Source organism: the organism of the source record quoted next, unplaced genomic scaffold (assembly GCF_019419815.1).
Source record: "Pyrus x bretschneideri cultivar Hongxiangsu unplaced genomic scaffold, Pyrus_bretschneideri_v1 Contig5, whole genome shotgun sequence".
NCBI lineage: Eukaryota > Viridiplantae > Streptophyta > Magnoliopsida > Rosales > Rosaceae > Pyrus > Pyrus x bretschneideri.
Genome location: NW_025999787.1, coordinates 9,065,803 through 9,190,950, shown reverse-complemented (window position 1 = coordinate 9,190,950; position 125,148 = coordinate 9,065,803). Strand labels below are relative to the sequence as shown.

The following is a 125,148-nucleotide window of genomic DNA, read 5'->3' as shown; positions in this document are numbered from 1 at the left end:
TGAGTTCTCATGTGACATGAATATGAGAACTCTTCGTTGATCGTGTTCAGTGAACTCATTCTCTATTGAGCACCTACGTACTTGTCTTGATGTCACACACACCAATGACTCGAGACTAGTTACTCTCCCTGAGAGAAGACATAGCACGTACTGATCTTAACGGACTGTCAATGCCCAATTGACAATCCTATGATCAGGAACGTTTAGGATGTGTCAACGAAAGAATGGTCTCATGAATCTAACTTCTTTAAATCGCATTCTTCCAATCACATATTCCTTGGACTTATCGTTTAAGCATATAACATTTATATGAGACGGCTCAAACAATAATGTTTGCCCTTAATATTAAACTAGATTAGTTTAACATGTGAAATGTCCATAAAGTATCATCATATGATTGGTTTTAGGGCACATTTCCAACACATGGGGTGAAGGGATGGGTTTTTTTTTTTTTTTTTTTTTTTTTTTTTTTTTTTTATAACTTCTATTTAATTAATTATTTTAATATTTTTTTAATGACAAGTAACGCCCAGTCATTGTCTACATGGGCGCCACATCATCACTTAACGGGAGAATTAACAGTTTGACTAACAGATGTATGAAACTGTCCCAAAATTTACACTTTAGGAATGACTCTGGGACGAAAAAAAACTTGATGTACTAAATGTTGAAAACCACGAAACATGATGGTAGGAAACAGTCTTTTGCCCAAAAAAAACAACAATTTCTGGCTCTGCCCCTACTTTCACTTGTAGAACTCACTAGTTTATAGGTTATTAGACTCATGAGTTCAATATATTTTTCTCACACTTAATTTTTTTTTGTACTATTGTATGATTGTAATTCGTATATGAGTTCAATATATTTTCAAAAGAAGATTAACAAATTGAACAGTTTCAACTATAGAATTTATATGGTGAAGAGATAGTATTCTCAAGGGGGATAATTCCCATAGGGGATGAAAGTATTCTCTATTATTTATTGACTTAGCCAAATTTCTCAAGGAAAATACTTGTGTACAGCCCAAGGGAAACCTACTTGTCCACTCACTTGTGATTAATAATATGTATCTTCACTATACAATCAATTCATTCTCTTTACCACCACCTAAATATTATCTCCACAAAAATTCTTAAATTTGGAGTTTGCTTAGCTATTCATATAAATCAAATAAATAAACGATTCATCATATGGATGCTATTTGTTATGAAATTCTTTGATTTGTTTGACACATATAGATGGCTAAATGATTTCCTAAGTGAATGATTTTTTTTTCCATACATGATAATAAAGAGACTCAACGATTGCAATTATGGTATTTGTATGGTCAAAATACATTATTCGCAGTGACTGGACAAGTAGGCTCCGACAGGGTGGACACTAGTATAATTTATTTTGTAATATCATATATTTTCAAAGTTTGAACTCTCTCTCTCTCTCTCTCTCTCTCTCTCACTCTTTTGTTTTTTTTTTTTTACCACAATCAATATTGTAAACTAAATTTATCTAAAATATGGGGGAAGGATTCATACTTGGGTGTAGGGAAAGTATACGGCTCTTGTTAACTTGACAAAGCCCAAGTTTGCGTGGATACATTTTTTTCTAATTCTTATTAATACTTATCTTGTACAAATATTCAAAGCACGATCTTTTTATTAAGCACAAGCATATGCCTCCACTCTTTGTGTGTATGAACATTATTTATTTATTTATTTTTTAAATGAGAAGGGCACAAGTCTGCCTCTGCCTGAATACCTTTTTTTCTAACTCTTATTAGTACTTATCTTGTACAAATATTGAAAGCACGAGCTTTTTATTAAGCACAAGCATATGTCTCCATTTTTTGTGTGTATGAACACTTTTTATTTATTTATTTTCAAATGGGAAGGAGAGGGAGAGAGGGGGAGAGAGGGAGAGACGGAATGTAGGTGGGAGTGGGAGTGGGAGGTTTTCGTCTTTTTTTTTGTTTGTTTAATATTAAATGTATCTTAACATCACTTGTAGTTGAGGCTTCAATAAAAATAGTAAAATTTAGATATGAGAAATTACATTTATTGCCCATCATTTTTTATTTTTATTTTTTGTAATAGAAGACTAGATAGTCTTTTCATACTCTTTGTGTGTATGAACACTTTTTTTATTTTTTATTTTTTTATAATGGGAACGGCCCAAGTTTGCTTGAATACCTTTTTTTCTAATTCTTATTAAAACTTATCATGTACAAATATTCAAGGCACGATCTTTTTATTAAGCACAAGCATATGCCTCCATTCTTTGTGTGTATGAATGCTTTTTATTTATTTATTTTGGGTTAATTTTAGTTTACTACCTGAAGTTTTTGGGTTTTCAACATTTGATACATCATGTTTTTTTTCGTCCCAGAGTGGTACCTAAAGTCATAATTTTGAAACACTTTCATACATTCGTTAAATTTTCTGTTAAAATCTCTGTTAACTGATGACATGATGCTTACATGGACAATGACTAGGTGCCATGTGGATATTAAAAAAACTCTGGTACCTAAAGTCATAATTCTAAGACACTTTCATACATTCGTTAAATTTTCTGTTAAAATCTCCATTAACTGATGACATGATGCTCACATGGACAATGATTAGGTGCCATGTGGATATTAAAAAAAATTAAAACATTAAAAATAAAAAATGAAAAAATGAAAAAATGAAAAAATAAAAAAATAAAAAATAATAAATATGGGCCTATCCTTACCAACCCACGCACCCACCTAGCCATCCTTCCCTTCTCTGTTCTCTCTTCTGCGCCCACCCACCTAAACCTTCCTCATCTCTCTTTCTATGTCCGCTACCCACCCCACTTAAGCATCACCCACCAGCTTCTCAAAACTATCACCTCGATTTCCAACCGTCCTGATTCACACCCAAACCCATATCCGAATTCACCACATCCGCCTCCGCCATTGTCATCACTCCCTGCCTCGCTTTCAGCCTCACCTCCTCCATCGCCGGTAGTTTGTTCCATTCTAGTTTCCATGTGCACGACAACACGATCTATCTCAGTCATCCCGTATCCGTGACCCACCACAAACTCTGGGTTTCATCTCTGCAAAGTATATACCTTGTTTTCTACAAAAAAAAATTGGGGAAGAAGCATATCTTTGTCCAACTGTTTTAGGAATCGAAATGGAAAAAACAAATTGAATTTGTATAAAATTGAAGAAATCGTATTGGGATTTTGGATTAGTGGGAGCAGAATCGGGCGAATGTGTGGTTGCCTTCGATGAGGACTGGTGGTTTTAAGAGGGAGTTGCAGATCTGGGAGTTTGAGGCGAGGGATAGCCAAGAAGGAAGCTTTTATTTGATATGACTGAGTTTGGGTTGGGCGCAGAGGAGAGAAGAGAGAAGGGTGGGAAGGCTGGGTGGGAGTGGGGTTCGTTAGAATAATCCTCAGATTTTTTTTTAAATTTTAATTTTTTTAAAATTTTTAATATCTACGTGGTGCTTAGTCATTGTCCATGTGGATGTCACGTCATCAGTTAACAAAAATTTTAACAGAAAATTTAACGGATGTACGAAATTGTCCCAAAATTATGACTTTAGGTATCATTCTGACACGAAAAAAACATGATGTATTAAATGTTGAAAGCCAAAATACTTCAGGATAGTAAATTGAGATTAACCCATTTATTTTAAATGGGAAGGGGAGGGGAAGAGAGGGAGAGACAAAACGTGGATGGGAATGGGAGTGGGTGGTTTTTGTCTTTATTTTTTATTTTTTTTTAATTTAGACATATCTTAACATCACTTGTAACTGATGTTTCAATAAAAAATAATAAAATTTAGATCTGAGAAATTATATTATTGCCTATCATTTTTTATTTTGTGATAAAAGACTAAATAATCTTTTCATCCTTTTTTGGTTGACAAAGAGTGTTATATTAGGTAGTTTAAATAAGGTCTTCCACAATTTGCCAAAAAAAGTGATTATGATACCAATATATTGAACTTATATAAGAATTACACTCCTACAGTGTTCCGGAAAAAATGAGTGTGATGTCAAGATCATCTCCACACACACACACACACACAAAACATTCAAATATGAGATTTCACCCTAATATCATTGAGACATTTTATGATAAAACTCGACGCTTAGGAATAGGTAATCAATTAAGTTTAGACAATACAAATAATATTGGTCGTGAATTATGTTGGGCTTAAAAAGTTTATCAGTACTTTTCCAATAAGAAAGGCAAGTATTCTAAACAAATTTCATATTTCGGATAGGTCAATAATCATTTTTTTTTTTTTAGTATAAGTCAATTCAAACAACTCTCTTCCCTAGTTAAATTAACAAAAACAATTTTTTTGGTCAGTACTGACACAGCGAATGTTATAAGAAAATGGATTACGAACAATCACCCTTGAGTAAAATCTGGAACACCACAAGCGTGATAGAATTATTGACACAAATATCAAAAGTCCCCCAAACAGAACACCAAGAAGGTGTATTTATAGTCCAACAATAAACCAAACCCGTCTAAAGAGGAAAAGAAAACAAAAAACAAAAGTATCAAAATGGTCCTTTAAACTTAAACTGTTGTTTTGTGACGCTCCAGTTACTTTTCTATCCTTTCTGCTAGCTGCTCTCTACATCAAATACCCCTCTCTAATATTTCTCTTACTTGACTTCTCCTTAATCGTCAAAATATTGATTGACCTCAAACAAAATATTGATGGATGTGAACACTAAACTTACGAAAAACAAAATTGAATATAATCTTTCTTTTCCAATAATGAAATTGTATTTGAGTGCTGAATAATGAATTTTTTAATCAAAATATATTTTATATCAAATTCATCTAAACTACGAAGAGGAAAATTTAAACTTGAATGCATAAGAAAAGTACATTGTACCAATCAACTTGACTAAATCCAAATTTGCAATTATGAAAAATATTGCGTTCAACATTTATATGTGCATTTTGTTCACCCAAAAAAAAAAAAAAAAAAACATTTATATGTGCATAACTCTTCCGCTTGGCCAACCAGGGGAAGGCGTCATGTCATCATCCTTTGCTGCTGTACCACCAGAATTGAAGCTCTACAATTGATGTCCGGTGATGCAAGCAAGTCCCCTATGGTCCCTAGCTCCGGAAATTCACTCCATTCCGAAAGCCCCGCAGTCTGCTGGGACTGCTCCATATGCCTTCTCCCAACTATAATTAGGTCATACTCATCTACCATAGACCGAAGCACTAAAGCCGTCTGAGGGCCATCTTTCACAACCTCCTCCAAGTATATCACAAAACCCTCACCCACATCGTTATATCTAAAACCCTTCATTTCCTCGGCATCAAGTACACTATCCCAATCCGTACAGGCTTCAGAGTTTGCGGCAACAAGTCGGATCACGGTCAGGCTTATTGTGGAGTCGTTTGCCATTCTCTTGGCAAATGACAATGCTTCCCTATCGTCCTTCCCTCCCAAGAAGATTATAGCCACGGAGAAGGATGACTCGGGTGCTACAGCGGAGGTGGACCGTCCTAAATGGCCGTGGTCTACCAGGATTCCAACCGAACATGGGGCTCTTTCTAGGACACTGCAATTTAGGTTCCTTACGCTATTGTCTTCTGATTCCACCGACCCGTCCATCGACCATCTTCGGTGAAATGGGAGCACAATTAGGGAACAGAGTTTGTCCAATGCTAGGGTGCATATGTCTTCATGCATGTATTTTGGTGGAGAGATTGCTGTGAAGATGCTTAAAGATACAGCACCAAGATTTTCTCTAACAAAGTGGTTGAAGTAAAGAATGACATTGTCTGAGTATGAAGTACTGGAAGTAGATTTTTTCTGCATTTGGTGGGAGATGAAAAGAGGAGAGGCTCTGCCCACTAATTCAATAAGGTGAAGAACATGAACAGCAATCGGGTTGTCTCTAGATGGACATGCTGCATCGAGTAGATTGATGAGTGCAGGCATGTTAGCTGACCTATGAATGCAAGCAAGTATTCTGAGCTCAGAATTGGGTTTCAAATGCATCATATTCCTTCTTTGGTAACCGGCATATTTTCTAGAAGGATCATACAGGCAATTCACCAGGATTGGCATAAGAGTTGCAGTCACGATGACGCTAGTCATCGCCAAAGCGAATGCTGATTCACTGATGGTCTGCACATAAAGAAAATGAGAGACAATTGTTCACAATGGCAGAGCGAGAAAAAAAAAGTATCGGAGTTGCATATATATTTTTAGGCCTATTTTTTACTGCATTAGCTCATCACATGATATGATGAGTACATTATTTCATTTGACACTCATCGCATCAATTATCGTGTCTAATTATTAACAGATATAGCAATTGAATGTCACGATATCATGTGGTTAGATAATGTGATAATATGTCGCTCTTACTTTCAACTTAAGAGACAAAAGGGTCTGGGTAGAGAGAGAGACGGGCTACGTACCTGACTGTCTCTTAAGTCCGTATAGGAGGCAAGATTGACAATGCCTTTGCAGCACAAAATGAAAGCAATTGATAAGGCATCGACGAAGGGCATGTTGCAATACAAGGGAACAATCAGACTGGCTATAAATTTGGTCACAAGAGCGACAAGGATGAGGATTCCATTGATTTGTGCAAAAGAGTCAGTTAAGATATGTTCCAGGGACCAGAAATTTGTCCTCATTGCACTTGTAGTCACAAAGATGGGAAGCATCACATCAGAAACGAATATGTTGAGCTTTTCTTCAATAGCTGATCCTAGTGGTGGTCCGGCTGGGACAGCCAAACCAAATATAAATGGGCCGAAATAAAAACCCTGACCGTAAAGATGCGAAAGCAGGCCGGATAGTAGCACAAGGATGATGGTCATATTGACATAGCCTTTCTTGACAGGCCTATTTTCCGGGGTCTGCCTGATAATCCGCAACATTACCGGTCGAATTATGATAATCACAACCATAATATAGCCAACGGCTGCTGCTAGTGCTTTTATCATACCCCTTGTATCATGAGTCTCATTTCCCATTCTAGGAATTTGCCCCACTAATTGAAGGAACACACTGATTATGTCACTGACTAATGCGGCAGACATGCCTAATCGACCAATCTCCGAATTCAGAATTTTCAGCTCCTCAAGAAGGCAAGCCACAACCGGAAATGGAGTCATTGAATGTAACAGAGTCATGAATGGAAGTTCAAATTGTTCGTGTTTGGTTAGGCTGAACATTTTAGCGTTGAGCGTGGCTTGGACAGCCATAGTGACTACTAAAGGAGCCACGACGCATGCAACACCAGTGTACAAGCCTTTTTTACCTGTCCTTTTTATCATTCCCAAATCCATTTTCACTCCAATTAGAAACATGAAGAGCCCATAACCCAACTCAGACAGAAGACCGAGTGACTCTTGGCTGTTTACATTAAACAAGAAGTTCTTGTAGAATTCGTAGTGCCCAAGGAGTGTAGGGCTGAGGATTATGCCGGTCTACTTCACAAGAAACCATCTTAAGGGATCAGTAACAATTAAAGTAAACTTCGAGAGTACTAAATCTCCTCATATATTAGAGCACAAAAGAATATTCATACCAAGCAATGTTCTCTTGCCGTTCTATTTGGCCATACTGTGAATCTGAATTAATAATTAGTTTGGATTTGTTTGATTGTGTAATCAAGATTTACAGTTTGTCAACAAAACATTTGTATATGACAAAATAAATATAGCCAAAAGAATTTTACTCTGTTATATATTATACAGTCCCTTTCCGTTAAGGTATCCCTCGAATAAGCTTATTTGAGAGATCATTTATAGGGCCCACTCCACAAAGTATTTAAACGATTGACCGTCCATCTTTTAAGTTTTCACTCAGAGTATTCCAACCAAAAAATCACCACAATCCAAAACCATTTGATCGTTCCATTAAATGGTAGTCATAATAGTATTTCTTTGGATTTGTCTAATTTTTTGTCAGGATAATTTATGAATGATATACTTAAATATAGATGGTTTGGTTAATTAAAAAAGTTACGTAATGAGCACTAGAATGTGTCCCTCAAATAAAATTATTTGAGCGATCCTTCAACTAAAGATGAAATGTGTACATATATCACCACAATCCAAAACTATTTGATCGTTCCATTAAATGTAGACATAATAGTGTTTCTTTGAAAAAACTGTATCGTTTATTTTCTTCACTACAATTGGATGTTTTAATAATTTTGGGTTTGTCCAATTTTTTGTAAGGATGATATCTACTTAAATATAGATGATTTGGATTGTCCAAAAAAATTACAAAATAAGCATCACAATGTGTCTCTCAAATAAAATTATTTTAGAGATCCCTCAACGGAAGATGATCTGTGTACATATATATATATATATATATATATATATATATATCTTTTTTTTATTCAATAATTTTCATGCGTAATTTTAAACTTAAAATATTCTTCAGCAGAGTGAAAACTAGGTTTACTAAACCAAATCATCATTGGCTTAAATATATACATGAATACATGCTACAAGAGTAAAACCATATGCATGTGCATTGCTATCCATTCTCACATATACGTGGAATCCCTACCTTTATTTTTTTTGGGATAGAGAATCCCTACCTAATGATTAAAGCAATGTGATATAAATAGTTATATCAAAATAAGAGAGGTAAGAAAACACTTACTATAATTTGGCACGTGAACCTTGGAACTCCAAAATAGCGAAAAACGAAATAGAAGGCTTGTGTGATGATAAAAATTAAAACCATCTGTATCTCCAGATTTGGAAGGGTATACAGCTGATCATCACTATCTGTGTAGTTTCTCGAGTACAGGCCAGGTGAATGCACGTTAGGAGGGAACTCGGTACACTCAGTAACTCTCGTTTCCGAACTGGTTAGGTTGGCCGCCGTGTGAGTCGCCATTGTTTCGTGGCTTGAAGCCTCCCTCGTGTTCTCTCTTTTTTGATCAGAAAGGCAAGGGAAGGAAAGAAAGTTTGGGTTTCCCTTCTGCAAAGTTTAAGATCGATACTATTGTTATATATAATACTAGGGATATGTAACAGTAATGAAACTAATTAACCTTCCAGCATAGACTCTGAATGTCTAGAAGCCAAAGTTGTTTAAATTCAAAGCTATTGGATGGACAGATGAATAGAAGAACGAATTCCAAGGCAACAAAAGTCAGTTATATGCAGGCTTGATATTAGGGTTTATTCGCAAGTTAGTCAATAATAATAAAAAAGAAGATTACATTCACACACCCCAAATTACTTATCTCACACTTTTTTAATTTTTTAATATTTTTCTATCAAGAGTTAATGATGTGTAGAAAATATTAAAAATTTAAAAGAGGGTGGACGAAATAATTTGAGGTGTGTGAATATAATATCTCCAATAAAAACCACTAGCGGTGGATATTGGCACTACAAGAAAAATGACCTATGGATACAAAATTGAGGACACAATTATTTATTTTGTGGGTAACTAACCAATTTTACACACAAAAAAATTGTATCTGTTTCCTTTGTATAAAGGCACTAATTAATGTGCCCATTCTTCTACAAATTTGGCACAAATATTTTTTCAAGACATCATTATAAAAATAATGGACTCAAATTATCATTTGTGCCAACATTTTACTTCTAAAGACACAATTATTTATTTTTTATTATTTTTCAAATACTTAAGGCCCACTTTCTCTGCCCACTTTCTCTGCCTTTCTGTCTCTCTCAGTTAACCCACCCACACCCCACTTTCTCTGCCTTTCTGTCTCTCTCAGTTAACCCACCCACACCCCACTTTCCTCCTTAACCCACCCACACGCCACACCCCACTTCCCTCTCTCTCCCTTTAACCCCTCCCTCTGTCTCTCTACCCAATTTCTTTCTATCTCAGCCAAACAAAATCTATGCATCTCTCTCTACCACTCTTACTTCTCTCAGATCTGAGATTTTCTTTCGTTTTTTTCTTGGAAAAACACCTGTGCATCAGATTTGAGAAACACCAACGCCTCCGCATCTCTCTCAATCTCAATCGATCCGTCTCTCCCTCTCGTAGCATCTCACGCTCAGATCCCAACTGTCTGTCGTTTGAGAAAGAACTTGAAGAAATGCAAGAGAAGCTTCAGGCAACGAGGCTTTAGAAGGAGAAACCGAGAAGCTCCTTAAGAAGGAGGAGATCTTGAAGTTCAAGAAGGAAGAGCTCCAAACAAAGGGCCAAGAGCAAGACAAGCTTCAGATGGAGTTGAAGAAGCTGCAGGACTTCAAACTCGTCGAGTCGGTTAAGTCTGAGATCGGATCTAAGATTTTGAGGAAGCACCATCGTCTTCACTATTCCTCAGATCAATGCCATAAGGAGGTAGTTGTTTTATATTTTTCCTAATTCGCAATCAAGTTTTCCTTTTTTTTGTTTACTTTTTCAAATTTATCGTAATTTTTTTGGGATTCTACAGTATTTGGAGGCAAAGGGGTTTAGATGGTTTAGGGGTTCGTTTTTGACCTTTGATACCTTGTGATCGATCAACTGGAATTTCAAAATTGGATAGTCTGTATTTTTGTTAGCTAGCTGTAGAGTTGTATGATAAGCTTGGAGGTATTTGAGCTCATCTCAGTTAAATTTATACAATTATGTCCTATAATTTTTTAAGTTTTGAAAACCTGAGAGAAACAGAGTTCATTACCCTGTGGTTTTTCACGTGGGATATAATCCTACCTCTATACTTCTACAATTTTAAAACATTATCTTATATATGACTTTAAAGTTTTTGTTAATTAATTCTTTTTAATCAAATAGTATCTGCATTAGTTTCCTTTCCATATTTCTAGTGTTCTAGAATTTTTAGTTTGTGTGTAATGTTTGAATTGATTGTATTAAAATTGGTTGTGATTTTTTCTTTCTTTTGTATTACAGTAGAACAAAGACATAATCTAATCTATAAAGTTGTTTGTTTACATTCTTTGATCAGGAGCTGCTAATCAGTTATTAACACAACTTTATATTGTTGGGTATTTAAGGACTTATCATTGTCGTGATCATCAGTACCTATATGGCTATCTAGCTTGTGGTTGTGCTGGTCTCTCTATCGGTATGGCTATCAGCATTGTTGATGATGTCGGTGTTAGGTAATATCTCTCTTTCTCTTGGAAAGGATTGGCCTTACTCTTGCTAAGGGTGTAGATATCATATCTCTTTAATTGTTTCTTAATTTATTTTTTGCACTTGCTCCTTTGATCAATTATTTAGCTACATATATTAGAGTCATGATATGATGTGCATTTTCAGGTGAACATTTTCAGTATTATTTTAGATAGTATACAATACCAAATAATGTATTGAAATTTAATATTCTGAACTGAATTCGTCAAATTGTAAATCAGCATGAAGCTACAAGTAGCAACATTGTCAGGCACAAGGAGTTTAGTCTTCAAACACTTGGAATTGGTGGCTTAGGTGCTGAGTTTGCAGATATATTTCGAAGAGCTTTTGTATCCCATGTTTTCCCTCCTCACATGACAAATAAGTAAGATAACTGATTCTTCTAGTTGCGCTGATATCTTTTTGGTATAACTTTATACCACACTCCTTTTTGGAAAGACATTGACCCATGTCGAATCATGATTTAGCACATCATTTTGATGCTAGTACATTATTTTAACAAAGCTATTTGAGCATGTCTGAATGATTTTGGATATGCAACTTATCCTTAGATATAAGTTAGCTATTATCTGCATTGGTGATTGATGAGATTTCTGTTTTTGTGAACTGTGCTAGATTGTTAATGGCCCTGAAGTTTTGAGCAAGTTGGTGAAACTAAGAAAAATGTTAGGAATCTATATGCTGATGCTGAGAATGATCAAAGGGCTCGTGGTAAGGGAAATATATACATGTCAAGTGCACTTAGGCTGGTTTTTCAATAATTTCTAATCTCATTATGCCCTTAATTCCCCTGGAGACCAGAGTGGTTTGCATGCGATAATCTTTGATGAAATGGATGCTATTTGTAAGGTATAAATATTTCCTAGTCTATGCTTTTTACTAAGATTCTTATTCAACTATGATTTATTTTCAATTCAGAAAAAGTTGTGGGACTCTCAGTTTAAGCGAGAAGAGAATGTGGTTTAAGTGAGCTTCATTGCACTAAGAACTTGGGTCCATCGGCTGTAGTGTTGTGGGGGAGGATAGGATTCTGAAGGACTTGGTTGTAAATAACTGAAATACATGTATATTGTGGGATTTGTTGTAAATAACTAAAGTATGTGTATATTATGGGATTTGTTGATTTAAAAGAAAATTCAAATTTTCTACATTAATAATTTTTTTTTTTAAATAGAACCTATTGGGCACGATTTGAAAATTGTGCGTGTATGATCCTGTCACCTGCAATCTGACATGGTTGTCAGAATTAAGACACAAATAGGCTGTTATTTGTGCTGAACTCTTTGAGCACAAATAGCGATATTGTGTGCTATTAGCAATGGTGACGCCCATAGAGGGCACAGACTTAAAGATAGTAGCTGCACTGTTGCTATTGGTCTATGAGCACAATTGTTGGTGCTTTTTGATCTCAAAGGGCACAGATAATTTATTGTGTGCAGTGCTCATTTTTTTTGTAGTGTGGTGGTTAAGTAGTTGACAATTTGTGTTTAATTTTTTGTATTTATATTTTGTGGGGCTTTAGTAAGACCGAATCTGTGACGTCGGATTCTTCATCAAGGTTGCTAACATGTTAGTTTGACTGGCATTGACTTTTCTATAGAAAGTGGGTCATACAGAATGTATGAGTTGGCTAAGAAAGATAGATCATCATTTAAGGAAAGAAGCATATTTCTATAATTATACAAGAGACACCTTGTAAAACCATATAAAACCTTACTTAGTACAAGAGTTGAGATAAAATTGATTGTGCAAATAACACCTTTGACTTTATTAAGTTCATGCAAATTGAAATTGTTGGTGCCAAAACTCGATGGCGCTTGGCACGAGGTTCAACAGGTATATATTTCGGGTGTTGCTGTCCCTTGGTGTCACGGGATGACTTGAGAGAAAGAGAGAATAAGAGTGTCACTGTTGGAGGCTGCCAATAAACAATGTTTGAATGTGTGTAAATTTGCGCGTAAATTTAACTTCTTAACAAAATGATTGTGCACCAAGTTCTTTTTTTGTGCCTCGAGCCAACGAGGATTTCAAATTTAGTGTAACTTTGTGTATGCTTGGCTAAAAATTAAATAAAAGCAAAATAGAAACTAAAGTGAGAAACATAATGTAATCATTTCATGATGGAGTCATGACTACAAACCTTCGCATAAGTAAAATCTAAGCAGATGTGCCGAGCTACATAACTTGAAATGTAAATTGAGCGAAAATGTAAAGAAACCAATAAAACTTTAGCAAGATTCAATCCATGAAGGGCAAGATAATGATAGAGGAGTCCACTAAGATCAATGGTGTTAGATTGGACTTAGTACAAAACATGCACTTCATAGAGGAAATCAGAGTGGTTGGAATTGCACATCAACTGAATCATACTACGGGTGACAAAGTTGTAAGAGTTTTAGATCCTAGGGTTTGCAATTGCACATAAACCGAATCACACATCTTCGCCGCCTCAGAGTCTGAGGTTGTCAGGGAAGAAGCAGAAGTTGTTGTTATAGCCGTAGGATTCGACGGCGAGCGTGATGATGCAGGCGGATCGGAGGGCGAGGATTATGATGCCGAAGGTGAGGAGGCGTACCAGGATGTTCCGTAGAGGGGTGTGTTTCGGTGCAGGCGACTCCATGGAGAATTTTTACGCCAGCGAATTAAGAAATCAAAAGTGACAAGCTTGAAGACTATTTTAGGGTTTTGAAAAAGGGAAGGAGGTGGGTTTTGAAAACAGGGAGGGAAAGGCAATTTATGGAAAGTAACGATGGTGTACACTTGTCGAGTTATTATTGGCTGGTCCTTTCGAACGAGGCAGTGGGCATCGTTGTTAGGGTTATAAATTTTGTCCACACATTTAATCTCCTTAACATTACCCTAGGGTGTTTGCCGGCTTTCTTTTGAGGCTGAGTGCAAATAAAACGATTTATTATTTTTTTCCTACTCAAGTATATTTTCTGCTTTGAACTAACTCTTCTAGAATATGCATTAAGCTTCCCCTAATTATGTCTGATTTATGTAATTCTTTTAGTGTTTTGGTTACATTTCCTTGGAGTGTTGTACTTACACTAGCTAGCTTAAACTGCATAACAATAGTGTTTTTTTTCAAATAGATAGGGTTACATATATATTTTACAATTTCATCACTTAGAGTTTGCTAGCGAGTTCTATAAATATTCTAGTATACAACAAATCCAAAATACAATACTATAGGATCAATAAAAATAGAAATGTTCTTTGAACACTCGGGGAAATCTTGCATGTGAGAGAATGAAGAATTGATTTCAGTATCTAAAATTTCAAATTTAATAGACCATTCTCATGTAACAAGTACAGCGATCTTAAGAACATTGATCAATGCGAGTGAGTAACTGTCAATCGTTAATACAAGTGAATAAGGCAATGCATCAACAATTGATAATCACTTTGCACACATTATTAAGTCAACCGTTGTCAACACCCGGGAGATGGAGAGGGGGGTGGAACGCAAATGGAGCTCCTAAGTCCTAACCTTCCTCTAGTGTTATGATTTGTCAACCTATATAGCTCGGAGAGGCTGGGGAGTGAGATGGAGGCTAGAGCGCATGGAGGATTTGGAGACGTAGCTTATGCCGAGAAAGCATGGAAAATCCAGCTCAGCCGAAGTCTCTTAACCCTAAACATCAGAATTCCCATGCCGGCACCGACGAAGTGCAGGAGGCTCGTAAAGAACTGGTGGTGATATATGTTACTTGTAGATTGCAAAAAGTGCACTATTAATTCCCAATGATACTACATATGTTTGATAATGCTTAGATTATGATAAATGTTAAGGAAATTTTCTCAAAGTGATATTCTCTATGAATTTTCTGTCATCTCACAATTTAACGTCAATTTTTATACCAACATTATAAAACATTACGCAAAAAATATAATGTTGCAGAAAGTCCATAAAAAATCCTACTTTTAAAAGAATCTCCTAGCATTTCTCTGTTAATAAACTCCATGTATTTATTTCTGGGATACCTTTGTTCCCGTCTATCCAACATTTTCACCTACAAGTAATACCAACTTGTCTGGTTTTCCACATGCAATTCATGTCAAAAATCTAAGCAGATGTGCCGAGCTACATAACTTGAAATGTAAATTGAGCGAAAATGTAAAGAAACCAATAAAACTTTAGCAAGATTCAATCCATGAAGGGCAAGATAATGATAGAGGAGTCCACTAAGATCAATGGTGTTAGATTGGACTTAGTACAAAACATGCACTTCATAGAGGAAATCAGAGTGGTTGGAATTGCACATCAACTGAATCATACTACGGGTGACAAAGTTGTAAGAGTTTTAGATCCTAGGGTTTGCAATTGCACATAAACCGAATCACACATCTTCGCCGCCTCAGAGTCTGAGGTTGTCAGGGAAGAAGCAGAAGTTGTTGTTATAGCCGTAGGATTCGACGGCGAGCGTGATGATGCAGGCGGATCGGAGGGCGAGGATTATGATGCCGAAGGTGAGGAGGCGTACCAGGATGTTCCGTAGAGGGGTGTGTTTCGGTGCGGGCGACTCCATGGAGAATTTTTACGCCAGAGAATTAAGAAATCAAAAGTGACAAGCTTGAAGACTATTTTAGGGTTTTGAAAAGGGGAAGGAGGTGGGTTTTGAAAATAGGGAGGGAAAGGCAATTTATGGAAAGTAACGATGGTGTACACTTGTCGAGTTATTATTGGCTGGTCCCTTCGAACGAGGCAGTGGGCATCGTTGTTAGGGTTATAAATTTTGTCTACACATTTAATCTCCTTAACATTACCCTAGGGTGTTTGCCGGCTTTCTTTTGAGGCTAAGTGCAAATAAAACGATTTATTATTTTTTTCCTACTCAAGTATATTTTCTGCTTTGAACTAACTCTTCTAGAATATGCATTAAGCTTCCCCTAATTATGTCTGATTTATGTAATTCTTTTAGTGTTTTGGTTACATTTCCTTGGAGTGTTGTACTTACACTACCTAGATTAAACTGCATAACAATAGTGTTTTTTTTCAAATAGATAGGGTTACATATATATTTTACAATTTCATCACTTAGAGTTTGCTAGCGAGTTCTATAAATATTCTAGTATACAACAAATCCAAAATACAATACTATAGGATCAATAAAAATAGAAATGTTCTTTGAACACTCGGGGAAATCTTGCATGTGAGAGAATGAAGAATTGATTTCAGTATCTAAAATTTCAAATTTAATAGACCATTCTCATGTAACAAGTACAGCGATCTTAAGAACATTGATCAATGCGAGTGAGTAACTGTCAATCGTTAATACAAGTGAATAAGGCAATGCATCAACAATTGATAATCACTTTGCACACATTATTAAGTCAACCGTTGTCAACACCCGGGAGATGGAGAGGGGGGTGGAACGCAAACGGAGCTCCTAAGTCCTAACCTTCCTCTAGTGTTATGATTTGTCAACCTATATAGCTCGGAGAGGCTGGGGAGTGAGATGGAGGCTAGAGCGCATGGAGGATTTGGAGACGTAGCTTATGCCGAGAAAGCATGGAAAATCCAGCTCAGCCTAAGTCTCTTAACCCTAAACATCAGAATTCCCATGCCGGCACCGACGAAGTGCAGGAGGCTCGTAAAGAACTGGTGGTGATATATGTTACTTGTAGATTGCAAAAAGTGCACTATTAATTCCCAATGATACTACATATGTTTGATAATGCTTAGATTATGATAAATGTTAAGGAAATTTTCTCAAAGTGATATTCTCTATGAATTTTCTGTCATCTCACAATTTAACGTCAATTTTTATACCAACATTATAAAACATTACGCAAAAAATATAATGTTGCAGAAAGTCCATAAAAAATCCTACTTTTAAAAGAATCTCCTAGCATTTCTCTGTTAATAAACTCCATGTATTTATTTCTGGGATACCTTTGTTCCCGTCTATCCAACATTTTCACCTACAAGTAATACCAACTTGTCTGGTTTTCCACATGCAATTCATGTCAAAAATCGAACACCATTTAAGGATAACCCACACTCCCATGTATCGTACACGTAAACAACAAACATCGGATGCGTGAGCTGCTTGTACTCTTAACGGATCATGGAACCCTAAAAAGAACCCTAACTTTTGGCGCCATCTACAACTCACCAAACGACAAGTTGACAATCGCGGCATAAAACCGGGTTCACCAATAGATAAAGAGGATTAAGGAATAATTAAAAGGGAACAAAGATCAGTAAAATGAATTAATATAAAAATGGATTAAGGAATACAACCCATCTAATTAGATAAGCTATTTGCTTGGTCGGTCGGTGGGTGTGTGTGAACACTGATCGGACAGGCCTCAGCATCCCATTGGGTGTGTGGACGCACCGTGTGGCTCACGCAAGTGTCCTGTTCTTATGATCTGATCGCATCCCACCCACTAAGGATAACTTTTTTTTATTTATTTCTTGGGGAATTACAAATTTTCCACTCAAACTTTCGGTTTTCCCACTTTGGTTTCTAAATTTTTCTTTCATCTCAATTAGTCCCTGGATTTAGAATTGTTTTGTGGTGTGTTTTCTATTCTTTTGTACTCTCTTCTCTTTACCACACGATAGGTCAATAAAGTGCGAGTGGGTACGGAGAAGAAAACGACAAAAACTCATAAAGAGGCAAAACACCAATGCCCAAATAAAACTACAAAATAGCACAAGACTTAAAAGCACATAGTAAATGGTCATCTAAAAATTCTTAATACAATCAGGAAGGTCACAAAAGACAATAAGTCCCAACCCAAGATTGCTTTTTCAGATTATCAAGAAATTTAGACTTGTCGTCATTTGTTATTTTTTATTGCGAACGATACTATTATTTCAAGGTACATTAAAAAAATAAGGGGTTTTAACTAAAAAAAGTCATAGGTTAAACACCCTTAACAACCAGGACAATTCCTTACAAAGTCTATCATTTGTTCTCAATAAACACACTCGAAATGAGATATTCCCACAATTCAGAGGGCTTATTTGTAATAAACAAATAGTTAGAAAATAGACCATTCATGACTACTACAATTCATGACCCAATACTATGAATGCGGCTTAATATGAGCTGGACCCACCAAAGGGACCAATCCAGAAATGTCCATGTGGGAAAGTAACAAATAAAAGGAAATATACAAAATAGACCTTGACCAACTTGTGCACTAAGTAATGCAAAATCTACAGCTCAACATATTTGACCAATTCAAACCTCAGCTTAAGATGTAACTGATGACGATTGCAAATCTGACTACCGGTTGTGTTATTTGTACTCACTTTTACTTTGACATATATCTCAATTCTCAGCAATCAGATAAAATAGTTCTAGATGATCGAAAGGTAAAAATTAACAAACAAAGACGTATGAGAAGTAAAAAGACGTGGATGAATAACATCACTCCTAATTAAAAAGCATCATCTTATGAGTTCCACATCTTCTAGATGTTGTTGGCTTATAGAGAACAAAAGCGTATGTAACTTAAGTAATTAAGAGCCATTTATTTTTATATAAAGATTTTGAGTTTCAGTCGGATCATTTGAAACTGCATGTGAATTTTTCAACATTTTTCAAGTTAATGAGGGGGAAAAGAAACCACATTTCAAATGGTATAATATTGAACTAAAATAAACATATGTGGGATACAAAAAAAAAAAATTGATTCGAGGCTCTTTAGCTGAGATAGCAAAGAAAACCCTCAAAACAAAAAAGAAAAAAAAAATGAAAAGCCATTGACAAACTTTCTTCCTACGTGCCCATACAATTATGAATATACATAAAACAATCCCTGTAATTGTAAAAAAAAATATACACAACACAATAAACGAACAATAAAAGAAACGAATGGAAAGAACCCGACTGTGTGTGTGTGTGAATATCCTATCGGTTTAATCCCTTTCCCGAAATATGAGACTTCAAAAAAAACCCTATCAGCACAGCAATGATTCAAAAAATGCATCATCCCTTGGCTCTTCCTTGGCTTTAGAAAATATGTCACTAAGCTGTGTTTGGTTCATGTATGATCCCAAGGAGTTTCCGTCGAACCCCACGAATCCGTAACTTCCCGGGCTCTGCAACATCTCTAGGCTAAAGGGAGCTTGCCCTTCTGATGTTGGTTGCCTCAAGTTTTGAAGAGAGTTGGTATTAGCAGAATTGTTAGTGTGGTGAGTTATAGGCCTCATTGCTGAAGCTACATTGTTGTTGTTGTTTGGTATAGGCCTATTGACAGCAGCATGGCTGCCGCTGCCACGAGCGGCAGGGACGTCGTGGTTGTGCTTCCCTTCATAGGTTGTGATCACTGCTCTAAGATCGTGAGAAGCTCTCTCAACATGCTTTCTCACTGGACATCCTGGATTTGTGCACTTGTAGTAGCTCCTGCAATTTCACAAAAAAAAATAAACCTTTTGCCAAAAAAAAAAAATACAAAAATACATGCATTCCCATCAAAAGCAATTCATATTTCAAAAGTTTGAAAAAGTAAATATCAAAATCGTGATTACGGGGGAGGGTTTTAACTTTTTACCTTGGATTTGGGTTGCCTTTTACCACTTTCTGACCGTACTTCCTCCATCTGTATCCATCATCTAGAATATCAATGTCACTAGTTGTCTGAACTACAACTCTAGGCTCTCTCACTGTTCTACTCCCAGGTGCTGAAATTTCTTCATTACGATCAGCTTCATTTTTCCTGTACAGTCATGGGAAAAAGAAAAGTCCAATTACTCTCACAAATAATGGCACCAAACACACAAATAATGTACACATAAATCAAGGCTATAAATTTTAACACTTCTCCGGATAATCGATGTAAAATTATAAAATAATCAATTTGTAGCGCAGATGGTTAAAACTAGTGTCAAAACCGATACCCTTAAGTAATCAAACTTACCATCTTTTTGCATTAGGTTCATCTTCATCAAACTCCTCCCCTCCTCCTGACTTGCTCCTCTGAGAGCTCTGCTCAAAATCATCGTCCCCGATCGATATCGATGAATGCTCAGGAGTTCCAATGGAATCCATTTGTGAATTGCCATGATTAGCATAAGTTTGATCTGGGATTTCATTGGTGTTGGTGGGATTGAAAGCATGAATTGCATGAGAATTTGATGATGATCTTCTAGGGTTCTGTGGCTTGGGATGGTTGTGATTGCCCTTGTAAACAATCTCAGTGATTTGTCCATCCAATGACCTCTCTACTTTTTTTTTAGTTGGGCAATTAGGGTAAGTGCACTTGTAATAGCTTCTGGGATTTTCACTTCCCTTCACTTGTTTTTGACCATATTTTCTCCAATTGAAACCATCATCCGACTTCCTGCTCAAGGTCTGAGATTGCTGGTTGAAACCGCCATTCGCCGGAGCATTACTTTGGAGAGTTTTGGTGGTCAATTCAGATGACAAGGTCTGAACAGAACCAGATTCTTGCTTTGGGAGTTCTTGAGAGTTCCATGCCTGCTCTTGTGTCTGAAAGATAGAAATAGTAATCAATTAGTTGCTAAACAAGCAATCGTGTCGATAAATGAGATCAAATTTGAAGAAAATTGAGTTCTTGGTTTTAATAAAGACAGGACGCCCTGCCCAGAGACGGACCGTGTGACATAATACGACATTAAGGAAGTGAAAAAACAGATTACGTACAGTTTGAATTGAGGTGTTTGAGGATTGAAACATTGACGATGATGAAGAAATGGGAGGTCTTGCTTGGGTTTGGAAAGAGAAGTCTGAGTGGTTCTTGCTCTCCTGTTTTACGTTCTGTTGGTTGTTCTTCCAATTGAAGGCCCCACGAGCTGCAAAGCTTCCAGTAGTTGGAGATGGAAGAATCTAGTAAAAAATAACACAGAACAAGAGAGACACAATTAGTAAAATTATCAAAACCAAACAGTATTGCAACTAACAAAACATTACCCAATAATTAAACAGCAAAATTAACATACCCCAGAAAAGTAAAGTTCAGAAAATCAGAAGACTTTGACTTCAGAAATGAAAAATATCACACAAATATCCTCTTTTTCAATTATTATTTTTTAATATATCTTAATCTCTTCATAATCCTAACTGGGAAAACTGCAGAACCCAAGAAAACAGAAATCCAAAATATACAAACATAATATATATACATATACATACGTTTGAAGCGTTTAAGAGAACAGGAGAGTCAAGAAGCTCAGCTGGGCTCAATCCAGGTGGGATAGCAAAGTAGGAAGATGGAGATATAGAGGGAGGAGAAATGGGCAGTGAGGGCGGCGGTAGGGACTTGAATTTGGGTACGCCGGACCCAGTACGCTCTGCAATTCGATCCGATAGCCCGCCCTGGCCGATGTATCTAGGTGGGTTCGAGTACTCATCTGTGCCGGCTTCTAAGAGGTCGGAGAAGGAGTTGGTCATGAATGGGTGCGTTGAGAAAGTGAAGGCTGCTGGGTGTGAGTTTGCTGAGGTTTCTAAGCTCCCTGAAGAGGAGGCCATCAATCAAGAGAGAGAAAAACAGAGAAGAGAGAGAGAGAGAGAGAGAGAGATCAGTTTTGAGTCAAAAAATGGAAACGGACTTTAAGAGATTACTGTGGAAGAAGAGAAGAGGATGGTCACGTATTGCACACGGTTCTCTGTTCTTTCTTCTCTATGTCTTTTAGGGAGGTTTCTGAGAAACTCAGGGGATGTTTGACCGTTGAATAATTTTTTGTAACTTTTTTCGTTACCAAAAAAAAAAATAATAATAATAATCGTTTTTATTTGGAATTTTTTTGTGGTCAAAGATCGTGGGTTTGACTGGTTGGCGGCCTTAAGCTCTACTAGTTGTATTTGTATATTTATTTTAAGAAATATCAATTTTGGAGATTTAATTTGTAAACAAAAATAACTAATATTAACTGAATAAAATACATTATGAATAATGTATCTGATCTAACGGTTCAAATTCAAATCATCAACTAATACATACTGATCTCATTCTCTTAATATTTTTCATTTTCTCTTATTCGTTACCAATTATATAAATCTGAATTTGATATGGGTAATTAACTTATTAGAATATACTTATATTGTAAGTCTGTTGTTGGAACTTTTTGTAATTATTCAGTATTACGATTCACATTATTCATAATTTTTCATTAACGAGTAAAGTCCAATAATTTAGTTTAAGATAGTTTTGTATGTTTTTTTTTTTTTTTATAACAAACGATAAACTTTGTAGTAGTTTTTAGCACAATTATTATTATTTTTTTATGTTTATATTATAAAGAAATTATTAGGAGCCAATCTATGATAGGTTGTTTTGACTCCCTAAAGATTTATGAAAGAAAATTGAGGTTTCATTCTTAAACGAACTATAGTAATATAAAGAGTGATCCAACTCTCTATAAGCCTTTAATAAAAAATAAAAAATAAAAAAATAAAAAAACTCTATAAGTCTATGAGATTATCTAATTTCCAACGTGAGATTCACACTTTCAATAAGATACATCCACCTGCGCTTGAGTTGGTATCTACCATACCAAACCTTGAGTAATGAAGACATAATCATGTTTAGTCTAGTGATTTTTCGATTCAAACCATCACGTGAAACATTAAAAATATACTTTTGGGTGCCTTTCTTGCTTCCTTTTAGTTTCTTCTTAATTATAGTCTTCGAATTTATCTAAAAGCATGTATTCTCCAATTACTTTTACCCTTTTCATAGCATTTTTTCTTTACATTTTCTTCTTCATGTAATATTGAACTATGTGTTCAAAAAGAACTCTTCTTAATCTCCAGGCCATGATTGCTTTTCGACGTTTACGAAAAATCAAAGATGTTAAGAGAAGAGTTAGATAAGCTACATTAAGCTAATGCTAAAATAATATTTGAAATCCATTAATTTGAAACTTGTATGATACTCTAAAAGGAAATGAGGGGATTTCAGTTAGAAGTTGAAAGTAAGATGACCGTTGGATATTAAAATTAAGGAAAAACCAATGTGATTTGTGGATTAGCACAACCAATTAGCTAAGATGGTGCTTTTTGGTTATTAGATGCACCTAATATGAACTGTTTAATTCCAAATTGAAAAGGCTAAAATGGACTATTAGCTATTAACAAACATGTGTGATTATCATAAGGTTGACTACATTTCACATCCTTTCAGTTTGGGATGATTTTTAAGATACACCACAAAATTTCAATTTTCTCATATCGCGAATCCTGAGATATTGAAATGATAACTCATTAAAATTGACGATGTGATGATTTTGAGACCCTTACATAAGCTAATGTGTAAGCCAAAATTAAATTTAAGCTGTAAATTGAGCTAGTTTGTGGTGCCTCACTCGAGCTGTATCTTTCAAGCTGGCAAGTGGCAAGGATCCTACGTGAGATATTTCCAAAAGTCGTGCAATCTAGAAGATGCATGACATATATATCTCCTACCGTGTCAAAAGGGGCATTATCCACTGGCCATGCAATCTAGAAGTAAAGCATCTCAAATCTCTGTGAAAAAAGAAAAAGCTAGGATAGAACTTATAACGACACCACCTAGTTTATTCTCTTTTTACGAATGAAAATTATTATTGGTAATTTAAAATTTTTATTTTATACTCTAAATTTTTTATATTTAGAAAGAAAAATATATTTATAAAAAATGTAGAAAGAGATTTTTGAAATGTTAATAACAATTTCTTTACGAAAAATCTTTAGTAATTATGTATAATTGCATTCTACAAAAATCAAACAGCCTGTATTGATGAATGTTGAATCTAACGGTTGACAAAAATTCTGAAGTTGCAAGGGCCACTTGGTTTAACTCATCAATAAAAAAAGATTAGTTAGCCCACCAACTTTCATTATTCTCCTCAGTCCTCTCTCTCTTTCTCTCTCTCTTTACTTTCTCTTTGCTTCTCTGATTCCCTCTTTGAAGACGAGTCAAAAACCACCACCATCAGCCCTGCTCCGACATTGTTTTCATGTCGCAAACCACCACCGCCGCCTCAAACCCAGACCAATAGCATAGTTTAACACCACGACGACCCAATGAAGCATATTCGATGCCACCTCACCACCACAGGCACCCATATCAAACGGAACCCCCATCACCACCCAAGCGAATTACTAATTTCTCCGTCTAAAGCAACCACTTGGGAATATTTTTTGGAGTATTCTAAACTCAAATATTTTTAATATTCATTAGATTTTTGATTAAAAAATTAATGATCGAAATATTACATTTGAAAACTTAAAAGCATAAAATATTCCGGAGGACCTTAAAATTTTCATCTTCCAGAAAGCGTCATATATGCTTTGATCACATAAAGGCTTCTTTGTTGGTTTGGCCTTTTTATTAGTAAGATACATCATATGATTCTACTAAGTGGGTACACTAAGATTTTTAAGTCATTTTGTGCAAAGACAAAAACAAGAGAGTACTTTCAAATACAGTAATCCACCTCGTGGGTTTTCATATGCAAGGTTTTTAAGGATTACTTTTCTTATTTACACAATTCTACTTTCTTCATCTTTGACCCTCTATTCCTCTTCAAACCATATGAAAATGTGAAGTTCTGAGTTCAACCGAATCAGATGAAGTCTTCAGTCTTGTATCTCATGATTATTGATTCCTTCGATAGTGTTTTTTTGGTTAATTATTCGTTTGATACAGTACAATCTCTTTAAAATAATATTTTATAATTAGAATAATTTCCTTAAAATTATAAAAAAAATATATCTCAACTTGAGACCAGTTACTTATAAAAATAAAATCCCCATGTAATAATTGTTTTTTTTTTTCCAACACATGTAACAATTGTTAATGAGTACAAAATATGCAATGTCACGTACAAAAGTTTGTGAATTAAAATATTTCTTTGAAGTTGTTTAGGACAATGCATTAATTTTTAGAGTTGATGTCAAGTCATTCAACTTGGGTTACATAATGCTTCGTAATATGAACACCTTCTTCTTAAAGCCAAAATATTTATAACTTCTCAAGCATATTTATAGCTTCTTGGCATAAAACTTTTGGTATTCCCATATGACATCCCCATGAATTCTACTTAATAAGTCAATAAATAACACCTTTTTACCTACACTTTTATAAAGTAATAATCACTTTAAAATTATAAAATTGATTTGGTCTCAACTTTATAACGTTATAAAAGTTTTAATATTATACTTTTTGACAAAACAAAACAAATCAAATCAAAAAGATGAAAAAATAAAAACAAATAAAATTATATATAGTCAAAGCATAATTTTTGCATGGACTGATTGTCCATCACTAATTTAGAGCTGTCTCTGACATTTTGTGGGCCCTGTATGAATTAAAAAAAAATGCCCTCCTTATTTAAAAACATAATAATGTTGTTGGACAATTTATTCTTAGAAATTTCAATAATCAATATTCTAACTTAATGAAATCAGCATCTCACTTTTACGAATTGAGTAATGTCCAATTGCCATGAATCATGATTTAGGGTTCATTCATGAATAATGTCCAAAATGTATGGAAGAAGATGGCGGTAAACAATGTGAGGTGACGACTGTCGCCATACCAGCAGTGGTTCAGGTGCGGCGGGAGCAACTTGCACATGAAACCTGTGTGGACTGTGAGTCCTTTTTAGATTTCTCATGTGTTTTGCTCCACTCGTATAGGTTTTTGGTAAGTTGTTGCATTCTCCTTCTTTTGCAAATCATGAAGTTTTGCCGCAGTTGTGAAAAATGATAATGCATATACATCCTGATGCTGGTTTATCTTCACCAAATCTCCTTTTGCAAATCATGACGTTTTACCGCAGAGACATCTCATTCTCTAACATAAGTCAATTAAATAGTTCTCTTTTTCAATAACTTAGGTCAAAAATAATTTTTCTCAACAATTCCTCAAAAATGAAAAATTTCCTCGCCAACTTAAGGTTAACCTTCTTCATCAATCTGTCCTAAAAAGCACAAAATGTTGATTGACAAAATTCTAATAGTAATAAACATTTTATGAGTTCACATAAATTACTTTTTTTTTTTGTTCTTTGGTTCGAAATGATTTTTGGTACAGGGCTAGGCTAGTGGGCTAGATGTTGTTGAGAATGAGTCCCACATTGATGGGATGAGGGACCTTGCATGAGCTTATAAGAGGTTGAGCGACCTCCCATATTGCCAATTGGTTTTATGGTGGAACCTCAACTTTCTTCATGGTATCAGGGCAGATTGTCTTACTTGTGAAGCCAAACGGCCACATGTGCTCCAAGTCACCCCGTTGCGTTGTCCACGTGTTAGGCTCGAAAATTCGCCACACGTGAGGGGGGTGTTAACAATAAGTCCCAGATTGATGGGAGGAGAGACATTGCATGGGCTTATAAGAGGTTAAGCTACTCTTCATATTGTCAATTGATTTTATGGTGAAACCTCAACTTTCTTTACTAGGTTGCATGGATACTCCATAACACTCCAACAAGGTACTTTTCTCTTTGTTTATGAGACCCTCTCTGCCCGTCTGTGAGAATCATTCTCACCTTTGTGTGAGTGCAACCAGTCTTTGAAGATTCACGTCGCTGCCATCTCTAGCTGTGGCTAGGGTCGATGGCAGTCTCATGGCTCTCCTTTGTTTCTTTCTTTTCCTTTTCTTCCTGTTGTTTGCTTACTTATCTTCCATGTTTCCATCCAGTTCTTTTCCTCCTGCCATCATCACTATGTTGCCCTATTTTCCTTTTGATCCTACCATCTGTAACCCCATTTCCACATAACCCGTTTCCTCCACATCCCTTTCCATCATTTTCATTAATGGGTTCCATCATCTTTCCAACCATCTAAAATTTCGATCCACTGCCGTCTATTTTGTTCATGATTTGTCGCGAAATCTTGGGAGGGTGTGTAGAGCTTAAGCTCTGGTGTTTACACCACCACCTTGGGTGACCCTTGTTGGTCGTTCCACCTGTTCGCCCTCGTTGGCAATGTTGGCTGTGAGATTTGTCTTCCTGCAGTCTTCCTTTAGCTACAAAGACTGTAGCTTCTTTAATAAGTGGTGGCGATTGTTTTTGGGGTGGTCTCGGAAGGATGATGCAACCTTTCTCTTAATCGGATTTAGGGTTTGTGTTGGTGTTGGTGTGATTGTAGGCAATTGAAGGGGCAACTAATCGGGTTGCTCATGGCATGGAGCGAGAAGTATACAGCAGTAGCAACGGCTACAAGGACTGTAGCTCTATTAGGGTTTTTCTGTTTGCATTTTTCTGTTTTATGGTCCATCTTCTTTCTATACTTATTTTCTATTTGGACCTTTTGTTTGTAATTATTGTTGTTGGTAATAAATTTATCCTTTGTCAAAAAAAACACTCTAACAAGCCAACACACCTCGGACATAGGTTAGACATGGTCAATGACTTGGGCACAGTCAAGATACGACTTGGGCACGGTTAAGACACAACTTGGACACAGTTAAGACATGGCTTGGACATAGTCAAGAACGACAGGGGCCATTTTGTAATTAAAAAAAACATTTTGGGGCATTTTTGGAAATATCGAAACTAAAACCTAAAAGAGCCACATACCTCAACCTAACTTCAGTCCTCTCTCTCTCTAATCTGTGCCTCCCTTTTCAGTTCCTTAACTACTTGGTTCCACATTCTATGTGCATCATCATCTAGCGACTAGTTGATTAGGCATTGCAATAGAGCAGGACATGACTCCTCCTGGACTCCAAAATTTAGAGATAATAGATGTTGATTAATTTGATTGGGTGTGCATAATTTGAATTTGTTGCTTAATTTTGTTTAGGAAAAATGAGTAGTACTTTGTTATATTATGAATTCGAAGCTTTGTTTTTAATATATGTAATATTTTTATATTTTAATCCCAATGTCCTAGCCATGTCACATTTCTTTATTTTTAATTTGAGATTTGTTGTGTCGCCATATTCGTGTCTGTGTTTATGCAACATAAGCTATATGAGATAACTGCACCCAGGTTATTTTTTAGGCTTATACTTTGAGAGGATTCGGGGCCACCTTAGCCACACCCCGTATTTGTAATGATGCGTTGGGTTATCTATTTGGGAAAAATAGAGGGCACAAAAGCTAAAATAAGAGGCGGGAAATAGAAATTAGATTGAGGAAGAGATGAGTGGAGGAGGTGACTGAAATAGGAGGCTAGATTTACTCAAAAAAAGAACGAAGAGAAAATTGAAGATGGATGGGAAAAGAACCACCACATAGGGTGGAATATCCATCACTACTACGGATGGAAGAGCCGTAAAAAACGATGGAACAAAGAAGAAATAATAGGCAGTGCCCTACGGGGAGAAAAAGAAGGAGGCAGATTCTCTGCCCTTCCACTTCCCGTGCCCTCCTGTTTGTGTGGTCACGGTTAAGCCACGTCAACATTTTATATTACTATTCATTTTTGTCTTATTATCTCTATGAAAAAAACAATATAAAATGTTGACGTGGTTTAACCGTGATCACACAAAACAGGAAGACACGAAAGAGCACGGAGTGGGAGGGTAGAGAATCTACCTCCGAAAAAGAAACCAGAGTAAGTTTTAGCGCTTTTTAAAAGGAGAGCTTTTTCATTTTGCATTTTAGCCTATGGCATGAGGAACCAAAACTCTTACCATTGCCCACCTTCCATGTATGCAAAATTAGACTAATGGATTATGAGGATATGCAAACTTCAACATTTTGAGCCCTTCACAAGCCCAAAAAGGCAATAGCCAATTAAAAAAAACAACAAGAGGATATTTAACAAGCTCCACTTCCTATTGGACTCACTCAGCTAGAAAGCCCAATAGAAGGCAAACCAATATTTAACAATTTCTAAAATAATAAGAAAATTATAGACTTGGGTGTACTCAAGTTGATTAGAGCAACACGCTTTAGTGTTTGCATCCAGGTTTGAACCTCCCTCTACGTAGTTTTGATTAATATAGTGTAATTATTCTATCATTTTAAAAAATACAAAAATTATAATAAATCATCTGAAACATATCTAAATTCTTAAAAGAGAACAACTCAAACCAAGCCAAACCTGTGCAAAATGTGAACCACAAGAAGGAATGCTTAAACTTAGCACCAACAATCGTGGTTAACAAACATATTAACGAGGCTGTTCTCAGATACCAGTTTTTGAAGAAGAAAAATATTATGGAGACCATCTTTTTAGATCACATTTTATAAACTACATGATGTGACAACAAAGTAAGATTTCATGATTTAAAAAACAATTTAAAAAAAAAAAAAACTGACAACAATCATATCGTGTGACTTAAAAAGGCAATCTCTCGAGCATTATCCTTTAAACAATGATCTCTACGTTAGCTACAATATCTATCATGATGAACCTCCAAGATACTAGCAATTTGGCTATCATAATTAATGAACCTCCTGTTGGTTTACATCAACCCCAAAATAACTTATATGTTCATCTATCTATAATAAACACATTATATGCAATAGACTTCCTTTTATCTAAATTATCTAGCTAATAATTCTAAGATATTTATACAGTGGAAAACGAACAAAGCTTTAGAACTTTCAACTCGAGTTTGAACTTTCACGGATTCACTCATTAAGGGCAGCAACTCTGCTTTGGTATATTGTTTCACCCGAAGTCCAAAATTAAGTACATTGTCACCTCTTGTATTACCACTGCATGGGAAGAGAGATTAGTCCACCCAATGGGTTGTAGAATACCTCCTAATTTAGAAAAAAAAAAAAACGGATATAACCAAAATCGACATAGACATTTCAATGTCAGAATTAACACTCCAAAACAAACATCTCTACAATGAAGATACCTCAATATTTGCCCATGTTATTTACCAGAATTATGCATATAACGACTCACCGAACCAACATCATCATGAGAAATATATGGTCTAGAGCATAGTATTGCATACATTAAACACCACCCAAATTAGCACATGACATATTTTCCATATGCGGCCCCTCTTCACTAGTTTTAGGATATAATAAAGAACTAAATTTAAAATGATGAGCTAAAGAGGTACTTACCAGTTTGGTTGAATCATTAACTCTTAATTTCAACATAAATTTTACAGGTATTGCTTATGATGAGTCAAGGACACCATACCCTTTCCTCTCTCTCAATTGATCTCCATGCCAAGGATCTTCTTTGCTTCACCAAGATCTTTCATCTCACACTCATTCTTCATTTTGACATTTCATAAAGTCATCCAATCTCAAATACAATTGTCTCGGAGATAATTTAAGCCATAAAGATATTTCTTCAAATTGCATACCAAATTCTCTTTCCACTTCACCTTATATCCATCTGGTTGAGACATGTATATCTCTTCATCTAAATCACTACGTAGAAAAGACGTCTTAACATCGTGTTGGAGAAGCTCAAGTTCAAACTGTCGCAAAAGTTAACATAACACAAACCAATGAGTACCAGAAGTGAAAAATATTTAATGCCCTCTTGTCGTGCATACCCTTTAGCAACTAATCTTACTTTAAATCATACATTATTTTTCCCATCAACACTTTCCTTCTTGGTATATATCCTAGTTGCAACCAATAGCTCTCTTAAGTACCCTTGTGCAATTGAGCTAACTCCCCACTTCTCCTTTTATTCACTCTCCATGGCTTTCTAGAATTTAGATGAAATTTGAACGGTGATCATAGAAATAGAAAAGGCGATATATGTTGGATAGTGGCCAACTTGCAAATGTTTTCGGCTAGACAAAAATCCAAACAACTTTTGGCTATAAAAAATTATAAAGAAAGAAGGTGAACAACACCTTTCCTTGTTTTGGGGAGGAAAAAAAGGAAAAGAATTTTTGTTCTCTTCAACACCCATGGGTGTTGGTTTAAGAAAGGAAAAGGTTTTGCCTTTGCAGTCGAATATAGAGAAGAAAAAAAGGCTCAATGCTCTGCTGAGAAAGAGGAGCTGCAAAGAGAGAAGAGAAGCTGCTGCTTCATTCGGTTAGTAATTATCTACCAAAGTAGTTGTTGTTGTAATAGCTTTGAGCTATATGTATAGAGAAGAAATTATTCATTATATTTCTTCCTCTATTTGTTTCTTTGGTGTGTGAGAGCTTTTGGATGTATTGGGTTATTTGGGCTGTGAGATTACCAACACTTTGTAAACTCCCATTTGGTTGATAGTGGATTATTGGGTGAGCTCCTACTGCTCCGAGGACGTACTCCAGTTACACTGACTGTGGAGGAACCTCGTTAAAATCTTTGTGTCTTTTATATTTTGTTCTTGCATTTTTATTTGATAAATTTCCTGTAGGCTAGTTTGAGTTGGTTCCATTTAGTTTGGTGCTATCCTAGCACAACAATTGGTATCAAAGCACTGGTTGCTCTTGGGTACTGTATAATTGCCAAAAATGTCAGACGGGCAAGATGAGAATCCTTTTGGAAGTAGCTCCGGATTTGCAAGAACTACGGTGCAAAATGCAAAGTTCGAAGTTGAAAAGTTTGATGGCACAAACAACTTTGGGATGTGGCAATGTGAGGTCAAAGATGTGTTGGCTCAACAAGATCTACTTGCCGCTTTGGAAGAGAAGCCGGAACCTATGTCGAAGCCGAAATGGGAGAAATTAAATTTGTGGGCTTGCTCTTCAATTCGGTTGTGCCTTGCAAAAACTCAGAAGTATTTTGTGATGCGGGAGACATTGGCAAGTGTGTTGTGGCAAAAATTGGAAGACAAGTATATGACGAAGAGTGCAGAGTGTGACATCCCACATCGCCCAGGGGAGTGATCCTTAAATGTATATTCTCATCCCTACCTAGCACGAGGCCTTTTGGGAGCTCACTGGCTTCGGGTTTCGTAGGAACTCCGAAGTTAAGCGAGAAGGGGGCCAGAGCAATCCCATGATGGGTGACCCACTGGGAAGTTGCTCGTGAGTTCCCAAAAACAAAACCGTGAGGGAATGGTAAGCCCAAAGCGAACAATATCGTGCTACGGTGGTAGAGCGGACCCGGGAAGTGGTCCCACCCGGGCTGGGATGTGACATTGGTATCAGAGCCTAACCCTGGCCGCGTGTGTGCCGACGAGGACGTCGGGCCCCTAAGGGGGGTGGATTGTGACATCCCACATCGCCCAGGGGTGATCCTTAAATGTATATTCCCATCCCTACCTAGTACGAGGCCTTTTGGGAGCTCACTGGCTTCGGGTTCCTTTGGAACTCTGAAGTTAAGCGAGTAGCGCGCGAGAGCATTCCCAGGATGGGTGACCCATCGGGAAGTTCTCGTGTGAGTTCCCAGAAACAAAACCGTGAGGGCGTGGTCGGGGCCCAAAGCGGACAATATCGTGCTACGGTGGTGGAGCGGGCCCGGGAAGTGATCCGGCCCGGGCCGGGATGTGACAATTGGTATCAGAGCCTAACCCTGGTCGCGAGTGTGCCGACGAGGACGTCGGGCCCCTAAGGGGGGGGGATTGTGACATCCCACATCGCCCAGGGGAGTGATCCTTAAATGTATATTCTCATCCCTACCTAGCACGAGGCCTTTTGGGAGCTCACTGGCTTCTGGTTTCGTAGGAACTCCGAAGTTAAGCGAGAAGGGGGCCAGAGCAATCCCATGATGGGTGACCCACTGGGAAGTTGCTCATGAGTTCCCAAAAACAAAACCGTGAGGGAATGGTAAGCCCAAAGCGGACAATATCGTGCTACGGTGGTAGAGCGGACCCGGGAAGTGATTCGCCCCGGGCCGGGATGTGACACAGAGAACCGGCTACACTTAAAGAAAAAGCTCTACCGCTTCCAATACAAAGAAGGTACAAAAATGATTAGACACCTTGATGCTTTTAATAAGTTGATTGCCGACTTGTTAAATTTAGATGAGGATATTAAGGATGAAGATAAGGCCTTAATATTGTTGAATTCCTTGCCGGACTCTTATGAGCATTTTGTTACCACTATTATGCATGGTAAAGAAATTGTGAAATTTGAAGATGTGTCAAATGCCTTGATGAATTATGAAATGAGGCATAGAGATAAAAATCATGATAGTACCTCGAAAGCTTTATTTGTTAGAGGTAGATCATCGGAGAGAAGATCATCTTCTAGTAGGAAAAAATCACAGTCTCGACCTAGAGGAAACTCTAAAGGTAGAAAACCTTTGGAAAGGGATGAATGTGCCTTTTGTCGTAATAAGGGCCATTGGAAGAAAGATTGTCCTAAATTGAAGACCAAAGGTAAAGAAAGTTCTGAAGCTAATGTTGCTGAAGTTGAAACAGATTTTCCTAATTTTGCTTTAACCACTTCCTCATCATTTGATTGTGCTACTAAGTGGGTGTTGGATATGGGTTGTACTCATCATATGACTCCTCACAAGGATTGGTTTTCAAGCTTGAAAGAGTTTGATGGCGGTGTTGTGTTCATGGGAGATGACAATCCTTGCACAACAAAAGGGATTGGTACAGTTCGTTTGAAGTTGCATGATGGCATGGTTAAAGAGTTGATAGGTGTTCGGTATGTACCGAATTTGAAGAAAAATCTTATTTCTTTGGGAACTTTGGAAGCCAAGGGCTTCAGGTTTCATTCAGATGGGCAGACATTGAAAGTGACTTATGGTGCACTTGTTGTGATGAAAGCTCCTCGATGTGGCCATTTGTATTTATTGCAAGGAAGCACTGTGACAGGTGAAGCATCTGTAGTCTCAGAAAATATGGGCACATCCGATTCTGATACTACTAGATTGTGGCATATGAGATTAGGCCATGCCGGTGAGAAAGCTCTACAAGGGCTTGTGAAATAAGGTCTTCTAAAAGGTGCCACGACTTGTAAACTTGATTTCTGTGAGCATTGTGTCTTGGGGAAGCAAACTAGAGTGAAGTTTGGTACTGCTGTACATCAGACGAAGGGCATTCTTGATTATGTGCATTCGGATGTTTGGGGTCCTACAAAGACTCCCTCTTTGAGTGGTAGACATTGGTTCGTGACCTTTGTTGATGATTATTTAAGAAGGTCTTGGGTCTACACTATGAAGCACAAGAGTGAGGTGTTGAGCATTTTCTTGGGTTGGAAGAAAATGGTTGAGAACCAGACTGGGAGAAAGATTAAGATTTTGAGATCGGATAATGGTGGTGAATACACATCCGACCCTTTCTTTAAAGTTTGCAAAGAGGAAGGGATTGTGAGACATTTTAGTGTCCGGGGAACTCCACAACAAAATGGAGTTGCAGAAAGATTGAATCGAACCTTGCTTGAGAAGGTTAGATGCATGTTGTCTTAGTCGGGTTTGAGCAAGTCGTTTTGGGCAGAGGCAGTTACTTATACATGTCACATCATCAACCGATTACCCTCAGCTGCTGTTCAGGGTAAGACGCCAATGGAGGTATGGACTGGAAAACCTTCTACTGATTATGATTATATTCGTATTTTTGGTTCACCTGCTTATTTTCATGTAATTGAAAATAAACTTGATCCTAGAGCCAAAAAGGCTATCTTTCTTGGTTTTAGTAGTGGTGTCAAAGGTTACAGGTTATGGTGCCCGGAGATGAAGAAACTTGTAATCAGCAGAGATGTGACATTTGATGAAGAAAATATGTTCAGAGACTCTGAAAAGAATGTGAAAGATGTCCAACAGGTGGAGCTTGAGAAAGATGCCTCTAGTACTTCAAATCCTATTTCCGCTGATGTCGAAGCCACTACAAATGAAGAAGTGGGAGACCATGAGGATGTTGAAGTAGTTGAACTTGAAGATTCTATTTAAGTTGAAGAGCAAGTTTCACCTCAAGAGTCTATTGCCAAGAACAGAGGAAAAAGACAAATTACCAAGCCAGCTCGGTATAGTGACTATGTTGCTTTTGCTCTTCCTATTATCACTGATGAGATTCCATCCAATTTTGAGGAAGCCATTGAGAGTGAGGAAAAGGAGAAGTGGTGCAATGCCATGGGTGATGAGATGAATTCTCTCTTGAAGAACAAGACTTGGGAGTTAGCTAAATTGCCTAAGGGTAAGAAAGCTATTGGTTGCAAATGGGTGTATGTCAAGAAGGAAGATGTTGCTGAGAAAAGCAATGTCAGATTCAAAGCAAGATTGGTTGCTAAAGGGTATGCAAAAAAAGAGGGCATTGACTACAATGAAATCTTTTCTCCAGTTGTGAAGCACTCCTCAATTCGCATTATGTTAGCTCTTGTTGCACAATATGATCTTGAACTTGTGCAACTTGATGTGAAGACGGCTTTCCTACATGGTGATTTGAATGAAGATATTTATATGTGTCAACCGGATGGGTATAAAGTGAAAGGGAAAGAAAATTTGTTTTGCAAGTTGAAGAAATCACTTTATGGCTTGAAGCAATCTCCAAGACAATGGTATTTGAGGTTTGATAAATTTATGAGAGGCCAAAATTATTCTAGAAGTCAATATGATCATTGTGTGTACTTCAAGAAGTTGCAAGATGGGTCTTTCATTTATTTGTTGATATATGTTGATGATATGTTGATTGCATCAAAGAATCTCGAAGAGATTGAGAAATTGAAGATGCAAATGAAAAATGAGTTCGAGATGAAGGATCTTGGTGAAGCAAAGAAGATCCTTGGCATGGAGATCACTAGAGACAGAGAGAAGGGTTTGGTTTGTTTGAATCAAAGACAATACCTTGAGAAGTTGATTCGAAAGTTTGGAGTTCATGATTCAACCAAACCGGTTAGTACCCCTTTGGCTCCTCATTTTAAATTGAGTTCTCTACAGTGTCCTAAAGCTGATAAGGAAAAGCTGCAAATGAAAAATATACCATATGCAAATTTGGTTGGTAGTTTGATGTATGCAATGGTATGCTCTAGACCGGATATTGCTCATGCAGTTGGCATGGTGAGTCGATATATGCATAATCCTGGAAAAGAGCACTGGCAAGCAGCTAAGTGGATATTGAGGTATCTCCATGGTACTTAAGATGTTGGTTTATGCTTTGAGAGGAATGACTCTGGTATTGGTCATTTTGCAGTTGGTTATGTTGATTCAGATTATGCAGGTGATCTGGATGGAAGGAAGTCTACTACAGGCTATGTGTTTACTATGGCTAAAGGGCCAGTTTGTTGGAGGTCCATTTTGCAGTCGTCTGTTGCCTTGTCTACTACAGAGGCTAAATATATGGCAGTTGCTGAAGCTATAAAGGAGGCCATTTGGATACATGGACTGATTAGAGATTTGGGGGTTGATCAGAAGCAGGTGGAGGTGCATTGTGATAGTCAGAGTGCCATTTATTTGGCTAAGTATCAGGTTCATCATGCGATGACCAAGCACATAGATGTGCGTTATCACTTTGTTCGTGAAGTTGTTGGTGAAGGAGAAATCATTCTCCAGAAGATTCCAACTAAAGACAACCCCGCTGATATGTTGACTAAGGTTGTTGGTGTAGCCAAGTTTATTCATTGCTTGAACTTGGCTCACATTTTGCCTATATAAAGAAGGCGATGAGCAGTAGGAGTTTTGGAGCAATTGGCTCGGCATGAGTTGTTCTCTTGCTAGTGTTTAGGAGTGATGTTGTGTATCAATTGTGTTGATTGGCTTGTCATGACGTTTTTCGGAATTTGGCCAAGGTGGAGATTGTTGGATAGTGGCCAACTTGCAAATGCTTTCGGCTAGACAAAAATCCAAACAACTTTTGGCTATAAAAAATTATAAAGAAAGAAGGTGGACAACACCTTTCCTTGTTTTGGGGAGGAAAAAAAGGAAAAGAATTTTTGTTCTCTTCAACACCCGTGGGTGTTGGTTTAAGAAAGGAAAAGGTTTTGCCTTTGTAGCCGAATATAAAGAAGAAAAAAAGGCTCAATGCTCTGCTGAGAAAGAGGAGCTGCAAAGAGAGAAGAGAAGCTGCTGCTTCATTCGGTTAGTAATCATCTACCAAAGTAGTTGTTGTTGTAATAGCTTTGAGCTATATGTATAGAGAAGAAATTATTCATTATATTTCTTCCTCTATTTGTTTCTTTGGTGTGTGAGAGTTTTTGGGTGTATTGGGTTATTTGGGCTGTGAGATTGCCAACACTTTGTAAACTCCCATTTGGTTGATAGTGGATTATTGGGTGAGCTCCTACTGCTCCGAGGACGTACTCCAGTTACACTGACTGTGGAGGAACCTCGTTAAAATCTTTGTGTCTTTTATATTTTGTTCTTGCATTTTCATTTGATAAATTTCCTGTGGGCTAGTTTGAGTTGGTTCTATATAGTTTGGTGCTATCCTAGCACAACAATATAGTCACTGCACCTAGTTGGCTTGATTATATTCCTCATAAATCTGTTCTTTCAAATAGATTCTTTGAGACAAAGCTTGTTCTTCATCTTCTAGAGAATTCTCAAGTTCAACTTCGTCATCATCTTTTGCTTCTTCTTCACTTATAACGAGGAAAGTCGGAATTTGATATGAGGGTTAGTGGAACAATTTCTGGAATCATGACTGGTGTTATTTTGGCTTCCATTGTTCTTATGTACTTAAAGGAAAGAAAAAGGACATGGTGGGGGGAATATAAATGAGGGCAGTCGATGAAATTTATGGACCTCATATATAATTACTAAAGTATTATAGCTTAACAGGATTGAGCTACAATATTAGAACAGAAATAATTAAAATACCTGGAATGCTTTGTCCCTCCAGTGAAACACACTATCACGGGCTTCCATGCACTCAACAATATATTTCGGAAGTAATGGTTTCAAGAATGTGTGAAGCTTGACTTTGTCACCCCTTCACATGCCAATAAGGCAGCAGCACAAGGCCATTTCGTTAAGTACTGGCAAGAGATAGCTTATCTGTAACTGAACAATAGCAACAACAAGAACCGAAACCCTGGTATTTACGGCCTCAAATACTGACGTCTTTCATTAAAGGAAACTTTTTGGATGTAGTGAGTAATAGCTCTCGTCATTCATTATTCAAGAATTCTTGTATTTTAGGTATTTCATACCATTCATTCATAATGTTTTGATATAAGATTTCAATTCTTCCATGTAGTGGTGGCACTGATTTTGATACGGAGCAGGACAAATGTGCTGACTATGAAATGCTGGAAATAGTCCCATTTTTATCACCCTTCATTTTTATAAGCAAATGCAACGTCTTTCCTCGCATAATATGGATTCCAAAAGTAGCCCAGAACTTCTAGTTGCCGACATGCCCTAGCTACTAATGGCTGAAAAACACCAATGTTGAGACACAAGGCATCCTCGAATTTCAAGTATCGTTACCTAACACTGAAAATGATATGAATAAAGAATTTGATGATGGTGGTGGAAAAAAGTAAAGTCTTCACCTTCAGAACCAGCCCCTCTTTCCCGGTTGTTTCACAACCTCTTACATCTGCAAACTTCGATTTGAAATCCTGGATAACAAGCACTTCCGCAAGCAATTTTTTTCAATGCAGGCATCTGATATTCCTAAGGATCTAATTAAAGGAAGAAAATAGGAGAAGAAAGGACCCCGATAAGATTACCATCAGAAGAAAAATTTATGACAGTTGCATAAAATTTGACGTAGCAATATTGTTGTACAGCGACTGAGTTCATCTGCAAACAAAATATCCTTTCCTGCTTTAGCTTCAGAAAGTCACAAATAAACTTTTTTGTTTAGTATCTGTTTCTATATGAAACCATTTGATTACTACTAACACATTTCTGCACAATAGTAGATCATCGACTCCGTATCAATCATGATATTTCTGAACATCATATATGCATGGATTTGCATGTATCTCATGAAATGACTCAGATATAGAAAACCCTAAGAGAATGATATAAATATATATAGTACGTGATCATAGACCGAGCTATTGGACTAGAAAAAACATAGAGAAGTGAAGAGTGTATAATTCTCCTGCATTTGCTAAATTGTGAGAGAGGAGATACAACCCTATATATCATCACACACACACACACTAAGATTAACTATATAAATAAAAATTATCAACCCAGCTAATGACTTTACTGCATGCCAGCAGCAAATTGCGGTGAGCGCTACATTGATTGTGTAGAGACAGAGAGGTTTGAAGAGCCGCACCACATGTAAGCTAGTGATGTGAAACGATCGATGATTGTGATTAGCTTTAACGAAGTGAATGCTTGGACATGTGAGATCAATAATATGTATTTTGAAATCCGATCTGAAGCATCCCCGTTCTTAAGTAGAGAAAGATATCACGAGTCACATACGGACACATTTTATCAGATGTCATTTAGTCGTGTTAGTAATTTCCATTATATAGTGTTTTCAAAGTTCAATGAAAATAGTTATTTAGTACTACAGTCTAATAGTATTTCTCTTCACTTTTAAGTGAGAGGTCTTAGGTTCGATTTTTGCCAAAGACGATTTCGAACCATATTATTACTAGCTCATTGTAAGGCTTAACCCACTCTCTACCTCTCTTGGTATAAATAATATCGTTTGTTCAAAAAAAAAAAAAAAAGTGCAATGAAAATAAGTTAAAAGACTGCTGGAAATTATGCAGTGGGAATTTTACAAGCCCATGGATATACTGTCCTCGAATTTGTCTTTGTCCAATGTTTTCTTTTAATAATTTGATACCGAAAGGACCCTATAAAAATATTACCCTAAAACAAGTGACCTATTACCAAAGTGGTGGAAATGTGTTGAGTCATTGCATGACTACGTCGAACCTCATTCATGACTAATCTAACAAAATCTATCATTTGACCCAAAAAAAAAAACTATCCTAAAATGTCAAGAGACCGGAACCAAAAGTACCCCAAAAAAAATGTGTATCAATTGGCTGATGTAGGGTAATTTATTGTTTTAAAACCGTCGTTGCCCCTTAGTACAGTAGGGTGACGATTTCTAGTCTCTATAATTTGACAACTTACTCTTAGAAAAGAAAAGAAAAGAAAAAAAAAAACTCTCAATATTTAGTTGACTCAAACTTGTTAAAAATAAATCTCACATTAATAGGAAGATAGGCTTTATATGGACTTATAAGTAAGTTCGGTTATTTTCTATATTGCCAATTGATTTTATAGTAGAATCTCAACTTATTCATAGTATTAAAACAAATTGTCCCACGTGTGAAGTCAAACGGCTACATGGGCTCTACGTCACCCCGTTATGTTGTTCACGTGTTATGCTTAAAATTCGACATATGTGAGGGGCGTGTTAAGAATGAAGCTCACATTAATAGGAGGAATGACCTTGTATGGGCTTATAAATAAGTTGGACTATTTATTATATTGCCAATTGGTTTTATGCTGTAACCTTAACTTTTTCAAAACTTTACTACGCACAAATAAGTATGTGGAGGATTAAGAGAAAGATAAATAATATAAAAGAACCATTTTCAACTTGTATACGAACATGCATATACCAGTAGAATTTGAGCGTTGCATGACTTTCATATGGGCCATTATAGTGTCACGGGTACGCTATGATTATTGGCCTCGTGTGTCTCGGGCTGCATTATATATGATTCTTCGCTACTTGAATCTGGGAAAATTTAAAGATATATAGTAAGGAAAAAAAGGAGGGAATATCAGTGGAGTTATTGCTATCATAAATTTTGCAAACCGTCTGTGGTACTAACCATTCTAATCAGATTATTAGTTGAAGTTTCTAAACCAGTCAGTAAAATTAACATATTCCCTTCTACTACTGTCAGTAAATTTGGTCAGTTTTGACACATTGTGGGTGTATCTGTGAAGCTTTAATTAATACTTGAGCTAGACAATGTGTGCTGTTGAAGTGAATCCAAGCGGTTAGATTGTTTGGCAACATTGGTCTAGTGGGGTTTGGTTACATTAATAGGACGACTACCTATATATGTGAATCTTGATTTAATTATTGCATAAGTTGTGTGGACAATCTGTATGACATGCATTGGCCTTCTTCTCTGGTTTACACTGACTTAGGAGTTGCTTGAGGGCGCGGAGTAGAATATAATAAGTTATACTTGATTCAAAAACAGTTATATTAAATTTGATGAATGGTGAGTCAATGAACCTAGTATATATTTAGTTCATCATTTCATTCTCCCATATGTTTCACGAGCCACAATAATGTGAATGAGTGGATTTGTTATCATGATTTTGAAGAAAATGATTTTCGTTTTTCTCTTTTCGGTTCGCCATAAATTAAATCAGCTCTCCCAGATAATTGTTTCTTAGGGCACGATGAATGTACTTACCAGTTTAATTCCACACCACATAAAGGAAAGAAACATATGGGAGCTGCATGTATATTTTTAGTTATATCCAATTAAGCAATGTGCAGTTCCTGCTCATTTTCGTAGCAGTGAACAATATTTAATCACATCCGTACCCATGAAACATATGGGAACCGACCGAAAAGCAAAGCAAAGATATGGGGAGCAGAAGAGGAAAAATGTGAAACATATGGGAAGCATATTTTTGCAGCACGTAGTTGTATGCATAACATGTATAAAAGCATGCTGGCGATGCACGAACAACACGTTGCAGCAGTTTCTGAACATGAAAAATCAGTTTTGTTCAATTTCTGAAATATGGCAAGGTAGTTGGATATTATTTTACAAGGCAGGAACTGCAGCCGGGCACTTGGCATATCCATATATCTGCAGCTAGGAGACGGAGGAGAACGAAGAAGATGGGACAGAACGTGCAACAAATTATCATACCAATCATACCCTTTTTATATTGTATTAAAAAGGAAAAATATTCAACGTATATAATTGATTTTTTCTCGTAAAATATATAAAGAGTCTTAGTATAATACAATAATATACTGGAAGAGTCTATAAAACCTATTTAAACATGTGTTACTGGAAATCATTGCCGTGTTAATTACAAGTTACGAACAAAATAGCAATAGGATTAGTCAGAAAAAAAAAATAGCAAAAGGTTAGGATCAAGATAAAAGGTTGCGTGAAAGAAAGTGTCCACCGAAAGTAAAAAAAAAAAAAAAAAACACAAAAGAGCTCAATTATGTTAACTTTTTTAATTCTTAACTTTAAACTTTTAAACTTTTATTATATTTAGTTATTTTATAAGATGTAGATGATTGGCATCCCACATGTATAACTTTTTTTATTTAAGAAACCAATACAAAAGTGTATCTTATGCTGACAAAGCGGCTCTCCTTAAAATATGTCTTACTAGTGTTTTCTTTGTAATAGTTTATTTAAATTTTATAGCTCAATTGGTTCATAGTGTTGTCTGAAATCTTAAATTCAAATCTTCTGATGTATCAAAAGGAAAAATTGCAAATATTCAGTTCAATATAAATATTTAGGTCAGATGATTTGAGTGAAAGCACGCGAAATCTTAAACAAGCAAGATACAATCTTCGCGTTGCGTCCGGTTAACATTTCCACTTTTCGTATCACCAAGGGGTACAAAACTGCGGTTATGGTGCCCTTTGGAGAACAATGGAAGAAAATGAGGAAGGTGATCACAAGTGAATTGCTTTCTCCAATGAGGCACAAGTAGGGTTGAAGAGGCCGATCACATCGTCAAGTATGTGTACAACCAGTGCAATAACAATGAAGGTGGTGGCATTGTAAATTTGAGACTTGCCACTCAACATTATTGTGCAAATGTGATTAAGAAAGTGGTTCTCAACAAGAGGTACTTTGGGGAGGAAATGGAGGTTGGTGGGCCTGGTTTGGAGGAACAAAAGTATTTAGAAAATGTATTTACAATGCTTAACTACATCTATTCACTTTCTCCATCCGATTACATCCCATGCTTGAGAGGGCTTGATTTGGATGGCCATGAGAAGATTATCAAGGATGCCATAAAAAATACAAGGAAACACCAAGACCCATTAATTGAAGAGAGGTTTCGTCAATATCAGAAACTTGGCGGTAACAAGGAATTACAAGACTTGCTTGACATTCTTATTTCTCTGAAAGACAAGAATGGTGAACCCTTGCTTTCATTAGAAGAAATCAAAGCTCAAGTAAATGTAAGTCTCTCTCTGTGTTTTTACATGTGACTTAGGTATATATCATGTACAAATGCAAAAGTAAGGTGTTATTGAGACATACAAAATTAATACATTTTCAGTAAAGTAAAATTCACATATTATTAATAGCAGGATCATCACAATTAATAATGTATTAACAAGTATTTTATTTTTGCGTGTTCAAATAATTTTATTGGTTTACATATATATTAAGAGTTGATGCGAAGGAATCTCGATACTATTGACAACTGTAAGAAGAGCAAAAAAATTAGGGTTTTGAGCAATTTTATTTGGACATGCAAATCATTCTTCCCGTTCTTCAAAAATTTATTTATGAATAAACCGAGTCACGTGACATTTTGGGCAATTTCGTACCAATATTTTAGAGCTAGTACCAATAAGTCGCATCAGTAGTTTGTACAATTTCCTTTTTCAAAGATATCCAAATATTCTAAGGATCCCGGTTTTACAACAAGATCATCGGAAAAGTATCCTCTCTTGATTCATTTTGTGGAGATCTTAAGGATTTTCACATCTTAATCGTTCATCGTATATTGTGCGATTAATTTTCATCAGGTAATATTTGTGTTTAATTTTAAATAAAAAAAATCAAATGATTTCTAACCGCACAATGTATGATAAATGATTAAGATGTGAATATCTCAAAGATTCCCACAATTTAAATCCGGATGGGATCCAAATCTGAAATCATCTCCTCATATTGTCATACATTTTGATCGTGCTAGTGACTGAGAGCAACTGCATTATATACTAATTGATCAAGAAATTAACGTGTATATTTGTTGTGTGGATATAGGAACTAATAATGGCAGCAGTGGATAATCCCTCAAATGCTACTGAATGGGCAATTGCAGAGATGATAAATCAACCCGAACTCTTTGAGAAAGCAACTCAAGAACTTGATGCTGTGGTCGGAAGGAACAGACAAGTTCAAGAGTCGGATTTGTCGCAGCTCAACTTCGTAAAGGCCTGCGCCAGAGAAGCCTTCCGCCTCCACCCAGTGGCACCGTTCAATGTGCCCCACGTATCCATGGCCGACACCACCGTCGGAGATTACTTCATCCCCAAGGGTAGCCACGTGATTCACAGCCGAGTCGGACTTGGCCGTAACCCTAAAGTTTGAGACGAGCCCTTCCAGTTCAAGCCCGAGCGGCACCTCAAGGACGACGGGTCCGGGGTGGTGCTCACCGAATCGGAGCTGCGGTTCATTTCGTTCAGCACGGGGATGCGAGGCTGCGTAGCGAGTAAACTCGGCACTGCCATGACCGTCATGCTGTTTGCTAGGCTTCTTCATGGGTTTACATGGCACGTGCCGCCAACTGAGTCGAGGATCGAACTCACCGAGTCAAATAACGATCTCTTACTCGCGAAGCCACTGCTTGCATACGCAAAGCCACGTTTGCCTGCTCATGTTTACCAAACAAAATGAGTTGAATCGGGTCAGGAGAATCTGTCTTCTTCGGCTGCAAGATATATTTTTTTTTCCTAAATTCGGCATGCATGATTTGATTAGGCTTAAATAAGTGGAAGAAATCTTATAACATCTTGTATTAAACTAAATAATGTTCAGTATATATGTAATGAGCGAGTTTGCACAATTACCCACCAAAGTACTTATAGGGGTGTGCAAATTTACCGCTCAGTTTTTCTTTTTCAAATGTGTCACATAGACTATTCTCCATGTAGTAATGTGGCATATTCCTCTTTGTGTTAAAATTAGTCACGTGTGCATTTTTTTAAAGGATATTATGCTCCTTCTATCATTGCCATAAAAAAGGATATTATATATGCTCCTTTCAACCTATCTTTCTCTCATAAAGTGTTCAAGAAAATCACCGAAATGTTCCAAATTGTAAGTTATCATTTCATAAATGTGGAGACGAGTTTAAGAATTTGAAAGGCCTGCTGCCGTTTAGAGACTTCGATTAAGTTTGCTCGTCTCAACATATATAGCTGAGGCCATGTTAAAGTCCAGCTTTTTTGAGTTCAGACATGTTGAATTGATGCAACAGAGAGATGCATGGCTCCCAAAGAATAAGTGAGAAACAGAGAAAGTGAGAGATAGAGAGAAGTGAGAGGAGAGGTAATTCATATATGTTCAACTGACACTTTATTTATAGATATCAAGACTCGTATATCTATATTACCTATGTATGTATTTTAGTAGTATTTCTCTTCATTTGTAAGTGCTCGATTTTCGTCAAAGATGATTTCAGACCACATTGTTATGGCTAGCTCATTGTGAGATGTAGTCCACTCTTTTACCCCTTAGTATAGATAATATCCTTTGTTTAACAATAAAACCTTAAAAAAAATAAAAATCAATTTGTTCTACATAAATAACATTAATTAAAATAGGCATGTAAAACAAAATGACAAATGAGAATCATAGCTATTAATTATCCTCATCAGCTGACTATGGTAAGTTTTTAACATATAAAGACGGTAAAAATTTGAATGACTTTGCCTACAAGGATAATATTTGTGCTAGCTCCTCTGATGAGGGAATGAACATATCCCACTCCTTCGAATAACATATTTTCATCGTATAAACTTCATAATTCGAATCATTCATATTTTTAATCTTCATTTGAAAATTATTTTAAAAAAATTATTCTAATTGGAGATTATTTAGTCATCCAAATGTATCAAATAAACGGATAATTCATATGAATATATTACTTGGTGATGCGAGATTTATACGCACACAAATTAAACCCTCTTTTTGTCAATTGTAGTAAGTACGTAAGTAGGGATCGTTCTGGACCGGGGATTAGGAGGGATTGTTAACCACTTGGATTTGACTTCAAAAACGTAAAAACAAGTTTAAAACACTATAATAAACTCAAAGAATGCAAAACTAAAAGTAAGAAAGATTAAGACTAAAACTTAAACAAAATAAGGGGGGATTGGATTTGGACGACTTTAAACTAAAAATGGAAACTTGGAAACAAAACAAATTGTAAATATGGAATTGACGGAAATGAATGGATGGGAAGCTAGCTAAGGGGTTCATCTCCACATATGTTATACTTGCATACAAAACGATGTCTAATTGCTTTTCAATAAACCATGAATTCTCAACGCCCCGGGTTAATTAGGTCCGCTTAAATTAACCGTCAAGTTTTCCTTAAGTTAATGAATTGGATGATTGCATACGACAATCCAAAGCATTCATCACAAGTTCCCTACATGAATTGCATAATAGAGATACAAGCAAGAATCATTAAGCATCATGAAAACTATAAGTGTTGACGAGGCATTCGTTACTATGATTGCATGAAACTTATGCCAAGAATATGTTTAACACGATTGTTTATAAGCAACCTCCACTACTTGTGAATATAAGTTCATAACTATTACGTGAAACTCACTTATATTCTAGCGTCAAATTCATGCATGAAAATTAAGTGTTCATTCTTAATAAACATACATAAATAGGTTATCAATCAAACAGTTAAACAAATTGAATTCACAACTTATGAAACGTAATTAAAAGTAATCAAATCATATTACAAACATAAACATAGTTTCGAATCACCCCCTAGCTAAAGGGGGTTTAGTTCCTCATAACTTTGAAATCAAAGAAACACCTAAACATTCCAACAACTCAAAACTTTGAATTGTATGAACATTTAAGCACTCTTTTCTTCCATTTCTCATACGTACAAAACAAAGAGAATTAAAATGAAACTTTGAAATCAAAGAAACACCTAAACATTCCAACAACTCAAAACTTGAATTGTATGAACGTTTAGGCACTCTTCTCTTCCTCGTTGTTGTAGCACAAGGTTTAAGGATAGGTTGGTTGGGGGGATGGAAGTGTTAGGGAATTATGGAAATGGATGAGGATTGGTGGAAATGGAAGATGGTTTTTGGATTCTAAGGGAGAAAGGAATGTGTTTGTGGTGTGTTGTTGTGTTGTGAATGAGATGATATTTGAATGAATGAATGCAAGGGTATTTATAGGAGGAGTGGAGATGTATATGGCTATTTGTTTAAGGTGTTTGTGGTTGCAATGATGAAGAATTGCATGTGGAAATAAAAGGGAAAATGTGGTGAAATGATGAAGTAGGAAGGTGGAAATGCATGTGAGATGTTGGAAAGGAAATGGGAATATGAGTAGGCCATGGCATGGGAGTTGTTTTGTTGGTGTAAATGTGCCATGGTTGCAATGATGAAGAATAAAGGGTGCATGTGGGGTGGAATTGAATGAATGCAAAGTGAATGAATAATGAAATGAGTTAAAGAGGGAGAATGTGGTGAAATGATGAAGTAGGAAGGTGGAAATGCATGTGACTTGTTTGTGGAATAAAGAATGAATGGTGGAAATGTGAGTGAATGATGTGCATGTGTGTGAATGCATGTGTTGATTTAAAGAATAGGTATGCATGTGAATTAGTTTGGAAAGAGGTGGGTGTGCATGTGAGATGAAATGCATATGTTTGAAATGTGTAGATGATTATGAGTATGATAAGTGATAAATGAATGATATGTGGTGAGTGATAAGTGAATGGAAATGATAAGTGATAAGTGAATGGAAGTGATAAGTGAAAGGTTTGATAAGTGATAAATGAATGATATGTGGTGATAAATGAATGATATGTGGTGAGTGATAAGTGAATGGAAGTGATAAGTGATAAATGGACTAGTTTAAAGGGCTAGGGTTAAAGTACATAGAATGGGCCTAAAATAGGTTGGTTTGCATGGCATAATATGTTTGATTGGGCTAGAGGTTTTCCATGGCTCAAAGGATTTGTTTGATTGGGCTAGGCCCTTTGTTTGATGTCCCCAAAGAGCATACAAGGCTTCAATTTCGTCTATCCTCTTTGCTCCATGATTAAGCTATCCAATCCATGCCCAAAAGTGCCCCAAATAGCCTCAAAATGCACTTTCTTGCTCCCTAAGCCCTTAGAACCTGAAAACACACAAAAGAAGCATAAAGGACTAAACTAACTATGAATTACCAACATAGATGCACGAAAACAAGCTAAGTAAGTCGCCTAAATATGCTCCTATCACTTGGTACTTACAATGTCGGTTTGTTCTATACATTTGAATGACTAAACAATCTATGATTTAAATGATTTTTTTGTAAGGATGATCTTCAAATGAACATTAAGAAATTGAGTGGTTCCGATTAAAGATTAAGAAATGCGCATTCCTTATATATTCTTCCTAAGATATTCTCATGCTATTTTATTTTTTTGTCAAATGATAGATTTGTTAGATTAAATGTTAGTTTAGAGAGCTAACGGAGTTCGAATCCACGCCATGGTGTAAGAGCAACACTTCTCTTCACCATTGTGGTAGAGAGTCACTTGCATTCTCAAGCTATCGGGTTGATATAAACTTTTTTATTTATTGTTCTCCCACTACTCTAGAATTCAAATAAAGAAAGTCGAAGACGGGGGCAAAACCGGTGATGGATAGGTTGAAAACTACTAATTAAGGTTCCCTAGCCACCTGCATTCCTAGCCATGAAGACGTATATAATTGTTGTGTGGATGCAGGAACTAATAATGGCAGCAGTGGACAATCCCTCAAATGCTGCTGAATGGGCAATTGTAGAGATGATAAATCAACCCGAACTCTTTGAGAAAGCAACACAAGAACTTGATGCTGTGGTCGGAAGGAACAGACAAGTTCAAGAGTCGGATTTGTCGCAGCTCAACTTCGTAAAGGCCTGCGCCAGAGAAGCCTTCCGCCTCCACCCGGTGGCACCGTTCAATGTGCCCCACGTGTCCATGGCCGACACCACCGTCGGAGATTACTTCATCCCCAAGGGTAGCCACGTGATTCTCAGCCGAGTTGGGCTTGAGCGTAACCGTAAAGTTTGGAACGAGCCTCTCAAGTTCAAGCCGGAGCGGCACCTCAAGGACTACGGGTCCGGGGTGGTGCTCACCGAGTCGGAGTTGCAATTCATTTCGTTCAGCACGGGAATGCGGGGCTGCGTTGCGAGTAGACTCGGCACTGCCATGACCGTCATGTTGTTTGCTCGGCTTCTTCATGGGTTCAGTTGGCACGTGCCGCCTACTGAGTCGATCATTGAACGCACCGAGTCACAAAACGACCTCTTACTCGCTAAGCCACTTCTTGCGTATGCGAAGCCGCGTTTGGCAGCTCACGTGTACAATACGGGAAACTGAATAAATTTGACCACAGATTGTATTTTGGTTCATTTGGCATTCGAGATTTGATTGGATCGATAAAAATAAGTTGAACACATTCATACCCCATTTTGTATTGAATTAAATTATGCAATCCATTTTTTCAAGATATAAATTGCACTCCTGTCAAAATCTCTCTCTCTCTCTCTCTCTCTCTCTCTCTCTCTCTCTCTCTCTCTCTCTCTCTCTCTCTCTCTCTCTCTCTCTCTAGTCTCTACCATGCTAAGCTTGTACATTATTTATGGTTTATATAAAAACGTCGCCTTTTAGCCCCAAGTTAACTTCATATCAGCATAGAGAAGCTGATATTTTTTTTTTTTTAGTACAACGATATATTTTTACATTAAAGAGAGGAGGGAGTTCAGATAAACCACACACTACGAGATTCAAATCTAAAACCTCTACCTTATAAGTGAAGAAAAATATCATCAGACCGTAGTATTGAATGACATAGAAGGCTAATATTAAACCATGGTGGCCTTAAAAATGGATGCAACAATGCACGGCAAGTGAAAAGTTTTTAACAAAAAAATTTGCACTAAAAGATAAATAACAATATTTACCGGTAGAGTAATGCTAGGTAGATCAAATTTGTAAACTATGTGATGTATCACTAATAGAGATAAGCGCGTTAATCAATTTTTAAGTAATAATCCAATCATTAACAATCACGTCATATGATCTACAAAATTTAGTTTAAATAGTTGGTCTCTTCCTTACTAGTATTAGTTACATAGAAGCATTTGTAGGCATATCCAAAGAATATTTCATTCAGTGCAACTCATGTTCTGATGACCGCTGTCAAGTTTTATTTTGGAAGAATGCATATTACAATGATCAATATGCAGAGACAAATGAAGCCTTATATATAAAACTATAGGGATATTAGATTGAATATGATTCAGTCCAAAGTTGAGATTGAACAATCCATTCATTATTAGGCCTAGTTTGGCGTGTAGGAATCGATAAATGATTAGCTCACTAAATATTGATGGTTTGGGTCTTGCATATAGGAAATAATAGATTTTGTAACGGTAAAACTTTACTAACATTGTAGCCGGACCCAAAATTATGATTTAGAAAGTGATGTAGGCTGCAGCGAACAAAATCGAAATAAAATGAAATAGAATGATAGATAGGTGTAAAAGGAAACTATAGGCATGGTCCACTCCAAGTGCAAGGAGAGACTTGAAAACCTTATAAAATGAAATGGAATCATATATGTATCACAAAGTATTTGGATATTGTCTCAGATAGAAGCTTGGTGAAATAGACATGTCCGTGAAGATGCGAACTACATGCACTTGGACATAAAAGACCTCATCAAGCTTTATTGTTCCCTGGGGTTGGCTTTGGGCCTTTCCTATGCAACTACGTGGAAGGCGAAGAAGGCCCCCTTCCCACCTGCCCCCAGGTGAGGGGTGTTCCATCAACGAGATATCATTTTGGAAAAGCTAGAATTCTAATCTTGTATTTGGACCTACATGAACTAGTTGAAGTACGAATCCTCCCAATATACTTCAATTGAGATAATGACAAATCATTTCACCTTTTTAGTTTAACTTTAAGGGGTTCTCAAAAACATAATGAAAAATATTATTCCTAGAGTTGAAGACCAGAAGAATGTATAAACCAATGCTTCCATTGAAACATTGTTTTCGAGTGCGTTTGTATGTGGGCTACGAAGACGGTTTGTACAAAAAGGTAAGGAACCGGCTTATTAGGAGCAAGGCCCAATATTTGACCAAAAGAAAAAAATTGGGAGGCCCAATAATCTCAAATGTGTAAAGAAATCTTATGGCCCAATGGCGGCCATGAACATCATCTAGGGCTCAGATCCGATCCGTCACAGTCTCTCGCTTCTCTCTCATCTCCCTCCCACACAAATCAAAGCTCTGCGCCCTCTCTCTCTCTCTCTCTCTCTCTCTCTCTCTCTGCGCGACCATGCTTTCAGGGGACATTCCGCCTAACCAAACTATATACATTAAGAACCTCAACGAGAAAATCAAAAAAGAAGGTAACTCAATCTTTGCCCTATCCCTTCTTCCCTTTGTTTGGTTGCCGAGAAAATCACAAAAGAAAGAAACTACAGGAAAACAAAATGTTGGGTCTTTAATTCGTACTAATAATCTCACCATAGTAATTTATAGTACGCAAAATTTAAGCTTTTTTTTTTCTATAATATTTGAATTTTAAGTTCTCTTAGCACAAGTTGGCGTTTAGGGTTTAGTTTAAATTGGTGAGTGGAAGCTCAGAAGCTAGGGCATTGTGAATTGGGGTGTGCTATCCACACACTCCAAATTACTTCTTACACACCCTTATTCATTTTTGTCTGTTGATATTCTTCAATTCATTCGATCTGACGGCTGAAAATTAGAAGGGTGTGTGAGAAGTAAATATCACACCCCTTGTGAATTTAGTGCAAACTGGGAATAGTTGGTGATTGAGAAATTGGTTGCAGATTGAATTGCATGCTTAAATTTACTCGGGTTGAATTTGATTGATGAGTGTAAAAGGAGGGGTTTAGATTTAACCATTTGAATTACATGGTATATTTAATTCTTAAGGGATTTGAAGATTTTCAATTTCATTTAATCAAGTTTATTACTTGTAGAGTCTCATTAGATAGTTTATATGAAGAATTAATTCACAATTTCATCTTCTGAATCCGCCAAACCAAGATGCAGCACTAGACAATTTTGTGTTTGTAAAATGATTCTGGTTCACTGGGGGGCTTTTATGGATCATAAATTGAGAAAGCGACGTTATGTAGGCAAGAGAGTAATCACAATTTTGTTATCTATATTGGTCTCACATCTTGCTTTGGTGTTTTGCATCCGAATTTTGAAATGTCTAGCATGAAAGGATGTTTTTTTTTACTACTTTTGGGGATAAGCTTTCGTATATTTTATTTTTGTCAGTTAATAGTGGCATTCTTTTTACTTTGCAGAATTGAAGAGGTCCCTCTATTGCTTATTCTCTCAATATGGCAGGATTTTGGATGTTGTTGCCTTGAAGACACCCAGGCTTCGGGGGCAAGCATGGGTTGCATTTCTAGAAGTAGCTTCTGCTAGTAATGCTGTGCGGCAGATGCAAAACTTTCCGTTTTATGATAAACCCATGGTGAGTGAGTCTAAAATTGAATAAGCCCAGTTGGTAGCGTATTGCATATATGTTGGACATGCTTGTTACTTATCCAAATTCTGCAACCATGTTAAGCTTTCCTGCCTATACTATGTTCTTCCTTATTTTCTCAAAATTTAGCTCTAAATGTATGCATGTTCATCGTTGAGGATGATTTTGCTTTAAGCTTGTGGTTGAAGACCGTATCTGGCATTGCATATATTGAAAGATGAAGTTATTGGTACCTGAAAGTTTGTTTTGAAAGTAAATAACCTATTTACGGAACAACAGTGTGTTCACTTTAAATGTTACATGCACTCTGTTCCTTTGTTTTTTCTCAAATGAAGGTGTTTGATTACACTATTGTGATATTCACATCCACTAACTTTTCTTAGTTTAAAATGTTAATATGAGCACAATTTATTTGGTGCAGCGGATTCAATACGCCAAAACAAAGTCAGATTGCATTGCTGAAGCAGAAGGAACCTTAGCTCCAAAAGAAAAGAAAAGGAAGCAGGAAGACAAAGGTGACTGAAACTTTCTTTGAAGTTATGAATAACCTTGAAGTTTGTATAAAATATTTCATAACTTTTGTTAAAACTAGTAATGATATGCATTAACCATCGTTATAGCATATGAATGTAAGGATCACAATGAACCAAATAACTGGCCTTATATGTTCCTGAAGATCTTCAGAACACTATGTTTCCAATTGAACCATTAGGGCATATGACATTGCTTCCACTTGAACCGCTAGAACCTACTGGGTATGTGCGTACTAATAGTAAGAAAAAGTAGTATTGTTGTGATAGTTTGAGATTCATTCTGGGTATTAAAGTGCTGCCTTACTTTGTTTGGCCGCATGTCTAGAAAATTTTGATAGAATGCATTTGACTCATTTGGGTTTCTCTGGCCTCTAGGTGCAGGAACATCACTGCATTATTCAAAGCATTCATTTTTCCCTTGACTTGGGGAAATTAAGATAACATTTGATTTGCCCCTTTTTCTTAAGTATATAGTAAGGTCTATCTAGGTTGCTATAATTACAAGGTGGCTCATACAGAAAATCAACTTTCGGTTTATATAGAAAAAAATGCTTGCTCAAATTAGATTGTTTAATACCATGTGTTTTATGTTTTGAAATAAATCTGTTGATTCAGCTGAAAGAAAGCGGCGAGGTGATGAAGGGCAACAATATGCAACCGAAAATGGTGCAGCTGCTGAAAACGGAGGCAGGACGGTAAGTGTTTCCGATATGAACACAGTTGTGCGATGCTATTTGATGCACTTCTTGTGCAATGCAATTTGATCCACTTCTTTGTCAACTACCACACTGAATGGTGGATTTATTTTAATTCTCTGCATATACAGGCCCCGTCCCGCCATGGTAACTCGAATGCACAGGAAGCTGCAGCTCCAAACAATATCCTGTTCGTTGAGAATTTGCCTCACGAAACTACTAGTGATATGCTGGAATTGCTCTTCAAACAGTTTGCAGGGTTTAGGGAAGTCAGGATGATTGATGCGAAGCCAGGCATTGCCTTTGTAGAGTATGAAGATGACATTCAGTCATCGGTCGCCATGCAGGCCCTTCAAGGCTTCAAGGTCACCCCTCAAAACGCCATCGCTATCACTTTTGCCAAGAAGTAACTGAAAATTACGGATCCTCTTCTCTGTAGTCGAATGTTGTTTCGTTGCAGATATGTAATAGTTGAATAGTTGTTAATCTTACTGTACTCGTGCTGATCCCCAAGAAACTGAATGCAGAGGCAATTTATCCCATGTTTGGATTCATATGTAATTGGCGTATTGAACCTAAATACAAGAGAACTGGGTTTTGTTGAGAAGCACACATCTTAATAGCTGAGATATTCCACCACTTCAACCACCAAGAACATCTGATTGTGCTTATGCATGTGCCAGTGGTTTCCGACTCAAGTGACCCACGGCATGTTCGTGTATGCACGGGCGGTTTCTGACCATTGATCGAGTGTGTTGTGCAGATCAATGGTCAGAAATCGTCATGCCACTGAACATAGCTTGGATTGAGGAGAGATTTTTCAGTGTGACCGTCACACGAGGTGATACATCATGTGTTTTCATATAAATAGTGGGTTATATGTGTTAAAAGGTTAATAACTTAAAAATTAAAATTTTCCACCATTTACATAAAAACACGTGGTGTACCATCCGTGTTCCCATCGCAACTAAAAATTTCTCCGGCTTGAGAACCATCGGGTTCCACTTTCATGCGTTTTTTTTGTTTTTTTTGGATCGTTGGTTGCATGTCACTCGTAGGATCAGAAATTGTGTCTGGTATTATGTAGAAACTCGTTTTCTGGTTTTGAAACATTTTGCCATCTGGATAGGAATGGATGATTGGTAGTCACAAAGATGTTTTATGGTAGCAAAGGGGGACAAATCAAACGCCCAAAAAGACTAGATAAATTCAAGAAGTAGGATTCTCTTCCCTTATAATCTCTCTTCCCTTTCATCTTCTTCTATTTAATTAGTTGCGATTACGTTACGTCTACATCTTATTTTGAAATTTTTTATATAGAGAATAAAACAAAAAATAAAGTGTGAGAGGAGAAGATGATAATAGAAGGGGAAAAAATTCTACTCCTAAATTGAAACCCTAATCTTAGAACACAAAACCCACCATTAGAGACGGAAACACATATTGATTAGTATCGGAAATAATGTGGGGCCACTAGCAGCTACTTGGCAACTAATGACACCAATAGGTTTTAAATCCCACTTTGAAATTTAGGAAAACTAATGAAAATGGTTTGAAAATTTTGAGTTTTAACGATAAGGGCAAAATAAAGGGTAAAGTGAATAGTACCAAGTTTGACTTTTTAGTGTAAAAATGTAGTTTTTTTGTTAAAGTAAACAGTACCGTAGACTTTTCGTTAAAACTCCCTTTAAATTTTATTTGATCTTAACCAAGGCAAATGAAAATGGATACCTTTAAGTAATATTTTTTTAATTGGCACAAGCCAAAACTCCTTACATTATGTTTGGAAGAGAAAATAAATTTGGAATTTAGATTAAAGTCAGAATTTATAAATTGACATACATAAATTCTCTTATTTGGATTCATAAGCATAGAAATTTAGAATTTCCACGTGGAAAAAACTTGGAATTGGGACCTCTAATTCCCAAGTTTAAATTCCATATAAATAGATGTCATTTTCCAATTTCTATGATTGAGAGTTTAAAAATAAAAAATTTCATATTCAATTCCATTGTTTTTAAGGTTAACCAAACTGGAAAATTCACAAATTCTAAAAAATAAAATCTCGTCATTTTAATTTCCGTCATTTTAAAATTTCTTAGTAATTTTAAATTTCTTCATCCAAATATAGTGTTAGTGTATTTTCAAGTCAAATTCTTATTAATTTTACTTGTTTCAACTGCTTCCGTCGAAAGAGCTTGGTGATGAATATTGTGAATAAATCACATCGTAATAGGATGAGAGATTAATAGTTGAATGATAACTTTATTGTATACATTGAGACAGATGTTTTGATTCTATTGATAATGATATTGTGATACGACATTTTTATAATATGAGAACACACCCTGCAAATTATATATGAAAGCATACTCGAATTTTGGAAGTTTCTCTTCCATGACCCTTTCGTTGAAAAATGAAATCGTAATAGGGCTAATGATCGAATTTCCAAGATGCATGATGAGAAAATTTGCAAGTGTCCTCCATTAGTTCGACAATGCCCCCAACTAGTTTGCCAGTACCCTTGACTTTGAACTCCAACCTAGAATATGAAGGGGTGTAACTGTACTCAGGATATTTTGGTTTATTCAAGTGTGATTTTGGTATATTTAAAATATTTATAAAAAGTTACTCAGTACTACAGTGTAGTGGTATTCATTTTCGCTTAGAAGTGAAAGGTCTCAGGTTCAAATCTCGTGAATGATGAATTCGATACCAAGTTAGGTTGCCCATTGTGTGGCTTAGCCAAACTCCCCCTCCCTTTTAGTGTAAAAATATTGACATACTATATATATATATTATAAGAAAAAATAACATTTTCTAAATTAAGGGTGAAATTTTGGCTGAAAACGATAAAAATTCCTATTTTTTGCGTTATGTGACTTTTGTCTAGCATCTCTTACTAAAACTAAAAGACTTAATTTTTGGTAAATAAAAATTAAGAAAATACCAAGAGACATTATCATGATGAAGAGTTTGTTTGGAAATACTTTTAAATGACTGAAAAAATGTTTTTAGAGGGAATGTTTTTGAGTTTCAAAGTGCTTCTTCAATAAAACATTTAAGTGCATTTTCAAAATTCACTTGTGTGTTCACTAAAAGTTGATTCAAAAAATATTTTCATCAAAAACACTTTCAATTATTTTAAAAGTACTTCTAAATTAGTCATTATTTGTTGTCGTCCTGATGCATTTTCCCCCCTTCATATCGGTCTTCTTCCATTCCATTATTGCGTTTGGGTTTCGGAAGGACAACGTCATAACTACAAGTTGAGATATACAAGAGGACCACAACGTTTTATACAAAAATAAACAAACATTCCACACAACAATATACACAAAATATAAACTCGACAGCCAAACCACATAATACTTATTACCAGATAGAGGGTAATATTACACTTACTATATTTTTGTTATCACATCCGTCGCACCTCTCTAATTGAGGTAGAACCCCCTAATACATATGAATTTCATATCTATTAGAAAGAAATTAAGTATAAATGTATAGTATGAAAAATATGGCAAAAATAACATTTTTGCCCGATAAATAGTACAACGCTGCATGTTAAGTATTTCGTGTGCTTAAACCCCTTTCAAACTAATATTAATTTGTAAGAGTTCAAACGATAATTAACGCAGCATAACTTATAGCGCCAAAACGAGGCCAGGCAGAGACTTGTCATCCGAGAGCTTACTCTGCCATACACACTGGCAATTCCCCGGTTGTGATCTGATATGCGGTGAGGATAACCGGGTGACCGTGACGGACGTGTTGTTGTATTCCCTGACCTGGGTAATAATCCCATCAGTGAAGGTCCACGCATGCACCCACGAAACGGAACGAGCCACGTCGTATCCTTCAGCCAGCACCATTGATCCAAATGCAATGATCGAGAGAGGGACGAATTTGAACGATGAGTCATACGGTGGTGCACCGGTGAGTAGGCGGTTCAGATGCTGGTGAGTTGGGGGGCCATGGAACCACCACTCGAGGTAGGGCGCGAGGAGAAGGTGGACGACATCAACGTCCTTGGAGGTTAAGGCTTGGTATAAAGCCGTCACTGTCGTTTTGTTTTTGGCTTCTTCGGAATCTTCTCCCTCCATCGGATATAGTTGAGAGTTTGCCAGGTCTGGAGCTCAAAGCAATATATCTCTGTGTGAGGGACTTGGTGAGTTGGGAATGTTTGTGTTTGAACCGTTAAGTGTTATGACATTGGTGTGTTTATATAGGAGGAGAACATGGTTTGTGGGAGTTTGGACGGTTGCATGTGAGTATGATTGTATAAGACAAGAAATTTTCAGTGAGGTACTGCTAGGTAGATTGAAATTTTAAATTAAATTTTGTAAATTAAATAATGTGATTGTTGATAAGGGAAGTGTTATTGAAATTTCAAAAATCTTATTCTATACTCCTTACAAATGTATTTTTCTTTCTAAATATAGAAAGTTTGAAGTGTAGAATGAGAATTTTAGAGTGTCAATAACAATTCCCTATTAATAATTGGATTATCATTAAAATGTTGATTAACGTGCTTATTTTTTATTGGTGACACATTATTGAGTTTACAAATTTGGACAAAAAAAATTGATCTTCTTAACATTACCCTTAAAAATTTAGTCTATCTAGTATTAGCTTTTTCAATTTGCCGGAAACATGACTCGGTACATCAATTGTTGTAATACAAGTGGTTGAATTTTTTTTTTTTTCAAAGACCAACCACTTATATTATAACACTTTGTGTACTAAACCTTATTTCTGACGCACTAAAACAATGTAATCTTTGATCATAAATGTATTTCTTTTATGAATTCACCAAAAATACTAATTAATAGACCCAAGAGCTAATTCGTAAATATATATATATATATATATAGAGAGAGAGAGAGAGAGAGAGAGAGGATATGGTACATTATTAGTGGCCCTTGTTATAAATTTTGTTGGAGATTTCAACTCGGTCGAAGAAGAAAAGACACTCCACACTAAATTACCAAGTATGACTACTGTTTAGGAGATCCACAATCATGTCTAGAGGTTTCTCAAACTAACTACATTTGTCGAGGCTACTTCTATAGTAATAATCGTTTAGAACTTAAGAAATTTAATAGAGATTAAACTCCAACGTTAATTTTAGTCTTTTTAGTCAAAATTTGACTTAGAAATAAAGAGTATGATTTGAGATGTGATAAACATAAGATGATTATAGCAACTAAGTCATAATATTTAGAAAGAAAATGATAAACACACACTCTTTTAGCTTGTCACATATTCTTGTTTAATTTTGCTTGTTATTTCCGTTTGGCTTGTTCACCATTTGGCTAGCTAGAAATAAAGAGGTGGATATTTGAGAAATTAAAAATGATGGGTGTGAATCATCTCCTCATTTTAAAATATAACTGAATTAATCATAGCAAAATTTGATTAATCTTGTATTTATTTTACCTCAAAAGTTCTTATTATTTGAATTAATTCTTTAATAAGAATAATTAACTTCTTAATGGTCTCAAGGAACTGGTTGAAGTACAAATTATCACTAATATTATTGTTCTCAGTTTTTGTGGTCAGAAATTGGAAATTTTGACTTAGATTTAATAAGAATCAATTGATGAATTACTTTAGTGGTTAAAATATTTCTTTTTAGGATCAAGTACCTAAAACTTTTCAAATTTTTTGTGTCATTCTAAATTGGTCTCAATATTTTTAAATATTCTAAATAAGTATCCAACCTATTGAAAATGTCACATCCGTAGAGCCTTAGTTAATTTTTCAAATATAGATTATATTCAAATCCTCCAATTGGATATATCATGGTCAACATTAAATTAGTTGCCTCAAAATCTAAATTTTAAATATGGTATATATAATATGGAACTCAATAATCAAACGGGTATTGAATTAAATTGAAGGGGAACCCAAATTGGAATTACATCATGACAGCAATCTTCGAAGAGGGTTAAGAATTCAAATGGGGTTTAAATGAACTTATTTCTATTCATGTGATTTCCTCATTCGCGAATCTCGGCTCGTTCTTCTTTACAGGCGATGAAGATGGTGGTGGCCGCATTATAGCAGTCCATACCATTTCAGCAACTTTCATGACCTTCACCTTTCATGACCTTCACCTCAATGTTGGTGGCTTGAGTTGTAGGGTGGAGTTGGTGGTTTTACATGGGTTTGGAAGTGATGGCCTAATGGGGGCGGTGGTGGTGGTGACTGTTAGTTGGTGGAAGTTATGCTTTCATGACTTCCTATTGATTTTGGAGGCAAAGTGTTAATTTAACATAATTTTAACTGGGGTTTAATAGATATGACATTTTTAATAAGTTGAGTACTTGTTTGAAATATTTAAAAAAGTTGAAACTAATTTATACTAGCACTAAAAGATTGGAGGATTTGAGGTACTTAATCTTTCCTTTATTGTCCTCAACTCATTGAATCTCGGATTCAAACTCTTATCTTCCCTTAATGTAGTATAAATAGTAATGGCTTCAATAGTAATATCCAAAAAAAACTTGTAGGTACTCAATAGAAGATTCTCACACTAGTTAAATGATTTGAGATAACACAATATTCTCACACTACTAATCCGTGGGAACGGACCTCATAAAATGTACTTATCAATAAGGGTAAACCAATAGTGTCCTATGACTATATATGGACCAACAATTTTCATTGTCTTCTGAACCATATATAGTCTCTTTAATTCTCAGAGTTGACTCAAATCATAGGCAGTTTCTTATCGAATCCAGCTTTAATTCCCAACATAGTATATAATCTATTAATTAGTAAGACAAAATATAGAGCCCTAGCCTCTTGCATCACAGTCCATGACTCCGTGGAGATGCATGTTTGTTATTAAATAATAAAAATTTGATTAGTGGATTTACCTGAGCCTATCGGTCACTAGTGGGGTTTTTGGGGTGATCAAATTAATTTTACCCCATCGCATGCAAACCGAATACCTAATTGAATCTTTGTCAATTTGTGCAACACCAAAACGCCAAACCAATAGCAAATTGAGCTCTATATATGTCATTTTCGTCTGCTTGAATCTTAGTGGAGGTAGATTCAAAACTGGTCATCAATGTTGTTTAAGGTATGAGTGGAGTTTCCTAAAAATTAAATCAATCATTGAAGATATTCAGTGGCTGATTTCTTCATTTGAGGTTATCAAATAATTTCATATTTTTTTAGAAGTAAACTTTGTAGTTGATGTCTTAACTAGTTATGGTCTGTATTTGCAAAATGTACATATTTGGAAGTACAAATGGCCGGCTCATTTAATTATTCATGAATCTACAATATTGAGAATCCCAGGTACGTGTGAGTGTGTGCGTATTTTTTTTTTCTTTTTTTTTTATCCTAAACAAATGATATTATTTATACTAAGGGGTGGGGAAGAGGGTTAAGCCTCACACTAGGCTAACCATAATCATATGATTTAAATTTGCCTTTGACGAGAGTCGAACCTAGAACCTCTCACTTACAAGTGAAAAGAAATATTGCAGTACCAAGTGGTGTGTGAGTGTGTTATAATATTAGTGAATTTAGAGTTTAGGGTTTAACTATAGGATACCATGTGAAATGAAACAAATAGTTCGAAAATTTTCTAAACTAGTGTCTACACACCCTTTTTTACCTCCTACACACCCCTCTTTATTTTTCTACCGTCAAATCGAATGAATTGAGAAGAATAAATGACAGATATTAATGAAGAGTGTGTAAACAACATCAGCCTAAATGAATTGCACGCTTCCTTCGTATGAATAATTTTGGATTCTCATATAATAATTGAAAAAATCTCAACTTTCTTAATAGGGTAAAGTGCCGATTTAGTCCTTGAACTATCACCTCAATGAAAATTAGGTTTATGGATTGTTTTTTGGATAAATTAAGTCCCTCAATTCATTAGAAATCGCTAATTTCATCCACACTATTATATTCAAAGCTATTTTATCCAATTTTTTGTCAACTTAAGTCACTTGACACACTTTAGAGTGTAATACCATCATTTTTTTCACCTATAAGCCCTTAACATTTCATATAGGTTGCGAATTTAATGTATAATTTACCCTTCAAAGTTAACTCCATATACTATTTCTTTATGTAAAATTACAAATCTATCCTCCAATGTGTATCACATGTAAGTAACGTGACTTAAATTGATGGAAAATTGAATATAGTAGCTTCAAATTTAAATTAGGGATGTAATTGACAGATTTTTATAATTCAAAGACTAGTTTTTCTGAAAAAATAGCTTAGAAATTTAATTTTCTCTCAGGTGATAATTTAGAGATTAAATTAGTCATTCACCCTTCTTAATAATATTATGAAAATGATAACAAAAATACAATCATAAGATGCTGAAATAGTTTCATGAGACCCTAACAACAAAAACATACAAAACGGGAAGATGTCCAAAATAACTAAATTTGGTTTTGATCCACGAGTAATGCTATTCATACTATATTTTTGTATCACATTTTCATACCACCTTAGATGACATTTGATGTAGACAGCCACATCATTTGAATTAATTAAAATTTTAAATTTTGTTTATTATTTAATAAACTAATAATTAAGAAAAACTAATTAATTAAATGATGATTGTGGTATATGAGGAGTATTTCTCCATTCTTTTCTTGGGTTTTGTAAATTTTTCAAATGATGTGGCTGTCCACATCAGATTCCACCTAAAGTAGTATAAAAATATAATATAAAAATATAGAATGAATAACATTACTTTTTGATCCACCAAACGATCTCAAACTCCCGAAATTCGTCTTAGGTCGCCGCAAAGCAATGTATTTGATTCGTCATATTCTTATTTCAGAAAGGTATCTTGCACCATTAACTGACTTCGAAAACTCCAAAAGTATTGTTCATCACAAAGAACACTATTCACATCGAAATTCGCCGATTTGAACTGCTCTTCCAATTCTACGTCACATTATTTAAAAAATCAAATATTATGATCCGTAGTGTGACTCTTCAAACATCCCAAAGACGGTACATTACGAATCGAATTCAATTTTGGAGCTATCATACCATTGTAACTACTTATAAATATATAAAAGAGTCCTTATTTTCTGTATCTACGATTTATTCTCTAAACACATCTCTTCAAGTGTAAAGAAATTTCAAATCTAACATGTGAATAATACAAAACAGGTGATGTAGAATATGTGTTGCCTTTGGGCTTATACAAAGACCAACTCGCTCTGATACCATGAAAAAAAATTGACATTCCACCATAAAATCATATGTCAATACGAGAAATAGTCCAACAAGTTATAAGATCCTTAATTTCTCACATACGTGATATTCTTGCTCTCAATAGTAAGCAAAAAGCAATTTTTTTAGTCCTAACATATCAGAATACAGTGATTGGTTTATTGGTGAGGAAGTTATCCGGATGTATGGTTTCCAAAATGTGAAAGATTTTTACCAGAAAAAGAAATGTGAACTATCGTGCTCCACAAGTCTCCACTTTACAATATAAACTTATAAACCAAGCATTGTGAAGATTAAAATATGTTAGTGAAGTAGTTGCTGTATTTTATGCAAAATGATCCTCGCCGGATCTTTTTCTTGAGGATCTCATGATCATGATCGTTTATCGTGCATCGTGAGGTCAGTTTTTGTTAGGTACTATTTATATTTAATTTTAAATTTTAAATTTAAAATGATTTCTAACCGCATAATATACGATAAACGGTCACGATCATGGGATCCCCAAGAAAAGAGTCCGGCGAGAATCCTTTCCCGTATTTTATAATCTGCCTGGTTCTTTTCTTTTGACGCGTGTTATGGCCTCTGTGAATGAGAGATTTGTTAGTGTGCTGAAAATACAGGACGGCACACCAATAATGCAACTGGTTGTGATAAACCTTTCTGTTCTTGTTAATTGTAACTTGTTACTTTCTTTTAAAGCCAAATCCTTTTGAGTTGGATCACACAATCTTTAACTCTGACCCCATTAGCTCACTTATTGTCCATGCCACAAACACCACTATTGTGCACTGTCTATTATCATTAATCTTACTATATTTATCAATCACTCAAAACCATTTTATTCGTTTTCTATTATCTAACTATACCGTCCACCAGGGTAGTGCTATTTAAAAACACAAAGCTGACACATTTGGGGGCTCATTCTCTGATGAAAGTCGATTCACCATACGATGGTAGAGTTACCTCTAAGAAACGAGAGATTCTCCTTACACCAATTTATCAAGTGACAAACGTATATTTGATATGTGATTTACTTTTCGAACACGTAGCAAACATCCGTTGTACGGGTGGTGTCTTTAGGGTTGTGCGCTGGGTACAAGTTTCACACCGTGGCATGGATGGTATTTCACTTCTGCTTTGGTGGGCTTATACTTCCAAAACCCAGCTACACATTCGAAAGAGACGAAGCCCATCTGACCCAAAATATTACCGACTGTCAGGCCCTTTTTTTTTACCAAATAGATTTAGGCCCACTTTTTCTCAAAATTACAATTTTACCCACCAAATGGTGTGGCCAATTTCACAGTAGCAACGCTGTTTCGCCTTCTCCTCCAAAAAACCTCGCAAAACCCTTGAGGACGGCGAAATGTTTCGGACCCTTCTCCGACGGGCATCCGGGTCGGGCGGCCCAAGACCCGAGCCATGGAGGCTGACGGCGACGATGAGCTACTCGACGTCCAAGGACACCATGGCCAAGAAGACGAAGAAGACCGGCAAATCCAAAAACGATCCGGCATCAGCCGCCGACGACGCCGTATCGGAGGTCGACGCGGCTCTCTCCGGCCAAAATTCCCGCGCCCGCCAGCTCCAAGCCGACGAGAAGGACCGGTCGCTCGATGTGGGACCCAACGGCCGTCCTCTGTTCACTTCCACTCCGACACTCTCTCAGCTCAGTCGCAAGGACACCTGCTCCTACTTCAAGCTCAAGTAAAACCCTTACCCTAATCGAAATCTGTAACGAAGTCGATGTAGCTCTGTATCTATGTGTGTATTTATTGGGATGTGAATGCTTTTTGATTTGAAGGATGGAGGAATTGAACAATGTTTTGCCCGAGGGGTTGCCATTGGGGATGGTGAAGGAGTTCGAGGACGCAATGCAGAGCGCGGTGATCGTCCGCCAGAGCTTTCTCGATCTTCGTGACAATTTTCGAAGGATCGTGGACCCGCCGTTGGACTCGGTTAGCACTAAAGGTGCGTGCTTTGTGTTCCATTGATTGATGCATAATGCATTACTTGTTTAGAGCTGGTAAAGTTTGAGACTAATGCTTTTATTCGGCACAGTTGAAAAGGATTGTTTTTTGTTGTAGCATATTATAATCTATCTCGATTTTAAAGTTCCGATTTTGATATCTATAGATGTCCAATGGCTCATTATGCTAGTAGGAAACTAGGAAGCTAGAAAGTTGCATAAAGTTTTTAGATTTCTTAATCTGACAAGGCCTCGTTATGCTTTCTATAGATTCTGATATTGCTTTATAGTTAATCGATGCTGTAATTCGTATTTAGTACAGTTGAAAATGATGGGTTTTATGTTGTAGCTCAGTATGATCTAACTCCAATTTAAAGACCCAATTTTGATTAGTATAGATTTCCAAGGGTTCATAACTTCATAATTCATGTACTAGAAAATTGCTAATCACAAGGGTTGAAAACGAGGAGGCTATGAAATTGGATAAATATCTTGGATTGCTTAGTTTGGCAAGGCCTCATATGCTTTTCATTGTTTCCAATGTCCCTTTATGGATAATCAATGTTGCAATGCATACTTTAGTTTCACGTACATGTTGAATGATGGATCATGTGTAAGATGCCCTTATCCATGTTTTCCTTTTCAGGTAAAAAAGCCCAAAAGCAGATTGTCTTGGATGGTCCTGTAAGCTGCGGAAAGAGTATTACTCTTGCAATGTTAGTTCAATGGGCTCGTGAGGAAGGTTGGTTGGTTTTATATGTTCCGAGAGGCAGGGAGTGGACTCATGGAGGATTCTTCTATAAAAACCCACAAACAGGTCTTTGGGACACGCCTGTTCAGGCTGAAAATATTCTGAAGGTAAGATTGTGGAGCTTTCTTTTCTGTATTATAACATGCTGTTGACTTAAATACGATCAGTAGTCTCTGAGTACCTTTGAAGGGATTAAATTTTGACAAATAAGAATAGTCCATAAATCTTGGATTATGTGCTCTTGATCATCTCCATGGCTTTGTATTCATCTTTTTGTCATTTTATTCCAGGATTTCCTGAAATATAACGAATCCCATTTAAAACAATTGTCGTGCCAAATACTTGATCCTATTCCTTTGGGAGAAGGTGCTGGTGTTGGGTGGATGAGAGATGGAACTGATTCCATGGCAATGCCTGAAGGTTCAACTCTATATGACCTTGTTAATTCAGGAATCAGGCACACTCATGCAGCTGTTGGAGTGGTAGTTCATTTGAGGAAGGAATTATCTCTTGTGAAAAACATTCCCGTGCTTATTGCAGTTGATCAGGTGCAACTGATTACTTGATAATTGATATTTATTTTATTAATGAATTTTGTTTCTAGAGCTGTGTTGTAAACTTTTGCTGTATTTTTATGCTCGCTTTCTGCAGTATAATAACTGGTTTACGTTCAGTGAGTATGAAGAGCCAGTAACCGTTCGTTCTACTCGACCAATACATGCTAAAGAACTCGCTACGGTAGGTCCCCTCCGTTTGGTTGAGAATAATGTTGGTGTATGCTTCTAATTCGTAAATCTTTATATGTGAGGACCATCAGAATGTCCATTCATCTATGTTTATGCAATCAAGTTTGGGTGTACAAGTTGGTATTAAGTTATGGTTTGTCTGCAATATTTTGTATATTGAAAACTGATGCACACACATGTGACACAAATTTTCCAGGTGAAGGCTTTTAGATCTATGCGGAATGATGACATGATGGTGGGCGCATTTTCACATTCAACAGCAGTAGGAAAGCTTCGTCAAGACTTGCCAGATGTGCCCGTACATGCTCGCGTCAACCTTTCACGCTACACTTTAGATGAAGCAGCAGCTGTTTGCCATTACTACCTTAGGTATGTAGTTAATGCTTGCCAAGTTTTCAATGCAGTCTTATTGCATCATTTTATATTAGATTGCGTATATACTCCGATTTAATTTGTTTTACCATGACACATGCGAATGTCATTTGAAAAATTAGTAAAAGATAGATAGTACATATATCTTAATTTTCGGTTTAAGACAATAATTATTAATGTGTCAGACATGGTTTGGTGTCCTTCAAATTCAAGTGACTGACATTAGGCCAACAACCACATAATGAAAATGCATTATTCTTTATGTCAGTGCTTACAATCAAACTCGTCGGAGGCTTGCTTTCATGTCTAAAACTTTCGTAATGTTTTTGCCCTGCAAACTTTTCACATTCTCAGCCTTTTTCTACTGTATTATATGGCAGACAGAGGCTTATTCGCCGCGAAGCATTCACAGAGGAAAACTGGAAGAAAGTATACTACTTGTCGAATGGAAATGGAGCAGAAATGAGATGGCTAGTTCCTTTGATGCGGGCTGATAGTTAGTTCCTTTGACACGGGAAACGGTTGGTTCCTTTCGATAAGGTGAAAGGCGAATATGATTTTTGTATCACGGTAGTTACAGAAGACACAAACTGGCAGAGCTGCTTTTTTTTTTCGCCTCACGGGCCCCCGTTGATTTTGATCTTATTCAATCATAATTTGTTACTGCTTTTGATTAACATACTCATGATCATAGCAAAAATATCGTTTATTTTTATCATTGAACTTGTAGTGCGATCGGATAAGTGTCTGAAGGGATTGTATCATATGTAGATCAGTTCACATTTTGTAGTTTCGATGTTGAACTCAACTCTTTTCATTTCATTTGCATTTTCAGATATATTTGAGAAACTTGTAACCTTTTTAAGTATGCAGACAGACAAAGAGTCACCGATGAGGAGAAATCTTGCAAGGGTTTACGGGTAGGTTGGGCTACTCTTTTTATGGTGAAACCTCAGTTTTCTTTATGATATCAGAGCAATTTGTCCCACATGTGAAGTCAACCAACTAGATGCACTCCACGTCACTCCATTTGTTTTAATCACATGTTTGGTTTAGAAATTCGCCACACATGAAGGGGACATATGAAGATGTAAAGGTTAAACTTAAAGAGTCGCACATCAGTTAAAGCAGAAATCTTGCAAGAACTTAATTAGGGTGTGCACTTAGTTACTGTGAATATACAAGCCCTTATAGATTGCTCTAACATCCAAGGTGAAGCAAGATTCGGGTCACGTTCGTCATTAGAAACTACTGAGAAATAATTATAACCTAAAAGCTCTAAGCATATATAATCGAAAAGGAGTGTCGGGTTAATGAAAAACCAAGATTCTAATTACACAACTAAGATGTAGCATTCAAAAATTCATAACTTGGCTGCACTCGGCATGGAGGGAGCTCATAAGGTAGAATTCACATTCTCCGATCACAATCAAAAGCCAACCACCGGTACTTATACCGACCGGATAAACGTTTAATTTTTGTGCGATATCAGAATGGAGACTGGCACAACGGGCAAGTTGATTTGTGAGAAGTTGAGAACCACTTGAAGAGGCAAGCGGAATGGAACTTGTGCTTGCAGGTCTTGCAGGCAAGGCGAGGAAGGCTGTGGTTTGCGGTATGGATGACGCTGTAACAAATAGGGCACTCCTCCACGCCTTCGAATTCTTTGTCAAAGTTGCGCTTCCATATCTTGATAGCTTCTGATAAAGCTCCATTCTGCATCACACAAGTTAAAAAAAACTATTGAATTGGTCCATCCGCTTTGTTATTACGACCTATTCATGTTATTCTGAACTTTCCTTTCGTCTCCCTCGCTAATCTTTAGACCCGCCTTGTGTAAGATCAAATTACCCCGCTTCATTTACCAAAAAATCAAAAACCCAGTTTCAGTGTGTGCTGCTGTTTCCCGCATATACGTTCATGATCAAATCAAATTTTATAATAGTATTAGAAAGATTTGTTAGTCTTCGCTATTGCCACTAAGTGATAAGTGTAATTCTCCTATAAATGCAAGGTTAATTAGTTCAATTTACCTGATTACGAACGAAAGACGCCATAGACATCAACCATTTTCTCTGCTTCACTTCACTAATACCTAGGCTCCTCCGACAATCAACATCGACTGGTCGTAACGGGTAAGATGAAGGAAGACGGATAACAAGGTCCAGTCCAGTCTCATCCTTTGTATAGGTAGCAACAACCTCATTTGCTGACTTGCTTACGATAATCGAAAAATTCTCATCAGTTATTTCATCCTTTTTAATCTGCACGAGAATTAGAACACAATTTATTGTCATTTGAGGATACTATTCTTGATTGCTAAAGTAATTGAGGATACTATTCTACAACTGTTCAATAATCGCACTGCAAACATGGTTAAGTTATCAATTATAGCAGCATTTTATAGATTCCTGCGTGTATGAACAAGTTCGCACTAGAGAAGCAGCGGAGTAAAATCATGGTTGACAAGCTACGGCCACCTCAGAAGCAACACAAAATTAACAATATCTTTCAAGCTATACATACCAGGCTTAATTCGTTTGTGATGAGAGGTGGGCTGCACCATGATCTTGTGAAGGATTCAATTGCAGAGGATGTAGAACGATCACGTAAATCACTGAACCACTGTCTTACATAAGCAGGAAGGATGCGGAGCATCAAACCAAACATTGCTCCAGAAAGCGAAGCTATTTTCACAGGTTCAACAGGCCACAGAGATTGTACAGAAAACAATACTGAACCAGTTTTGATGGCGTGTGTTGCTGCAGCTGCAGCTTCTGCTATACCAGCAGGAAGCGCCGTATCTTTCTTCTTAAGAATAGGTGCCATGCACAGTTCTAGAGGAATATGCTGGAAAAGGCAATCTAGAATCACCGAACTAGCAGAATCTTGTATATACTGGACGAGTCTCTCCCTTGCAGGTGATGAGGATGGTAATGACCATAAATGAGATAGCAACAAAGACCATGCAAGGAAGACATGTACCTGCAAATTTGAGAACAAAAGAAATAAAAAACCATCGCAGAGAGCTAGAAAGTACTAAGTAACTGAAGATATAATGATGGAACGCAGGCCATAATGATTCATTTAGCTACTATGTGAAAGCACATTTACCCTCTGCTCTGCCACCAGGTCCATTTCAAGAACCTTATATGGTAGCTTTTCAATCATGCAAGATATTTCCTCTTTTAAATGGATGCTTGTTTCTGTTGATATATCAAGAGGGGATGAATCCTCTTCGCCATTAGTGACACTGTCTAAAGAAGCTTTGTCTTCAACAATAGCCAACTGTAATACAGGTTCCGATGAAATAATAGAATAAGCGGCAAACTGCAACAAAGGAACGGGTTTCGAAGAAAAAAGGATTGCATACAAAGCGCTAATGGCTCCTTTGCTGAGCCCCCAAAATTCTATTGACTTCACTGCTCTGTCTCTAGCGTTTGTCGATGAGTTGACAACATTTGAGGCCACCAACTCCCAAAAATGCGAATGTTCAGATCGGGATGATGAAATGAGAGATGCAGCCTCATCACAACAGGAGCGTGCGATGGCCTCTGCAATGCCGGTGCAAAAGAACAATCTAAGTATACCTTCTAAAATTCGATCTTTGATGGGGTCCCATCTTTCTGTTCTCAAGGGGTTTATGTTATCTGCATCTTCTGCTTGCTGGAGACCAAAAGGTCCACAACAGAGAGAAAATGATAAAAGGGCATTCTTCGCAATGTCTATAGTAAAGGAATCTGAAATATAGACAATTTTCCCAAGCTTATTAAGGACAGCATCGAGATTATCAGAAGGAAGGCGGCTTGTGATAATGTCATTAATATTTTCAGCAATTTCCTCCATCATTACAACAGCTGACTGAATCCAACGCCTTAACTGAGATAACACAAACTCCCAGTCTTCTTCATTAAACTCCTTCCAACAATAACCAACTGAAATAACCATTAGCCGAGATAGTAAAGTCTGCACAACTGGAAGCTGATTAATTACAGTTGATGTGCCAGGACCTCTCTGCTTCCGAAATAATTCAAGTAGGAGTGTTCTCTCTGCAGAGCTGACATTTCTCTCCAGCTTTGGTGTTTGTATGTCCCCCAGTGTACTAAAGGGATAACAAGCTATAACCAACTGAAGCCAATCTTCCATATCTACAGGAAGAAATAAAAATGACACATTAATAAAATTTCCGAGAAGACAATACTGTAAATCAATCACATAATCCTCAAGCAGTATCATTCATGGCCCTTTAATACAAGTGAAAGATGAGGGAGGCCAGCCCTACCTTGTCAAGGTGGGCATTCTATGTATGAAATAAAAACAGTTTCTATTCTTACTCTCAACCATGTGATTATTTACTTAACCTTAGTGAGATGACAAAAATAGATTTATTGACTTACAGCAATTACATGAATTTACCTTGTCCTGTTTGCCATGTGATCAAAGGTGGAAATGATATGGCTTTCTGAAGCCAGCCTTCAATAACATCCTGTACACGATTTTCCCCAGAAGAATCAGGCTGTGTCTCTTCATCGTTAGGTTTGATGCTTCTTTGACTTAATGGCCGAATAAGAACATTAACAATCAGAGGAAGAATCCTCAAACAGTTTGCATTTATTGCTTCACCAACACAAAGCTTATTCACAAGCAGTTCCAACAGCATCACAGCTTTCTCTCTTTCCCATATATTATCATTAAACAGAGTGAAAAGTACAGCTACAAGAGCTCTCAAAAAGGGTTCTTCAATATCCTCCACTTCATCATTTGAAGTAGGCCATAGATAGACAAAACTCTGTGCATCACATCCTCCATGAATAAGTGCTCCATCAAGTAAAATGTTGAAAATAAAATCTAACAAGCTCTCCTGAGAAGAGAAATTTCTACTCTTCGCATATGCACTCAAGGAAGGTAAGAACGAAGAAACAGCACTTCCTCCTGGCCACCTCCATGTGCATAATATTTCACAAGCAAGCCAAGATCGAGTAAGCCCTTCATTTGTTGTTCCCTGGGAGGGAGGGAGACTATGTTTTACATGACCAGCAACAACTCTATCAATCCCAACTTCTGAGATGATCTTGTAAATAAATGAAACAAACTTGCGATGGCCAAAGTCCTGAATTTGTCATATATGTAAACTATAAGTCTACAAGTCTACACATTCCATGTAACAGAAGATTGCATAAACAAGAATGTATAACATTAACACATGTATAATTTGAATAATCCCCACGTACCTGGACATCAGCAGATGAATTTTTTAGCACTAATCCCTCTGGGCTACTAAAATCGGGAACAATCCACAAAGGCCAGCTATCACCCTTGCAAAGAAGTTGGTCTAACAGATTTTGCTCCTCATACTGATCCTGAGAGACACAATCAAGAACTTCAAGCATCCACAAGCAACACAAAGATGTGAATTTTTCTGTGTCTAGTTTATCTTCAATAAATATGGCAGATCTCATACTCTGAATCAAAATATTCCCCAATGCCTGCCGATTGTGTAAGCTAAGGCTTTTCCAGAACTGATTACTTATCTTACATCGAAAAGCATGAAAAGATTCACCAAATCCCAGCCTGGCCTTCAATTTTTCCTTTGATTCATCATGAGGGGCATCTTCTATTGTTGTTAATATTAACAGAAACTCCCAATCAATTATAAAAACTGCGGATAAGATAACTGGAACCAGCCCACTTTCTTCACCAAGTTTCTTCAAGGAAAACAAGGTGCCATCAAGTACTCCAAGAGCAAACTGAGCCATCTCAAACATGGTGACGGAACTTTCATATTCTGGCCCAATACAGTTTTCCACAGCGGTCAATAGAGGACCTGCATTCCTAACCCAAGTAAAGGAGGATGCCAGAATAAAAGAAAGCAACTTCTTGAATACCTCCTCAAATATCAGGATCAACGTATTTCTTGACACAAAAGATGTTTGATTGCTTTTTGTTGAACCACCGACAATAGTGCTGCAGATAAGGCAATAAAGTTTTAGTCCATGAAAGTGAAACACAACATTAAATGAGGACTTTAATCCTATATAATCATTTTCAGGTTACAATATCAGCCAGATACATATAAATCAAGTTTAGCAAAGATGCTTTGAGATGATCAATAGCTTTCTTTTTTAAATATAGAAGTAGTCAATCCCGGGAAAGAAGGAACGAATAATCTAGAGCTATTCAATCTTAACAAAATCAGTCAGAACAAATACCATACACATACCACAAAAACTGAGAATTACAAGTTCCGGAAGGTGGGGAACGAGCAACAGAAACAGCAGCTGACTCTAGAAGCTCATGATGCCAGTTTTCTGGGTTGCCCATGGATACTTCTCCTTCTTTAGTGCTTGCAATTCGATCTCTTGCTTTCTCTAAGAGCATTGACAATATGGTTATGTGGTCAGAGTCTAAAGAAGTTGCACATCCAGAATGTTCCAGAGCAGTCACATATCTGATAACAATATCCCATTGCTCAGAGAAATATTCATCATCAAACAATGAAAATAACAAATCAAGCCGAGCACTTAAGGAGCAGCTATTCCCATGCAAACACCACGGAACAAATTTCTCCTTGAATATTTGCATGAATAGATCTGCCTCTGTTTCTTTATCCCCCCTATCAATAGAATGCTCCCAAGAAAGATTCTTTTGGATAAGAAGCTTTTGGACTATCTTGCGTGGTCCAAATACAGAAACAGCAACTGATAGAATCTTCACACAATTAGGTGAATCCTGATGTCAAGAAAACGAGATAGAAGAGTGAATACTAGAAGTTACAAAGCATAATATGTAAATTATGCAATACATCGATTCTCAAGATGACATAATTCAATTCAGCGAATTCACTACCCATCTTTACGTCCATTACCATAACAATCTTTTTCTTTATTAACTTTAAAAAAACTACTGAATTGAAACATTTTCAGAAGACTGCAACAATTGGAAGGCAAGGGAAAGAATTAACAGAAAGACAACAAAGGTTGAGTTTTCTAAAACGAAAAAAAGTGAACTTTTATACTCCACAAGCTGCAATGTACGGAAAAACAAGTCAGCATGTAACCATAGGTACTATTCCGATGCAGCCAATAAAGATGCTAGCAAGAGACAACAGATATTGACAGCTACCCCAGAACATAGACAACTATCTCATCAGTTATAAGCTATCCGGATATTACAATATACAGAAGAAGAATATATATAATTCCTAACATAAATTTGTCTCAATTATCGAGGGGTTGTGCAATAGCTACTTACATGTGATCTCATCAATGGGAATGACTTAGATAACATTGGTCCAACTAAACAACCCAAAGGCCAACTTTGACCTTTCTGCATTGCATGTTCTCCAAGTAATGATATAAATTGAATAATTCGTTCTGCAAGCTCACTGTCTGTTCCCAATTTACCATCATCATTAAACAAACCCAGACAATTCTCGTCAAATTCTGCGGAGAAAGCTGAGAGCAAATCATGCTGGAGCGAATAAATGCCTGAAAGAATCCCAACAATGCAGTTCCCCAACTCTCTCAAGTAGCTCATTGGGTACATAATATTCAATGTTCCCACAGTCTTCTCGTTGGAAATCAAACCACTTTCACATGAATCTGCTGATAATCTGGATAAGGTTTTCTCCTTATGTTTTGAGCTACTAGCAAAAAGGTAATCTCGCCACAACAGCTTTACCAGAACATTTTTGACAAGATTTACTTGAAAAGGAGAGATGGAATCCACTTTGTCACAATATCTGGTATCAGAAGAAAAACAATTAAAATATGAAAGTAAAAAAAAGGGAATAAAAATACATAAACTGAAAATCCCCCTGGGCACAAAACCAGATGGATTCACAAAATTATTGAACACCATCAGAAAAAAATCTCACCTTGATGCATTACGGAATCCCCAAAGCAAGCAGTCTTTAAAAGCCCCAAGAAATGCTAATCTATCTGCATTTAAGGAATGAGATGGATTCCTTCCTGCCCACAGGTTCTGGAAAAATTCAAGCAAAAAAGTTTCTCCCACTACTGCTTTAGATGGCACAGTGTCTAAAAAAGGTAGTAAAGCTGGATAAGAAATCTGCTGAGATCCAAAGCACCCATTTCTAAGAAAATTCCAGAATCGATTTAGTACTACTTTCTGTACATTAATAGAAGTCCAACTGTCAGGAAACCTTTTAGAAAATAGCAAAACTGCATCCCACATTGATGAATGACAAGCAGGATCCGTCTCCTGAAATGCACCAAATACTGCAGCAGCAAGAGTTTTCATGTTTCCTTCACTAAAGGCATGAGGAATGTTTCTAATGAAACTACTTAATACAGAATATGTGGCTGAACGGATAGCAGAAATCGGAGATTTCAAGAAGTCTACAAAATATTTATGAACAGTGAACAAGTTTTCAGCAAAAGAAATAGCTGTTTCCCTAGCTTTCAAAGCATGTTTTGGTGGAGCATTTATCTTCTCAGAGTCTGGTCTTCCTTCTTGTTTGCAAACCAAGACATCAAGAAGTGTAGCCAATGCCAGAAGTGAAGAAGATATCACCTGCAATCCAACAGGATAAGAAACATTAAATCTGAGAGTATTGTTTCATTAAGTTCTTCTAATGAGACATATGCTCATGGTTTAAAGCATATTACACTGGGATAAGATAACATATTCTAAAGCATACCTGCTGATGCATCTCTTCTAATTCATCAACAGCAGTTGCTTTTTCAGACATACTTTGCGGCGTAAGCCTCAGATTTTCTTCCAAATAGGTAAAAACCTCTGCTGTGCATAAAATTAAAGCATCGAGTCTCTTTTCCTGAGCTGGAAAAGCTGCCTGTTGTGAGCAACAATTACAGTCATGTCAAGAGTTAACCCAAAGTCGTATATGAAACACAAAAAAGGAGTTTCAAAGAATAGGTCAATCAGCACCAGGTTTGAACAATAAAACAATCTTCATAGCCCCTTGCAAAAAAGAAAGAAATAATTGAGAAGAAAATATTACAAAAGGTGTGGATATGGTGAGAATAAGTATTATGAACTTAAGGCAACAGTACCAACAGTTAAGAGAAGGCTGGACCAATTTGAGGCCCAAGTACACCACAAATGTGTGGTAGGTAGCCCAGGCCAAGAGATCAAAGCTAAAGCCCAGACAAAAAATTGCACTCTGGAATAGCACATCTCCAACCAATAAAGTACCATTGTGGGGGCATACTCCACTGCATTCAGCCTAATAGGGTTGCACCTATTCCATGCAATATACTTGATAGATTATTATACTCAATACATTGCTTTTCGATGAGAATATACTTGATAGATTCTGAATTTTCTACATTAGGCTCAGCCCTTGAATTTTTGTGTTTCCTTTGAAAAAGGGATAAAATTCACAAATTTCTAAAATATAACACTCATTTTCATTCTTCATTTCAAGTAGAATTTCAATACTTCTATTGATGCAAAATCTAGCATTTTGAGGGCAATATCTAATACTAAGCAACACAAAAAATGACAATACTTCGCAAAATAACCTGTAATGAGCGCTTTGCAGCTTGAGCAACTTCAGAAAGTCGGTCGAATTGAGAAAACCACCATGGTCCCATCAGAGACTTTAGATGTGGAGCTAAATCTCTCCTAAACAAACAACCATGATTGTCTCAGTGCATTTAGGAAAAGTTGAGCTAATCAGTACATGATGATCTTACACATGCAACTACTATGCATTGACAATAAAGGCACTTCAAAGCATAGGGATTTAATCATTTTAAAAGAGGTCCTATGTGAATAAGGTTTGAGAAATGCTAAAAAGAGGTCAGGGGACGCCGAGGCAGGGAAGGAGGGAGGTTCTACACACAATGTAACTATGTGAAAAAAAAAAAAAAAAAATAGCATTTACAAACCATCACCTGGTGTGTGGATTATTAGAGCCTATTTGGTACTCTACTTGAATCCAACTTTTTAAACTCAAAAACAATTTTCAAGTTTTAGGCCTTAAAAACTTGTCTGGTAGGACTATTTTCAAAAACTAAACTCAAGACTAACTCAAAAATATAGTCTATTATCTAAAAACACAAAAAGTGAGTTTTTAGAGTTTTTAAACTTAAACTCACTCTTTCTTTTCTCTCCCTTCTCCCCCTCTCACTCCAAATCTATCTCTCTCTCTTTTCTTCTTTCTCTCTCCCTCTTCTCTTTTTTTTTTTTTTACCTTTTTGGTCTCTCCTCCAATCCGCTCTCTTCATTCTCTCGGTTCTTTCTCTCACTCCTCTTCCTCTCTATCTCCTCCGATCCTCTCACTTCTTTCTCTTTCCTCCACTCATCTCTTACTTTCTTTCCTCCTCTCTCCTCTTTCTCTCCCGACCCCCTCTTTTTGGATCTTTTTGTCTAGTTTAAGTTGTATGATTTAAAATTTTTAAATCACATGCCAAACAAGTTTTTGATCTTATAGAAAATTGTTTTCAAGAAAAATTCTTAAGAAATGTTTTGAGACGTTATAAAAATTTTCAAATAGGATACCAAACAAGGCCTAAAATTATTGTGCTGTTTTCAAAGAGAATCCTCACCTCACATAGGAGCTTATCAATCAAGCTAAAAATGTATACAACTACCAAACCAAATCAATGAATTTTCCACGGTATATCCGACAAGATTTAAAGCTCAGGATAGAATTCTCCTTTAAATTCACAGATTTCAAAACAGCATGTTTTATCCAGAAACAACAGGCAGAAAAGTAAAAAGTGAAAGTAGACAAACCCAACAGCAGTGACAAGATTGTTCATCGTGTCATGAGTTGCTCGCCGAACATCCCTATTGTAGTCCACCACAAGCTTTTTGTATTCAAATGCCTACAAAAAAAAAGCGTGGCGTAAGTCTAAATTACATGAAAAAGTTAGCCAAAACTATAATGCAAGATACATGATTTTGCTTTAACTCTAATGTTATTATGAAGCAGCAAGAAACTATACCCATTGCGGAATGATTGGTATTATGTCCATCGTGGACTTTTCCTTGAGCAGTGCGGATAGAGATGCCAAAGCTTTAAGCTATTAAAGAGCACAAGTCAAATCAAATCTTACCATCACACACAAACAAATATCAAAGTATTAAGGGTTAAGAACATGCGTGCTTACACAAGCTTACCTTGGTGGTCGGATCTTTCCTTGCAAGTCTCTTCAAATGTAGAGCCAATTCACTATCTACATCCTGCATTAACGAAAAATCAATATGGAACCAGATACTCAGCTCATCCGAAACGAGGTTGCACATGAACTCCCTTATTAATAGTAAATTTCTTTAAGCAAAATGGGAACTTTAGTCTCATTGGAACAACTTAAATCAGCATTTTAAAGCCAAGAAAAAAAATTAATTAATTCCAATTAATTAAACTATCAAAGCATTAAGTTAAAAAAAAATAAAAAAATAAAAAAAAAAACAGAAATTACACACATTCTACCAGTTGATTTAAATGCAGTAAGCTTAAAAACAAGAACTTAATTAAATACTTCCAAAATTTAATAAATAATATGGAAAAAGTACCACATAGGGCGTAGAATCTTCGCTGGGGAGGGAAGCCTCGAGGCGAGAACCGCCGACGTAGCCACCGAAGCCCACCGTGGCAGTAGAACCCGACGGCACCAGCGACGCCGCCAGACTATCAATATCCATATAATAAAATATTAAACACATAAATATCGATGGAAAATTGAAATTTCTTGGTCATTTTGAGAATTTAAAAAGCGAAAATTCTCGTCTTTGTTTACCTGCTGCTTGAAGGGCGTGCCTTGCTCCTAGCTGCATCTCCTTTCTGTTTCCCCATTACTGTTTACTTCTTCAGAATTGAGTCGATACGACACCGTTTGAAGATGGAGATGGAGCGACTTGCAGAGCAAGAGGAGGCAGAAGAAGAAGGAGAGTTGCGATGCAATTTGCAGAGCTGGTGATTGTTTACAATACGAAACGACGCCGTCAGGTGTGGTGGTCCGAACGTGGGAAGGTTCTCAATATCAAGTGCGGGAAGGTATATGATATGTTGAGAAGGCCAGCCAATAAGATGTATGGTCCAAGAAAGCAAAGGGGTATTTTTGTCAGTTAAGATCCACCTGGTCGCTTGACCGGTCTATCTCTTCAGAGCATCCCCAGCGTGGGGTTTAGCTCGGGGGACGGGCTCCAAAACGGAGGCCCGAGTGAAGGTGGATCGGCTCCAGCGTTGGGAAGCCGGGGGGAAGGGGAAGGCCCGAGGGCCAGGCCCGTGAGGAATTGATAGGCCTTGAGCCCGGGGTGGGAGTGACGCCATGCTGACGCCAGAGTGGCGTCAGCCTATTATTTAATTTTTTTTGTGTCAGGCGCGTGCACCCCACCCGCGCGTGGGGGCGCGTCCTGACACTTTAATCAGAAAAAAAAAAAAGTTTTGTCTGTTATCGTTGGGAAGCCACGTGGCTTCCCACGGTACATTAGATCCTAACGGTCACTTAATGTGGACCGTTAGATCTCAACGGTAAAAAATTTTAAAATTGTCAGATTTAATATCCACCGTTCGATCTGAGATCAACGGTGGATATTAAAATGCTTTATAAATTAAAAAATAAATGAAAAAATAGTTTAAAAAATCTGAAAAGTTACCGTTGTGACACGTGGCACAATCTGGAGCGTTGGAATTCAAATTTTTTTATATTCAACGGCAGAGATTAATTAATTGAATAAAAATTCAAAAAAAAATGTAAAAAATTCAAAAAAATTCAAAAAAAAATGTAAAAAATTCAAAAAAATTCAAAAAAAAATCTGAAAAAAATTGTAAAAAAATTGTTTTTACTTTTCTATAAATACCTTCTCATTATCATCTACCTTCACAACAATTTCATATTTTCTCAACCACTTTCAATCACATTCCTTTCTTTGTCTCAAAGTTTGAATCCATTTTTTTTCAACAAAATGACCACTGGTGCAGGTACGAATTGGTCGCTTATTGAAGATGTTGCGTTGTGTACTAGCTGGGTTGAAGTTACTCATAGTTCGCTTACGGGTAATGAGATGCAGTTGCGAGAAATGTGGAGTCTTATTCATACCAATTATCTTGAGAAAATTGGTGGGAAAAGAACCAAAGAATCGATGTCCAGTCGTTGGAAATTACTTAGCCAATCGTTTAGTACGTGGAGAGACGCTTTGGCACAAGCTAGTAATAATATTCGAAGTGGGGAAAATTACTCGGATATGGTAACAAGATATTATTATTTATTGTTTGTATTCTTTATTTGTTACGTACAAAATTTATTATTTATTGTTACTTATTTGTTACATTATAATTATGTTGTTTGTTACATTATAATTATGTTATTGTTACTTATTTGTTACATTTATTTGTTACATTATAATTATGTTGTTTGTATTATTTATTTGTTACTTATTTTCATTAAAATTAATGTGTATATATATATATATATTTGTTAATTATTTTCATTATTTACTAAACTTGAAGCCTTCTTATTTGCTTTGTTACTTATTTTCATTATCTTTGTTACTTATATATATATATATGTATATATTTGCTAGTTACTTATTTTCATTATAATTATTTATTTGTATTATTTATTTGTTACTTATTTTTATTGTGTAGGAACTTCAAGCACAAGCTTGGTATGCTGCCAAAACCAAAGGCAAAAATAAATCATTCAACCGGTGGGAATGTTGGAATATTGTCAAAGATTGTCCTAAATTTAGAGTTGTGCCAGTTGGTCTAGAAGTGCATATGAACAGCACCCCTCTAAACTCTACACCCGATCATGTTCATGAAGATGATGCAGAAGAAGTGCCCGAAACGCCCCTCCCTGAACAAGCGTCGGGTTCGACCCGTTTTCCAATTAGGCCTCAAGGTAAGAAGGCTACAAAGAGAAAAGGGAGTGCTTCCAAGAACGATTATGCAAAGTTCATGGAAGAACTTACTCGCCAAGGTGAATTGACTTTGGCGAGGGAACTGGCGAAAGATGAGGTTGATAAGGCTGATAAGGCATCAAAAGCAGCAGCTGTTGAGAGAGAATTTTATGCTAATGAGAGAGAAAGAGAGCTACTTAGGCAAGAAATGGAACATGTTAGAGAAGAAAGACGAGCTCAACAAGATCGTGAGATTATGAACATGTCTTTAGAAGGGAAGTCTCCAAATTCTAAATTTTTTGGAAGTCAGAGAAAGCGGACGTGGTGCGAAGGAGGCGTGCAAGAGAAACAATAGCAAGCCAAGGTGGTTCTAGCACCGCAAGAGAAGATCATCCTAGCAGCACAAATTGGTTAAGTGATGATGAATAGAGTACTTTTTGTAATCGGAGCCCATAATTTTCCAATCACTTTGGGTTGTAATTTATTATTTATTGTTTGTATTATTTATGTTGTTTCCATGTTCATGAATATTTATTCAAATTAATTTGGTAAGTTATTTATATTAAGAATTAATTTGGTAAGTTATTTAATTTGGTAAGTTATTTATGTTGTTAAAAGTCCATTAAACATAAACATAAACATAAACATACTAAGAATTACATAAACATAAACATAACAAAATTACATAAACATAAACATAAACATACTAAGAATTACATAAACATAAACATAAAAAAATTACATAAAAAAATTACATAAACATAAACATAAAAAAATTACATAAACATAAACATAAACATATACTAAGAATTACATAAACATAAACATAAAAAAATTACATAAACATACCAAATTCAAAATAACACACTAAAATGAACTTAATTATCCTCAGCTTGTTTCAATGCCCACTGGTGCTCTATCAAGTCAATTTGTCGGGCATTGTGCATGTCTGGCATTTGAAATGCAGTATATCGTTGAATGAGCCTTTCATTGTAACGTCCATCCCTTTGTAATGGCTCATGTTGCACGGGGTCATCGGTGGCGTCATGAGCACAATATATACGTGTTCTTGAATTGTTCATCGGGTCTGGCTCATATTCATCAACAGCTTCATAATCGTACTCATCTTCCACAATCATGTTGTGAAGAATGATGCACGTCATCATGATGGATCGAAGCGACTCTACATCAAACAATCTGGCCGCACCCCTGACGATCGCCCAGCGAGCTTGGAGGATACCAAAACAACGCTCCACATCCTTCCTGCACCCCTCTTGACAGCTTGCAAAGTGTTTTTCCTTCGCACTCCGCGGACGTGGCACTGTTTTGACAAATGTTGACCAGCGCGGGTAGATGCCGTCAGCTAGGTAGTATGGCCCGTCGTACATACGTCCGTTGACCTCATATGTAACTTTTGGTGCCTTTCCTTGCAGGACATCGTTGAACACTGGGGATTGGGCAAGGACGTTGATGTCATTTTGAGCTCCCGGGACCCTGAAAAAGGCGTGCCAAATCCATGTATCAAAAGATGCCACCGCCTCCAGAATGATACTTTTTGCCCCTTTTCTGTCCCCGTAAGCGCCTTGCCATGCACTTGGACAGTTTTTCCACGTCCAATGCATACAATCAATGCTTCCAATCATTCCAGGAAAGCCACGCATCTCCGCCTTCTTCAACAGCCGCTCCAAGTCCATGTGTGTGGGTTTGCGGAGGTACTCAGCGGTGTAGATAGATTCGATTGCTCCGCAAAACCTCATCAGGGACTCAAGAATGGTTGATTGCCCCATCCTCGTTATCTCATCCACTTGGTCTGCAGATGCTCCATATGCAAGCATCCGCAAGGCAGCAGTAATTTTTTGCTCCGGCAGTAGACCCATAGCACCAAAATCATCTTTTTTTTGCACAAAATAAGAATCATGGTTGCAAACAGCAATCATGATTTTGTTGAACAAATGTCGTTCCATTCTAAAATGACGTCTAAAGTACGTATCAGGGAATGCACTATTAGAAACAAAATAATCATCCAAGAGTTCCATACCTCGTCGTTGCCTGCTTCTATCAATGTTTCCGGAACGCCTGGGCCTGCAGATCTGAGCCGCAGCTTGGATGACTCGACGGGAATGTGAGGCTCTGCCCCTTCTTACGTCGTCATCTCTCATTTGACGCTCCTCATCTTCTTCCCTCTCATTTCTTACCCCCTGCTGATTGAACATTGATTCTGATTGGTTAAACAAGTCTTCCTCTTCCTGATTCAATTCCCACATCATCCTTGAGGAAGAAGAAGAAGACATTGAAAGAAAGAAACAGAAACTATGAATATTGAAACTGATTTTTGTGAATAAGGAAGCAGAAATTTTGAGATCAATGATAGAGATCTTGAGAATTTTGGTGTGAGATTTGTGAAGATGGATGGTGGATTATATAGAGGATTCAGAAAGGATTAGGTTCTGCATAATGCCACGTGGCATGCCGTCATTCGTTAAAAATCTGATGGAAATCTATCATCCAAGATTGTTAACAGATTATGACACGTGGCATGCCGTCATTCGTTTAAAATCTGATGGAAATCTATCCTCAAAGATTGTGAACCGATTATGACACGTGGCGCGACGTGATTGGTTAATAATCTTATCAGAAATCCATATTATAATTATTTATTTTGTATTATTTAATAATACTTAGGATAATGACACGTGGCGCACCGACAACGATTAAAAATCTTATCCGATATTACATTTAAAATTATTTTGTATTAATTTTATAAATAAAAAAAATACTAATATTTTATTGCCTATTGCCAGGGCTATAGAAGTGTAACGGTGGAAATGCAAAATCTATTGCCAGGGCTACTTACTGTTCATTAAGGGCAATTACTGTTCATTAGGTGGATTGAATAGTGAATTGCCAGGGGGGAGGGCTCCAACGCTGGAGTTGCTCTCAGAGCAAGCCCAGCGTGGGCTATAGCTCAGGGGAAGGTGGAGGTCCGAGCTCCGGGCTCGTGGGGAATTGCCAATCCGAGAGTCTGAGGTCATGTGACGTCAGCGCTGACGTTAGCCTGGCGTCAGCGCAATATTTAATTTTTTTTGTGTCAGACGCGTGCACCCCACTCGCGCGTGGGGGCGCGTCGCCGACACAAAATCAGAAAAAAAAAAAGTTTGTCAGTTACCGTTGGGAAGCCACGTGGCTTCCCACGGTCCGTTAGATCTCAACGATTACTTAATTTGGACCGTTCGATCTCAACGGTCAAAAAAAATAAAAAAGTCAGATTTAATATCCACTGTTCGATCTGAGATCAACGGTGGATATTAATATTCTTTATAAATAAAAAAATAAAAGAAAAAATAGTTTTAAAATTAAGAAAAGTTACCGTTGTGACACGTGGCACAATCCGGAGTGTTGGAATTCAAATTTTTTTATATCCAACAGCAGAGATTAATTAATTGAATAAAAATTTTAAAAAAAATTGTAAAAAATTCAAAAAAAAATCTGAAAACTCTGAAAAAAATTGCAAAAAAAATTGTTTTTACTTTTTTATAAATACCTTCTCATTATCATCTACCTTACACAACAATTTCATATTTTCTCAACTACTTTCAATTACATTTCTTTCTTTGTCTCAAAGTTTGAATCCATTTTTTTCAACAAAATGACCACTGGTGCAGGTACGAATTGATCGCTTATTAAAGATGTTGCGTTGTGTACTAGCTGGGTTGAAGTTACTCATAATTCGCTTACGGGTAATAAGATGCAGTTGCGAGAAATGTGGAGTCTTATTCATACCAATTATCTTGAGAAAATTGGTAGGCAAAGAACCAAAGAATCAATGTCCAGTCATTGGAAATTACTTAGCCAATCGTTTAGTACGTGGAGAGACGCCTTGGCACAAGCTAGTAGTAATATTCGAAGTGGGGAAAATTAATCGGATCAGGTAACAATATATTATTTATTTGATACCCAAATTTTTATTATAATTATTTGTTTGTATTATTTATTTGTTACTTATTTTTATTATAATTATTTATTCGTATTATTTATTTGTTACTTATTTTCTTTATAATTATTTATTTGTTACTTATTTTCATTATATTTATTTATTTGTATTATTTATTTGTTACTTATTTTCATTGTGTAAGAACTTTAAGCACAAGCTTGGTACGCTGCTAAAACCAAAAGCAAAAATAAATCATTCAACCGGTGGGAATGTTGGAATATTGTCAAAGATTGTCTTAAATTTAGAGTTGTGCCAGTCGGTCCAGAAGTGAACATGAACAGCACCCCTCTACACTCTACATCCGATCATGTTCATGAAGATGATGCAGAAGAAGTGCCCGAAACGCCCCTCCTTGAACAAGCGTCGGGTTCGACCCGTTATCCAATTAGGCCTCAAAGTAAGAAGGTTTCAAAGAGAAAAGGGAGTGCTTCCAAGAATGATTATGCAAAGTTCATGGAAGAACTTACTCGCCAAGGTGAATTGACTTTGGCGAGGGAACTGGCGAAATATGAGGCTGATAAGGCTAGAGATAACGCAAAAGCAGTAGCTATTGAGAGAGAATTTCATGCTAATGAGAGAGAAAGAGAGCTACTTAGGCAAGAAAGGGAACATGTTAGAGAAGAAAGACGGGCTCAACAAGATCGTGAGATTATGAACATGCCTTTAGAAGGGAAGTCTCCAAATTCTAAATTTTTTTGGAAGTCAAAGAAAACGGACGTGGTGCGAAGGAGGCGTGCAAGAGAAGAGATAGCAAGCCAAGGTGGTTCTAGCACCACAAGAGAAGATCATCCTAGCACCACAAATTGGTTAAGTGATGATGAATAGAGTACTTTTTGTAATCAGAGCCCATAATTTTCCAATCACTTTGGGTTGTAATTTATTATTTATTGTTTGTATTATTTATGTTGTTTCCAATTTATTGAATATTTATTCAAATTAATTTGATAAGTTATTTATACTAAGAGAATATTTATAAAAGAATATTTATTGAAATGACAAAAACACACCAAATAAAATTGCATAAGCATACGGAATAATTAAAAACTCACTAAAAAAATTACATAAACATACTAAATAATAAAACACACAAAATAAAATAACATAAACATACCAAATTCAAAAAAACACACTAAATGAACTTAATTATCTTCAGCTTGTTTCAATGCCCACTGGTGCTCTATCAAGTCAATTTGTCGGGCATTGTGCATGTATGGCATTTGAAATGCAGTATATCGTTGAATGAGCCTTTCGTTGTAACGTCCATCCCTTTGTAATGGCTCATGTTGCACGGACTCATCGGTGACATCATGAGCACAATATATACGTGTTCTTGAATTGTTCATCGTGTCTGACTCATATTCATCAACGGCTTCATAATCGTACTCATCTTCCACAATCATGTTGTGAAGAATGATGCACGTCATCATGATGGATCGAAGCGACTCTACATCAAACAATCTGGCAGCGCCCCTGACGATCGCCCAGCGAGCTTGGAGGATACCGAAACAACGCTCCACATCCTTCCTGCACCCCTCTTGACAGCTTCCAAAGTGTTTTTCCTTTGCACTCCGCGGACGTGGCACTGTTTTGACAAATGTTGACCATCGCGGGTAAATGCCGTCAGCTAGGTAGTATGGGTCGTCGTACATACGTTTGTTGATCTCATACGTAACTTTTGGTGTCTTTCCTTGCAGGACATTGTTGAACACTGGAGATTAGACAAGGACGTTGATGTCATTTTGAGCTTCCGGGACCTCGAAAAAGGCGTGTCAAATCCATGTATCAAAAGATGTCACTGCCTCCAGAATGATACTTTTTGCTCCTTTTCTGTCTTCGTAAGCGTCTTGTTATGCACTTAGACAATTTTTCCACGTCTAGTGTATACAATCAATGCTTCCAATCATCCCAGGAAAGCCACGCATCTCCGTCTTCTTCAACAGCCGTTCCAAGTCCATGTTTGTAGGTTTGCGGAGGTACTCAGCAGTGTAGATAGATTCGATTGCTCCGCAAAACCTCATCAAGGACTCAAGAATGGTTGATTTCCCCATCCTCGTTATCTCATCCACTTGGTCTGCAGATACTCCATATACAAGCAGCCGTAAGGCAGCAGTAATTTTTTGCTCAAGCAGTAGACCCATAGCACCAAAAGCATATTTCTTTTGCACAAAGTAAGAATCATGGTTGCAAACAGCAATCATGATTTTGTTGAACAAATGTCGTTCCATTCTAAAATGACGTCTAAAGTACGTATCAGGGAATGCACTATTAGGAACAAAATAATCATCCAAGAGTTCCATACCTCGTCGTTGCCTGCTTCTATCAAGGTTTCCGGAATGGCTGGGGCTGCAGATCTGAGCCGAAACTTGGATGACTCGACGGGAATGTGAGGTTCTGCCCATTCTTAATTCGTCATCTCTCCTTCTACGCTCCTTATCCTTTTCCCTCTCATTTTTTGCCCCCTGTTGATTGAACATTGCTTCTGATTGGTTAAACAATTCTTCCTCTTCCTGATCGAATTCCCACATCATCCTTGAGGAAGAAGAAGACATTGTAAGAAATAAGCAGAAACTATGAATAATGATACAGATTTTTGTGAAGAAGGAAGCAGAAACTATGAATAATGATAGAGATCTTGAGAAAATTGGTGTGAGATTTGTGAGGATGGATGGTGGATTATATAGAAGATTCAGAAATGATTAAGTTGTACATAATGTCACGTGACATGCTGTCATTCGTTAAAAATTTGATGGAAATCTATCCTCAAAGATTGTGAAAAGATTATGACACGTGGCATGCCGTTATTCGTTAAAAATCTAATGGAAATCTATCCTTAAAAATTGTGAACAGATTATGACACATGGCGCGACGTAATTGGTTAATAATCTTATCAGAAATCCATCACTAATAATTGTATTTTCGGATAATGACACGTGGCATAACGAGTACGATTAAAAAATTTATCTGAAATCCATCCCCAATAATTGTCTTTTCGGATTTTATGACAAGTGGCGTAACGACAACGATTAAAAATCTTATCCGAAATTACAAATAAAATTATTTTGTATTATTTAATAATATTTCGGATAATAACATGTGGCGCAACGAAAACGATTAAAAATCTTATCTGATATTACAATTAAAATTATTTTGTATTATTTTATAAATAAAAAAAATACTAATATTTTATTGCCTATTGCTAGGGCTATTGAAGTGTAACGGTGGAGATGCAAATACTATTGCCATGGCTATTACTGTTCATTAAGGGCAATTACTGTTTATTAGGTGGATTGAATAGTGCATTGCCTGGAGGGAGGACTCCAACGCTGGAGTTGCTCTCAAAGAGGATTCCCTCCTTCCTTTTGATCCACCAAATCAGAGAATTCGTGCCGTTAAAATTTGATCAAACGGCTAAAATTATTATAACTTTTCAAGTGAGCCTCTGTTTGTAGCCGTTTGATCAAATTTCAACGTCACGGATCTCTTGATTTTATTGATTAGAAGGAAGGGATCCAGAAATGATTCCTTTCCTATCTCTTCCTATTCAAAATTCTTCACATCCAATTCATAAAATTGTGTGCTACCGATTATATTGCAAATCATTTTGTAAACATTATTTTCGAAAAAAAATCAATTAAAACTAATGTTTTTTAGTAAATCAATTATTGTCAATAGATAGACGATTTAAGTACTACAAATGATTGACTAAATGAATTGTGTATGTATTTACTACATTTTGATTGTGACCTTAGTTTTAGTTGTTTTTTTTTTTTTTTTTTTTTTTGCAGATATTATATTTACAAAGTAATGTATGATACGAATGGTCGGGATCATAAGCACGAAATTCTGCAAACGAAAAATTTTGAGTAGAAATTCTATACTCATCATTGAGCAACCAAGTATTATTCAAAAAGAAATCGTAGGAGAAGATTGAGAGATTGTTGCATGTTTGGTCATAGAAGTATCGGTTATAAGTAGGAAATTTTGTGAAAGAAAGAATTTGAGTAGGAATCTCCTGCTCATCCTTAAGTAGACTAATTAAAAAGAAATCGTAAGAGAAGGTTGCGAGGTTGCAGCTGCTGCACCTCTCGACTTGAAACATGTAAGTTCATACCTAAGACAAGTAACTGGAAAATCCTAGCCAGTTTCAACCCTTTGCAAACTTCAAAAAATCATAGCAAAAACCTAAGAGCCCGTTTGGTATCTTATTTGAAATTTTTTATCATTTCTCAAAACATTTCTTAAGAACATTTCTTGAAAATAATTTTCTTTAAGACTCAAAAACTTGATTGGTTTGCGATTTAAGATTTTTTAAATCTTACGACTTAAATTAGACGAAGAGATATAAAAAAAGGGGGTCACAGGAGAAGGAGAAAGAGGAGAGAGGAGAAAAGAAAATAAAAGATGATTGAAGGAAAGAAAAAGAAGAGAGAGGATTGGACAAGATAGAGAGAAAGAGGAGTGAGAGAAAGAACCGAGAGAATGAAGAGAGTGGATTGGAGAAGAGAGAAAGAAGAAAAGAGAGATAGAGATTTGGAGTGAGGGGAGGAGGGAGAGAAAAATAAAAGAGTAAGTTTAAGTTTAAAAACTCTAAAAACTTATTTTTTATATTTTTAAAGAATAGACTATATTTTTGAGTTAGTCTTGAGTTCAGTTTTTGAAAATCGTCATATCAAACACATTTTTAAGGCCTAAAACTTGAAAATTGTTTATGAGTTTCAAAAGTTAGATTCAAGTAGAGTACCAAACATGCCCTAAGCTACTTGATCATAGATATTTAAAAAGTGATGCTGAAGTACACCGTATTGCGCCTAATACCTGACAACGAAGTGTAATCTAACTCGTGAACGGGAAAAATGGTTCCAGAGGTCATGACCTACTGACCAGTCAGTCTGTTTATAAGTATCGAGGGCTTTAACTACTTCATGTCTTCGCATCTCGTTGATTCTGCCCCTATTAGGTTGTATTGTAGCGTTGTTGCGTTGAGAATTTTGAAAACGTTAACTGCCAGTTCTTTTATAATCCGGGATCAATCGAGAAATATTACAATCAAGGCTGCTACCAAAGCATGATCCACAGGTCCAGGAAATATAGTCAATCGAAATTTTCCCCTCTTTGGCATAAGCTGGTGCAATTTGTACATAAGACTCGTCTGCAGCAAGACATAACAAAAGCATTCAGACAATATCTCATAACCAAGAAACAGCACCTTACACAAACTTCTAGAGAGTAACATTGCAAAGTTCAAAAACCATAAAATCTAGCAACTTTCGACGTAAATGCTTATTTGCTAATCAGATAATTACACGCGACCCTTCATGAACAAGTTACCACAACAATCTTGTATGATGATCAAGTAACAAAGACGTCGCTCAAATCTTTATACACAGAACCACACATTTGTTGCTGAGATCTCAGAACTTGTTTCACATCACCATGCTATGCAAAAGCATTTAAATTCAAAAGAAAGGTGCAGATCCAAGGACACAACATTGATAAATCAACTTCCCAAGTTTTAAATTATAGCAATGATCCCATAACTCAACTTCCCCATTTCTATTTGACGACACCGCCACTCATATATTTACAACACTCTTTCTATAAAGCCAATGGTTGTGCTAATAAAGTTTAGAAACACACAAATAGGACCAGTTAAAATTCCAACAAAAGATAGAACGGAGGTAAAGTACATGTGAAACCGCAGTCGAGTGCCCTCTCCCGGGTTCCATTTTCGATTAAAAGTTTGTAACTAGATCCATTTGTGTATATTTCTCAGTAAACTTTAAGGCAACAGTCTTCGGAAACCTATTTTTGTTTAGAACTTAGAACATAGAAGGTGTATCAACTTTTGCAGTCAAATTCCCACCACCTAATAATCATATGCAAGCAACTCGGACAACTGCTTAACTTAACTGAAGTTTGTCAAATAAAACAATCCCTGGTTTGCTATGGCCCGTTTGAAAATGCTTCATAATAAACCATTTTGCTCATAAGCGCTTTTACGGGAAGCATTTTTGGTTATCCATAAGTACTTTTGGCCATTCTAAACACAAAAATTTCAACTCCAGCAATGGATTCAAATTCTACACAACATAAAAGCAAATCATACCTCAGCAACTACCTCATTGCCTCTGTAGATGGTGCAAGATCTCTGGAAAGGAAAGCCCTTCACTTTGAAATCACAGGCTGAATCTGCTGAGTCCTCACCAGCTAGAAACACTTCCAACTCGGTTCTGGTAAGCTTATTTTTCGTTCTATTCACTCTAAATTTCAAGTCTTTCTCCTCACTATCACCCCCTTTGTATCCTTCCCAGCATCCATGCTACAAATCCCAGAAGAAAAAAAAAAAATTCAGAACCCAAATGAGAAAAACAACGAGAAGTTTTTGCAGGGAAAATATTTTCTAGGGAAACAAAAAGGGGCCAGAGAGGTGACTTACATCTTTACGGCGCAAAGAAAACAGAGGATTTCCGGCGGCGTCAAGCAACACGCGCCTGTGAGAAGTCGTCTTCAGAGATTGATGGGTGACTTTGTAAACGGTGCTGCCGGAGGAATCAAGGAAACCCAATTCGCCAAGTGGAAGGCCGGGATGTTTCTTGGAGACAAAGAGATCGACCGGGATTTGTGAACTCGTGGGATCAACGGGGACTGAAGCTGGAATGATGTCAGCCATTTTACAGAAGCATGGGATTCATTTGAATTCAACTGAGTTTTGGGAATTTTGGGAACTGGGTTGATTTATTTGGTGTGGAAAGATCTGGGTTTTTGGTATGGGAGGCTGAAGAAAGAAGAAAGATTGGTTCTTCACATGGCTTCTTGAACTTTTTGACCGAAAAAGAAACGCTGGGGACATGCAATCAAGAGAAAATTGTAGTAATCATCGTTCAATTTTAATTTAATTAGAATAATGATCTCTTAAATAAAAATTCATGATCATTGATTTCTTAACTTAACAGCCTTTATCGTATTACTTGTTATCGCTTGATGATTTTGCCCTTGGTGTATAAGATTCATGATTGCTTTGGCATTCGATATCCAAAAAGCTAAATTCCTACGTCCATAAATTATAATAACTCATAATATTGGTAAAAGAAACATAACAATACACTTGTGATCTTAAACCCAAAACATTTTTCAACAAAATCGAGTATCACTCGACCAAATAATCAGTAGCTATCACGCATTCATTCGTACAACATCGTTGAAACAATGTCTTCGTTTCGATCTGTTCCATGTCTTCTTAGTTCTTCTCTGATCTACTCCCTGTTGACATTCCTATATCTCTTCTTCTTCTTTGATATACTCCCTGTCAAAGTAGAACTCAACTAAGAACAATGTATATATAAAGAAATAAACAAAATCAAAATGACAAAAGCCAATGATTCCTTACAATTAATTCTTAATCTTTGAACAAGATGTAAAGAGCATACGTGTTGTGGAAAACGTCATCTCTATTCAATTTTCTTCGACTTTAGTTTCGCTTTGTTAACATGTTTGATTGTTTTAAGGTGTAAAACAACCACGAGCTTAAAATTAGATTCTAATATGAAGTTAGTTATCGTTTTTACTTTAAATTTTAAGTCATTTTAGCTATATCTTAAACATAATCAACCATGTCAATAAATGAGATTAACGTTGAATGTATGCGAATACAAAAGAAAATGTATTACCTCAAGTCCACATGAGAATACATTTCAATTAGAAAAGCATACAATTGTAACAACAGACTTGGGAAGAACGAACTAAGCTTTTCTTCCACTTGTTCTTCTGTCTGCAGCAATTTTTAAATAGAAAATAATTAAACTTCTAATAACACATTAAAATTAGAAGAAAAAAAATTACAGAAAATTAATAATTATTTATAAATATACCAGATGTTCTTCATGGTCCAAATGATCATTAACCTCGAGACAAGCATTGCTTGAGAATTCAAGTGCTCCCCACACATTATTCTCATATTCTTTTTTACTCAACACACCATGAAAACCTTCCAATTCACCCACAGCTCCTTTGACATCAACGCTCTCATCCCACCGCAAGATGAACAGCTCTTTAATGTTTTTATGTTCAGCACATTGAAGATGTTGGAGATGGATCAAACCATCAATGTAATAGTGATACCTCTCGACGGACGATCGAAGGAGGGGATGATAAAGTAATTGCTCGAATCGGTACCTTAACATAAAAGAAGAAAAAAGATTCAAGTAACGTACTTAAAAAGCGAATTCCTGTAAATTACAAATTGATGCTTGTGCATAACTATCAGAAATGTTGACAAAATTTAACAATCTTACCACTCCCTTTCACAACGAAGCATGTTTAAAAAGTGGGACAACTCTTTTGTTCTTCTGCGATTTTTGCCGAGCATTTCTTCCATTAACCACCGAAATCCGTGTCTATAACTTGTAGCATTAGCATCGAAAATAATTGGGATGATCGCTTCATAGTTTTCATCGATTTGTATATCCTCTACTCTCAGGTAGCCACGGTTTACACCTTTCAACTCCATTCGAACAACGAACTTAATAACAGACCTTCACAATTACAAAAATATGATTAACAACATAAAAAAAAGTTACCACAGTTCAAAATTTAGTATCACAATATTCTGTGACTAAAAATATTACCGAATTATTTTTTGATACAGATGAACAACACGATTCCTGTGCCACGGATCTGTCTTCACCAACATCACACCTAAGTCACAAGGAAAATATTGGTATGTTGCCATTTTTTTCTCTGTCGAAACCTGATATTGTCATAGAATAATCCAAAGCACAATCACCCGAGTTAGAATTTCACCGTTTTTGTATATTAAGATAGTTTAGAACATCAAGAGAGAACTCGTACCTTTGAGTCGGCTAGAAATGTCTTGTTAATTAAGGATGGATGTTTCTTATGAAGAGCAGTAGGTGGTGAGAAGAAAGAGATCTTAATTAGAGATAATCGAAAACAGTTGTTAAGATTGAGTAATAATGTATAAAAATGGGAGTCTTAGCTTAAAAACACAAAACCACGACTTGACCTATGCTTGGCAAACAAGGAATTCCTAGTTTTACTCTCTTATCAGACAAGGCAAGCGAGTGTTTAGAAATAATTAAAACAAAATTATGATTTCTTTCTTAATTAAAAAAGCCTTGTCCAACAAAGCGTAAACTATTAATGGGGTGGACTTCGACAACAACAAAGGCTTATTCTACTAACTAGGATCGGCTATATAAATCTTAGAACGGCTTTGCACTCGGTTTTGCGCTAAGTTTTCCGTTAACTCCAAGTACCCCATGTCTTTTCTTAAGGCATTTGTTAAAGTATTCCTAGGTCTTCCTCTACCCCTTTTTCTCATGTGTCTCTATTTTCTAACCGGCGCATCTGCAGGTCTTTGTTTTTGTTAGTCTCCATCTCAAAACATTTCCTATACTAATTACCATTACTGCTTGTTATAATATGGTTGAGTGACAAATAGATAGTAACACAATGTGGACAAAACAATGGAAAAATGGACTAGCAACAATATAACAGAAGAAAGGTTTCCCTGGCCGTACTAATAGTTCCATCGCCATAAGGCTGTACAAAAGAAATTCATATTCACACATGTAACCACTAATCCACCATTAACTTCCGACACTGATTTACTTGTTCATGAGATACTACTGCAAACTAAAAGGATCCAGGTTACAATTCCTCGCACGAAGAAGATAGTAGCTACATGAAAAAGTTTCACCTATAAGACCATATTCCGGTCTTCACCATCATCACTTGGATCAACATCGTAATCAAAGTCATGGCCGTCATTGTTTTCACCATATATATCATCTTCAAAAAAGTCATTTTCTTCTAAATCCTCGGGTTCTGATGATTTGTCGCTGGAACTCTCCTTCTCTTCTGATTCATCATCGGAGTCTTCGTTCTCTGATTCCTCTTCTTCCTCTTCAGAGATCTCATCCGGATAATCATTGAGCGGGTTGTTTTCAGCTGAAAACCCCCCAAACCAGTTAGAGCAAGAATAAAGAGATCTCCTAAAAAGAGGATACGTGAAAAGATTGTTTAAGATTACCATTTGAATCATCAGATTCATATTCGGATTCATCAGGCCCATCATAGAAATCCTCGTCATCAACTTGGACCCTGTACCGAAGTTATTATGATCAGTTTAACAAGAAATTAAGGCGGAAGCATGAGAAATATAGTACACAAGATACTTACAAGGGGAATGGGTTTGAAGATAATTCAACAGCCATATCACTTTCCTCCTTCACAGCATACAAGTCATAAACATACTCATCTTCAGAATCTACAAAATACATAAGAGAAACCATCAAACAGTAACGAGAAAATAATGAGTTACGGGTCACCACTAGTATTAATACAAAGGCCGAAATCAATATACATCTCTACAAGAAGCAATTACAAGTGCGGACCAAGGAAAAAAATGCTATATAGAATCCTATTCTTCTACCTTGGGTCCAACTAATGTCACTATTAAATGGGCGGTAGCACCTAATTCATTTAAATCTAAAACCAACCTTGTTTGGAACTGTTAGTGTATAACTCTGATTCGATCTCGGAAGCAGCAGATGGGATGAACTCTCTCAGCAGAGGCAAGTAACTGTTCAAAATCTTCTGGTCCTCCAAAGATATTTCACTGCATTACAAATTTACAATCATAGGGAGTGTAATTTTCCAGTAGACTCAAGTACAAACGGGCAAGAGAATTCCATGACTAAAAATAACTTACTCCTTGGGGTTTTCAGCAACGTCAACACGTATAACATCATAGACATGACAAATTTCATGTAAATTCTCATGTGATGTTTCTTTGTTTCCTCTTCTGCTCCTCCATATTTGTTCAAAACGCGCATTTTTTGCCACAACCTATTAGAAAGGACTTGAAATGAGACAGCAGCCAAGAAAAAAATTGCAGAACAAATTTCCAAGTACACAACTTTTCATAAAAGAACACAAGACTTATCATGAGAAAATGCAAAGAATACAAGAAGCATGGACAGACAAGTAGTCCATGAAACACGTAAAATATCAGACGAAACACAAAAACTCATTGAGAAAACCTAAACCAACAGACAGAACAGCATCCTAGAAATCCATATGGCACCAATCAAGTAAAATCACACTAAAGGAATGTTCTTGAAATGTTTGGCAACGGAGATCATTTTTAAATCATCGTCATCAAGCATGTAGCTACTTTAAACAACAAAAAACCCAAACAAAATAAAAAATGAAAGAAAAAAATTTGTCCACTCTGAGAAACTTATTTTGGGATTACCTGTGTATGGCATTACGTGATTATCTAATAATTAAACATGGACCATATAATAAAATGGCATCAATAAGCCACATGTGGTTATTAGTCTTATTGTCAATCTATCATAAATAATGGTTTACAAACACAAGTTTTAATCCAAAGAAGAGTAATCCATGTTTGTCGCAAATATAAGTGTTAATTTTTTTCACAGAAACTAGCATAGTTTAAAGTTGCACGATCATAATTTGAAACACATCAGAACTCATTGCCTTACAATGGTTATTATCACAAGCAAACGATTGAACTGAGAACAATGGACAATAAACAAAATAAAAAGAATGAATGGGGCAACTGAATAAATAAGCCCAACATATGAAAATTTAGTGTGTTGTTATCTCTATAAGACATGAAAGACAAATCATACTAATGGAAACACAAAGGGATAACAAATCCTATACTTGGTGGACTAATGAATACAATTAACTTATACTATAAGTCTATATCACATACCTCCTTCCTCTGTCTGGCTTTAGACAAAATCAGATCTTGTTTCTGCTAATACAATGGGAATGAAATTATAAGTTCAAGTCATCTTAGGGACAGTATATTAGAAATCAAAGATGTAATAAAGTGTGTTAGACCAGGAGGAGGAGATAGATAGCTTACATTCTCCTTTCTCAGAGCATATTTGCGTTCTCCAATCTTTGTTTTATGATCACGCACATCACCAGAATTAGGGTCCTAGAGAAACAGTGAGACATTTTCACCAACCTCTTAGTAGTAGGTGACATGGGAATCGCAGACAGCATCTTGCAATGGGAAAAACGGACTTGCTGATTGAGATAGAGAGAGAAAAGGAATTTGTGGAGAGGGGACGGGGGAAGGGGTGGAGGGGTGGAGGGGTCACAAAACCTTAAACAGTAGATGAGTTACGTGGCATTCCCAAACACATGCTTATGTGAAACAGTTTACAAAACAAGAATAGTTATTGAACAACATTAAGAGATGGGCATCACCAGAAATGATTTCACAACGTCAACACTGGTACCAAAGCTGCTTACTGTCTCTACATGCTGTACCAAAACCTTCTTGGTTTTCAGTTCTTCTGCTGCATTAAAAATATAAGAAATTAGCACCATATTTTGTAAGAGTTCTAAAACTTTCCATCTTCTAATAAAATCTGCAAAATCACAAACCCCTACTCTAATCCAATGGAGACCACCAAAAATTGAAAGAAAAAAAGGGAACATTGTCAATCGCTAATAAACGGAACATTAAAAAAGATAACTTTGATCATATACAGCATGCTTAGTAAGTTATCAATCTACAATTCCATTAACAACTTATCCAACACCTCATAAATGACTTTCTTTGATGGGTACACCAAAGATTACGACTATTTAGTGTACAATGTTTGAACAAAACACTTACGTCGAAGTGAACAAAACAGTTGGATAACTTTTTGTTTGTCCAAATAGCAGCAACTCTAGTAACTTCGGCACACACATATATAAACAAAACAAAAATGCTTGACAAATACAAGCAAGTTACCCATTCCAGCTGAATCCATCAACGGCTCATTACCCTTTCCAGCTGAATCCGACATTGACAGCTTCTCAAAATCCAACAACGGACGCTTCGCCGGCCTCTCATTGATTTCCAGCCCTACATTGCACAAAGTTCCGAAATTCGTCACAAATTTCCAATTTTTTTCACACTTCACAAGTTCAAGCAAGTTCATTTTCCATTTTCCTACAGTTTCTCGGCAACCAAACAAGATTAAAAGAGAAAACTGGACACAAATTAAGTGCTACTCACAGAAAGCGTCGAGCGGGGACTGCAATGCCTTGCGTTTAACCCTAACGATCACCGGCTTGTCCTCCGACGGGTTGGGCGAAGCCGAAGAGCTCTCAGCGACCACCGCCATCATGAGCTGCGATTAGAAATTTCGAATTAGGGTTCCGGTGGAGTTGGAGACGATGAAGGAGTAGCGAGACGAGCGCGGACTGGGAATTTTGTCGTGTTTCTGCAATTAAGAAATGGAAACGAAAGGAAACGGTCGGGTCGGTTCGGTTCGGATCTTCGATGTATCGGGTTGTTGTGTGCATAGGCCCAGTAGTATGGCCTCTTGGTCTTGGGCTAATCAAACAAAGTGGGTCGGGCTAGTTCAAGTTTCTTTGGATTTTTTTTTAGGAATTTTTTTTTTTTTTAACAAATGATATTATCTTAAAATATCACAGACACAAGACTAGCAAGAAATGTACCGTAAGATTAAACGAATATCATATTCATTAACGTTGTTCTTCAATTTTTATTCCTATTGCAAGGTCTTTATAGAAAACTAAAGCTACAAGATTATAAATTATAGGCAAAAAATAAATAATAGAATATATTTCTTCAATTAATATTTCTAGTCCCCTATCTGCAAGCCTATGTCGTTGCCCGATGGCCCAATATTAAATGAACCTTCAAATTTCAAGGGACAAAGAATATCATGATATATTGTTGTTCGATTGTTCTTCCCCACCCCCCCCCCCCCCTTAGAAATATACCAGAGAAACCATATTTTGTTTCACCAGACAAGTGTCATTAAACAAATATCTGATATATAATCAGGTGTTGTTAAATAGACACACGTCAGACGTCTCACGTATAAACATGTGTCATTAAACAATTGTTTCACATATAAACTGATGTCTCACATGCAAGTTAATGTCCCACTCGAGGCTAAGTCAATTTAGTCCAAACTTATTATGATACATGGACCCTTGCTCTGTTTTTAGTTTTTTAGGGCTTTTCCTAGCTGGGGAGTGCTATAGTACTCGTGTTGCCATGGTTGAGAGGCTCAAATTCAATTGTAGGTTGTTTTAGGGGTCCATTGATGGATGGGACCTGGGGATTGTTTTTAGGAGATTGTGTTGTGGTGGTTATGATGCATACTGTTGCTTTCAAATCCTCCCAGAAACCTTTCAACAGGTCCACCATGCAAATTTTTCAGAATTTCTTCAAACCGAGAGGGCTCTCTCTTCCTTACTAAAATTTCGAACTTGGGTAGTCCTTGAGCTTCTTCTTCTGCACAAACCATGGTCTGCAAACGATTAGGAAATTTAACCTCTGTCAATTAGTAGTCCTTCGGCTTCGTTGGCACAGTCTAATAAACTGCTATAGTGTACTCATCGCCTCGTTTGTAAGACATTTTAAAATGATCGAGACCACTTTTGGTGAAAATATTTTTGGAACCAATCCCTAGTAAAAACGCAAGTGAATCATGGAAAAACACTTAAAGCGTTTCATAGAAGAAACATGAAACATTTTAAAGTGTTTTTGGAATCCAAAAAATATTTTCTCTAAAACGCTTTCAATCATTTTAAAAACACTTTGATTGAAATGAGGATTGTTAATCGTATATTTATGAATATGTGTAATGGTGTATAATTTGTATGAACTGCAGTGATCGATGAATTGATCACTAGCTAGTGGAAGTAGGTAGTTAGTGGAACTACCATTATGGCGAAGATGCAAATGAGGTTCATCCCCCTACACCTAAATAATAAGGAAAAACAAAGCACTTAATGAGCATGCATAATGTTCTTAATTATATACACAAGGTAAAACTACACCAACTCTACTCCGAACTCTTGTCTCAATTCTCTTATATAAAATAGAGCAATACATGGATTTTACACAAGTTTATAATAGAGTAAATTACACTTTACTATCTTAGGTTTGAGGTCTATTACAACCTCATACAATATTTTCAAAACATTTCACTTTCATACCTCAAGTACTATTTTATTTCAATATAATACATCCGTTACATTTTCTATCCATTGTTCCGTTAAGAGCTGACATGACTGCCACATTTGTGCCATATGGATAAAAAATAATTTTTTAATGCATTTAAAAATGATTAATTTAAAAAAAGTTAAAAAAAAATAAAAAACAACCCTAAAACCCATATTCTCCTCCACTCTCTTCACCTACCCTACCTACCTTCTCTCTCCCACTCCTCCTTTTTCACCTCCCCTAACCGATTCTTTCCCCTTCCCCGCAACCCGACACCACCCCCCCCACCCCCCCCCCCCCCCCCGCGGCCACCCCCACCTCCCCTGCAACCCCCCACCAATCATCCTGAAAATCCATACAAGTTGCAGAATTTATACCAAAGGTGGGCCCGCCATCACCGACATCCCGGTATTCATTCTTCTCATTGCTTGTGCTGCCTTTGGTGGCAGCGCCCTTCTTCTCATTTTTCTTCTTCACCTTCTTTCCTTTCCAATCGGCGGAGTTCAGAAACTCCTCCGGCACTGAGACTTGCTGCGAGGCAGAGGCGGCGCAGCCTAGGCCTCTGAACGACGACGAGGGAAAGTTTGTCTTTTTCTTGATGGTAAGGCTTATGGGTAAGGCTTCGTTGTTGTTGGTGGTGGAGGTGGTGAAGCTGGAGAGGAGGAGAGAGGAGATGATGGATTTGCAGCGGGTGGATTGTATAGAGAATAGTAGGGTTTAGGGTTTGGTAGGGAGAAACCTTTTATTTCAGTAATCAATCACATAATATGCTTAGCATATTGATACAAGATATATACAAGCCTATAGTTGACTTTAAGCAACATAAAAGGTAACTAATAACTCTTGATTATTTACATAAACACTATGGAGAGATTGGTGGGATCATGTCTTGACAGCAGATGCAGTGGAGAGATTGGTGGTGGAGCCAATACTCTCGTCACCCCCCTCAAGCGAAACGAAACAAAGTGTAGATTGAGCTTGGAACCAAGAAAAGAGAATCGATCGCAGGAAAGTCCTTTAGTGAAGATATCAGCGATTTAATGATGAGAGGAGATGTGGCGAGTTTGAAGGACACCGTGGGCAAGAAGCTCACGAACAAAGTGGTAGTCAATCTCTATATGACGAGTACGTGCATGAAACACAGGATTTGCTGCCATGTGAAGAGCAGAGACATTGTCGACGAAGATGCAAGGTGGAGTACGAAGCAGAATGCCTAGTTCACGGAAGAGATAACAGAACCAACGAATTTCAGCAGCTGTGGTGGCAAGGGCACGATATTCGGCTTCGGAGCTAGAATGAGACACGGTGGATTGCTTTTTGGCGGTCCATGTAAGAAGGTTCAGACCAAGAAAAATGCAGGCACCACTGGTTGATCGACGATCATCAAGGGAACCAGCCCAGTCAGCATCAGAGAAGCCGCGAAGAGTGAAGTCGTTAGAGGAACGAAATAAAAGATCGCGTTCAACAGTCCCCTTTATGTAGCAGTAGATACGTTTGACGGCCTGAAGATGAGTGGATTTAGGGTTGTGCATGTACTGACAAACTTGATTAACGGCAAAGGAAATGTCTGGACGGGTGAGAGTTAGATACTGAAGTCCGTCAACCATGCTCCGATAAACTTCAGGTTCTGAGAGAGGATCACCATCATAAGCCGAGAGACGCAAGGAGGAGAGGAATGGAGTGGGGCTGGGCTTGCACTGGTCCATCTTAAATTTCTGGAGTAAATCAGATGCATAACGACTTTGAGCAAGAGATAGGTGGCTGCCTCAGCGAGTAACTTCCATGCCAAGAAAAAAATGGAGGTCACCTAGCTTGCGGCTAGCAATGGTGGTACATAGTTGATCAAGGAACCTGTGAATAACATCATTGTTTGAACCTGTGACAATAAGATCATCAACGTATACCATAACATATAGGGAGTGTGTAGAGGAATGGTAAGTAAACAAGGATGCATCCGATTTGCTATGAGAAAATCCTTGATTACACAAGAAGGAGGCTAGACATTGGAACCAAGCGCGAGGTGCTTGTTTGAGGCCATAAAGAGCTTTGTGAAGGCGACAAACATACTGGGAGTGATTGGGATCAACAAACCTAGGTGGTTGTTTCATATAAACCTCCTCGTGGAGAATACCATTCAAGAATGCATTCCGAACGTCAAGTTGCTGCAAGGACCAATTGTGGGAGACTGCTAAGGCAAGAATAGTACGAATAGTACCTGGTTTAACGACAGGACTAAAGGTCTCGTCGTAGTCAACACCAACTTATTGATTGAACCACTTGGCGACAAGACGAGCCTTGTGGCGGTCAATGGAGCCGTCGGCCTTGCGTTTAACACGAAAGACCCATTTGCAGCCCACAATATTCATAGAAGGAGTAACAGGAACAAGAGACCAGGTGTGATTCTGAAGAAGTGCATCATGTTCCTCTTTCATTGCTTGTTGCCAATGAGGAATTTTGGAGGCTTGAGTGTAGCTAGTGGGCTCAATGGACATAGGATCGTCAAAGATAGCAGTTAACCCGTGAGGAAGGGGATGCTGGGGCGAGGTATAAGTAAGAGCATTGATGCTCCCAAATTTGCGTGGAGGAGTAGAATCGGGAGAAGTGACATGTGGCGTTGATGCAGCAATGGTGGTGGCAGATGACTGAAAATGTGCAGTTGGTGAAGTGGGTAAGGGCGCTTCAACAGCCGTGGATGAAGAGTGGGGAGTAAAAGAGGCAGATGCAGGTGGTGGAAGGTGGCTGGGAGACACAGGTGCTGCTGCAGGTGGTGGAATGGCGCTGGGAGACATAGGTGCGACTGCAGGCAGTAGTGGTTCCAAAAATAATGGTGGAGGAGACTGCGCAGGAGGAGGAGAATCTGCCATGCGATTGTGATACGGAAAAGTGAGTTCATCAAATTATACATTGTGAGAAATATACACCTCACCATAAGCAACACCGAGACAACGGTAGCCTTTGTAGTTGTTATCGTAACCAATGAAGACACATGGGATGGACTTAGGCATCAACTTATGTTTGTTGTAAGGAACCAAGTGAGGAAAACATGTGCATCCAAATGTCTTAAGAAACCGGTAATCAGGAACTTTGGCAAAAAGTTTTTCATAAGGGGAAACATTCCCAAGATGATGAAGAGGCAACCGGTTGATAAAGAATGCAGCAGTTGTGAAGGCCTCTACCAAAAATTTGTGCGGGAGATGAGATTGAGCAAGGAGACATAGACCCATTTCGGTAACATGGCGATGTTTGCGCTCAACGATGCCATTTTGTTGCGGCGTATGTGGGCAAGAGAGTTGATGTGAGATGCCGTGATCACGAAGAAAGTGCCGAAATGCAATGCTAGTGAATTCACCACCACCATCTGTTTGTAATACTTTAATGGTGCGAGTCAAACGATTTTCAATCATGCGTTTGAAAGTGATAAAGGTAGGCATGACATCTGACTTGCGAATAAGAGGGAACAACCACACAAATCTTGAATAATCATCCACTATAGATAAATAATATTTATAACCAAAACTAGATATCATAGGAGCAGGGCCCCATACATCAAGATGTAAAATGTCTAAAGGATAGTGAGTCATGGACGTCCGAGAGGAGAATGGAAGGCGACATGCCTTGCCTATGGGACAAACATGGCACTTGTTATTAGAGGAAACTGCACCACTAATGGGAATATGATATTTATGGGCTAAAACTTGAAAGATAGCAGTGGATGGGTGACCCAAGCGAGCATGCCACACGTCACTAGTTGTCCGTTCACCATAGAACACAAGCTTGGGAGTAACATGAGGAGCAGCTCGAATGTAGTACAGTTCGCCATAGCTATGCCCAATCAGAAGGAGTTGGCCCGTTTTCTTGTCCTTCACACGAAAAGAACTATCATCCATCTCAAAGAAATAGTGATTATCATAACAAAAATGACGAAGAGATAAGAGATTCTTCTTAATGGCAGGGACATATAACACATCTTTGAGGAACATAGGTCCATGTAAACCAGAGATGGAGGATTTACCAACATGAGAAATAGGGAGGTGATTGCCGTTGCCCACAATAATAGTGTCAGTACCTGTGTATGGACGAATTTGTGTGAGAGCGGAAGGATCATTAATGATGTGGTTGGTGGCGCCGGAATCGACCACCCAAGGTGCTGACGAAGGAAAGTCCGCAATGGCTAAATATGCAAATTTGCCTCGGGTGGGACACTGGCGGGCTTTGTGACCATATTCTTCACACAGTTGACAGTAGCCATCATATTCAAAAGTTGGTGGCTTAGGTGGTAGGGACGGTGTAGGAAGAAGAGGTGGGCGAGTGTCGTTCGAGGAACGAGGAGGAGGTCGAGGAGAATTCCAGTGGGCTTGACGGTTTGGTTTGGAAGAACGCCAAGGGCGACCACGACCACTGCCTTGCCCAAAGAAGTGATGTGAAGAAGATGAGTGGTGGCCGTTGTGAGCAGACGGAGACGAACCAGCAGGGCGACGAGAGGCAATGAAAGCAGCATTACTGGACAAGGAGAGTGTGGACATCTTGTGGATAAGATGTTCTTCTTGAAGGAGTAAGTCGTAGCAATCATCATAAGTGAGAGGAGATCGAAGATGAACAGCGGTGGTGAACTCTTTATATTCAGGACCAAGACTGTCCAAGAGACTTTCGATGAGATCGTCGTCAGAAATAATGGATCTAGCAGCAGTAAGGGAATCTGCAAGGCTTTTGGCATGCAGCAAATAGTCAGACATGGACTTCTCGGAATCTTTTTTGAGGGTGCAGAGTTGTTCACGAAGTGTGCGGATGTGAGTTTTGGAGACAGGAGACAAACGTTTTTCCAGGAGAGACCAAGCATCGAAGGCATACGTGCAAGGAAGCAGGATAGAGCGGATAGAGGATGAGCAAGTAGACTTGATCCAACTGAGAACAAGTTTGTTGCGAGAATAATTCGGATTAAGAGATCCATCATCAAGTTTCTTGGGAGGTTTGGTATTGAGGGTCACGACATCTTCCAGACCATGAATTTCAAGAATGTCGGAAAACTGAGAACGCCAATTGAGATAATTATTTCTGTCCATGGGAGTATTGATGGTGTGGGAGATGTTGAAGGAGGTGGGAAGGGAAGTAATAGATGTGGCCATGGGTGAAGAAGGAGAGGAAGCAGAAAAGGCAGTGAAGAGTGGGGTGGTGGGGTGTGGAGAGGATCGAACATTGGGAGGCGTTAGCTGGGGAGAAAGGATGATACCATATAGAGAATAGTAGGGTTTAGGGTTTGGTAGGGAGAAACCTTTTATTTTAGTAATCAATCACATAATATGCTTAGCATATTGATACAAGATATATACAAGCCTATAGTTGACTTTAAGCAACATAAAAGGTAACTAATAACTCTTGATTATTTACATAAACACTATGGAGAGATTGGTGGGATCATGTCTTGATAGCAGATGCAGTGGAGAGATTGGTGGTGGAGCCAATACTCTCGTCAGATTGGAGGAGGGAGGTGGCTGGATCCGTCTCTGAAATGGGTTGGGTGAATTGGGTTCTGGGTCTTCTCCATTTCATGTGCCCTGCTCTTGCGGTTGAGCTCTCTGTGAGAGGCATGGTTGCTTAGAGAGAGAGAGAGAAGAGAGAGAGAGAGTGGAGGAGAGAAGGTGGGGGATGGGATGGCTTTCTGGATTTTTTTTTTTTAAAATTTTTTTAATTAATTATTTTTAAATGTATTAAAAATTTATTTTTTAATCACGTGTCATAAATGTGGTAGTCATGTCAGCTCTTAACGAAATAATGGATGAAAAATGCAATGGATGTAATATATTGAAATAAAATAATACTTAAAGTATGAAAGTGAAATGTTTTGAAAATGTTGTATGATGTTACAATAGACCTCAAACCTGAGGTTGTAAAATGTAATTTACCCTTTATAATATACTGAATTTGTGCAATACGAGAAAGTTGACATAAGAATTGAGAAAAGAGTTGGTATATACAATCAAATGTTTATATTTATCATAAAAAAAATAGGGAACTGTTATTAGCATTTCAAAAATCTCATTCTACACTCCTCATAAGTGTATTTTTCTTTCTAATTATAGAAAGTTTGGAGTGCCAAATGAGATTTTTAGAGTGCTAATAACAAATTCCTAAAAAATAAACACATTTGTAAAACTAGTAATAAGATAGATTTTTTCGTATATACGGACATTAGCAAAGTCACAATAATTAAGTTTTCTGGGGCAAGAGGGGGCTTCGCAATGATATTGGAGGTTTCCCATATTGATATTCTTTTGCCTTTGCTTGCGGCAAGTTTGGTTTAGTGAAAGAGATTTGATTTGATTAGCTAAGTTATCATGATCATTTGCTGATCCTAATTGGGAAAACACCATCTCTATCCTGCATTGAAGCAGGACACCCACTTTCTTTCTTGGGGTTGGCTTCTTGTGGACCTAATTAATTAAGCAGCAACATAATTTGGTGGTGGCAGAGTCCCCAATCTCAAGCTTCACAACCAGTTGGAGAATTTAAGTTTTGCTTGAATTCGTCCACTATATGCAAAAAGCAAAAGAATAAGAAGAGATTATTACTGTTCTTGCCAAAACAAAAGAAGTTTGCGTCTCTACCTCTGTTGGAAGGAAACTAATTTAAGTAATGGATTTGTGAAATGGTCAGCTTTATAGGTGGTCATCATGGTTGTACTAAAATTAAGCTAGCCTTGCTGTTTGCAATTTTGATTAGAAATTATACTTAGTCGGAGCATTCTCTAGACAACCATTAAAATTAATGAAAACACTTATTATCCAAATCAATTGTGAATGCATGTTATAAAATTACATGCATCCATTGATATTTTTCTTCGAAACAGTATTTTAAGTGTTTCGAACTATGGTAAAATATGAATTTATTTGTGAAAACCCTAAAAATTAACTGAAGCAATGTGTTTTACTACTAGCCATAAGGTAGGTGTCACATTTGAAAGCAAGAGCACAATGTCTTGGTGGGTAAAACTTTAACTCCTTAATCTAATAAGAACATATATGTACGTAAGAGTGGTACCATCGATCTGCTCCCTCTTACAATCGCTTCATCGTATGCATGATGAGTAACACGTGAAAGGATAATTTTCAGAAAAAGATGCACATATTAGAACCCCTCAGCCCAAATTCCTAATTATTGTTAATACAAGGCCAAATACCTAAGGCAGGTATGATACTATTACTTCCAAGTCACAAACTCTACAAAATAGAATACTTAAAAAGATTTCTAACTGAAAGTATATCTGAAGGGTTTCTACATATATAAGCTGTCACTACTACATGCAATTCTTTTCACAATGTTCACATTCTCCATCTATTGATCTACATACTGTAAATTAACTAGATTATGATGTAAACATGGGCAATTGCCATTGTTTAGATATGGGTTGAAATCTTTGAGCTGGCTGGCCTACATGTTGTCATGGATGATGTCATACGATTAAATCTGTAACATACATTAACATGGGGCTTTCCCTATCTCTTGTCTTTAAGAAAATGCATGGCCCTTGTCCCTCCCACGGTATGAGAAGCACGAAATCCAGGATATAGAATTTGATGGCATGTTCACATTCTTACCATACTTGCCTATATACGTCACCTCATGGGTTTGTAGTAGCCCACCAATCTGCAGACGGCTCATTCCAAAGCTATACTACGCCAAAGTTCAATAAATACTAGAATTCTATCGGTGTGATTGTAACATAGTTACATGGTGTTGTTATCTCCTCAAGATCTTAATCCTCGAGACTTTAATCTGCGAATAACTTATGTTATACCGTCTTAAAATCTTAAACCCCGGTAAATCAACTTCAATGAACGACTAAGAGAAAATTAACCAATTACAAGACTCTCTCTCTCTCTCTCTCTGCGTCATGATTGGTGATTTGCTTAATATTAACACCATAATTTTATTGACCATCTATTTCTAGCTATCATACTCAAATAAAAACATCGATGGTGAATGTGGTGGTCATTAGTTAACCACATTGTATGAGCACAACCACTAGCTAGGTACTGCATGAAGAAAACTTGAAAAGTCCCTTTGCATCGGTTGCAAATAATTTTTATGGGTTACAGAAAAGAGCTATCAAAACTGTTGGGAGGGAATCCTACGTTAGGAAATGAGGGACCTTGCATGTGCTTATAAGTAGTTAGACTGCTCCAACCATATTGCTAACTGGTTTTATGGTGGAACCTCAACTTTCTTCATAGTATTAGAGAAGGTTGTCCCATGTGTGAAGTTCAACAGGTCCACATCACCTGATTTGTATTGTCCATATGTTAGGCTTGAAAATTTGTCACATGTGTGGGGGTCCGTTGAGAGTGAATCACATATTGGGGAAAGGTGTGACCTTGCATATACTTATAAATAAAGGCAAACTAATGAAAAAAACTTGAAAACTTTGAGTTTTAATCAAAATGATAAAAAAGTGTTTTAAGTAAATACTACCAGGAATGACTTTTAAGGGTAAAAATATCATTTTCATTAAAAGTGAACAGTACCGGAAGTGTTTCATTAAAACTCCCTATAAATAATTGAACTACTTCCCTATATTGTCAATTGATTTTATGGTGGAACTTCAACTTTTTTCAAATGCAATATATTTGTCACTTTACCCAACTATTTCTATTATTAATTTGAAAAGAAAAAAAAAAGTTATCCTTAAACCCTTCTCTATTCCGAACAAGGACGTAGGATTCAAAAGTTTATACCTAACTTCAGTTAAGGTGAGAGAATCAATCAATTATACCCCTCGTAGAAAAGATTACTTAGTTTACTTGCATAGTATGAGTATGAGAAACAGAGATGAATTAAGGATGTGGGACTGATTGAGTATGTGATTAGCATCTCCCTCATGCTAATGGGACACCTTTACTTTTGAGGTATTCTATACCAAAATCCATGTAGAGCCTACTTATATATTCATTTGTTTTATGATAGTAAGCAAAGGTTATAAATTAATGAAAATGATACTTATTCTTTACAAGTAAACATGCTGTCAATTATGTTTAAAACAAATATATCCTTTATTTTTATTTATTTTTATGAAGTTATAGGGCCATATGGTTTTTAACCAATCTCTACATGTACCATATTTTCTAATCAAGGATTGGAAGAGACTCCAACTTAAGCATTAGTTAAATTATAAGATGACTCGATTAAGGGACACTTTGGTTAGAAATGTATGTCCGGCTTGGAAATAGTGCACTTAGGTTAGGGATCACCTGAATTTGTTGCCTTCATTTGAAACTTTGATTGAATAAGGAGCATTTTAAGCAAGTCAAGGTAGTAAATAGACTGCGTGATTTCTTCATGACTTCGAAAGAAAAAAAAAATTGAGGGAAAGACTAGACCAAGAAGAGAGGAAAGAGACATTTATAAAGTAAAATTTCGAAACCTATGATCTTTTTTCGTTTTAGTTTTTCCAATGGGTTGATGAAATAATGAAAACTAAAATAAAATAAATATTCAATTTCCTTTCCTAACAAAAACAATTTGTAGAAGAAACCCTATATAAATGGTTTCACACTCCCCCTTTGGTCAAGGACGGAACTAGTGTAGGCCTAAGGGGGGCGGATGCTCCCACTCATTAAAAAAAAATGTATGGTTGCATTCCAATTCTCAATAACCAGCTCTAAACTAGTCTACCGTTTTGGATCCCAAATGCCCTACCTGATGACAAAACTCATCCCACCACGTACGGCAAAGCAATTCTAGTCCTCAACTTCTCCAGATTTTTCGTCCCCTTTCATTCAACCAAAACTCAATTGAATTTGGAGTGTTATAGATAGTTGGAGTTCAAGTAATCAATTATCAAAATTCAACACAAGAATTTTACTCCACAAGGTATTTTATACGACTTTACTTCATTAATTTGTTTTTGGTATTTCAATTTAGAATTTAGCTTTCTAATTTAGAGATCAATGGATGAATGATAAAATGATTATTTTTATATAAAGAGATATTTAATGGTATTGGTAATGATATTGTTATGCAATGCGTTCAAAACATGAAAACGATTCAAGGAATATTGTAATATGTTGTATGAAAAAATTTATGGATTAATATTAGTGTTTTGATCAATAAATTCTTGAGATTTTTAATTGTGACTTTATTGTTTGAGGATGCCGCCGCTCATACAAATCTCTGGCTTCGTCCCTGCCTTTGGTTAATTGTCAATTTTGTAACTCATATAAATCAATGGACATAGAAACTCCTGTGGTCCTTTTCATTTGCCAGCATTTCTAACTCTTGCTTACACTCTTTTCACACAACACCCCTCTCCTCCTCCTACCTCCTCTTCAAAGCCCAACATATAGGTACACACACTATATAAAACAGTATTCTGCACCTGCAAATCACCAACAAACATAACAGAAACCCTAATTTCATCAAAACCCACCTCATATTTCCTCATGCCGTCTTCTTCTTCTTCTTCTTCTTCTGCTCTCCAATGGTTAAGCCTAGTGGGAATCATATGGCTTCAGGCCATCAATGGAACCAACACCAACTTCCCAGCTTACTCCTCCCAGCTCAAAAACGTCCTCTCCATGTCCCAACTACAGCTCAACAACCTCGCCTTCGCCTCAGACGCTGGAAAACTCCTTGGTTGGTTTTCCGGCATTGCTGCCATCTACTTACCCCTCTGGCTAGTCCTCATGATCGGTTCGCTTCTCGGTCTAATTGGGTACGGCGTCCAGTTCCTCTTCATCACAAACCAAATCTCATCTCCTTCCTATTGGCAGATTTTCTTGCTAACTGTTATGGCTGGGAATAGCATTTGCTGGATCAACACTGTGTGCTATGTTGTTTGCATTAGAAACTTCCCATGTCATCAACAAATTGCCGTGGGGATAACAACGAGTTACCAAGGATTGAGCGCCAAGATTTATACAGATATTGTTGGCGCTGTATTTTCGTCTTCACCTCATAGGAGAGCCAAGGCCTACTTATTTCTCAACTCTCTTTTGCCACTTGTTGTTTGTGTTATCGTCATGCCATTGGTTCGAGACGTTGATTTGATGGGAAGGCAAAAGAACATGGAAGCTGGGTTTATCTTCATGTTTGTGATAACAATTGCCACCGGAATCTACGCGGTGATCAGCAGTTTAGGGTCGACTTCTGGCGGGTTATCTCCCCTACACAATTTAATAGGCACCGGATTATTCCTGTTAATCCCGTTGGTGATTCCAATTGTTGAGAAAATGAGGGAAATAATGTCAAGAAAATGGAACGTAAACAGAGAGAGAAGAGTATATAATTGTACCATAGAAGAGAAGAACAACGAAATAGGGAGCTTGGAGAATGGGGGAGTGAAGGAGGGAGAAGAAATAGAGGCTAGGCAAGTTCATGAAGTTCGTGTTAGGGAGGAGATTGGAGTGAAGTTGATGGTGACAAGGATTGATTTTTGGTTATATTTATTTGTGTATTTTTTCAGTGCAACACTTGGGTTGGTGTTCTTGAACAACTTGGGACAGATTGCAGAGTCCAGGGGCTCATCTAGGACTTCTTCTCTAGTCTCTTTATCCTCTTCATTTGGGTTTTTTGGCCGTCTCATGCCTTCTCTTTTGGACTATTTCTTCTCAAGGTAACCCCTCCCTCTCTCATTTCTTATAATTTTTTACTAATTTAAATATATTTGCTGAAGCACGTCAATTATATGCTCTATGTGTGAGGTGTTATGTATGTTCATTACTTCATATATGACATGCTATGTTGTAAAAATTAATTTCAAACTGACTAACCACTAAAAATATAATATGTTAAAATGTGTGACAAGCGAATAGTTTTGATAAATTGGAAACGATGTTTGACATATGTGGGTGATTTATTTTTCAGGAGTAAGTACATGATTTCAAGACCAGCATTAATAGTTGCATTAATGGCACCAATAGCAGGAGTTTTCTTCTTGCTTCTCAACCCAGCCAACCTCTCCCTTGTCATCAGCACAGCAATTATAGGAGTGTGTTCTGGAGCAATTACTTCAATCGCGGTGTCCATAACCACAGAGCTGTTTGGGACCAAGAATTTCTCAGTGAACCACAATGTGGTGGTAGCCAACATATCAATCGGGTCTTTTGTGTTTGGGTACATGTCTGCTGTTTTTTATCACAAGGATGGAAATCATGGTGGGGATGGGAAGTGCATGGGAATGGCTTGCTACAGAAGTACTTTTTTTATATGGGGCTGCCTTTGTTTTCTGGGCACTGGCCTAGCTTTAATGCTCTACGCACGAACACGAAAGTTCTACGCCCAAAGATCGTAGATCGTGATTTTTAGGGTTTTAATGTTTTAGTAATTTTCATTTTCTTAAAAAAGCTTAAAGGTAGAAAGAAAAGAAAAGAAAAGTACAGCTATTAATACAGCATAGAAACTGGTTAGATGTTGATCTCTAACTTTGTACAAAGTAGGTTAATGACAAACCTGTATTGTTACACAAATATTATTAATTTCTGCAATAATTTGTTGTTGATGATGAACTCCTAAGGAGCCTAAGGAGTACAATTGAATTGTTGAACCATATACAATATATACTCAAATGAATACGTATATAATCCATACTACATAGCAAAACTAAAGTAACATAATTATTGATAGTATGATCTCACGTCGGAAAAGAGAAGAACACACAACAATTCCAACCCTAATCTACTACAATTCAAACCTTAATATTCTACTACAATTTTATCTAACTTACATGACACTGTTATGTGATATTTCCCGTTAATAAAATAAGAAAACGTGAACAAAAATTTACACATATCTTTATTTTATTGACATGAAACAACCACCATAATAGTGATACTACTATGGGAAGTATGGGACCTCTTTTCCTGCACACTGCATACCCTCAAAGCAATTCAACTATAAAACTAAGCATGCATGCACATCATAGTATAAATAAAGCTAGGGGTCCACAGGATTGTTAGATGGAGGGGTGAGTATGGTCTGAGTTGTGCAATAGTGTAATGAATACTGTTCCTTACTCTCTAGCATATTGAATGCATCATGCCATCATCAGTCGCTAATTTTCGACCAAAAAAATCAGTCGGTAACTTGTAATTTTAGTGTCCAGGAATTTTTGAGGTTTGCCAATTTTTCCAACAAGCCATTTCTTACTGTCTTTTGACCGATCTTACGTTTGGCTGACCTAATGATGACGTACTCAATCCTGTCATACGACCTAGAGTAATATCTTTGTCATTTTCAGACAATATTGAAAGGTTTCAATGGTCTGCCACACGAGGAGCAACACGCGCGCGGCCAAGGTTTCTTTAGACAACCAAAATTAACTGTTCTTCTATCGACACTAAACAGTTCTTGTACACTTCACACTGGTAACATGAACTTACCTGAGCCGTTGAAACAAAACATGCAAGATAGAAATGTAGTGACAAGTTAACTACTCATTTATATCGACATATGCATGTGAATTGAGTTGCGAGTTATATGTTTGGACTCACCGCGACATGATATACATGAGAGATTGGCTTTTGTTTTGTGTGCCTTACATAGTTCAAATCAGTGGCGGAGCTAAAATTTTCAAATAATGAAGTCATGACTTCGACAAAGAAAACTTCATTGGACCATTCGTCGAGCACCTAATAGGAACATGTTTACTCTTGCCACCATCTGCCAAAGGCTTGTGACAATATATGTCAAGAACTATTACGATATGTAAAGGCTTGTCAAGGGTGACTACAGGAAACTGTAGAGTAATGTTGAAGATTGTCAAGGCTTGTCAACTAAGGCATTTCATCGAACATTTGATGCACACAATAGAGTTGCTCACAAGAAGAGAGTAGAAAATGAAGACACGGTTGATAGATAAAAAATAGAAGAAGTATGAGGAGGATGTTGTAATTTAGTTTGTTCTAACTGTTTATAGGGTCAAATACAACATACATACACATATACATGATATTTTTGAAGTTGTTGAGGTCATGAACAACTAATGATTCCATGTTGGCTCCGCCATTGGTTCAAATAATTATATTCCTAGCTAGTTTTTCTTCATATTAAACTTCTGAGTTGTTAGATTAAAGAGCTTTACTATATGGTACTAGAGTAATACTAGGTATACTAACTTTTTAAACCAATTTGTAAACCATGTGACCTATATCATCAATAAAAAATAAGCATGTTAATCAACACTTAGATAGTAATCTAATTATCAACAATCACGTCATATAATTTATAAAATATAACTTAAACTGATAATCTTCCTAACATTATCTCCCTAGCATTATCCATGTTACTATATACTCCGCCTTCTACGTTCTCTTTATTCAAGAAAACACATCAATGAAATCAATGCTTCTTCTTCCTCTTTTCTTCTCTTATCTTAACAGATCAAATGCATGGTCACTATATTTTGTTAACCTTTTTTTTAAGATTCCTTTCCAAAATAATGTGCAAACAAAGTTAGCTGAATGCATAAAATTTTGGATGCCAATTCAAACTTTATTTTTTAATTTCCTCTGTCTCTTCAAACCCAAAGTTTCAAAGTTTCATACATATCACCTTACTAGCAGGTAAGGTTTGTCGACTCAAATAATTTTCTGGTGTATAGTTTAGAGTGTTGTTGTTGGTTCTTAAATAGCCTCCAGCAGAAGCAGACATAAATAATTGAATGCATTATATACATATATATAGGAGAAATATATCCTAATTTGCTAGTATTTTCTGCCCCAACACAATTTTAAAACCAAAGTGCCCATTGGTCTATTAGTACTTACTTATCATCAAAAAACATAAACAATGACGCTATATATACTTCTATTTCCAATGTTTGAAAAAGGTGTCTACTTTGAATCTCTATCACTAATAAAAACATAAACATGATGCTATATAATTCAAGTTTAAAAAACATAACCATGACACTATATTATTATATAAATATCACAACCCACTCGGTGTCATATTCTTCCATCCAAATTTAAAGGTTCAACGATATTACCCTTATTTCTTTGAGGATTGTTATTTCATATCATGCTTGTTTCTTCTCGAGTAAAAGAGTTCGTTTCTTCACCAAAAGAAAATACAAAGCTCATAGTCTTGTGTGAAGTTTGTATCCTTTTCTAGCTCAAAGGGCTAAAATCTTTTCATCAAGAAAGAGGCCCGGAGCTCATTGGACTCAAAATTCTTAATGCAAAGCGTCTATGACTCATGGGTACAAATTTATTTGTCCAATTGATTAAACTAAACAATTTGATGTCATAGATATTCATCTATTGTGTTTGTCAAATTTGAATATTAATTTACAATTTATATTTTGATACGTACACCTGTTTGGGTGGATATTTAATGTTGGACTTAGTATAATTGAAAGCCCATGAATGTGAAAAATAGAAAGGGGTTGGGCTCGAATAGTTGGCAGCCTAGGAGGAATTTAAAATCACTTTTGACAATGAATAGGCAGCAAGCCTATGTGAGAAGTGACAAGTAACAGAAGGTAGCTCACCCTCAGCAAAAAGCACTTTTTCGTGGCATGAGTAGGTAATTAACAAAAGTTGATGATGACTCACAGTGCTTTGGAAGCCATCACCAAAAGGGAAGGCTTGGACAATCGGGCTAGAAATGTCTATAAAATCCATGAAGGGCACGAGCAAAAACTCTCTCTTAACCAATCAATCAAGCAACTCGCAGTTCACTCAACAACAAAAATAGAAAAAGCTCTAGTTTGTTCATCCTTTGTCCCTTTCAAATCGCAGGTCCACCGTAGAAAGTTCTCTTTTGTTTAGTTTTAGAAACTCTGCTATCATTCCCTTTGTTGTAGTATCCAATCCCTTTTGTAAACCTTATTTATATTTACATTTCAAGATTCCAATCACTGTTAAATACAAGGAGAGGTGTCTACAAGAGGACGAACCTTGCCCGACAAGGTTGCGATCTTACTCGAATCTCCTTTATTTATGTAGAATAATTATGTTATTTCTGTATCTTTAATTAAACCTTATGTCATTTTTAACTAATTTCGTTCAAGTTTTAGTTATGATCAATCATGTTAAACTAATTATTCTTGTTTCCTTGCCATCCACCTAAGCTTATAATTAAGGAATTAATGTAAATGACCTTCAACTCCTTTGTGAACAAACGTATGATGTTATAAATGAAAGTCCTTGATCAAAAGGCAATAAAAGAACTTAATGCAGACTTAACCCATTTGTGAACAATCCTGATAATACAAGAAGTTAAAGTGACTTGTAGCACAAGAAATTGATTAATTGAACAATCAAGTAAACAATCTGTTAGACAAAAAGGACAGTGGCATGCTTAGATCCATGTTAGTTTTGATCAATGTTCTAAAAAACGCTAGGTGCTAGTTGGGCGGTAGGTTAGTGCCTAGCGCCTAGGCGGCTAGGCAGAGTCTAGGCGGGCGCCTAGGCTGCCTAGGTGGATTTAGGTAAATTTCTTGTATATCTTGTAAGTGCATTTGACACTTACAAAAAATTATACTTGTATGAAATATGAATACAATAATAAATAAAAAAAATGATAAAACGCAAAACTAGTATCCAAAGTTCAAAATTTAAAAGCACACACATATATGCCATATTAGTTAAGATATTTTGAATGATTATATAAAATTTTCATAAAAATAAAAATAAAAATCCCATTTGTGTCGTGTGAAGAGGTGCTTGCATCCTCCCCAATTTCAAAAAGCACCATGTGTGTGGTGTGACCCTTACTTTCCATCCCTAGTCCCCATCCCTCACATCAGTCAAGAGACTCCTTTTTGGTGCCTTGAAAACCGAAAACTTTTATTCATTTTATTTCTTTTTTTCTTATCGGCTTCGTCTTCTTTCCTTTCCACTTCTTCCACTTTCTTTTTCTTTTCGTTTTCCTTTTGTACATTCTCCTTCTTTTTTTTTTCTTGTTTCCTCTTCTTATGTTTTGCGTTGTAAGTTCTTTTTCTTCGATGGATTTCAGAGAGAGTAAGTCGCAATAGCTAAGAAGGTGGTGGTGCACAGAGAAAAGGAGTCGAAGTGGTGGAATTTCTTCTCAAGAAACCTTTACTTCGCCTACTGCTGCCTAGACAGCCGCTTAGATCGCCTAAGAACGCCTAGGCGAGCACCTAACAGATTTTTCTTAACGATTCAAACCTAATCGCATCGACACCACCGCGCCCAACGCCTAGGCCCTTTTTTAGAACATTGGTTTTGATTGTGAGCCTTAAGGCCTAATAAATGCCCCCACAAAGGCACCATTCAAACTAACAATAAATGTATATTGTAGAAGACTAAGCAACAAACCTTGCCCGACAAGGCAAGACAAGGGGAGTTATGCGAGGGACATATCTAGCCCAAACAACAATAGACTTGTAAATTTTGGTGAAATAAATGTTCACTAACAAGTTAAATTTTGACATGCCAAGGGCTAAGGTAGCATACACTAGGGGTCCCACAAATTGCACATATGTGATGTGACTCATGAAAACTAGATGCAGTTATAATTAGTGACACTCGTTAGCATCTGAAACATCCATCAAACGAATCAAAACAAACACAGGGAACAAATTAACCCTAATTTGATTAAATTATATCAATTAGGGTTTAATTCCCTAAATTAAAGAAACTTTAAAACTAAAGTAAATAATTAGCTCAAATTAAATTAAATAAAAACAATCTATCCCACAAATCATGGGATTCAGATGGACTTTAGAGAAAACGAAGCAAGCTAAAGCCTTGGCGAAATTCATAAAGCTCTCTGACTAAGGCAAAACAGTAACACTCGTATACTTCATCAAGCTTGTCGAGAATCAACAAGCACAACAAACACACGTGCTGGTTCATCCATAGTAAAACAAAAGACCACCAACCACATGAAACCACTCGTGGTCTGTTTCATTCAAGATCAAGTCTCGACGGCCTTGGAAGAAATCGCATCCTGATTCAAGATCAAGTGCTCACCACCCTTAGATCAAATCTCAAGATTGGAAATCGACTTAGAAAATATTCTTGTAAAAAAATAACCACAGTTATTGTTCCCTAAAGATTAATGAATACAATATTATTTTGTATACGTATTCTTATTTTATTTATTGCTGAAAATTTCGTGTTTGCAACATGAATTAGTAATATCACTATACTCTATGTTAACATCCCGTAGAGTTGTAATCATCATGCCGAGTCTTTGTACTCGAGAGAATTTTTTTTACTCTGTTTTTCTGTGTGCCTATGTAGCTCTGTTAAATCAAATTATAATCATCATATTAATTTCAATTAATCAAATTGTTACTCGAAGATGTATACAATATTTCATATCTAAGTTATATATATCTTTGTATGTATGTTGACAACTTGTCAAACAAACTTTTTGTCTTTGATGTTTATCTTATGCCTAGGAATTAATCCTTTGGATGACTAACAGATTTGTCTATGTGGCATGTTCATTTCAACTTTATGTTTGTTGTCATTGATAATATAATTTGCATGTGAATGTACTGCCTCTATATATATATATATATGTATGTATATGACGAACGTGAACAGGACTATATATGCTTGGAAATTCCATATCTAGCCAAAAATATCACTCGCAAGTCTTGCGTGTAAAGGAGAGAAAGGGATTCAATAATTGATTAAATTGTTTTGCAAGTGTGTTTGGAAATAGTATTACTATATATACAGTACTCACAAAGAATACAATTGAGAATGTACCTAGATATCTGAACAGCAACTTGTCCAAATGGAATATCATAAACTCTATTATATAGATGTCACGAGGAAGATAGAATATCTGGAACTGGAATTCCACACTGTGTATGTGTGTATAGGCGCGCGCGCGCGCACACACGCGCCCATATATATATATATATATATGTATATACATAAATTCTATCTTCACACAATTAATCAAATTGCAGAACAAAATATCTAAAGGCGAGCAGCCTAATTAGCCATTTGACATGGCCTTATTATGTCTTTTGATTTACATATAGGAGACACGTATAGCTCATTAGGAGTGCATGCAACTGCACTAGCTACTAGAGTTAACGGCAAGGCCTCATGTAGGAAAGTAACTTATATGGTATAGTTATATCATTATTGTGCCGTTGTATGTTAATACAATGTCATGTGAACAAAATAAATATATTGCTTATTGGCATGTGACATCACATAACGTTGTGAAGTACTTGGCATAGAAGTTCTTCTTCCATGTCACTTGGTATATCCATGTAATCATGCGATGAGTTTTGTACTCGCATGGGCATATACTTCTATATACCCAAGTTCTACTCCTTATATAAGGTAATGTGCCTTTTTTTCAAAAAGCCTTGTGGAATTTCCCACCATGGAATCCCTTTATTTATTTATTTATTTTTTAACAAAACACTATAATTTGCTCTTTATTAATAATCATAAAAAATATTATGAATACTTAAGTGAAAACTTGCAAATATATACACATGATACAAAATATTAGCATCATTATAGCTATTGTATTAAAATAAATGTTGATGTTATAGAATCTTAAGATGTTGATGACTTGATATATGTGATTTAATGTGAAAAATGACTGGGAGTGAAATATTTGGTGCTTGGAAGGCACAAGGAAATTACTACGTGCCCCTGTATAAGAATATTCGTATATGTTACTAAACAAATTAATGGAGACACGTGTAGTATTAAATAATTAATGGAAATTTACATGTTATTCAAGCAATATTTTTTTAGACAAAATGATAAACTAACTCCATCGGCTTCATAATCTAACAAATCTTTCGTTTGACATTAAAAAAAAAAAAAACGGTTTCATGAACATTTAAAAAAAATTACAAATTTCAAATAGAAACCATGAATTGAATCCGAAGAGGATTTAAAAAAAAAAAAGGACTTCAAAACAAAAAACAAAGCCAAAATAACTTCAATCTTGGCAACTAGCTAGAAATTGGCTTCATAATCCACCTCATGGGAGACTCTGCGCGCAAAATCGCCAACAAAACCAATATAAGGGAGCACTCTTTGCATGCAAGCAGCACCAAGTCTGAAGAGGAATTGCAAAAGAAACAAATAGTGACCGCTACAATAGGAAATTGGCACAAAAAATCACCAACGAAGCTATCGGTTGGATCATGATAAACCGCACCAACGCCACCATGAGACACGTGAACAAAAGACAGAAGCATATTAATAAAGAAAAGATATGCAAACGAACTGTAAAGTATAATGTACGTGAATGAAAATATGAATAACAGTTTAGGTATAATGTTTGGTTGTAATGATTAAGTTGGGGCACTGATATACAGAGATTGACGGTTGACAGAAACCCTATTTACATATATGAACGATGACAAGCACTGAAATTAAAGCAGCATATTAAGGACGCATTCAAAAGGACAAGAGGAAGGGGCAACCGCGGATGGGGTATAATGTTTTTTTTTTTTTTTTGGAAGCATATGGGGTAAAATGTTTGGTTGTAATGATTAAGTTGGGGAACTCATGTGAGTATAGATGTTGCTTGATTATGTATGTGAATGTAGACAACCTTCAGAGCAAGTAGTACTCCAGCTAACACATGAACTACCCACTAAATTCCCTGTCTAACCAGACCCACCAGCGGGAGGAATAAAAGAGTTTGTTCATGTTTAAGTAAATATTGCATGTATATTTGCAATATTTCAAAGATAGTAGCTAGTTGGTAATTCTATCAGATTTGGTGACAACATTTGAGCGGGTGTTGTATGCATCATATGCTTGAGTGCTGCTTAAGAACTCCATCGCAGTAGGGTAACGATGAAGGCCAAGAAACCAAGAATACGTAACAGTGACCAAATAATACTCCAACTTCATGAGAAGATCCTACGCATCTCTTGCCAAATCTTACTTCTTGGCACTCCAAAGAAAGCTTTACAAGAGATGTAATTATAAAAAGGACCTTCAATAAACAGGACAGCAATCTTAACCCTAATAACAAATATGAATTTTTATAAAAAATTATACGGAAAACAAATGAAATCGTAGCGAAAAAACAGGAGAAACAATAAAAAAAAAATATACATAAAATTTCAAAAATACCTTAAACTATAATAAAAAATAGAAAAGTAATGATAATCCTTATCATACTAAAAAGAATCTGGATCCTCATCGGATTATCTTTGTAAGAATTCGTGAATAATATCCGTTCATCGTATATTGTACGGTCAGAAATTATTTTAAATATTTTTATTTAAAATTAAACACAAATAGTACCTGACAAAAACTGATAACATGATTTAAGATGAACGAACATGATTTACGGATTCCCAAGATCCTCACCAAAAGGATCCGGATCTCAACATAAAAATGTTGTTAAATAACTTAAATTTTCCAATATGAGCCATATATATTTAATTTTTCATTGGAATTATATAGGTTTATTTCTTGAAGTGAATTATGGTTTGAGCAGAGCATGAGTATGATTCTCCACTCTCACGTTGTGGAAGGAAATTAAACCAATAGGACACGTTTGAAAAAGTGTTTGCTGTTTGTGGTACGATGGGCATGCACTGCAATCAAATGGCAATTTTTAAAGGGAATCAAATAAAGAAACGAAGGCCAAATGGGGTTGTGCCGTTGTGTGGGGGAGAGAGAGTATAATTCCTTCCCGTGAGGAAGGTTTGGAAGCATTGAACACAAAAACTGAACACTCTTTGACGCTTCCTATGCTAGTTTCGATGGTGTCACAATCACGAGTAGATTCCTTCGTCTTTTAACCCCACCTACACCACCCGATAACAAGTTATATGACGTTGATACACCTTTACATAGCGTTTCGTATAAATAAAATAAAGATATGCATACAAAAATTTATACATATTTTTATTTTATTAGTAAAAGATGTCACCATAATAGTGTATGTGCCCTATAAATCCTTCTTCCACCACCCTTGCCTGCTCATTGAGTCACTACTAGACAGGTTTGCTCCCATGCAAAATGTCTGTTTCATAAATTCCATAATCTATTTCCAAAAATGTCCCCACGCCCTCCATCAGCTTGTTTTCTCATTCTCAATGCTTCTCCTCTATAACCAATTATTACCTCTCATTCCATGCAACCATATTTCAAGTTTTCCATATTCATGATGCATGTTTACCTGATGTGGAAAGGAGAGAAACATATGTTATCTAAATAAGTTAGTATATATTATAAAACTACCTAAGCGAAATGAGATATATTATTTAGGTTAGATATGCCGTCAGATGTTATCCAACCTAAGTGTTTGATTCAAATAATTATTTATAAGAGTTGAATCTAAAGTTTTTCACTTACAAATAAAGAAAAATATCACTTAACCGTAGTATTTGTGTCATTTATAACATGAATACTTAGACAATAATAATACACTCGGTTTGTAACGTACAAGAGACGTTGAGAAAAATTCACTTCTATTTAATTGTCTTCCAATTGGTAGGGTTTTATTGAAGGTATAGAATGGTCTTGTAGAGCTACAATTTTAGTTTGAAGTATCAAATTATGTGGTCCAAAATGTGCTTATGTCATCTAAGCGATTAAGTAATCCAATACCGGAAAGTGGAATGATCTCTAAGTGATGATTCTAGACTTAGAATAATCAACTATATGTTAATATATGAAATCCAATTAAGGATAATAACTAAAAGTGAGGTTTTTTTTTCAAATCATGTCTTTGAGAAACTTGAAACAATCATTAGGAACTCCCTTGTATATCTTTTCACCCAGGAAAAGCGCATAATGACTTTTTTCAAATGTCATTAACAATTTCCTAAGGTTATTATAATTTTGGAGCAATTATCTTTCTTTTATGTGATACTATTAAATATTATGAAAATTTTATTATATTTAGTAAAAGTAAGTGAGGTTGCTTGTAATAATCATTAGCGATTGCTTCTCGATCTCTTTTTACCCCCACGATTCACTTTATAAGTACAGATACTCATCAGCAAGAGAGAGAGAAAGAGAGAGAGATCTAGAGAGGCCATGGTCTCCAAGGTGCAGATGAAGAGAGCGCCAGTATCCAAGAAACTGCTAACCCTTCGTTCCATCTCTAAGTCTCATGCGGTATTAATTACACACACACACACACACACACACACACACACACACACGTACTCATTTTCTCTACTTGCATTATACCCTTTATCGAATTATAATCTTAATGATCTTCTTCCAACTTGAATCCCGAGTCTTTTCTCTGATTTCAAACTAAAGGTTCTTTGAAAATTTCTACAGTTCTTTCCTCTTTAGAATTCTAATCACATCACGCACACAGAGATATGTATAGGGTTTATAACTATCCATGTATATATATAGTACCCAAGACTCATGACTATCCATGTGTGTTTGTGTATGTACGTGTGCAGCACAGTAAAACCGCAATTGTATTCGATGCATCAAAATATATACAAAACTTAAAGCGAGAAGTGGAGGAAATGAATCTACAGACGATTGCTTCAGCGCAAACCTCAACTTCCCATAACCCCTTTTCTGTGGTAGAATCCTTATTTAATTTATTACGGAGGGATTTCATTGATCTGTATTTAATAATTAACTAATTGGGGTTTAATTTCTTTCTTTCATTCGATTTTTAATACGTTTCAGCAACTGAAAGTCGAAGCTCGTGAGGAAGGCTTTCTGATTAAGATGTTCAGTGAAAAAAGCTGCAGCGGGTTACTTGTTTTCGTATTGGAAGCTTTTGAAGAGCTAGGCCTTGATGTGCATCAAGCTAGGGTTTCTTGTTCCAACAAGTTTCTTCTAGAAGCTGTTGGAACAATCAATGTAAGAACGATAAAAAGTGATAAACATCTCTCCTTTTTTTTCGCATTCATATATTTAGATAAATATTCTGATGCATCATATAATTAAGGCTCGTACATATTCGAGCAAATGATGGAAAAATTCTCCTCCTTGACCACCTTGAATACGTTCGAAATATATACGTTCGAAATATATATGCGCATATATAATTTGAACATCTTTGGTGATTTATTCTCTTGAATTTGATATTGTAGGATAATCAAAGTGCTGAACAGAAAGATATTGAGGTAGTGAAAGAAGCGATGTTGCAGGCCATTCAAAACTGGAGTGAAGTTTCCCAACAACAAGAATAATGCAAGAGTTAACCTTTTCATCTCAATCAAATTACAAGAATAATGCAAGTATTATGGCAAGCATATATCTAGGTTATAGATTTGCTCATTGCAGGCCAATAGACTATAATGAGAATTTGCATGATAATGTGGTTGAAGGATGAACGAATATGCAAAGCCTTTCATGCCTTAAAGATCATTATCCATTCGTATCATTTTTTCCTTTTATTTTTTTGGGTCGTATAGAAGCATATAATTATATATACACATTAATGAATTGGAAGGAGAAATTTGGGCAGGGTTTCCGAATCATGCCATCTTTAGGGCATGTCTCATAAAAGCTTGAGACACTTATATTTGGTCATATCGAACTTTGCATAGTTTTACTTCGTATCAGAGTTATCCTAGTCAGGTATAGCCTTATTGAAGATTTACTCTTAAGGAAATTCTTTGGTGAGCAGCTTAGTTTTAGGGGTTTCTCAAAGAGAAATTTGCTCAAATGACACCTTAAGTTTTTTCAATCTTGTGCAATTACCACCTAATTACTAAAAACAAATTTACAAAAAGCCACACAAATTTCGAAGTGTGTTATAGTTTGATAACTATGTCCACTTCCGTTCACCTTTTGTAAAAAAAATGACACTTCACAAGAACACGTTCCCTTTTTTCAATGCCATTCTCTTCATTTCAGGAGGTAGATTGTAGAAACATTTGGTTCAAGGGGTAATTGCACAAACTGAAAATGTTCAGGAACCATTGGGAAATTTACCCTTTTGCGGTTAGAGTTATAATTGAAAATTTTGTTAAACGTACTATAAGCATTGCAATTTTGGTCGATCATCAAAGCAAAGAAATGTCTACTTGGTGAATTCTAATGTTTAGAGATGGGACTGTACTGCAGTGGTGGAAAGCAATAATCCTATGCACCTTGACATGGGTTCAATCTTCACCAATGCCCCTCCCCCTAACGACCATAAATTTAACCCACTAACGCTATCGTTTGTCAAAAAAAAAAATAAATAAATAAATAAAGAAGAATTCTGATAAAAGTATGAACAAATCCTCTGAATTTGCAGAAATGAAAAGCAAGAAACTGTGAAAAAGAGAGAGAGAGAGAGAGAGAGAGAAGAAAAGAGAGCTCATAAATCCTGGTTGTTTGTTATATCTTTCTTAACTGCTAACCAATCCACTTTTGGCTATTTATAGCTTTACATATCTGGTAATTACCTTGCTTAACAACTAAGCTACCTTACACCTTCTAATCTATTGACACTGGCAATCTAAGATCTTTACATTTGTCATTACAGTAATACTGTTATTACCCTCTCTCAATCTTAACCTGGAGTTCCAAGGTTAAGATTGTAACAATGATGAACAAAAGAAGGACCATGAAGACCTTTTGTCAAGATATCTGCAACCTGTTCCTTTGTAAAGATATGTTGAACCAAGAAATCACCTTTTTGCACCTTTTTTTTTTGACAAGATAAAAGTCTATGTCAAGATGCTTGATATGTGAGTGGAACACAAGATTGTAACTAAGAGCAATGGTGGATAAGTTGTCATAGTGAAGCACTGGAGGAAAGGGTAGGAATACATGAAATCTTTAAGCAAAGACCTGAGCCAATAAACATCTGCAGCGCAATGAGCCAAGGCTTTA

The 125,148-nt window shown here is 36.6% G+C and overlaps 12 protein-coding genes and 1 long non-coding RNA gene across 21 annotated transcripts; 6 read left to right on the top strand and 7 right to left on the bottom strand.

The window, feature by feature from the left end:
* Nucleotides 1–4,626: 4,626 nt before the first annotated feature.
* Nucleotides 4,627–8,897, bottom strand: LOC103948983 (cation/H(+) antiporter 4-like). The gene is made up of 3 exons (XM_048569343.1): nucleotides 8,770–8,897; nucleotides 6,446–7,391; nucleotides 4,627–6,149 (listed from the first exon to the last, which is right to left on the bottom strand). Exons 1-3 carry the CDS (start codon nucleotides 8,895–8,897, stop codon nucleotides 5,037–5,039), a joined length of 2,187 nt encoding a protein of 728 aa, XP_048425300.1. The 3' UTR covers nucleotides 4,627–5,036.
* Nucleotides 8,898–9,777: 880 nt separating this feature from the next.
* Nucleotides 9,778–12,259, top strand: LOC103941712. Of its 4 annotated transcripts, none has more exons than XR_007252526.1 (5): nucleotides 9,778–10,331; nucleotides 10,988–11,095; nucleotides 11,351–11,493; nucleotides 11,745–11,978; nucleotides 12,048–12,259. It is a non-coding gene; the product is annotated as an uncharacterized LOC103941712 (long non-coding RNA). The 4 variants fall into 4 exon arrangements; XR_007252525.1 differs by having other exon boundaries at nucleotides 9,779–10,331; nucleotides 11,745–11,840; XR_007252527.1 differs by having other exon boundaries at nucleotides 9,779–10,331; nucleotides 11,745–11,840; nucleotides 11,931–12,094.
* Nucleotides 12,260–18,702: 6,443 nt separating this feature from the next.
* On the bottom strand, nucleotides 18,703–21,636 carry LOC103945640 (probable WRKY transcription factor 26). The gene is made up of 5 exons (XM_048569386.1): nucleotides 21,248–21,636; nucleotides 20,759–20,941; nucleotides 20,013–20,584; nucleotides 19,647–19,811; nucleotides 18,703–19,498 (listed from the first exon to the last, which is right to left on the bottom strand). Exons 1-5 carry the CDS (start codon nucleotides 21,581–21,583, stop codon nucleotides 19,054–19,056), a joined length of 1,701 nt encoding a protein of 566 aa, XP_048425343.1. The 5' UTR covers nucleotides 21,584–21,636; the 3' UTR covers nucleotides 18,703–19,053.
* A 19,671-nt stretch (nucleotides 21,637–41,307) lies between these two features.
* LOC103948957 (phenylalanine N-monooxygenase CYP79D16) lies at nucleotides 41,308–49,098 on the top strand. Its single transcript, XM_048569342.1, is given in 4 exon segments — nucleotides 41,308–41,515; nucleotides 42,275–42,446; nucleotides 42,448–42,928; nucleotides 48,463–49,098. Coding segments are annotated over 4 exon segments (1,497 nt in total).
* Nucleotides 49,099–50,977: 1,879 nt separating this feature from the next.
* On the top strand, nucleotides 50,978–54,089 carry LOC103945622 (U2 small nuclear ribonucleoprotein B''). Its single transcript, XM_009356219.3, has 5 exons — nucleotides 50,978–51,136; nucleotides 52,070–52,242; nucleotides 52,676–52,769; nucleotides 53,403–53,482; nucleotides 53,614–54,089. The coding sequence occupies exons 1-5, from the start codon at nucleotides 51,064–51,066 to the stop codon at nucleotides 53,890–53,892; spliced, it is 699 nt and encodes a 232-aa protein (XP_009354494.2). The 5' UTR covers nucleotides 50,978–51,063; the 3' UTR covers nucleotides 53,893–54,089.
* Nucleotides 54,090–57,129: 3,040 nt separating this feature from the next.
* LOC103948946 (senescence associated gene 20-like) lies at nucleotides 57,130–57,588 on the bottom strand. Its single transcript, XM_009360043.2, has one exon. The coding sequence runs from the start codon at nucleotides 57,586–57,588 to the stop codon at nucleotides 57,130–57,132; it is 459 nt and encodes a 152-aa protein (XP_009358318.1).
* A 6,431-nt stretch (nucleotides 57,589–64,019) lies between these two features.
* Nucleotides 64,020–67,449, top strand: LOC103945612 (28S ribosomal protein S29, mitochondrial). Its single transcript, XM_009356212.3, has 7 exons — nucleotides 64,020–64,423; nucleotides 64,521–64,687; nucleotides 65,332–65,543; nucleotides 65,727–65,984; nucleotides 66,088–66,174; nucleotides 66,379–66,551; nucleotides 66,935–67,449. Exons 1-7 carry the CDS (start codon nucleotides 64,083–64,085, stop codon nucleotides 67,053–67,055), a joined length of 1,359 nt encoding a protein of 452 aa, XP_009354487.2. The 5' UTR covers nucleotides 64,020–64,082; the 3' UTR covers nucleotides 67,056–67,449.
* Nucleotides 67,450–67,676: 227 nt separating this feature from the next.
* Nucleotides 67,677–78,506, bottom strand: LOC103945602 (E3 ubiquitin-protein ligase listerin). The gene is made up of 16 exons (XM_009356205.3): nucleotides 78,287–78,506; nucleotides 78,063–78,177; nucleotides 77,667–77,729; nucleotides 77,492–77,569; nucleotides 77,280–77,371; nucleotides 76,061–76,163; nucleotides 75,217–75,369; nucleotides 74,431–75,089; nucleotides 73,806–74,295; nucleotides 72,775–73,283; nucleotides 71,786–72,518; nucleotides 70,971–71,664; nucleotides 69,669–70,702; nucleotides 69,081–69,539; nucleotides 68,588–68,818; nucleotides 67,677–68,270 (listed from the first exon to the last, which is right to left on the bottom strand). Exons 1-16 carry the CDS (start codon nucleotides 78,340–78,342, stop codon nucleotides 68,043–68,045), a joined length of 5,697 nt encoding a protein of 1,898 aa, XP_009354480.2. The 5' UTR covers nucleotides 78,343–78,506; the 3' UTR covers nucleotides 67,677–68,042.
* A 10,854-nt stretch (nucleotides 78,507–89,360) lies between these two features.
* LOC103945593 (protein LURP-one-related 7-like) lies at nucleotides 89,361–91,051 on the bottom strand. The gene is made up of 3 exons (XM_009356198.3): nucleotides 90,818–91,051; nucleotides 90,488–90,700; nucleotides 89,361–89,530 (listed from the first exon to the last, which is right to left on the bottom strand). The coding sequence occupies exons 1-3, from the start codon at nucleotides 91,049–91,051 to the stop codon at nucleotides 89,408–89,410; spliced, it is 570 nt and encodes a 189-aa protein (XP_009354473.1). The 3' UTR covers nucleotides 89,361–89,407.
* A 416-nt stretch (nucleotides 91,052–91,467) lies between these two features.
* LOC125470205 lies at nucleotides 91,468–93,550 on the bottom strand. Its single transcript, XM_048568898.1, has 5 exons — nucleotides 93,006–93,550; nucleotides 92,673–92,912; nucleotides 92,250–92,553; nucleotides 92,049–92,149; nucleotides 91,468–91,684 (listed from the first exon to the last, which is right to left on the bottom strand). The coding sequence occupies exons 1-5, from the start codon at nucleotides 93,107–93,109 to the stop codon at nucleotides 91,654–91,656; spliced, it is 780 nt and encodes a 259-aa protein (XP_048424855.1). The 5' UTR covers nucleotides 93,110–93,550; the 3' UTR covers nucleotides 91,468–91,653.
* A 341-nt stretch (nucleotides 93,551–93,891) lies between these two features.
* On the bottom strand, nucleotides 93,892–97,658 carry LOC103945570 (RNA-directed DNA methylation 4). Of its 5 annotated transcripts, none has more exons than XM_009356163.3 (10): nucleotides 97,457–97,658; nucleotides 97,190–97,303; nucleotides 96,655–96,746; nucleotides 96,305–96,379; nucleotides 96,149–96,193; nucleotides 95,114–95,250; nucleotides 94,902–95,020; nucleotides 94,582–94,669; nucleotides 94,433–94,503; nucleotides 93,892–94,350 (listed from the first exon to the last, which is right to left on the bottom strand). In XM_009356163.3, the coding sequence occupies exons 1-10, from the start codon at nucleotides 97,566–97,568 to the stop codon at nucleotides 94,100–94,102; spliced, it is 1,104 nt and encodes a 367-aa protein (XP_009354438.2). In that variant the 5' UTR covers nucleotides 97,569–97,658; the 3' UTR covers nucleotides 93,892–94,099. The 5 variants fall into 5 exon arrangements, with proteins under 5 accessions (XP_009354438.2, XP_009354445.2, XP_009354453.2 ...); XM_009356170.3 differs by having other exon boundaries at nucleotides 96,149–96,190; XM_009356178.3 differs by having other exon boundaries at nucleotides 96,655–96,743.
* An 11,985-nt stretch (nucleotides 97,659–109,643) lies between these two features.
* On the top strand, nucleotides 109,644–111,932 carry LOC103945561 (protein NUCLEAR FUSION DEFECTIVE 4-like). Its single transcript, XM_009356152.3, has 2 exons — nucleotides 109,644–111,029; nucleotides 111,281–111,932. Exons 1-2 carry the CDS (start codon nucleotides 109,858–109,860, stop codon nucleotides 111,705–111,707), a joined length of 1,599 nt encoding a protein of 532 aa, XP_009354427.2. The 5' UTR covers nucleotides 109,644–109,857; the 3' UTR covers nucleotides 111,708–111,932.
* Nucleotides 111,933–122,327: 10,395 nt separating this feature from the next.
* Nucleotides 122,328–123,685, top strand: LOC103945548. Of its 2 annotated transcripts, none has more exons than XM_009356133.3 (4): nucleotides 122,328–122,463; nucleotides 122,766–122,894; nucleotides 123,004–123,180; nucleotides 123,414–123,685. In XM_009356133.3, exons 1-4 carry the CDS (start codon nucleotides 122,383–122,385, stop codon nucleotides 123,510–123,512), a joined length of 486 nt encoding a protein of 161 aa, XP_009354408.2. In that variant the 5' UTR covers nucleotides 122,328–122,382; the 3' UTR covers nucleotides 123,513–123,685. The 2 variants fall into 2 exon arrangements, with proteins under 2 accessions (XP_009354408.2, XP_009354415.2); XM_009356140.3 differs by having other exon boundaries at nucleotides 122,337–122,463; nucleotides 122,771–122,894.
* Nucleotides 123,686–125,148: the final 1,463 nt, after the last annotated feature.

Excerpts from the sequence above, each read along its gene's own strand:
- LOC103945570 (XM_009356163.3), bottom strand. The coding sequence starts at position 97,568 with ATGATGGCGGTGGTCGCTGAGAGCTCTTCGGCTTCGCCCAACCCGTCG. Across the intron at positions 94,670-94,901 it reads CACTAACAGTTCCAAACAAG|ATTCTGAAGATGAGTATGTT; the intron begins GTTGGTTTTAGA and ends TGTATTTTGTAG. Across the intron at positions 94,351-94,432 it reads TGAATCTGATGATTCAAATG|CTGAAAACAACCCGCTCAAT; the intron begins GTAATCTTAAAC and ends GGGGGTTTTCAG.
- LOC125470205 (XM_048568898.1), bottom strand. The coding sequence starts at position 93,109 with ATGGCAACATACCAATATTTTCCTTGTGACTTAGGTGTGATGTTGGTG. Across the intron at positions 92,913-93,005 it reads CTGTATCAAAAAATAATTCG|GTCTGTTATTAAGTTCGTTG; the intron begins GTAATATTTTTA and ends GTAATTGTGAAG. Across the intron at positions 92,554-92,672 it reads CTTCGTTGTGAAAGGGAGTG|GTACCGATTCGAGCAATTAC; the intron begins GTAAGATTGTTA and ends TTTTATGTTAAG.
- LOC103948946 (XM_009360043.2), bottom strand. The coding sequence starts at position 57,588 with ATGGAGGGAGAAGATTCCGAAGAAGCCAAAAACAAAACGACAGTGACG.
- LOC103945622 (XM_009356219.3), top strand. The coding sequence starts at position 51,064 with ATGCTTTCAGGGGACATTCCGCCTAACCAAACTATATACATTAAGAAC. Across the intron at positions 52,243-52,675 it reads CGTTTTATGATAAACCCATG|CGGATTCAATACGCCAAAAC; the intron begins GTGAGTGAGTCT and ends TATTTGGTGCAG. Across the intron at positions 53,483-53,613 it reads CTGAAAACGGAGGCAGGACG|GCCCCGTCCCGCCATGGTAA; the intron begins GTAAGTGTTTCC and ends CTGCATATACAG.
- LOC103945561 (XM_009356152.3), top strand. The coding sequence starts at position 109,858 with ATGCCGTCTTCTTCTTCTTCTTCTTCTTCTGCTCTCCAATGGTTAAGC. Across the intron at positions 111,030-111,280 it reads TTGGACTATTTCTTCTCAAG|GAGTAAGTACATGATTTCAA; the intron begins GTAACCCCTCCC and ends TTTATTTTTCAG.
- LOC103945593 (XM_009356198.3), bottom strand. The coding sequence starts at position 91,051 with ATGGCTGACATCATTCCAGCTTCAGTCCCCGTTGATCCCACGAGTTCA. Across the intron at positions 90,701-90,817 it reads TTTCTTTGCGCCGTAAAGAT|CATGGATGCTGGGAAGGATA; the intron begins GTAAGTCACCTC and ends TGGGATTTGTAG. Across the intron at positions 89,531-90,487 it reads GCAATGAGGTAGTTGCTGAG|ACGAGTCTTATGTACAAATT; the intron begins GTATGATTTGCT and ends GTCTTGCTGCAG.
- LOC103948983 (XM_048569343.1), bottom strand. The coding sequence starts at position 8,897 with ATGGCGACTCACACGGCGGCCAACCTAACCAGTTCGGAAACGAGAGTT. Across the intron at positions 7,392-8,769 it reads ACAGATAGTGATGATCAGCT|CCAAGAGTCACTCGGTCTTC; the intron begins GTATACCCTTCC and ends TAATGTAAACAG. Across the intron at positions 6,150-6,445 it reads CGGACTTAAGAGACAGTCAG|ACCATCAGTGAATCAGCATT; the intron begins GTACGTAGCCCG and ends CTTTATGTGCAG.
- LOC103945548 (XM_009356133.3), top strand. The coding sequence starts at position 122,383 with ATGGTCTCCAAGGTGCAGATGAAGAGAGCGCCAGTATCCAAGAAACTG. Across the intron at positions 122,464-122,765 it reads CCATCTCTAAGTCTCATGCG|CACAGTAAAACCGCAATTGT; the intron begins GTATTAATTACA and ends GTACGTGTGCAG. Across the intron at positions 123,181-123,413 it reads AAGCTGTTGGAACAATCAAT|GATAATCAAAGTGCTGAACA; the intron begins GTAAGAACGATA and ends TTGATATTGTAG.
- LOC103945640 (XM_048569386.1), bottom strand. The coding sequence starts at position 21,583 with ATGGCCTCCTCTTCAGGGAGCTTAGAAACCTCAGCAAACTCACACCCA. Across the intron at positions 20,585-20,758 it reads CAAACACCTCAATTCAAACT|ACACAAGAGCAGGCATGGAA; the intron begins GTACGTAATCTG and ends TCTATCTTTCAG. Across the intron at positions 19,812-20,012 it reads GAACCTAATGCAAAAAGATG|GAAAAATGAAGCTGATCGTA; the intron begins GTAAGTTTGATT and ends ATGACTGTACAG.
- LOC103945612 (XM_009356212.3), top strand. The coding sequence starts at position 64,083 with ATGTTTCGGACCCTTCTCCGACGGGCATCCGGGTCGGGCGGCCCAAGA. Across the intron at positions 65,544-65,726 it reads AGGCTGAAAATATTCTGAAG|GATTTCCTGAAATATAACGA; the intron begins GTAAGATTGTGG and ends ATTTTATTCCAG. Across the intron at positions 66,552-66,934 it reads GTTTGCCATTACTACCTTAG|ACAGAGGCTTATTCGCCGCG; the intron begins GTATGTAGTTAA and ends ATTATATGGCAG.
- LOC103945602 (XM_009356205.3), bottom strand. The coding sequence starts at position 78,342 with ATGGGGAAACAGAAAGGAGATGCAGCTAGGAGCAAGGCACGCCCTTCA. Across the intron at positions 71,665-71,785 it reads ATTCATCTGCTGATGTCCAG|GACTTTGGCCATCGCAAGTT; the intron begins GTACGTGGGGAT and ends TGACAAATTCAG. Across the intron at positions 70,703-70,970 it reads CACATGGCAAACAGGACAAG|ATATGGAAGATTGGCTTCAG; the intron begins GTAAATTCATGT and ends TTCTTCCTGTAG.